Raw genomic sequence first — 121,896 nt, forward strand, 5'->3', positions numbered from 1 at the left:
AAAACCTTTCCTTTTCATACAATGTTACATTTTCTTGCTGGAGTACATTTTAATGTGAGTGCAAGGCTTCCAAGCTTCCTAGCAGATTGATTTTGAGTGGTAGTTCCAGCTGCATTCTAGTTCCACCTGTATGCTAGTTCCATACTGCATTCCACATGTTAAGGAAAAATTAAATCCTTAAGGGGAGCAAAGGTGCATAGCAAACAAAACAATTTTAACCTTAGATATTGGCTTTAAAACATGACTTGCAAGCAGCGAATTTGTATATTATTAATTTTTGTTACTTGCCAAGGTGTGAAAGTCTTTTCTGCAGAGGATTCCCCACAGGAGAATCCATCAGTGCTGAGGAGAGCTGTAAACTTGCATAAACTATGGATAGATTTGCATTAGGTTTTCAAAACTTCCATTCATGCTCCAAGGAGACAGTTGTACATACACACAGTCTCTGTCTATTAATAACCTTTAGCTCATAGACAGCTCACGGGGTTTTTATTTACTGGGAGGCTGCTGCTTTGGGGCATGCACACGGGAGGTTTCTAGAATGCAGAGTCCTGCACAGATGTTTCGTTTACTGTTGTGTAATAGCAGACATATAGATGTGTTCACATTGTGTTCTGCCTTGCTCTCTGTTTTTCCAGACTTTTCCTAGACCTTCCCTCTGTCTTCAGAGGTCTTTGGGAGCTTTAGATTGACACCTCCAGTGCTGTGGGAGTCCCTGTGATGCCAGTGATTGTTGTCCTGGAGGGGGGTGAGGGAGGGGAACAGTGCTGGGTGTGCCCAGGTGCATTTCTGAGCTCCACAGGGCTTACCCTCACTGATCTCTGGAGAGGGAATCGAGGGGTGCAGCAGGCAGTGAGGGGAGCTGTAAGGTCACAGCTTGACTGTTGGCCTGTTTGTATGATGGCTGATGTTGGAATCTCTTAAGACAGCCCAACAGAGCTTATAACAAATGCTAAATGTAGACTGCCCACATACAGCACCTCGATGAGATGTCTGAAACTGGCCTGCTCAGTAATTCTGTCCAAGTCCTGATGAAACAGGTAGGATGTATATATCTGTCATCTTTCCTTCTTCCAGATTTCTTAGCCAAGCTTTTGCCTTTTTCTGGAGTCAGGAGGGGTGGATTCCTTCCTAGAATAAAGTTATGATAGCTATAGTAACTGGGTTTATTTTGTGAAGCTGAAAGATTCAGGACACAGAAGTACAGTGAGGTAATTATGAAGCTTAGTAGCTGCATTGAAAATCTGGGTTTTGCAGTGGTTTGCAGAGCTCTGTGTTTCAGAAGTTACATATTGTGTATGTAGTGTGAGGGAGACTCGCTCTTCCCTCTGGATATCTCTAGTAAAATAGGGAATAGGGAGAAGTACTAGGAAGAGTCTAGAAGATAGAAACAGTGGAGCTGTTCCTCTTCAGCAGGAAGTTCTGAGTATAATGTAATTGTTCTTTTTCTTTCTCTCTCTTTCTGAATTGGTTGTTCATGGTACCTGATATATCATTTCTGGAGGAAACTCCTTTTCCAGTTCTTACACTGTTGCCAAGAGTTCAGTTTTGGGGTAAAATGCCAGCTGTATGACTCAGCTGATCCCTCTCTACTCTGCCTTGTATTCCAACGAAGTATCCAGACACTATCAAGAGCACTTGTGGGAGAAATACAAAAGCTGCAATACCAGGTCGTTTCTCCAGCGCTCATTCTGTCAGGAGCCTGTAGAAGGAGCTGCTGTTAAGTCAGAGTGAGTTAAGCAGGTGGCACAACCTTGTTTTAAGGTGGGAAGTTCATCCTGTATTTGCTCCTCCCACTCCTGTGCTAGAAACTTAAGCTGCTTATTGCTGGTATCTTGTTTGCAGCTTATTTCTGCTGGGAGGTGTCTTGAGTGTGTGAAACCTGATTATGTGTCTGGGGGACACCAGGGCAGCATTCATCCCCTGCTGGGCTGGGGCAGGGCCACCTCTTTGGACCTGCACTTATACATCCCCTGTGCTCTGGGTTCAGTGTGCATGTTTCTAATGCAGGACTCTTGTGCAGCAATTGAAAATTGTCCTGACGGCTATCCTGAGTAAAAGCTCCAAAACAGAAATTATTTTTTTAAAGGAAAGTGTTCTGAACCCAGAAATGAAAGCATTTCTTAATAATATAGGCTAATACATATTTACAGGAACCTGTCTCATAAACAAGCAGGCAAAATGTGCTGGTAGCTAGGCCTGCTCCTTCCAGTGAGCACTGATGCTCTCACCTGCTCACTCCCAGCCTGGCAAAGCAGACCCTGGCATCTGCTGCTTCCCAACTGTGCCTTTTCCTTTCAGATCACACTCGCTGCAATGTCTGGATCCTGGATGGAGACTTGTACCACAAAGGGCTGCTGAAGTTTGCTGTTTCTGCTGAGTCCCTGCAAGACACCATCGTGGTCTTTGTTGCAGATATGTCTAGACCTTGGACTGTTATGGAGTCTTTACAGAAATGGGCCAGTGTCTTGCAAGAACACATTGATAAGATGAAAATTCCTCCAGAAGAGATGAGGCACATGGAGCAAAAGTGTAAGTCTTTGTGCATCGATACATTGCTGTTGGTTTTTTAATTAGCTCTCACAAGTTTTGATGGATTTCTTTGGATCAGTGTTTTGAGAATGAGTTGAATAGAAATTACTCTTAAGTTGTGATTGCAGCTTTAATTCAAATAGACTGTGTTAGGCTTTGAAACAACTCTTTTCCAATTTTGCTGTGCTGACAAAACATCAGTGAATTACTGGTCTAGATCCCAGGCAATAATGAGATTTAGATTTGATTTTTTAAAAGGGCAGTTAAAAAAAATAACTCGATAAAATGACAGATTCACTTTTTAAAAGACTGTGACAAAATTCAGTGATGAAGTGAGCTGTCTGCTTTGCTGTGATATCTCAGCCAGGTCCCATTCCCATACTGTGCTTGTCTTGCAGAAGGTCTCTCTGCCCTTGTTTTTCTGGTGGCTCAGCCTGTGACCCTGGTGCAGCTAATTGTGTCTCACTACAAGCCATTCCTACCCTGTGACTTTAGGAATGTTGTATAAATTAACCTTCTTTCCTGGCGTATCCATGGCAGGAAAGAATCCTGGCACTGGCAGGCAGTCATTGTTGCAATATTGGATCCTGCAACTGCTTTCCTAAAGTGGTGTTGAATGTTTCTTGAGATTTTTTTTTTTCTGTTTTCATACTGAATTACTCCAAAATAAATTCTGTAGTGGAAAAGAACTTAGCAACTTCCAGTCCTTTCAGATGAAGTAGATTCAGACTAATTCTTTGTGGTTGCTGCTTTTGCTCCAGGCTGGTGGCTCTCTGTGCTGGAGTCTGGAACCCTTGCAAATATGGTCTGGTAGTTTCCTGAGCTACCTTTAGGGATTGGTGTGATCTGTTTGACCTGTGAGCACTCAGGTGTATTTGTACAGCTGATAATGTTAAATATTATGTTCCCAGAAGACTGGTGCCTACAGCATACCAGCTGGAGTTTAAACTTAATGATAGAAGCCACCCAGGTTTGATCATCAGGTTACATTTAGACAAAAAGTAAAATATGAGAGTTTTTAGGGGAAAATGATTGGTGGGTTTTATGTGTGTCAGAGATTTTTTGGGAATGAGAAATGCAGTTCTAGTATCAACAGCTAATTTGGTCTGTACATTTCTGAGGCACAGCAATTGTTATGGCAATCTAAATAAAGGGGGATTTTGTGCACCTAAATTTTCCTTTTCAGAAGAGAAGCTTTTCTGCCTTCCTTTCAGAGTGCACTCTGTGAAGGAGTTATGGCAAAGCTCAAGTGCCCTGTCTGAGGAACTTAGAAAGCTTTCCAATAGTGGTATCTTTTAAATTTTAAATTAAAGTATCATACAAACTCCTGGTTTGTTCTGAGCTCTCCTGGAGTCAAGGGAAGAGGAGATTGGAGAGGGGCTGAGTTCCCCCGGCCCTGGCTCCAGTGCCATCCTCTGTCTCAGCTGTGGCACACAGGGCTCTGTAACTGTGATTGTGACTGTGTCAGGGTGATGTAGTGGGTAGAGCACATGTGCCTGGTGAGTGCCTTGGGACTGCTGCCCATCCTAAAGCTACACAACAAAGCTCTCCTTACAAAAATCCTGCTGCCTGTGCCCCCTGGGGTAGGCTGCCACTTAGAAAATGAAGTCACTGGGTTGCAACAGCTCAAATATGTAAAAACCAGGATAATAAAGTGTACATGAGGGCAATTGTTAACATAGAAATGGAGTGCAGAGTGATGGGATGTGCTGAATTTAATGTGCCCCTGCAGCATAAGACTACTGGATGGATGGATATGTTTCCTGACTTCACCTGCAGAATATTCCCTTACTCCTGCTCCTCCATCCCAAGCTTAATGCCCACAGTGCTTTCCCTGGCTGTCACACTCAGCACCAGGAGCCCTGGGGAAACACTGCCCAGCCCTGTCCCACTGGCATCCAGTGGAAGCGCTGCAAGGTTGTTCCTTCTTCATTGCTGAGGTCCTAAGAATTTGCAGAGGTGCCTTTGTTAGCTCACCCTTGCCAGTGCAGTTGGACTTTGGACTGCTTGTCTCAGCTGGCGGGGTTTGGGAGGCCTTTCTGCTCCCAGCCCTTGCTCCTGTGTTTGCTGCTCAAGATTCTGACTCTTGGCTTGCCTGGGTGGGTGAGAAACTTCCTTTTGGACTTAAAGAGCTTCCAGAATGGGCAGCAGGACACACACGGAAGCAAGAGGCTGCCTTTTTGGGAATGTACCCAGAGCATTGCCTGCCTACACTCATTCCCATCACTGAGCTGCTCTGGGGGTTCCTTGCTAAGAGCTTGGCTAATGTGAAGTCAGGTACATAATGGCCAACTATGCCCATTTAATTCAGGCTTAATTGTGATAAATCATTATTTAAATAATACATACTGGAATAATTATTTCAGGAAAGATGTGAATGTTGCCCCCATGTTTAAGACAGCAGAGCAGATAAGGTGGCTGTCAGGAATCAAGAACTGCAGAAGGGAGGTGTACTGGTAAAATAACAATTACACCAATGACCTCTGGGGTGTTTGAAGCAAAAGAATTGAAGCACAATAACATGTTTTTGCAAATTGTGTACTGTGCTATTTAGGCTGAATTAGTTTCAGATTGTTTACCTTTTTGCTTTTTTGGTCTGACATAGGGCTGAAAGATTTCTTAAGCTAAAAGATTTAAAAAACTTAGGTTATCCAGGTATCTTTTGTCTAGGAATTTTTTTCATAAGACTAAAAAATTCAATGATCAATAAAAATAGGGCACAAAAAAGCTAAAAGTCATCGTGAAACTTCAAAGAGTGTAAATATGGAATGATTGTCTCAGAAAAATATTCTTTTTTTTTTTCTCATTCTGCTGTTCAGGACCTTTGGGATTTATCCATTAAGTTGTAGCTTTTGCCTGCATTTCCACACTGCAGTTAAAGAACACTCCAAGCCTAAGCATATTACTGGGGCTGGAACAACCAAACCTAATAATTGTGGATTGCTGTCTCAGTGGTGCTTTCAGTCCATGCATGTCCTGAGTGATGCAGCAGTTTTTGGTGGAGTTACCTTGCAGTGTCTCGTGTGAAGAGCAGCAACAGGAACAAACCAGTTTGCTGGAACCTCACTTTCAATTGCTGTGTCCAGTGCAAAGAGCCCCAAGTCTGGTAGATAAATCGGCGCTCTGTAGTTGGGAGTGGGATTTTAATAGCACATCATCACCTGGTGAGAATTTTTTAAACAAAATAGGGCATTCTGAGTATTCAACCTTAGTGATGGGTGGCAGAATATTACAGATTTCCAGAGGAGCTGTTGTTTTTCTGGCTTCCTGTTTTATGTGCATCATCTTAGGAATATTTCCTGTTGAAAAACGTTCAACCAAAGTAATTTTCACTACTTCTTAATAAAGAAAGGAGTTGTTTTCCATACCATATAGAAGATGATTCCTCAATTAGAACTGCGTGGAGGAGATAATATTCATAGCTCACTAGGAGAAAAAAAGGAAATATAAAAGATTTTATGAGCTGTTTGGGCGCACAACTTTATATCCATTAAATATGGATACTTCATATCCATTAAAAGCCTGAGAGTGGAGTGCAAATGAGACATAGCTGTGGGAGGTAAGAAAATGTATGAAATTGCTGTGTGTCAAAGAAATGTTTTAACTGCAGTGAGCTGCTTTATTACCTTTTGAGAGTGCAGTTTGTTCATCGGGGCATCTGACAGTGTGTGGAGTCCAGGTTCACGTGGATGCAGCAGGACTAAATTTTGAAGGGAATGGGGGTTGAGTAGGAGCCTGGAGCAGTGTTTAAGAGCCTGTTGCTGACAGGAACTCACACTTGTTCCTGAGTTAAAGTGCTGTCTGTGTCCTCAGGGTGCTGTAGTGAGAGGTTCTTGCTCTAGCTGGTAGCTGCTGTAACTCGGGTAGTTGTTTGTTCAGAGCTGCCCCTGTTGGCCCCAGTGCTGTGTCCCATTGCTCTGTGTCTGGCAGGGTTAATGGCAGGCCAGGTGCATCCCTGGGAATCCAGAGAGCTCAGCTCTACACTGAAGGGTTTTCTCTCTCCTGTGTGAAGTGTGGCTGTGGTGATGCTGCTGGGTCCTGCTGACTCCTGGGGACAGGGGAGCTGGGACTTGTGGCTCTCTGGGATTGTGCCCTTCATTCCCATTCAGCAGAAATTCGCGAGGATGAAGCCATCAGACTTCTGAAATTTCCACACTGCATTTGCTCTTCTTTACATTCCTAAAATTCTTAGAGCATCTTGTGTTTTCTCATGTTGTTGAGTGTTACTCTTTTTGGGAGAGACTTTTTTCCCCAAATTTGAAGGTGTTTATGATCCCAAGTATCTCAGTAAAGATAAGATTATTTTTGCTTTGATATGAACAAAACCCAGGAGAGGAATCTTATCTGATTATAAAGCTGTGGTAAATTGAGAGCTGTATTGTCAAATAGTCTTTTCTGTGTGATTAAGTCAGAGAGGCTCGTCTGAACCATTGTGGGAGATGCAGATGGTGTTCTTGAAACTGCTCTAATGCACTTGGCCTCAATAGTAATAGGAAAGCTAATAAAGAGGTATTTCAAAAAACTCCTTTTCTAGTTAAATGCTTTTGGTGAGATAATAAACACATGGAATGTGCAGAATATATGATGGAATTTTAATTTGCTGTAGCTGACTAAGAAACAGTCTTGGAGGAAGCATCCTTTGGAGCGCTGCTGTTTCCTCTCCACAAGAAGGCACTGCCTCCCCGTGTTAAAAGCAACTGCATTGCATTTATTTCTGTATCTCCTTGCACCTGGCATATATTGAATTGATGATTGGAAGTCTTATGGTCTATATTTAGTTTGGGGTTTTTAGGCTTTTCTCTGGAATAAAGCTCTCTTCTTTTCCACAAGAACCACACAATTTTATATTTCAGTTAAACACTGTAGATTGTGCTGCTTTAAACGGAAGAGTTTTCTGATTTGTTCTTCCTCCCACACACCCATACCATTGCAGGAGTAGTTCCTGTTTTGAAATGGTCCCATGACTTCTTTTTGCAAGGTCGGTATAAGAAACTTCCCTGAGGTTTTACCACTCCTAAAGCTCAGGCCTGCAGTGCATTGCAGTTCCTTCCCTGGCACGCGGAGGGTGTTCTGGGCAGCCTCTCCATGTGGCTGGGCTGCAGACTGGTGGCTTTGCTGAGGAGTTTTCCTCACTGTCCCTGCAGTCACTCTGCTCCCACTGTTTCTAAAATAAAGGAGGCTTTGTGGGAGCAGATCATGGAGTTAGCTTGGCTCTTTCTGTGAGGGCTTCTCATGGCTGAGTGAGGAGGAGAGCCCTGGGCCACAGGGCAGTGTGTGCCTGGAGCAGCCACATCCAGATTTGGCTGTTCTGTGGCTTTGGTCTTGAATAAAAGGCATTAAAGTGTAGATTGCGGGCCAGGGATAAAGCATTTGTGAGCTCACAGTGCATTTCCAAAATGGCCTTAGTACTATTCCTTAGGTGCTTCAGTATTGGATTGTATTCAGGATTACAGAAACACTCACTGTTGCCATAAAATTAAAATACTGAAAACATAAAAAGCACCGAGTTTCCTCTGGACCCCACTGTAGTTTTCCAGACTACAACTGAGTCTCTTCAGATGCCCTTGAGTTTGCTCAGCCTGCAGATGCCCTTGAGTTTGTGCTTATGCAGGTAGGTTTTATATTTCTGGTATTGGATGCCTGCAACAGAAATGTAGTGTAATAGGAACTAAAGCAATTGTTTGTAAGAAAAAGTGGCTGTTTCAGGTTGGCGTTTTCTGTGTACATTTACGTTTTCACCATGCTTTCTTCCACAATAGGTACAAATTGCAGGGTATAGGCTGTGTTGCTAAACCAGATTTATGTTTTCTGTTGTCAACTGCCTTATAATGAAACATTCAGGAATATGCATTTGTACATATTATAGCTCTTACAGATAACTGTGATTATTTATAATGGCTCCAGATCCCACTTGATTTAGCTTCCTGTAAATTTTGATGGAGGAGTTTTGTGGTGTTGGAAAAGGGCAACAAGGAGTTAACTTGCATTCAGTTCTCATGTAGTATTAAAAAAACCCCAACAAAACAAACCCTTGAGATTTCTAGTTAGTTATAGATTAATTAGGGTTTAAAAAGAACTAGTTCCTTTGTCGTAGCCTAAGAATCTCTCTCTTTTAATAGTTATAAAGGAGTTTCAGGAGTATGTAGAACCTGAAGAAGGCTACCAAGGATCACCACAGAGGAGAGGCCCCTCTGGCCAGGAGGATGAACACGTTTCCCTGCCCCTCGGAGACAACGTGCTGACTCACAACCTGGGCATTCCCGTGCTCGTGGTGTGCACAAAAGTGAGGCTCTACTTCTCTTTGCTGCTCTGCAAGGGTTTCATTACTTCTCTGTTAAAGGCATGCTTTCTACAGACATGCACGATGAATTCTGGATTAACAGTGGAGGGATTTGGTTTACAAGTGAGCTTCTGCCACCAACATCAATTTTTACTTTTATGGAATAGTAATAACTTTATCAATTATATGTTTATTACTTTAGCATTTGGTTTATTGGTGCTATTTTAGAACCAGAGACTCAAAGTAAATGTGATGGGAGGGTGTAAGATTGAGGAAGGTGTTTTAAGATGTGCTGGGTTTAAATGCCAGGAGTTTTCTGGTTTGTTTTCCTGCCTCTCCCAGTGTGATGCAGTGAGTGTACTGGAGAAGGAGCACGACTACAGGGAAGAACACTTCGACTTCATTCAGTCACACATCCGAAGATTTTGCTTACAGTGTATCCTTTTATGTGCTGAGGAGATTGCCCCTAATCTGGAAGCAAGAAGAGATGTTTCCTGTTGAATTGCACGTAACATTAATCCAAGAAATTGCTCTTCAAGATTGCTTGGTATTTAGTTATTGGTTAGGGTATGTGCTACACATACCTAACCTTTGGTAGGTATGTGTAGCATTTGTGTTTTTGAAAACATTGACAGATGTCTAGAATATTTTATAGTATTTAAATCGTGCATGGAGTTTGGACCTTTTGTTCCTTTACAAAGGATTGTTCTTGTATTTTTGAAGTGTTCTTTCTTGGTTTTACCCTCAGAATTTGCAATTTCCATGTAAGCTTGAGATCTCATCTGTGTATTAAGTGTTTGACTTTCTCCAAGTGAAGTAGGATGCAATTTCCATGTAAGCCTGGCAGTATGGATAACTTTCTGTGTATGTCAAAGAAAAGTGCCCTGAGCCTTGCCCTCCACTCTGGGCATACTTATATCCCCTCCACCCCTGCATACCTAATGTCTCTAGTTTTGCCTTGAACTTCTGCTCAAAGCTAAGTTTAGTAGCTGTAAATCCGTTAACTGTTGAAATTCTTATTGCAATCTAGAAACTGTATCTTACCTGATTTTCCTCAGCTAGAAACCCAGATGGGGCTGCCTTGATTTATACATCAGTTAAGGAGGAGAAGAACCTTGACCTGTTGTATAAGTACATTGTACATAAAACCTACGGTTTCCAGTTTACCACTCCTGCCTTAGTGGTAGAGAAAGATGCAGTTTTTATGTGAGTCTCTGGGACCAGCAGCACGGTGTTAGAGGGGTTTTTATTAAGCACTGCACTGCATGTAACATGGATATAAAAATAAATGGAATGGTTTGTTGTTCAAAAGCTTAGTATGCAAGTCTTGTGGAATCCAAAATTTAAAGACCAACTTAGTGCATATGACTTGATTCAGACTATACCAGTCCAGTTTTTGTATTCTTGGAATTTAGCTGAGAAATAGGGCTGATCTGTAAGAAAATTGCCTTATTTAAGTAGAGGGCAGTAAATAATTGGTCTCTGTGGAAGCTGCAGAAAAGGCAAAGCTTTATTCCTTTTTACAGACCTGCTGGTTGGGACAATGAGAAGAAAATTGCCATTTTACATGAAAATTTCACAACAGTAAAACCAGAAGATGCATATGAAGACTTCATTGTAAAACCTCCTGTAAGAAAGGTAAAAAGGGGTTATTTCTTTCTGTACCCCTACAAATAAGTAGTTTCCTTAAATGGCTGCTAAGGACTATTAATATTGAAGAACTCCAAATATAAATGGAACTTTTTTTTTTTTTTAATCGAAAAATGTGAAACATCAGGCTTTCATTTATTAGTTATTTAAAATACTGCAAGCAAACCCAGAAACCATTCACCTTATTGTAAGAAAGGCAGTCCAGGAATTGCTATTTTACATTTACCATTTTTGCATGCATGAGGCAGAAACACAACCAGAAAATGGAGAATTCTCTTTGTAGGACATTCCATTTGTACTCACATGACTTTGAGGTTGCCAAGCGAAGGCAAAGCAAGGTCATCTCAAGCCTTTGAGGAGATGCTGATGAGATCAATATCCAAACTTTAAAAGAGGAACATGGCTACTTATGAAGCACTCATCTCTACAGGACAATGCTCACAGGCTGGCATCACTGTTCATCTGCTCCAATGGTTTTTTATTTTACTGTATTTTTTTAATGGCAACTTCTTTAATGTTACTTACATTTTAAACGTGAAAGAACAGTTTAAAAAGAAAGTGAGCAATAGTCTTAAAGATTTGCCTCTGTCTCTTCCCTTTTGGTCATCAAAGCATAAAAACCACTTACAGTAATTTCAGTTTTTACTTATAACAACAAAATGTTTTGTTCAACAGTTAGTCCACGATAAAGAGCTGGCAGCAGAAGATGAGCAAGTATTTCTTATGAAGCAGCAGGTAAGAATGGAAGAATGAAAATAAGTCCATACTATGTAAGATCTAATTTCAATTTCTCCCTTGTTATTGCCTTTTGTTTTTCTTTCCTCATTTAAATCACCAGGTAGTTATTTCTCAGCTTTGCAAATTCAGATGTATTTGTGAAGTAAGGCCTTATTCTAACAAATGCAAGTAGGAAATATGATCACTTATCTTGGCAAGCTGAAGGGAAGATATGCTGAGAACAGAAAGAATTTACATGTCAAAGGAGAAAAGGAAGAAGGGACTTAATATTTCACCACAGAGTTGTATCTGTGAAATATAAATACTTTTAAAACCTAACATCTGAGCATTGCAGTTTCCTTACGGCAAGAGGCTTGAAAGATTTTAATGTGTCAAATTTGGCTCTGCTGTAACTTGTTATTTTCTTTAGTACTCTGTAGTTTAAAAAATATAACAATACTTTCTGTCTAGGTCATTATAAATGTCCTGGAGGTTGCAGACTGGGATGTCTGTGTTTGTGACTTTGAGTTCTGGACTGGCTGTGTGAGACAAAGGCCCAAAGCTTATTTACTCCTTGCAGTCAGTCCTCTAGGGGCAGAGTGGGGAAGAATGGAAATATCACAGGAATTCTGTAAATATCAGGAAAAAAATCAAATAAATTAATCGTTACTCAGCTTCACTATTTTATTCCTCTGTATTCTTTGAAATATATTTAATATGCTTAATATGTTGTTTTGCAGTCATTCCTTGCCAAACAGCCAGCAACGCCTACAAGAGCATCAGTAAGTAGATCCAAGGAAAAGAGTAGGAGGTGTTTAGTTTCCTTCAAGGGAAAAGGGAATGATTCTAACCTGCAGAGATCCATTTTTTATATTTAAGTGTAACCTACATAATCTTCCCCAAACTGCAGAAAGGAAATAAATAATGAGGCAATATTTTAAAATGTTGCTTATAAATTCACTGTGGAAACATCAGATTATTGAACTAAAATTTTCCTGCAGTGATTCAACCTTTCCTGTAGTAGAAGCACGTCCCCCAAATAACTGGTGTTTTGGGGGGTTATTTGTTTTCTTTCTCCAGTGTGCATCACTGTAGTGCCACTAGAAGGGCTGAAAAAGTATGTGGTGTTAAACTTGCTTAATGTAACTAATCCTTTGAAGTTCTTCTCTGATTTGTGTGATTTGGACTTTTTAAGGAATCTCCTGCAAGAGGCCCTGCAGGATCCCCAAGAACTCAAGGCAGAGCTGGTCCCGCCAATGTACCCAGTGCCTCACCAATCACATCAGTTAAGAAACCAGATCCAAATATTAAAAGTATGAATGAGCATTTTACTGTTCTATCATGTGTTATTTTCCTCAAAGTGAATCCTCTTCTGTAGAAAGATGTGGGGATTTATTCACTAATGGTATAGTTAATTAAATAACAGAAATGCATTTATGACATAAATTTGGGTTGGTTTTTTTCTTTTCTGATAATTTATATGACTTGGAATAGAGTTCTGTTACTGCCAAGCAGTCAGAGGTCAAATGTGTTCTAATTCCCTTAAATTGCCTCAATACATTTATTATGCATCAGTTGGATTATTAGGGTGGAGACTGATCTAAACTACAGTTTTATACTTCATACCCCTTACTCTGGAATCCACAGTGAACCTTGTTCCACTAAACCCTCTCTGAAATGTCATTTGCTGTAGCAGATAGAGTCACTTGGAAATGAGATCTTCCCTGAGCTGCAGCTCCATGGTATTGAGGGGTTTATTTCCCCTCTGGGCATTAAGAAGCTCTGCAGGGCCAGTGTTGTTTTATGTTGTGCACTGTAGGGCCATGCCTCGCTTCCAGGGGGTAAAATGCCCTTCTGGATCCTGTCTCATTGCTGAATTGCCAAGTTTTGATTCGTTAAAAGCAGTGTGGCATGAAAGGCTGCACTAGAACATCTGTGCAGGTTGTTAATGGGCTTATCAGTCTTTGATTTTCATGTCCATATTTAATAATCTCGCTCTTGGCGAGATTATTGTATTAAAAACTTTAAAGCATACAAATACTTAGATTCAAATTTCATTACCCTCAGTCATTCCAGAAAAGCAGGAATGTGCATTCAGCCATCTCTGCCTATGCCAAGGTATGCAAAGGACTGAGGTCTTCAAAGTGAACAAGGACAGACTTTCTCAGAGCTGAGGTTTATTTCCTTGATTAGCCAGAGATTTGTATGTATGTATGTGAAAATAAGTTATGATTTACTAGCTCGGCGTGTTCTGTGTGATCTGCATTTGTTTTTTTCTTTAGATAATGCTGCAAGTGAAGGTGTCTTGGCTAGTTTCTTTAACAGTCTCTTGAGCAAAAAGACTGGCTCTCCTGGAAGTCCTGGTGCTGGAGGAGTGCAAAGTACAGCCAAGAAATCAGGTATGGACTTGTTATTGCAGCTTGTTTTTAATACTTTATTTGGTTCCTTGGTCTATGGGTGTGTCTCACACTGGTCAGAAAAGTGACAGACCTTGACAGGTGACCATACCAAAATGTCTTTAAAAGAGGTGCTAAACTACTGCAATTTCACAACTCCAGGGCTTCTGTTAAGCCTGATATAGCTTAATTCTTCGAGTGAAGTTGCACTGCTGGGATTTCAGTGACATTTGAGTCTTGATCCTATGCTGAAAGTGCTGATTTCTTTCTCAGCTTCAGAATTCCTTTCTTTCTTTTTTTGATGCTTTCCCATTGAAAGGAGATGCAGTTTTTTGGACTCGAGTTTGCAGTGAAACTATTGAAATCTCCCCAGAGTTGATGCTGAAATGAATTACTGCTTGTGATAGCTTGAGGTTGTTCACTCATTTATTATTTAGTATTTTATTGCAATCCAACCCAGCTGATACCACTGACAAATAAGTGCTTTCTGTGTGTGTGTGCTGTGACTGCACTGTGGGAGATCCTTGCTGATAAATACTGCAGCAGTTCAGTGAAAATGAAAGGAACCTGTCAGAGTGGTTGGTACCCACCCAGACCTTGGTGGTACAAAATGCATTGTCCACTTGACAGATGAAATTTACTGCTTTGAATCTTTGACTGTTTCTGTTCAATACTGGCATTCCCATCACACTGAATGTTCAGGAGCTTTCCTTCCAGAATTCTTTCACTATTAAATTTTGGATAGATACACTACTTCTGATCCCAAACTTGTGCAATCTTGTGGGTGTTAATGGTGATGCCAAACCCACAGTTCCTCATGCTGAGAGGGGAAGGTAGAGCCCAGACATTCTGAACAGGAAATGAAATATCTGCTGCCAGCCACACTGATGGTTCTGTCAGTCAGAGAGCCGAGGTGGTTGGAGTTTGGGTATTTTAAAATTTCTTTTTAACTGGGAAGGTTTATATGTGACATGTCATGTTCTGAAAGCCCCAAAATGCTAGGACTGGACTTACAGCAAGTCAGATGTGGGTTTTTTGTGTGTTCTGTTTCAGCATGATGAATTCTGTAATTCTGTCTTTATTAAATTTATTTAGTATGAAGATAACAACAAAAAGGATTTGTATTATATGTTATTTCCATAATAATATTGTTTCAATGTTATAAAAACACTGAACTAATTCTTTCATAATTCAGAATGCCCTCTTCAATTAAACACTGAAAGGTGTCCTCTGCTTCATCAAATACAGCCTCATGTTTTACTCCCCACAAGGTCAAAGTAACTTTTTACAGCACTAGAAATATTTTTAAGTGTTATTTCATCCATGCTATTTATCTGAAGCAAAGTCAGTTAGGGAGTACCTGGCTAGTGATTAAAAAGCAAACAAACTCATGTCTTTGATGTAATGTCACCTCTCCAGGAAGCCTATTCCAGTATTTAATTCCTCAGTTATTTTGTTATCGTGCCCAGTGTTTCTGAATCCCAGTGCTCTTGGTCTTGTTTGGGTGGCAGTTTGGAACTCAGTGTAGCCCCTTTGTGTTTGCAGCAGTGTTTGGGTTTGAAAGCTGTTCCTCTTTGCCTGTGACTTGTGTGTGGCCTGCAAGAATAGATTTGTGTGCAGGCCATGTTGTTTGGCTGTGTCAGTTCTGTCCCCCTGGCACTCTACTCTCTCTGCCTGCCCTGAGAAGGGGTGAGCTGATCTGTGCTACAGATGTGTTCTGTTCACATCTCTCAGGGGGACACAGGGTTGTTTTCATCTGTGTGACACTGAGAAGGAATGTTTATAACAATTCAGCCAGTTTAATACATTTTCTGCCTCTTGGTAGGAGTGTTTCTTGTCTGTATCAAATTCCCTCAGTCTCTCAAAAGTTTGTGTGTTTGCTTAATCATTGTTTTCCATTCTATCATCATGCCCCATTTTGGTAATCTATGTAAATAACTCTTTCCCTCCAATCCTATCTTTCCAAATTCTTTGTTGTCATTCAGACACACTTACGTACATATCTGCTCTCTTCAACAACTGGACAGAGTAGATTGCTCAATAAAAGTACTGGCCAGTGCTATGGATAACCAGTGGGTAATTTTATGAATTACAATTTATTTTCTCTGAAATATCAAGGCTTTTTTTCTTTTTCAAGTTTATTTCTGCGAAGGTGATGTGAGATGTTATATCGACCATTTCTCCCTTCTCCACAGGACCTGTTATCCTTTCATAGAAATATGGGTGGCTTGGCAGAACTTTTTGGGACAGAACCTGTTGGTTGTTGTGCTGGTAGGCTGTTCTAAGCACCTAAAACATAACTGCAATTTATGGAAAAACTGCTAAACTAGTCTGTAAAGGACTGTACCCTTTCCTCTTTCAGTCTTCTAGAACACTCTGTGCTTTCCAGTACTTTCCGAAGATAACAAGCTTTTTTTGACTTTTTTTCCCTTGTGTCAGCATTAACTTCTAATTGGAATAGATAATTTTGCTCCTGAAACATGTAGAGACAGCAATCATACATCATTCCTAAACTCCCTTGATTCTGATAGACTAAAATAGACAAGTTCTCTTTAGTCTTCTGCTAGAGGCTGAGCTCTGTTTTCCCCACTAGTTTCTTCATCAGTTCCCGTCATTGGCTTGTTCTTGTCCTGAACACGAATGATTAGAATATTGTACTCAGCTCTGCAGATCTACCTCATTGTAGTGCCTCCTGCAGCAGTTCTCTTTCTTGGGTGGAAGTGCTTCTCCTGAACGATTTCAAGGTTGGCTTTTCTTGGTTACACTGAGTTGGCAGCTCCCTGACTTTGGGAACAGAACGATTGGCTTTCACTCACAGGAGAAGGGGCCTGTTCTTGTCACCTGCTGTGCTCACACCTTACATGAACCACTGTAAGATTAAACTGAGCTGAGAAGGTAAAGGCTGCTCTCTAAAAGCTCTTGTTGGATTTGTGAGGTACCTGGTGCTAGTGAAAAGAGAAGAGATGGTCTGTTCCTTTGTGGAAGAGTTGAGCAGAACATCTTGGAAAAAGCATTATTTCCAGCAACACCCTCTGTGCAAGTAAATGTGCTAAAATTATTTTTGTAGACATTTCAAATGTCTAAACTGTTTAAAGAGCCTGACGTTTTCAGAAGGTTGATGACAAAAATATTTAGCTTTAAAGAGACCATCTGTTTTTCTCAGAGCTAGGAATTCCTGAGGTTGAAATGTTGAGATTCTGTCCCAGGATGAGAGTGACATTGTGGGTCTCAACAATACTGGTCAGCTTCATTGATGGATTGGTTTCTAATGTGACAATTCTTACCTGAGAGAAATCTCTCCTCTGGGCAGCGTTGTGTCCATTTTTCCTGCTGTGCAGTGCTTCTTGTTTGCCTTTGTTTCTGGACTCTCTTTGATGTCTAGAGCATGATAATTTAAAAAAAAACTTCAGTTGGTTATTTCTGTGGTGGATTATTTTTCTACATCTTAACTTCTATAGTCACACAGTTATTTCATTTATATTCACAGAAGATTCTTGCAAATTCTAAGGCTGCCTTCCCTCTCTATTCCTCTACAGAGGACAAAGAACTCAGGTTCCCTGCTCTCACTCTGATCAAGCAAGGGAAATTGTACAGAACTGGGGGCATGTAATTGTCCAGAACGCATCTCACTGAATGAGGCCTTCACTCCTTGACAGATTTGTAGGGAAATTGAAAGCAAGTGTCACTCTCATTCATAATTGAGGGGAAACTCTAATTTTTTTAAAAACAGGTCCTTGTATTTCTTCTCTTCACCTTTGGAAGATGCTCCCCGTGGTGGTAAAGGGGAATGTGTTCCCCTGCATTGGGAGAGTTTTTCCTGTCCACATGAGGTATTTGCAGGATACTGCTTGGTGTTATTTTGGAGCCCTAAGGAGCCAGTTCATCCAGCATAAAAAATCAAGTCCCAATTTTTGCTTAGATCTGCTCTTGTTTAAGCGAGGATTTTGTGTGGCCTTTATTGTTTTAGGGTTTAGGCTTTTTTAACTCTCAAGTGCTGTTAATCTACATGTGAAGTGTTTTGTATTTTAAGTTCTGTTACAGTACATTAATGAATGTACTAATTCCTAAGATTTGCTTAAGTACTCCGACTTTGAGTAGATGCTGTGTACAGTGCTGTGGCTTATGACTAGTGCTTAGGTCTGAAACCTTCCTAGTGAGTAAAGGTAACCTTTTAACTTGGTTATGTCTTTGTACTTTGGAAAAAACCACTTGAATCTATAACAGTCAAATCTTGCCTTCTTAATGTTTTCAGCATGTACCCTGGAAAAAATCCACCTAATATTTCACACACATTTGAGCTGGAAAACAGATGCTTGTTAAATTCTTTGGCTGTGTAAGGAAGCTGTACATGGTTATATAATCTACTTTTTGTCTAAAAATATAGCTTTTTAATCTTAAATGCTTGTATGCTCCAAGCATTAGGATATATTGTTCCAGTTTTGGTGACGAATTTGTCTGTGAGTTTATAATTTTCAGAAACACTGAAGTAAGCTGATGGTTCAGTTAGGGAATTGTTAAAAAGTTTTGAGTCTAATATAGAAATGTAAGATATGCCTTTCCCTGAAATACTTGAGCGTGTCTGGTTCCAATTGAAGAAGTCCTTTGAAATGACTGCTTGGAGATATTACATGAATATGCAGTTCCTGTCCCCTTTTGAAGGGAAGCATTGGCTGCAGATATGAGAGTTCTTCCTCTTAGTTGCTTCATATTCAAATGCAGTGAGTACAAATGCGACCAAATAAATGGGATTTCTTTTTTTAGCAGGTGTCCTACATACCTTGTGCTTAAAAGTTGGGTTTAAATATAGTCCTTGCTATCAACGCTAATAATAAAATTATGTATGGCTGATTTTTTACTGAAAATTCCAAATATGGTTATTTTTAAATGTTAGTTGCTGTAAACATATCACTGGTGGTGGTGTGGGGATTTTTTTGCTGCTGTGTAGTTCAGCATTTCATCTTTTAAGGTGAATCAAACCTGAGTATCAATTTTTACACAAAAAATACTGTGCATTGTGCATTGAAAATACTGTTCTTTGGCCTTTTGGGGGTGGCAAAATAATGAGAAATAAATAATATATTGTCATCTAAAGGTGATTTATTGAACACTCATGCTTCTTAGTTGAAACATTTCAGTGAAATTCGATTGCTTTGTGTCTTTTCTCTTTCCAGGACAAAAGACAGTTTTGGCAAATGCTCAGGAGGAGCTGGACAGGATCACTCGCAAGCCTGACCCCATGGTAACAACAAATTCTCCTCCAACAGAGAACGAGGCTTGATAGGGCAGAACAATGCAGATGTAAATGACCAAATAACTATGTATAGTGATCTGATACGACCAGGAATTTTCTGCTATGGCAGATGCTATCAGTTTCCTCGGGCAGGGAAAATGAGCTTACTACATCATTGCCTTGTCCCAGTAAAAAGTGCACATTCAGGAAGTTTGCATATAAAATCCCTCTGTATAAGATAACCATTTAGAGTTTATATAGGGCAATTCTTTTGGTTTGGAGGTAAAGCAGGTGCAGCTGCATTTCCTGTTGTGAAGAACACAGAGAAGCAAAACGGAGAATTCTCTTAAAAGTACTACTGACTGCACATGAGGCAAGAAAGAGAACTGAAACCCTCTTTCAGAGTTACTGGAATTGGCTACTTGTATGTTTGCAATGCATTATATTCTTGGAGTGGTGGTGGTGGAACAGCATTAATTGGGGGAAAGAAGCCAGGTGGGGAATGGAGCCCCAAAGGGGAAACGCATTTGGGACAGCGAGAAACCAGAATGTTGGATTGACTGGAGAGGAGCAATGTTGTCAAATCCTGTGTTTCACAGGGGGTAAATAGTCACTGTTTTTAAAAGACTACTTTACATTGGAGAATTCCAGGCCAAACACTAAGAACCATGGGAATTTATTCTTGTTATAAATCTTGTTTTAGTTTTTAAAGAAGTCTTAAGAGTGTGGATGCCCTTTACTGGTGTAGCTGACAAAGGGAGAAACTAAACTTGTTTAGCTCCAAGTGCCTGGCACAGTATGTGATGTGTCTTTAGAAGGTGCTTGAACTTATTGTGCACTGTAGTACAAACAGTCACTGTTTGGTTTTATTTGAAAAACAGTAGTTTGGCAATTTGTATTTAATTTTAAATCCTGTTTTCTGATAGCTTCTGCCTTTTTTATGTCAAGAGGCTGGCCTATGAAGAATGGTGGGTGACGGATCATTTTCCCATAATGAAATGTGCTACAGAACACTCTCAGTTTTTTTCTTTCTTACTTCTTTTGTAACTAAATATTAGCTACCAAGCTAAAATGGATTCCTGCCTTACACCTATGGAGGTTTTTAAAAAAAACTTTCTAGGCCCTAGTTCCAACCACATCTGCTGCAGGTGCAGCCAACTCCAATTCTGAAGGTAACCTAAAAAATATGAATGTGTACACGATGGACATCCTGAAGAAGTTGTTTTGTATTTTCTTTCATGTAGCATTTCATTTGGAAAGATGGGTTGTGGTTGTCCCCGTTGGTCTAAGGGAGCCCTGTCCATGGTCACATAAACCCTCATTCTGTATAAACACAACTGCAGTGGTTACAGAAATGGCACTTTGATTTTATACACGGTATGCTTGTTTTACATGGACACACTACCAGAAATTAAAAATACCAAGCATATTCTGTGCTCTTAATACTGAAGGGAAAAACCACAATTTGAATTATACAGAGTTTACTTTTTATTGATATGAACTTGTTGTACTAAATCTGATGTCTGGATATAACTTCTCTAATATATATTGTTACTTAAATATACAGAATTAGACTGACCACTAACACAGTGCTGGGTGTTAACCTCAACTCCTGTGTTACAGCAAGAGGCTGTTCGTGTGAGTCTGTCTAGACATCTAGAAAGCTAAGAGTATTTACTTGCCTCTTCGACAAACATTAACACGAGTATGTTACTTGTGCCAGTTTTTTTTTTGTTATTGAAAATACTTTATTTTTCTTTTCTTTCTTTTTTTACTTTTTTTAAGAAATGGTATGACCTGAAGTTATACTGTTTAGATAACAGTTAGACTAAGACTGTGGCTGGCTGCTGTTGATGTGGATGCACTTCCTGGTGTAATGGGTGCCAGTTGCACGTTACTGCACCAGAAGTAATTACACACTGTCCTCCTGACACTGAGAAGTGAGATTGGAGACTAAACCATCAAAACTTGGACAGGAAAACTGGTTGTAATGGCATCGTTTAAACCCCAGTCTGAAACTGCCTTTTTTGTCATCTAACCTGATAAGCACTTTTCTAGCAATATGGCTAAAACTTACAATTGAAGTATTTTCCAGATGTATAAAAATGTTGAATATACTAAAACTGATCAAAACTGTTACTGTGTGATAACTTACCAGCTTTGCAGAAAGACAAAACAGGGACAGATTTTCAGTTTCTAATTGCAAGTGAATGCTCCTAGTTTACTGACAAGAGGTGTAAGTAAGTAATGTAGCATCCTGTGGGTGCCAAAGTCTGCTGGCTTTGGCGAGCTGCACAGTTGTTATTCTGGTGTCTTCAAGCATTGGAACCAAAGGCCAAATGCAAACAGCCTTTACATTTTCAAGTGAAACTTCATTTTATTTGCAGATACACTTGTATGGTAGACTGTTTAAACTATTATATGCCTATATTTATATGCATTATAGTGACTGCATCTACTGTTCATGTTTAAACTGAGAAAACAAAAGATGAAAGCATTCAACTTGAAGCAAATAGAAAACTTTAAAGATTGGCCCTCCATAAAAATGCTGTGGTTATGCTGCTTGATTTTAAGTTTGCACTTTTTTTTATTGGCATTAAAAAAAAAAAACCTGTTTAAACTGAACAGAATTTCGTATTTTATTTAATTTAACTACGGTAAAAGTGACTGCTCTGTACATCGTGAACTTAACAATATACATGCTGTAAATGAAAGTTCACTGTCCTGTATACTAAGTTTATTGGTTTTTCTTCCAACTTACAATTAGGACTGCAAATGTATGAAACAAACCTTAGTCCAGTTGTATGGCTTTAACCAGGTGCAGTATGCAGTCATGTGGAACCTTGCTTTCTAGTGCTGGCAAAACGAGGACATCTTTAATTACTGGCTTCAATAAACATGAATCCAGACTGCTTTCTGCTGTGCATTTGTCTGAGAGATGTCCTCCTGGAGCTGTTTGTGTGGGAGCAGGGTTGTGGGTGAGCTCTGTGAGCAGGAGGAGCAGGTTGGCTGTGAGTTGTGTCCCTGGGTTTGTGACAGCTTCCAGGCAAGGGCTTGGCCCAGCCTCTGCCAGTGCCAGTCCTCTGGAGCTGGGAGCTGTGTCCTGTGCCAGCTGAGCAGTGCTCTGCTGGTGGCACCTCACAGCACAACCGCTTTGGTACAAAATAATGTATTTCATGGGGCTGGGGAAACAGCTGTGTGCTTCACCAGCTTCAGATGTATTTTGTGGAACACTGTTCCCAAGCACAGCACTGGTCCTGAATTAGCAGGATTCAAATCCTGGCTATGGGAAGCTTAAGGAGTGATTGCTGGAGTGTTGAAAATTCCTCTTCTCTGCCAATAGCCAAGTGTTCTCCCTTGGGTGGGTGTAAAAAGAACTTCCCAGTAAGCACAGGAGTGGGCATTTAATTAGGATTCTGCTGGTTGTTTTCATTGTTTCATTTCATATCAACTGGATGCCTCTGTTCCCTTGCACAGACTGAAGCTCTAGGTATGAATGTCTGTTGAGTCAATCTGCCCCTGGAATATAAATCAGCTAAGATTTGGCTTTCTGGAATATAATTTCTCCAGAAGAGAATCCTTATGAGGCCATAAAACAATTATCATTTTACAATTGCCATAATGTTTTCATTAGCTTATTAATGTGAAAAATCAATTTTAGCCCTTTAAGATGGGCTGTAGAAAGTATTTTTGAATATATGAAGATAATTATATTTATCATATTTAATATATTAGATTTTTTGGGAGAAAACCACGTGAAGACTTCAGATGAGGTGAAGTTGAAAGTGACTTTGGAAAGATGGTGACGGGATAGAAGTAGGAGAACTTCTTACAACTAACATGTACTTTGCTGCTCTTCAACTGTAATTTTTGTTTTTCAAAGCAAAACGTTCACAATTTAGGAAAAAAAATAGGATAATCAGGCTTTGGTGCAGAAAAATCTTTCTGAAGGCTGTTCTAAGCTTTCTAAGCTGCTGTTAGAAGAGGAGTCTTTCACTGCCTGTGCTGCTCCAAACAGTGACATTAAGCCCTCTGGCTTTTCAGGTGTGGCTGGGTTTTGTTATAGCATTAACTGCTCAGGTAAGAGCCTTTGCTTTAACAAAACAGTGAATTTCTCAGTCATTGCAGTTCAAATACCTGCACAGAGGCTGGGGGTTATCAGTGACCTGAAAAAGACTGCTTGTCTGGGTCTGTTTTTAGAGCTGAATGGAGTGTTTGGTACCAAACCCTAACTTGTCTCTTATATGGTCTTTTTCATTAAAAAGTAAATAATATATTCATGGGATAGACTAATTCCAAAGGCACTCCTTTGATGGAATTCAGTCTCCCTTCAAGGAATTGACATAAAAATTCCAGCCTGATGTGCTACAGCCTTTGTAATAATGAACTTCTTCACTGCCCCACTCAGATTGTGCAGAGAAGACAACAAGCACAAATAATCACAAAAGCCAGCAGTCCCAGCTGCTGCTTTGGGATGCTGCTGGCTCCTCTGAGATTCCTGCACCCCCTCTAAGCTGTTTATCAGCAGCTCTCCACAGAATGGGCACTGAAGGCAGCAGGTGAGGGCAGGATGGGATCGAGTGGGATTTCTGCTCCCTGGGAGAGTGAAAGGAAGCAATCTGTACTTCCATGTGTACCTCGGTGAAATTCAAATGTTTAGGAAAAATCTCAAAGAATTTTTTCAAATTAAGTTCTTGACAAGTGGTAGTATAAATATTCTGTTACAATGCTTCCAAATCATGCATGTCTCCAAAAACCTGAAGAATAGGGCACCTAATTCTGCTTCAGCTGTCTTAAAAGAGTAAAAAGGTTCACAGTGTTAGCACCACGGACATGTTGCAATATTAAGCACCACAGACGTGTCTTATGCCAAGTGCAGCAGTGCCCCAGGAGCACAGTGCTGCCGTGGCCAGCAGTGACTGATGCCAGCGGTGTGACCCAGCAGTGTGAGTGGATCTGGGGCACTGTCACCCTCTGAAAGAGCTGTGTAATCCCTGGTTTGTTCCAGGAGTCAGAGCCTCAGGCTGCGAGTTCCTGGAGGACGTTATGGGAAGCACATTAGTAATTACATGCAGGAGGTCTGTGAGATGATGTCAGAACCAAGGGAAGCAATTAATTTTCTCTCTGTTGCCTTTGGTAGCAGACTTTGTGCAGCAGAACCAACACTACCAGTAGTAACACTTTATCTGAAAGAAAAGATCCCTCACTCCCCTTTCCCTAACACTTAATTACGATTATGTTTTGCTCAATGTTTCTGGAGCTGAAATATTCCAAGCCCAGGAGGTGGCAGGCATGAGATCGGTGTCTGAAGGTAACAATGCTGGGTGTGCCATTGTGAGATGCTGTAGCACTGTTTGTCAGCTTCCCTTAATAATTCCTGATTATTTTCATCATCTAAGTATCTTCCAAAGAGTGAGTTGCTGATTTTTTCGCTAAGAAAAGCGATTTCATTCAGTTCTGTGGATTTTGTTAATATGAGTTAAGCTGTTCTCCTTTCTAAATTCAAGTTGACTAAAATGACGCTGGTTTGACTGGTTTGTTTCAGAACAAAAGCTAAAACAGCAGTGTCCTGCACTGAAAGCTAACAGTTGTATCTGTCCACAAGAAAGCTGAATTGGCTTGCACAAACTGCCTTTGAAAAGTGTCCGAGTTTTCAGTACAAATGTTTTGTATGTAACACTCAGTGTAGCTTTATGGCATAAAAATATCCTCTTTAACTTTGGCTTGCCAAATGCTTAAAACCAAAAACAATCCCTCAAAACGTGCCAGAAATGGACTTGCAAGTCCTGCAAGCATGTGCAGTGAAATATTGAAGTTGAGGAATGGAAAATGCCATTGAAGATCTCTGGCACTCACCTGACCAGTCTGACAGCATTCCAAAAACCAAGGACTTGCCTTTTAGAGAGGGAGTGGAATGGACTTAATTGACAGGAGAGAGGGAGTGAGACCACTGAGAAATGATGGATGGAGAGGGCTGCTGAGATCAGATCCACTCTGTGTGTTGTCCATGGCTTCAGTGAGAGCGACTGCAGGACAGTGCTGTGACCTGGGTGCACCAAATTAAAACCATTCCAGGGGCGGAAAACTATTACCGACTAAGGACTTGGTATACTGATGATGCTCTGGAGATTATTAGAAAGTGAAGATGTTCCAAATTTTCTGATGTTCTGAAAGAGTACAGTTACAGTGCCTACAGGGAGAGAGGGAGAAGCAGAAGAGAATTCCATTTCATTATAGACCAGTCACTGCACAGAAAATCTCTTGAATGCAAAACGAAGGCAGAAGTCCTGGAGGGAGAGCTCTGGGCACTTCCAGCCAAACCCACAAGTGGCTCTTTCTCGCTCAGCTGTGGAGGTCAGTGATGGAGCCTGTTTCCAGCTGGGCTCAAGCTCTGGTAAGAGTTGGAAGCGCCTGTGGTGATGGGCTGGTTTGGAAAAAAAGCAATGGAATGTCAGCCTTTGATTTGTGCAAGAGATGAGAGCTACTGAATTCAAACTGGGATTTGTTTATGCTGTGAACCTGAATTGTTACTCCCAGGTTTGTTTTCCTGGGAAGAGCACGTATGCCTCAAGACAACACTGAATTGTCAGTAGGTGACTATAATTAGCTGTGCTTAACTGCGTGAATCGGGATGTTTTGACCAGTATCTTGTAATGCTGAAAAACTGCCAGGGAAACTGGCAGGATCTAAAATACTTTAAAAGGCAAAAGCCTGTCAAAATCTCTCCCAGGTCACCTTTCAGCTGAACAGAAGTACAACTATTAAGAGAACGCTGTCATATTTGAAATATTTTTTGCATGGCTTCCACTGCTTTTGCGTTTGTGCTCTTTCCTGTTCTACCCCCTCCTCAAAAATAACTTAAATCTTTTGGCCAGCTTCAGTGGCAAGAAAGATCTTATAGACAGCTGACTTAATCCTAGTTGTATGAAAATTAAGGGCTTGGTGGAGACGATAAATCCAAAGATTTCCTCTGCTTTAGGCAGGGATTGCCAAGGAAGTTTGGCTGGTTCCTAGGCGAGCCAGGCCAAACCAAGATCTGTGGTCTGCACACACGGAACCTGGCGCAGCGCTGGCTTCCTTCTGCTCGAGCAGTAGTTGGGAGGACAGAAATAGGAGCTAAGCTGCTGCCTGTGCAAGGAGACCCTGGGGAGGGGGCTGGGGCAGTGGCCTCAGTGGGAGGGGTGAGGCAGGGAAGGTGGGAAGAGAAGACAAGCCTGTAAGGAATCAGGATTTATTAGTTCCTCTGTGTAAGGCTTTGGAGAGCTGGGGCCATATGCCTGCCTTGGGTTTATAGCCAGTGACGGAAGACTTGAAATTATTTTTCCTGTTGAAAAAAAGCAAAAAAGCCAAAACTTTCCCTTGCATGTAGAAGACCCATGCAACCAAAGAAATACTCTTTGAGGGAATGAGCCAAATTAGCTGAATACAGAGTTCTATCGTATGGAGAAATTAGGTGCTGTTGCAAAAGGGAATAATCTTGGTACTGCTGTTATGGTTGCTGATGTTAGCAATCAGCTGCAGGTTAGCTGTAAGGAAAATAAATTCAGGAGGGTAATTAAAGAATGAACTTCTCTACCATGTGCAGTTTCCCAGGAGAAGTGCAGGGGACTGGCTGGGTTGTTGCATAACAACACACACAGGATTCAAACAGTTGAGGTCAGTTGTTTTCGCTGGCCCGTTCTGTCCGTGGAAAGAAAGAATGTAGTGAGTGTACTTCATCTTTTTTTTAAGCCTACTAAGGGACCTTTAAAACTTTGCTTATAAAACATGGTCTATACAATTTTTTCATCCTCTCCTTCAGCTTCCCACCTCCTCAAAATATAAGCCCTGGTGCTTTCCCTCCAAGGTCTGCTCTACCCTGTGTGCTCCATCACTTGCTATAAAACTACTGGATGTTGCAGGGGCAGCATCCCTATATCCATGCAGAGGGAACAAGAGTTTTCTGGCCTTCTGCTCTAGGTCTATGGTGTTATTGGAAGACCACCACCTTTTTTCTCAGTCCACGGCTTTTTTTCCCCCCCTCTGTTCCCTGGATAAATGTAGTGCCATGAATAAAATAAACACTGCTGTCAGTCTCTCTGCATATTTTTTCAGCTTCATTATACAGGATTCTTTCAAAATAAATGTAAGTCACAGGCTTGGCTGGTTCCCAGCACCATTAAAGGTCTGCTGGCACTTTTCTTAAGAATCTGGCATTTTGCTTCTCTTGTTTATAGAAATTCATTTCACCTTGTACTCTGTAGAATGTCTGCTGCCGTCCAGCCCAGCTGTGGCTGCACAATAAACCTCCTTCTGGCACTTGCAGATTGCAGATGCCCTTGGAAGTTTTTGGAGGTGAAAGGAGCCAGTGACTTCTTCACCACCAAACTACACCAGTAGATGACACAGAATGAGATGTCAATCCCTAATCCTGGAGTAAAAAAAAAAAAAAAAAAAAAAGGGTTCTGTGAATGGCTCATTGTTAAAAGCACATGAAGTCATGTTCATATCTGCAAGGTAAGGGTCTGACTGATTCGTTTGGCAGTACTGCCTTTCTTGGTTTTGTGGGGGCAAGAGGGGAAGGATTTTTTTTCTTTTTGGTTTGTTTTTGAAAGGGAAACACTCTTTCCTGATAGTGATGGTGAAGTTCCAGAAGTGACACTTTTACCTGTCCTTTTAATCCTGTACAGCTTCTTGTCAGGGTCCTGTGGGGACTTCAGCTGCTGCTGCCGCCTCTGGTCCCAGCTGTGAGAGCTGGTGACACCCCTGGGGCAGGGGACTGTCACCAGTGGCTGAGGCCTGGGGGGCTCCAGGGCTGCTCTGTTTATTTTCCAAGCCCTCAGGGTTGGAATCCAGGTGGTGAAAGTTTGCACAGGCCAATGTTGTAGCTGAGGAGTAGGACTCACTACCACTTTTGGCTACTGAAGCTTCACTTTTTTAACCCGATGAAAAGCCCAGCAGTCCCTCACTGTGCTTGTGTGCCCAAGAGACCCTGGCCAAACAGGCGTGGTACTCTCAGCCAGAGAGAGTACATGGTACACTCAGCCAGTGGAAGTTGCACAAAGCTCTTAGAGGTTCTCCTTCACCTCAGCTTCTTTCTGTTCTCCTCTCTGCTTCTCTCTGAACTTTCCTCACTTGGCAGGGCTGTGCTTTGAGCCATTTCCTCAGTTGGCAGGGCTGTGCTTTGACTCCTTTCCTCAGCTGCTAGGACTGTTTTTTGACTCCCAGCTGCAGAATCCAGGTCTCCTCACTGGAGGTGTTCCTGAGGTGCCTTTCCTGCTGGTGTAAGGCTGGGAGGCTGTAGTGCCTAGCTGTGGCTGGATGTGGTGACATGGAATTGTCACACTGTTCAGCAGTATTAGAGGACTGACCTCTCGACTCCCCACCATCCCAGACAGTTTTCCTTCTGCTTAAAGTCTTTGTCAGAACTTGCAGTTTCTTCTTATATTAATTCCTACTTCTGACTCAGCAAAATTATTTGCCCACCTCCCATGCTGCTCATGGCTTCAGAACCAGTGTGCACACCACACTCCCACACTGGGAGAATGCACAATTCCCTGCACTAAGGCACTCAAAGCTACCAGATGTTTTCCTAAAGCAAGTTCTTTATTAGCTTTTGAGGGTGGAGCTTGGTTTTTTCTTTTCCCCCCAGCTGAAAAGCTGAGAAAAAGCTTCAGCACTTTTTACATTGAGAATTTCAAGGGGAAAAAAGCCTCCAGTCTGATGCCAAAGTTAAACTCTAATCACTGCTCAGCTCTCCTGGAATTTGGCAGCATACCAGTGCTCCTTCCCTTTGGTAGGTCATGTGGAAATACCAGAGCCTTTTCTTAAAGAACCTTTCAGCTCTTTTCAGGTACTTGCACAGATGTAACTTTCCTGTTACGATTCTTGTGCCTTTTACACTCTTAACTGCATTAAACCACCGTTCCTAATAAGCACCATTCAAATCTACAAAATTTTATGCTTAAGCATTAAAATATTTTTAAGTGTGTTAAAACTACATAAATGGACTTTAAAAACCTAGATTTAAATTGATATTCCTATTCTGCTGGAATAGAATCACAAGGTTTAATCTTGGAAATAGCACTCAAATGTGCTTAATGAAAAGAACCCACAACTGGTTCATAAGTTTATGAGAAGTTGTAGGAATAGCTGAGTTGAAGGTTAAGAGATGAAGCTCTCTTTGTTGAGTTTCTTCACTGAGAGTATTTAAGATTCTCTTTCAACTGCTTTTTACACCTAACTCACCAGCTGGTTTTAATTTATGACCAGTGTCCTGGAGATTCTTTCTGATGGGGAGTTTTTAATTCTGTCAAAGCTGACCTAACTGTTCTGTAACAAACAGATCATTTAATTGCAGTGTCTATGAACAGCATACTTGTTTTTTTTCCTCAGTGCTGTTTCTTCCTTGTTTTCACTCTTCAGTCGTATTTTAGCTGGATGTGAAGAACTCAGTGATGAATTCCCTGATCTGATTAGCTCGATACTATGGTGGTGTCTTGAGTGCTGATCACTGACCCAGTTCCCCATTTTCCTGGTCTCCGTGAGCAGGCACACAATGGAATGGCAGGCTGTGCTGGAAACTTGTAAAGCCAAAGTTATCTGAGAGCGATCTGATCCGCCCGGGATGAATGCAGTGACCTTTTTCCTGGATCACTACTTTTATTTACATATTAAACGTAGACATTTTTTTCCTTCCCCTGCTGCAGAGCTGAAAAGGTGCCGTATCAGGCAAGAATGTGTGTAAAGGATTCCTTTGTTAAATGTTGGCAGCGGCCTCAGCAGGCCTTGCCAAGTCAGTCCAGCCCACCCACCCGGGCAGGAGCACGCCAGGGATCCCTGGCATGGCCTGGCCTTGGTGTGGGCCCTCCTGGCAGTGCCCTGGGAGCTGGGACACTCAGCACAGGCTGAGACCAGCCCTCCTCTTGCCTCAGAACACTCTGCTGGAGCACAGCAAGCTCGCTGTGCTCTCCCTACCCCAGGAATTGGCTGCCCAAAACCAGAGGGGTTCGGTGTGTCCGCACCTCCCAGCATCCCCAGATTGCTCTCATCATTTAAATACATTTACACTTCGTGTTCTCCACTCCATGGGAGAAGGAAGTTATTAAGAAGTTTGCAGAAGGGTGTGCAGGAGGCACTAAGCAAACAGCCAGAATAAAGATCTCTTACCACCCCACCTTTTGCTAAACCACACAACCCTTTGTCCTTCAACACCACCTTTTGATTCTCTTTCAACACACTGATGGGTTTTGGTTAGAATTGCAAAAGAGTGACCAAAATAACACTCACTGGATGTTTCAGGAACATTTTCCTTGTTTTTCTCAGGATAGTTTTCCAGAACTGCCACAGCAGTTCTTCAAAATAAAGGCTAAATGTCTCTGCAGGTAAATATGCATAATCTGTTTCCTGAAACAGCCATGGAGCCTTAAGTTACAATCGAGAGACACTCTCCTAAGTGACAACCACATACTCGTGATACTTCCCGCAGGAAAAAGAGCTTTGTGAGAGTTCTGATTTCCCCAGTTATACAAGAACTGAAATAAGAGACTGTAAGAGACCTATTAGTCCAGCCCTGTTCCACAGCAGGATTTCCCCCTTACCCTTCCATGATTGTATATTGTTAGGCCAGGTTGATGTGACCCAAGCAAGAGTTACCCTCCTTCTCCATGCTCTGCTCATGTTTGTTTTTTTTGTTTTTTTTTTTCCCTGCCACTCACCCTTCAGAACAGGGCAATGAGTTTCTTTTACCTATCTCCCAGCTCTTCACCTTGCTTGAGAATATTGGCCTCTTCCAGGCCAGAGGTGTAGCAGAGAAGCTGTGGAAGGACTTTGCACTGTCAGCTGAGGCTCCAGTTAACCAAGCCACGACTGTTAGTGGTGAACAAACCCCTGACTCTTTCCCTGGTTCTCTCTCTGCAGCTGTCTCCTTGGCCTTCCTTCTTTGGAGACGTTTATTCAGAGGCCAGACAAAAGAAGAAAAATATCTTGAAATCAAAAATCACGTGTACAGGGCAGAACATAGGAAAAGAAGGCTCAAAAGAGTTTCAAGGAACTGAAAGGGAGACATGAAGTAGAACACACAGGTAACTGGAAAGGAAATCCCCAGGTGGATAATCCAGTGATCACGGCAAACAGAAGAACGGTAGCAGTCAGACTCTTGGAGGCCAGAAGATGCTAGAATTGTTAATGTGTTAAAGTCCTGTAATGTGGAAGAGGTGACAGTGTAGACTGTCAGTGACAAGAACAGGAGCGCGGGTGTGTCAGAGCCTGCCTGACAACTACGGCAGGTCACAGGATGCAACACGCAACACTTGAACTTCACAGTGGTACACAGCGGTCTGGCTGTATTAAAAAAAATAACTTAGCTGCATTTCTCTCACCTGGATTTGCCAGGTTATGTTGCAATTTGTCCTTACTTGTCGTGACACAGCAAAAGGGAAAGTACCCCCAAAACCTGATTCAGAGCCAGTCAAAGCTACCTTGGAAATGTCACTGCTTCGAAACATAACACTCGTGGATGAACGGCGCGGAGGTTTCCGCTGCTGGAGCCGCTGGGGCGCAGCGTCAGCGCAGGGGCTGTGCCGTGAGCCCGGGGCAGCTCCCGGGGCGCCAGCGGCTGCGGAAACCCGAGCGGCCGCCGAAACCCGAGCGGCTGCGGGCCGGGCGGGACAGCGAGGGCGGCTCCGGGGCAGCGAGGGCGGCTCCCGGGGCGGCGAGGATGGCTCTGGGACAGCGAGGGCGGCTCCGGGACAGCGAGGGCGGCTCCGGGGCAGGTGCGCGGCGCTCCCCGCGGGGCGGGCACGGCGCAGGCACCGCCCGGCTGCGCGCCCTCCGGGGCGGGCCGGCCCGCCCTTTCCGCTCCGCGCAGGGGGAGGAGCGGCGCGGCGGCGCTGCTCGGAGCCGGGCTGCTCTGCCGGGACCGGGACCGGGACCGGGAACGGCATCGGGATCAGAACCAGGGCAGCGGAGCGGGGAGCGCCGCTCCGAGCGGCGGGGCGGGCTGCAGCGCTCGGGGCTCCTCGCCCACGGCCGGGGCACGGCTCCGCACCGGGACAGCGCGGCTCCGCTCCGCGCTCCCTCCGCGCCTCTCCGCACCGCACCGGGCCCCGCTCCGCTCCTCTCCGCACCGCACCGCACCGGGCCCCGCTCCTCTCCGCACCGCACCGGGCCCCGCTCCGCTCCTCTCCGCACCGCACCGCACCGGGGCTCCGCTCCTCTCCGCACCGCACCGGGCCCCGCTCCGCTCCTCTCCTCTCCGGGCCCCGCTCCCCGCGATGCTGCCCGGGCGCTCCCCGCGCCGCTGCGCCTGAGGCGGGCGCGGGGCGGCCATGCAGCAGCCCTCGCTGCCTTAGCTGAGCGCGGCGCTGCGGCCGGAGCCCGCGGCCACCTCCCGGCGGCACCGGCACCATGAGGAACGGCGATGACCTGGAGGGCTTCGACGGGGAGGCGTCCAGCGCCTCCATGATCTCGGCGGCCAGCAGCCCCTACCAGCCCACCACGGAGCCCGTCAGCCAGCGCCGCGGGCTGGGCGGCCTGCGCTGCGACCCGGACTACCTGCGGGGCGCCTTGGGCAGGCTGAAGCTGGCCGAGGTGGTGAGTACCGCGGCGGGGAGCGGGGCCGGGCCGTGCGGGCTGCCGGAGCGCGTTTCCCCGGGGCCGTGTGCCCGCGGGTGGCCGGGACACACCGCCGCGGGGCCGGGACAGCCCGCAGCCTCTCGCTGGCGGCGCCGCGCGTTCCGGCCCCGGGCGGGCCGTGGCGGTGCCGGGTCAGCCTCCGCCGAGCCTCGGGGACCCGCCCGCCTCCCTGCCCTCAGCTGGGTGAAGTTCTCTTAATTCCGCCGAGTAAAAAGAAAGAAACCCTTAAAAAACCCCGGAACACCAAACCTGAGATTTTGCATTGTGAAGTTAAACGTGAACTGCGTTCGTTCGTGTGCTTTGGACGCCTCAGCTGGTTCAGTTTGATGGAGCCCGTGCAAGGCTTGGACCACCCCAGCAGTGAAACACGCAATAAACACCAGAGCATTTCAGCAGTTTCTGTGGTGCTACTGCTGATGTTTGACTTCATGGGATCTGCTTTCCGAGTCGCTATGATATTTATATTTTTGAAGTCAACAAATGTGTTTTTCAGGATATTAGGAAGAGGTGTTTTATGAAAATGGCCATCACCCTGAAATAGATTAAGTAATTTCTTACAGGGTACTGCGGATTCTTGTAACTTAAAATAAACAAGTTATTTGAGAAGAGTGATGCCAGAAGCATTTTAATATTTCATATATATAACTTTGGCATTTAAAACCACTGCTGGTTAGTACAAAGCAGAACTTGCACATACAGGTTTCGTGAAAAACACATTGGAAGTATCCTGGCTTTAGCTGCACACAGATTTATAGAGGACTCTGATGATGAATTCATTTTTTATGAATGCCCAGTAAAATCCCGGATTTGGGAGTGTGATCTGTGCTCTGCCAGTGGTAGCAGGGAGCGTGTTAGCCCAGGAGCAGCAGGGACCAGCAGCGTGTGCCTTGTGTGTGTTCAGGACCGGAGCCAAGGGATCTGTCATCACTGTGCAACATCCACCTGTCTCCGAGCTGTTCAAAACTGTCCGTGTGGTGGAAATCCTGGGGTGCTGCTGCCTGATACACTGAAATAATCCACCCTCGGGATTTTTGTTTCAGTTCCTACTGCAGATCCTTTCTGCAGTACACCGATAACTGTGGCAAGTCTTGTTAAAAACTTGTCATTAGAATGACTAATTACTGATCGTAACTGAATCCTTTATTATTAAATCTGACTTGCTTGGAACAAATCCCAAAGATATACGGAGTACACCTCCTAAGTTTTTAAGTCATGTAAAGAAAGATGAGGGAAAACCATGCTCTGCTGGAGTTAGAGAGGTTTCCTTGTCCCTGGACAAAGACACTGCTGCTCCCAGTTCATCGTAGGGAAGATTTATACTTGCAGAGCAGTGTCTTCAGTGGAACTGAGCCATGCTTTGTGCTCTTTTCATAGGAATGATCTGAGCTATTGCTTGTGGTTCCCAGGAGTGTATGAATGCAGAGGGGCAGCAGTTGAGAAGAAATTAAATTAGCTAGTGTAGGAAGGCTGTGAACCACCTCAGCCTGGTTAGTTGTACTCAAAAATCTCCTCGTTCATGATAATGGAAGAGCAGACTCATGACATTTGCAAACCAATGGAAAACTGAGCAGTGTTGGAAAAGAAAGGAGAGAGAGCACATTCCACTGTGTACTAGGGTTGCTTATTTGCCAAGTATAATTATTTCAATTACAATATCAATAATGCCTTTACAAAAATACAGAAGGAACCTAAATGTAACGAGTTCTACTGTGGTGTAGAACTCCATCTCTTAAAAACAAGAAGGAGCTCCTGGCACACAAAAAAAATTACAAAGAGGAAAAAGGCAAGTACTTGTTAAGATAAAAGTCTCTAAATGTATTATAGTAAAAAAGAATGTTACAGGAAAGATGACGATGCATGTGCTTCCTTTAGCATCAGGATTTGTCTTAAAATACATTAGTGATTGGCAGGCAAATTATCAGCTCGAGGCAAACATTGCTGCTGCTTGTTCTAATCTTTGGTTGAAGGGCTTCCCACAAACTGCCCTGCGGTGCTGTGAGAAGGAAAAGTGCTGCTCTTTGTGGCTTGGATGGCCCTGCGTACAAATGCTCATTTCTGACTGTCAGAAGGAGAAGGAACAGGGAACAAACCCCACATCACTTGAAATAGGTGTAAGGCTCGGTTAATTTGTTGTAGATTTACCTTTATGGATTCAAATAAAGGAGTTGTTACAAGAGGGAAACCATGATGATATTGTAGGCATATGGAGTAATGTAAGTGCTGCTAGAGGAGACAGTAGTTTTAACTCATTAATATTTCAAGAGAATGTGCCCCAAATTGTCCTTTGAAAGGGCACCAACATAATGGGTTATGATGATGTTTCTTGTATGTGCAGCTTATTTCTGAGCCTTGTCTTGGTTTTTGCTAAGTTTAGATTTGGTTGCAGACTGGAAAACTGTACAGTTTAGGGCTTACAGCTCCTCTTTATGGCCAGGCTGAAGAGTCACCAGTCCTTGGATCTGTCTGCCAGTGGTCAGTAACAGCAGTGTGAGGAGTAAGGGAAAGGGCCCATGTGGGACAGCTTAGCTTTGAACTGATCTCCCTGATTTTGGCAATGTTATTGCCAGGTAGGTGAGCTTTTCAGAAAAGAGTCTTTTGCCTGTTATCTCAGAGTTCTGTTGAAGTAGTTGTGTGTTTTTGTTGGGATCTGGGAGGGAACTGCTGTACTGGGGATGCAGCCGCAGCCTCTTCACAGCAGCAGCTTGGAGGAAGGTGGGGAGTGTTGGGCCACCTCAGAAAAGGAGTGTGCAGGGCTCCTGGGGTGGCCGAGACACCTGAGGGTGTCACCTGACAGGTGGGAAGTGACACACGAAGGGCACAAAGGGAAATGGGAGGGGAGGACTTAAGGTAGTTGGAGCTTTTGTGTTTGGTTTGTGCCTTATGGTTTTGTTCTAATGAGACTTTGAACTCAAAAGGGAGGTCAAGGAGAAGCCAAGGCACTTGTGTGCCAATCAAAGAAATGTTTTTCCTTTGGAGAGGTTGCCTTCATTGACCTTTGGGCATTTAAAAGGAGCAGTACCTTTTCTCATGGAAAGTGTGAGAGAGACGAAGTGGGGCTGTCCTTGGAGAGCAGAGCAGGGATGTTCTTTAGAATTTATTATCATTACTTTCTAGCATGAATTTCTCATGCTTTTGAGGGCTTTTTACTTCCCATGGAGACTGTTGTACAATAATGAAATGGATGTTGCTGGAGAACTTTGCTGTAGATGTCCTCAGATGATTTGTTTTATTTCAGTACTTTGTCTCCATTCCCTTGAATTTCTTAAGGACAGTGCTCCTTTTCCTGAGTGTGCTTGCTGAAGAAAGGTATTTACTGTGTGAGGAGTCAGGAGGGGCCCATTCTGTCATGCAAAGGAGATGAGCTGGTTAGCAGGTACCACCTCTTTGCTGGAAATAGTTTCATTTTAGATGAGACTGCTTTTTTTTCCCCCTCTTCATTTCAGTTTTTCAAAATGCATTATTATTATTATTATTATTCCTTTATTATTGCAATTCTGCACTTCCAAGGATCTTACTGCCATTCAAGCTGGGCATAGGCATATTTCCTACTGAAATTCCCATGGCGAGTTGTGACTGCCCTTTGTCTGCTGCTCAGTCTTTCTGGAAGTGTAGCTCCAGGTGAACTGTTCATAGGCTTTAAGAAAAGGAAAACCAGGCAGGATCCTGTTGGGAACCCCGTTGGTTCTCATGGGAATCCTGCCAGGTTTGCACAGGCACCTGATTTAAAGTAACAAGCATCACCAGCTGTTGCTGGGCCAGTGGGTGTGAAGAATTGTGCCTGCTCAGTTCCTGTGACATTGGCAGCAGTTAGGAATGGTTCACCTGGAGGAGTGGGATCACAGAGCAGCCTTCTGGCAGAAGCAGCAAGAGGCAGAAACCCCTCAGCATGTGCTGGCTGAGAGATGGTGAATGGCATTTGTGGGGGTTGGTGATGGCTCCTGTGGCTCAGACAGCCCTAGACATTCTTCTCCTCATGTGTTTGTTCCAAATGCTACAAAAATCCATCAGAGATTCCTTTTAAAGAAGATAATACTTCTGCTTGGGAGGTCTCTGAGCTGTGAGATGCTGATGAGTGCACTGGGAAGTATCACTCTGTGCTTGCTCTCGTCTTGTCTGTAGCATTTGATATTGCCAGGGGAGGCAGCAGTTCGAGCTAGATGGAATCTGATGGGAATAGCAGTTCAGATGTTCACAGTTTTCTGAATAAAAAGTTCCATCTTCATTGATGGAGAGTAGCTGAACATTGAAAAAAAACTGTTTTGTGGCTTACTGTCATTATGGATTTCCAGATTCAGAAATGGGTTGCTGAGGCCAGGACTACAGTGAAACTCTTGGCTGTCAGGTTCTGGTGCAATAAAAAAAATAAAATTCAAAAGCCATAAATGCATGCCTACATGGGTAATAAGACGATTGAGAATTCTCATTGTTAATTATGTTAGAAAATTAGAGTAATAACATTTATGTTCCAAGGAATAAGGTAATTGCTGACTGTTAGAATCTGGTTGAAACCTATTCTGAGGTGTTCAATAATTATTGCTGCCTTCTTGTGTCTTGAGCTCAGGCTCTCAGCTGGAGGGGAGGATTAGATGGAGCCCCTGACCTGTGTGTGATGTGTCACATGTGGGGCCTGTGTGACTTGCCTGTCCTTTGGCCCTGCAGTGCCCTGGGTGCCATTCCCCACTGGGAATGGGTGGCTGCTTCCCAGGCACCTCTGTCTGTGTCAGGGAGTTACCAGGGGACCACTGCATCAGTGTGAGTGAAGGGGATTGCTTTTGCATTGTTTGTTGCCAAGTTTGGGGTTCTGTCAGCGGGGTGTTAATTCAGTTCCAGGGAGTTAAAAGAGGGCAGGGGTGATGTTCTGAGCGAGGTCACAGCAGTCAGGCCATCGGCCCTGGTGGGTGCTCCTGGTGAACAGCAGAGCACTGCAGGAGACTCCCAAGCCTCAGAGGGAACTTTGGGTCCCCAGCAGCCCTGTACTTGCCTTTTTTATTCATAGGTGACAGTTCCACCTTAAGGTTTAGTGCTCTTCATTTATTCTGCACTTTGAAGGGACAGAAGCCTTCCTCCTTTCCCTTATGGATTTGGTTCAGGCAATTTATAGCTCTTTGTTCCTGTGTGCCCTGTTCCTGCTGCACGAGGAGGACAGAGGGTTTGGGCAGTGCTGGACAAGGGGCTCTCAGCAGCCACAGCTGGGCACTGCTGCCCTTTGGGCTGCCTCCCACCACTCTGCAATGTCACTTCTCCTCTCTCATCCCAGTTGAGACTATAAACTCACTGCCAGTTTATAGTCACTCTGATGAACTGCATCATCCACCTTTTTATTGTCTTATCTCTCCAAACAGTGAATGTGTGTTACTGTAAGAAATCATTGTGGAGTTCTTTGTGTCATGTGCTGAGCTTTGATTTTTGGTAGCATTTGTAGCTTGTTCAGAGGATGCTGAGTATCACAGAGGATACTGGTGATCTCTGGTATTTGGTCTTAGAAAAAAGGCTGTTATCATATCATATTGAGAGGATCAAATTTGTAATGCACAAATATGCTTAGAAATCCTCTTCAGGTGTCTCTTCAGTGTCTCTGAAACTCTTGATTTTTCTTCAGAAAGATTTCTGTGTAAAGGCTGTAGATCTGCATTGCTGTGTGGTGATATTTTCATCCTAACATTCACTGTGGAAGAATAATAAGATAACTCTGTTTAGCTTTGCTTTTTGTTTTTTTCTGTGAACAACTAAATAAATGACTGTGGCTGTCTTCCCACAGAAAGGTAAGTAGGTTTGGTTTCTTTCATGGCATCTCTTAACTATCATCTGGCCATGGGATCATATCCTCCTGCCAGTAAACTCCAAATTCCTGTTAATAATTTCTTCTTAAGATGGTAGATAGCTTTTAAATTCTGATTTCAGAAGAAAGTCCTACAATATCTGTACCAAGTATGCTGTATTTTTTTTCTTCCATTATGAACCAGTGCAATAGTAATAGACACACTACACTAATTAGTTCTCATGATATTAATAATTGGAAAGCTACCTTTACTTCTTATAGTGTCTCTGGTAATGTCTTTTGTTGATGAGGCTCCCTAGTGATTTAATTATCGTCTTGAGATAAGAAGACAAGGACTAGAAATTTAAGAGGTTGTGTTTTTCTTGTAACATAATCACTGTTGGAGTAATCTTCTGGTTCTGATGCCATTTTAGTAGCCATCATCCTTCTGTGCTCAAAATTGCATTTCATCAAAATCTCTCTGGCTTCAGGACCTCAGCAAATAATTTTGTACTGAAACTTTGCATACAAAGAGAACCAAATGCACCATGAAGAGACATATAGATGCCTTAAGATTTTATCTTTTATATTTTTCAAATCCTGCAATGCATTAGTGTATAAACTCCATATAGAGAGTTAGTTAACTCTCCTCACGTTTTGGTCAGACAAAACAATCCCTTTAGGCCTGAAATTGAAGGACACCCTACAGCCTCAGGCCCTTTAAACTATAAAGGAAAGTGAATACAGGGGGGAGCAAACCAGGGGGAGTTTGACTCCGTTACCTGAAGCTGTAATGGGAGGATTAACCCCTGATATATAAATGGACTAAACTTAAAATTGTCTGAAAATCTGGTCACCATCATCCATCTTGGATGTAGGCCCTCTTGGGGGCTTCTGACTGCCCAAGGTGTACCTATGGAAGGTCTTTAATAAATACCTGCTTTTATTCTCTTAACCTTGTCTAGCCTCTGTTCCAGGGAGCCACTCCAAGGCATCCTCTTAACAATGGGTCAACTGCTGTCGTCCTGTAGTGCTAAAGTCGCCATTTATTAGAGCTGCAATCAAAAATACGTTCTAATTAGAAAAAAAAGAGAGAGAGAGAAGAGCCACCTAATTCCCAGATGATCTGTGTAGTTGCTTCCAAAATGTGGAAGTAATGTTTAGGTTTCCCTGGAATTTGTAACATCGACTCCAGCATATTGGAGGAGGGAAGCAAAAGCTGGATAAGACCAACCTGATGTAGAATAGGTGTAAGAACATCCAACCATGAGCAGAGAAAAGATGGTTCAGAAATACTGCTGACAATGGGCAGAGCGGTCCTAGAGCTGGTGTAGCTCTCACCCGGAGTGAGAGGGCCACTCACAGTCTGCAGTGGGGCTTCAGCAGAGACCCTCTGATGTTTTGATCTCACCATGTGCAAAATAAACTGGGGACTGTACTCATAGTATCAGATTCCTGACTGTAATCAAGGCTCTGGTGTGTAATGCCTTAGCTTGTGGAAGAATATGATGCATTTTTACCTAGGCAAGTATTCCAGCATCAAGTTAAACTTTCGTTAATATCTAACTTGATAATCAGGTGGTGATTCTTGCACATCTTTAAATTTTCTTTGGCTGGTATGTCCCCGAAGTGAGCTGCAGGTGAGCTGACCTGGTTGGGAGTGTTTGCTTCGTTCAGGAGAGCCTGAAAGCCCAGCAGTGCCAAGGAGTATGTCGTGTGCCGTGTCTGAGTTGCACAAGGTGCTGCTTCTGCTGTGACTTTCCCTGATTCCATTGAAAATCCCAGGGGGTTTTCAAATGCTGTAAATCTGCCGGTGGTACAGCATTACTCGAAACAGGTCTGGCAGGTTTTTTTCTGAATTATTTTATGAATCGACTACGACCATTTCCATATTAGGAATTTTCTGTACTTTTGTACATTTTTTGAACTGAAATGTTTGTGGCAAGAAAGCAAGAAGCATGGTTGTGAATATTTTTAAATGCTTAAGTTCTCCAAGTCTTTAACAATCTGTAGTAACTTCTGTCTCAGGAAATGGTTTTCATGCTAGAAACTGATGCTGTCTCTTGAACGTTGCGAATAGATTAATCAGCTGTTTGATCACACGCTCTTCTAAAAGAAACTAATCACTGCACTTAGTGCTTAGAAACTTTTTTGTGTACCGTAGAGGAGCGTTCAGCACAGTGCTGTTTGGAGCTGAGGGGGGATATTTTATTGTGGTGTGGTCAGTGTGATCTGGAGCTGCCCTGGCAGCAGCGGCAGTGGTCTCTTCTTTTAATGTTCCCTTTCACCAGGAAAGTGTCTGCACTCTTTTTGCCTTTTAAGGCATGGCATCTAAGGCGTCCTTCGGGTTACAGTCCTGGGAAAGTTGGGATTGCAAGGACTTTTTGCACCAATTCCTTTAAACAAAAACAAACCCCAAAAATTTCCGGTGGATTCCGTAGGACTCCTTTAAATTCTTCACTGTTTTCTCATTAAAATTCTTTTCTTGTTTTAGTACTTGTGGGATGCTTGATGTTTACTCATAATTGGGATTAAATGGGGTTTAAAGGATACAAACTGGTTCTGATAGTGATGAAACTGAACTTTCACTTTTTAAAATAGCCAAGCAGGCTAGTTCAACTAGAGGCTGTGCAGACCAAATATTTGACAATTTTTATGAATATACCTTTACTTCTTAAAACTAATAAATTATTTATGTTTGTTACTGGATTTACAGTACTGTGTTTTAATATTGTTTTGAGTAGCCAGGTTTCCAGCACAGGCTAGCCTGTGAACATGGATGGGAACATGAAGCCAGTTCAGTAGTGTTGATTCTTCTCTTTTTTAAAAGCTGAATAGAGAATTCTCATAAGTGAAGCAATAGGGTTTTTTTGTACTTTATTTAAAAACCGTACAAATATGATCTGTGCTGTATTCCAGCAGTGTGTGTGTGAACCCCAAGACAAGAACAGGGCAGTTATATATACCCATTTTGTTTAAATAGCAAAGATACTATAAGCTCTGTGTTCTTACAGCTTGACTTACTGGAAAATGCCAGGAAGTGGAGAGGACACTTCAGCCTTGCTGGGAGGTTGGGGAGGGAAAGGTGCTGGGAGGTACCTCCTGAGCATCCCCCAGAGGTGTTACTAACAACTTAGGGATGCTGAAAACCGGTGACTGCTGACTTCAGTGACACTAACTGTTAAATTAGTCTGTAAGACTGACAGGATTTGGCAGTCATTTTTAAGGAAGGTTTTATTTCTCTGCTTTAGTGCCTGAAAGTGTGGCTTGCTAACAGAGCAGTTAAATCGGATTTATTCTCCATTTTACCTGTTGCTGGTTTTTACTCTGTGTTGCTGTTGTGGTAAAGCCTGCATGAGTAGGACTACAGCAGCAAATGGGGCTAATGGGAAAATATTTTATTCTCCCTTCTGCTCCCACTACTTGCAGCAGCAGTGGCTGAGGAGGATGCAGATGACTCAATACATACAAAATTACATTCAGTGTGGTGCCAGAGAAGTGCATGATGGTTTCTTTGACCTGTTTTTGTCTCTCTTGTTGAAGAACATGACATGCAAATGCTGGTCAGATTGTGATAAAATTGGACTTGAAGAAACCTAGCTGGGTAGTCCTGCTGTTTAAGAATTTCCGCTCAGTGTTGTGTGAGTGCTTTAATTACGGTTTTTATCAGCACCCTGGAGCCCTTTGTGAGGTCTGGCCGCAGTGCAGTGGTTTGTGTGCAGTTCCCTGGGCTGGTGGCTGTCCCTCCCTGCTCCTCTGGGGACACTGAGGCTTCTTGAGAGGATTCTGCTGCCTGACCTTGGTGAGCTGCAGCTGCCTGGAGGAACCTGCTCTGTCTGGCAGCAGGGAGCATCACTGCCAGACCAGCTTGTCCTGCGTGGGAATTAGAGATGGCTCTATCAACTCTGCTTGCACACACTGCCAGAATGAGCACAAGACAATGAATGGGAAAATTAAGCCTCAAGTATCAGGATATGGTGAAAAAGGGGTGAAGGACCATCTACCTCCCTTAGTTTTTCTGTTGATGACACTCACTGCAGCCATTGGCACAATTAATGTACCGTAGATACAAAATAAACCTTTTCATTTATGAGTTGTTCACCTCACTGGTTTGTTTAGGAATGGAGTGATTAATGGAGAATATGAATGGGAAAGTTAGAAATGTGAGACTCTATGTTGGGATTTTGTTCTTTATCGTCTTGAAGGACCTGTTGCTTATAAGAATACTTTGATTTGTGCTACATAAGAATTATAGTTTCTAGAGACTGGAGACACAGGTTCCTGTGGAGAGGAATTGGTGGGAGAAACCAGTTACATTTTGCATGTTTTGTTTGCCTTTGTTTAAAGCATGGCTCTCCCTATGGTCTTCAAATGAACCTTCCTGTAGGGTGGAGTTGCTAAAAAGCTGTTGATGGGCTTTTGTTTTTGGTGGCACACTACATTCTTTTTTGTCTAGTCTGGAAGATTTGTTTGAATCTCATTCAGATTTCAGTGGGGAAATGTCATGCGCCTAAAACAAAAACCTTGCAATGTGCTTTGGCTTCAGATGCTGTTCAGTGGTTCTTTTCATCATCTGCTTGCTGGGTAAAACCTAAAATACATCTAAATCAGACTTCTAAAGGGGGGGTTCATTGTTTTTGTTTTCGTAGGAAGAACTGTATTTATTTTATCTGTCAAAACCTACTGTGTGTTTCATGGTACTTGAGCTGGAATTGGCTTTGCATTTATCTAGCAGATAAGAATGTTTGTTGTATAAGTGTGTCCAAGCAATAACAAAACTCTACTAATGCAGTTAGCAGGAAATAAGTCACCACATCATGTCTGTAGCTTTTTTTTTTTTGTTCTAGATTCTATGTTAAGTTCGCTTTAAAAATTGATGCATTTCTATTTTAGCCAGTTGAGAATTTCTTCTGTTCACTGTGGTTCAGTTCTCTCTCTTTTTTTTTTTTTTTTTTTTTTTTTTTAGAATAAACATTCGTTTTGATGTCATAAGTGTTTCAAAACAAATATCATTCTGTTGTTGGTTTTGGGTGTTGATTGCCCTTACTCTATAATATGACCCTTTCTCGTAATACACCATCAAAATGTTTCAGGCCTCAGCAGTATGTTCTGTATTTAGAATTGGTCTTTTGCCTAAATTGAGAAGAGGAATTCAGCAGTAGCTGAATCTTAGGGTTATAGAAAACTGCTGGAGGTGGCAAAAGATCAGCTGGTTTAGTAAAGGTTCCATAGTATTTAATGCACTGAAGTTTTGCCACATTGCAGCCAAAAGTGAACTAAGAAATAATGAAAACTTTGCAGCTCCACGTAAAACACTAGAGGTGCAGTGATGATGTGAAACTTTTATTTTCTGCTTTCATTTCTATGGTGACCACCAAAACCAGATCAGAGGTGAATTGGGAGGCCTGGTTGAATTTCTCTGGGTTTGTTTGCTTGTATTTATGCCATTAGAGCACAATTTAGTTTATCTGGGTGCTGAATCACTCACTGGTGGTGCTTAAGCTTCCCTCTCTGGTAAGTGTTGTTTTCCTAAACTTTCTATCTTGCAGGAAAAGTCAAATGCTCCTTTGTGATTTCAGGCCCCTTGCAGCCTCCTACCAGAGTTAGTAACACTTTTCATGGAGCCTTGAGGATGCAGACCAGGAGCAGGCAGGAAATCAGTCATTTTTTGCTTAGGGTAAAAGATGTTTTCCTGCTGGAGGAGCAGGACTGTGTTTGAGCCATATGATCCCAAATATTCATATCTGTGCCAGCTGTTTTAGATGTGGGAAATGCATGTGCTTTGCAAGGAATGAGACCCACTTCATTTCATGCATAAAGTTGGGACTGCTGGGCCAAGTAAATGAGAACAATAAATCTAGATTTTAATTCAAATAAGTTCAGTGTCTTCAGATACTTTAGGCGGTGTAAAAGCAATATATTCTTCCCTATTTTGTGCTTGTGTATTCTGCTGCACTGTTAATTTAAACAGTCTGGATGTAAAAATGTCTTGCTAGTGTGACATTCTCACTAAAATTCTGTGGGTATTTTTCAGGCAGAAAAAATGCTGACCATTTTGTGGTTTTTTGGAAATCATGCATAATTATGTCATTTAACCACACAATAAGGCTTTCTGTGGTGATGTTTTAGATAAACAGGAAAACTCATTTTTTTACTTCGTTTTCATTGCAGAGCTGTCTTTTTTTATTTTTAGCGCAAAGTTCTTTGATTATTTTCTTCAAAAACATAACGCAACATATTCTAACAGGAAAAACACACCATTAGCAACCTCCTAAAAGTTCTTTTTGAGCGTCGGTACCTGTCACAGCACGTTTTCTCCGTTTGGGGGGAAATACAGTGTTTTATGTCTGATGTGCCTGTGTTGCCAAGATAGTGATGTAAATATGAGCCATGTACATAGCCCCGAGGCAGATGATTTCTTCATTAAGGGGAATTTGCAGGAAAGTTGAGATGACTGCAGCAGTGGTGATGGCAGGAGGCTGATGTGGCTGACTCCAAGGACACTGGATCCCGGAGCAGAGGCTCTCTCAGGAATTCCGTGGCCCCAGTTTGTGGTGGCTCCATGGAGCTGCTCTGGGCACTCACTGCAGCAATTACCCTGGGCAGTAACATTTGCCAGTTTCTCCGAGCTAAAAGCACAAAATGGCATAATTGGGAGGCACATCTCATATTGAATCCTCTGCTTGGGGCTTTTTCCTCCTGCCTGTGAGATGTGGTGGGCAGTGGGGGATGAAGGGCAGGGGATGCTCTGGCACTGCCCTGGAGCTGCATTGCACACGCTGGCAGAGCCAGACCTTTCCTCAGCTCACCTGGGCATACCTTGTTCCTTCTGAGCCTGCTTTGTTGAGCAGATTCTTACAGGAGAAAGGTGTTACTGCGGGTGGCCTGGGATACCTCTGCATGGACCTGAACATCCAGAATTAGCAGATGTTTCCATTTTAATGCAATATTCCCTGTACTTATTTTAAGAAGAGTGGAAGTAGTAAAGAAACCAAAAGCAACTGCTAAAATGGAGAAAGAGTAGTAGTAAAAGAGGGCTATACAAATTTTAGGGTGTTGGAGGAATTAGAGGGAAATAGAAAACTCTCCAAAGTACTCGGTGCAGAGAAAAACAGATGCAAAAGATTGTTTTGTCTATCAGAGAAAACTTTTTCTCTTGCCTCAGCCAGAGAAAGCTGTAACTGTGTTATTTGTAGGGGGGGGGCAGTAATTCATGTAAGAGGAGATTTCCACCACATTCAACTTCTCAGTTTTCCTTGGTAAACCAGCCTTGAAACTTCTGCTTGTGGAAAACCTCGTCAAATCTCGTCACCCTAAACTATGGAAAGATGTGTGATTTGAAAGTGGGGGTTGCCTCCTGTGTTGGACAAATGTCATGGTGTATTTTGTTGGCCAAGACCTATGCTCTGATACAATGCCTTTCCCTTGGTTTTCTAGGTTTTTTAAGCTTGTCTTGGAACTGCAGTTGTGGGAGGCAGAAGCAGGATCCTGGTTTTTGAGTGTTCCAAAGCCGGGGCTGAGCTTTAGCAGCTGAGGAATTGGGTTTTTCTCTGTAGCTTTGTGCCTCAGTCACCTGGAGCAGTGCAAACCTGCATGGAGCTTGAAGGCTTCCCAGAAGGGCTGGAGGGACCTGACCCTTGTTTCCTCCTCCCAGCAGAGTGTGTATAGTCAGCATGGGAAGGCAAGGCACCAGTTTTGTCTGGGATGTGAGCTGTGGCTGGGGGAAGAGCCAAGGAGGCTCTGGAAGGGGACTTTGCCACAGTCTGCAGTGGGCATCACTCTGCTTCATGGCCCTGCCAGCCAAGGGTGATCTGTGCTAATTCACTGCCTCATTTATGTGCACTGTCTCCTAAGTTATTTATGTCATGCATTAAAAACCACAAAGATAATGAACGCTAACACACAGTTAGGTTTTTGGGTTTTTTGTTTTTTTTTTTTTTTAATGAACCCTGAGCTGTGGCCTTTGAGAAGCAGCTTTGGTTCATGTGGCAGCATTTGCACAACACTTTTAAACTCTCTGAATAAGTCATGGGGTTGTGGAATCAACCCTGTGTATTTCTCTTCCATTTCATGCGTTCTGAGTAGTTTGCTTTTTTATTGAAAACAAAGTTAGATTCCTCTCTGATGAATGGCCAAAGAAAGATACTATGTTTTATAGAAGTTTCATATAACTTGTAACTACAAGTTGGAATGATGTTTCTGGGAAGTTTATAAATGTGTAGGAGGACAAGATTGTCGTGATGTTTTAAAGAGAATAAATTTCTTATTGAGGACTGAGATTTCTATTGTAATTAGGAAAAGGAGAGTTTCTGTAGCAGACTGCTTTTTTCTGACGTAGTGACTAATGTGCATTTCCTTTTTTGTCATGGCTGTTCTGTGATACAGGAGTGGCAGGTAGCAGGAGGGTATTGTCTTGTAGCACTGGTGGCATGGACAGTCTGAGGAGGACATATATTTTTATTGCAAGAAGGATACTAACAAATTGAGTTGTAATCTTATTTGAAGTACCAAAGAGTTAAATTGTGTATGGGAGGATTGTCTTTTCTCCTCTGTCAGACAGGGGTGCAATTGAGGTTTTCTCCCAGGCTCCCTGGTGAATTTATCAGCAGACTTGGGCTGCCACACCCCAGGGCACTGCACTGCTGCTGCATGTCCTGAACTGATGGCACATCTTTACTTGCATTTGAAATGCTTTAGGTTAAGTCAGGCCTAAGTATACACAGCTAATGCTTTTTTCTGGTAAGAGTGTGTCACAGGTAGATGTATTTTATAGTTTCTTAAGGGATAAAATGAAATCTAGATGTGGAGTTTCTCTGGAGTTTATTAATTCTGGTCTTGGGAATATGTAAATAACACAGGATTATTTGAGTTCATTGCTCCAAGTGCCTCTTCGGTACATAATTAATTTCCAGTGCTGTTGCAGGAAGCTCTTTGGTCTCTTTTGAACTTTGCCAGCCAAAATGGGTGTGTTTGCCTTGAAGAAACAATGCTGCCTGGTGTGGAGAAGAGTCACTGTAAAAGTTTATCAGCAAAACACCAGAGTTGTTGCCCAGCACAACAACTGATTTGTCAGAGATTTTGGTTCCTTCAACCTTATGTTGGTGGAACAGTTCAGAGTTGTCCATATTTTGAGAAAATTGACCTAATATTTGGGGCTTGTAGTACTTCTAGAAAATATTGCAGAACCATATCTTTTAAAAGAAAAGAAAATTACAAGGGTCATAATATATTAAAAATAGTGTCAAGAAAAATAGAAACTTTATTATATTGGAAAATCCAGAAGTAGAACTTTTACTGGCTAACATTTAGCACATTTAGCATTAATATGTGATGTTGATCCTTCTTGAAAGAGTAAAGATTGGTTTTTAAAGCTTTTTTTTTTTTTTCTTTTTTTTTTTTTCTTTTTTTAAATTGTGTTGTGATCTTCAGTTTTGAGGTGTGTGTTTACGGAGAACATGAACTTCATTACATGCTGATACTTTAAAATGAGGCTGTGTCTGGTCAGTAATTTTTTGGTGTGTCTGTCATTGCTGAAATCATACCTTGATTCTGCTTTGATTCTGAATTTTCCATTTCACACATCATCTTTCTTTCTAAAGCTATTTAGTGTCAAAGATAAAACCTGAAGTGTTTAATCACTGGGTATCCATTGTGAATTTGATATGAATTGGCCTGCTCTGTTCACTGACCAAAATTAGTGTAACATCTGCTCTCTTTAATGAACATGTGCCAAGTGAACTTTGAGAGGTTGTCCAACCAAATGTGAGGTTTTTCATTAAAGCAGTTTTGCTGAGTTTTAATCTGGTTTTAAATTTACGTTTTCTGTTGTATTCTGATGTATGTGGCAAATGAACACGAGGAATAATGTCCTTTTCTTAGAATTACTGCTCATGTTTGTGGCAAAAATTCTTTCTTGGTGACTTCTTTCAAAATCCTTTTTCTTCATTTTGCAAGTTTTGCTGTGGGAGGCAAAGGCAAACCAGTGGATGAAGCATAAAAAGTGCTCGAAGGAAGTGTATCTGCAAAACATTGAAATTGGCAAAGAAAGATTTAGCAGAAACTGGTTTTTATTCTGGCTTCTGTCAATCTTCTGAACTTACAGAATGTTTTGTGCAAAACATTCAGATTCTTGAATATTTGGCTCTGAGGAAAGTATCTCCCTTAGTTCCTCAGATTGAAGTGCTTACTGCAGCTTCAGTAGAATTTTGTGGCATAGCAAGAAGAGAATTATTTCTAAAAAATGTCAGTGGGTGGATGGGGGTGGTTGTCCTGAAAACCAAAGCAAAACACTCTTTAAGGGCTTCCTTGCTTGTCCTGGAAAATGCCAAAACCCCAACAAACCAACAAAACCCCCCAAAGCATCCATGCAGCTGCTTGTCTCACGTCAGTTGTGTTTGAGGAGGATCACTGGCGGTGGGAGCTGTGTGCCCCTGGTGTGTCACAGCTGTCCCTGCTGCCTGCTACTGCCTCTGGGGGAGATATTTTACTTCTGTCCATTGGCCAGGCTTCAATTTCAAGTACAGCGAGTGTCAGGGTTTTATCCTAAATGATAAATTCAACTCAGAGTGTACATGTGTTAACCCTTCCCAAAACTCCTCTGAATTTAGTGTGACCTATCATTATCCCACTTCCATGTTTGTGTTTGCAGCACCAGGGGATTTTCTTTCGTCTCTTAGCTGCTTGTTTTATTGTGCTATAAGGGAATGATAAAATATGTTTTTATATGAAATACAGTGTACTGATGATGATAAATGTGAGAAAGGCAGGCATTTTTTGAAACTGATAGAAATCCTATCTACTCTATTTTAAATTGATTTAGATCTTGATTGGTAATAAATTTAAGTAATAATCTTTATTGAAATGTCTTTCACAACCACACAACATTAATACTCTGTATTTGTGCTTGAGGTTGACAATGCATTCCATCTTCTAGTTTTGGAATAGTGTATCATGAGTGAAAAATGAGATAAAATGTTTGAGGTGCTGTTTGCATGTTAAGCCAGTAGCCTGCAGAGGTTTCATGCTTTTTGGGGTGTCTTGGTCATTTTGATGTTGGAGTCCTTGTAATTTTGCTCAAGTGTTCTTTGTTGAACGGGACAAATCCAGAAAAACTTACATTACTTTCCTTTTGTCTTTGCTCCCTAGACAGTGCCCTGTTGTAAACTAAAATCACACATTCCTGAGTGTAAACCGATCATGTTCCCAATGGAAATTTCATGAATACTTGTGGCTACTTTCAAAATGTGGAAATCTATTTATTTTTTTTTTCCACTTGTTTTTCTTCCCAGCTTTTGGCACTGACGGCGTTCATCTGCATAGAGACCATCATGGAATGCTCCCCTTGCGAGGGCCTTTATTTCTTTGAGTTTGTGAGCTGCAGTGCACTGGTGGTTACCGGAGCTCTCCTGCTTCTCTTCAGCCTGAACCTTCACACAAGAATACCCCAGATCAACTGGAATCTTACTGTAAGTTCCTTCGAATTCTCACTGTGTTAAAAATAGCTGCAAATCTGCTTTAAGTTTGGTTTTTGGACTTTGCTTTCTCCTGCTGTTTAATGTTGTGGATGAGTGTTCTTTATGCTGAGTAAAGTATACATTTTGCTTATATTTATTTTGAATGCTAACAGCAGAATGAGCTGTGAAATGCAGCAAGATTAAACGACACTAAATAGAACTAAAATTGTGTTCTGTGGTAGGTTGTCTTTGGGAGGACAAACTTCCTGCTAATGCCAGCAATTACGCTTTGTGGATGAAGTGGATAAAAATGCAGCCTGTAGTTATTTAACTTTGACAGATGCTGTATTTACAGCAGCCTGTTTTTCTCTCTTAACCTGAGGGGTTTTTATATTAGGACAGATTTGCTACATATGTTTTCTTACACAGACTAATACAGTTATTGGGCAGTAGTGTAGAAAATCAAGTGCTTTCTGTGAAAATTTGGTGTTTTGTATTTCCTACACACCTAACTATTAAACATTGACTAGCAATGCTTAATGTGTTCTCAGAGACAAGAAGTTTTAGGAAGGGAACTGCTGGCTGGGCACATTCCTTTTATAAGTCTCTATTTTCATGCTGTATTCTGAGCTAAACTTTCAGACTGGGTTGCATAAACACAGGTCACAAAATCAACTCAGTCACTCAGACATGTTAAGTCATTCTTAGTAAAAGATCTGTCAGCTTCAAGGACATTTATACTGACTTTGGACAATACAATTTTGCCAGTGTTCTGTTTTATGTTATAACACTAATTTTGCAAGTACTGTCAGAGTCCCAGAGGTTTTGGGGCTTCTGTGTGATTTTTATTTTTTTTTAATTAAAACGTAATTTATTAATGTTGCAGTTTGCTTAGTTTCCCAGCCTAAATGACTTGTTTAAATTGAGACTGGAATGTGGAATTATATGATCCTTTCTACCCTGGGACTGCATAGTTAGTTGATGAACTCCTTCTAGGAGTGCTTGATAGATAGATGAGGTGTTCTGCAAGCTGTGGGTGAACTGTCCAGAAATTGTCCCTTTGTGGTGGCATCAATTGTATCTGCACAGCACCTGTTAGGAGATATTTTGGGGAAGGGGTGGGGTTAAAAATCCAATCAGTTGTGCTTTGGGGTTTTTTTTTTTTGTTTAGTTTTATAAAGTTGTTTTGGTTTTTGAGCAGGTTGCTCTGTACCTGCTGCCTAAACAGCATTGGAGCAACAATGCAGGTTGGAGCTCAGGCAAGGGGCACATGGAATACACTGCAGTCCTTGGCTTTAGTTCATATTGCCAGACCCAGAGGCAGCAGGAATTTGCCATGATCTCCCAAGCCTCTTTCTGTTAGCTGTGTACTGAAGATAAAATGCTTCTCCCTTCCTTATACCAGAGTTCTTCAGAAGTGAGAAGGGAACTGGCAGCTTGTGTCTTCCATGAGACCATCCTTCTTCCTGCTGTTTCTCAGACTTCAGCAATCTGATTATATTTAATTTTAATTTATGAGTATTTGATTTTTAACGAAGAGTTGGGACTGTTCCTCTGACAGGAGTGAGAGAGTACCTTCATTATTCAGAGTTCTTGGGACCATTCTGTGATTCTACAGCTGTTTCTGCTGCTGCAAGTACAGAGTCTGAGATCAAAGGCTGCTGATAAAACACCTGTAGGATATTACTCTGGCCAAGTTAGTAGGAAACTTAAGAATGTAGGGTTCTGGCTGATTTTTTTTTTGCTTATTTTGCCATTTTATTCTTTACAATTTAAATGAATGTTCATCTGCCTCTTTTAATATTTATTACTTCCCTGTGTTTTGATGGTTGTTTTTATACTTTTGCAGCCTCTGTGTATGACACAGTTACTACAGGAATTGCTTTCTGAACAACAGTCTTTCACATCCCTGAGTGTTTTAGGAGGAAGTCCCTCCTACTTATGTATAAATTCATCAAGATACACACTTTTAAAAATATATGTGACTTCATAATGCATATTTCTCTTACAGAAAGTCTCAAACATTGCTTTTAGAAGATGTGTGAGAAGAAGAGGCTGCTGTAGTGCTTGAAAAAATTAATCAACTTAATTTAGGCAGAAATCTTTCCTGAAAAGTAGCACTTCTTCCTAGGAACCATTGAAAACATTTGCTTTCAAATGATCCTGTGTGTTAGAAAGTACCTGGACATCAGCTGCTATTGTCCAACCCAGGATTGTTTCCTGTAAAAGTCTATTAAAATTGGAATTCTTTCCAATGTGTTGTGGGTATTGGCAGATGTCCCCTCTCCCTGGCTGGAATGTAAATGTGGATCAGTATAGACTAGGATCTAACAGATATGCAAAACTACTAAATTATTTTTAAATATATATTTTTAGCCATTTGGGGAAAAGAGATTTGTTTTGATCCTAATTAGAGACTTGCCAGTCATTTTCATATTTTCCTGAGGTAAATGTGCAAGAAACAGGGAGCTGGTGGGGGCAGAAAAGAGCCTTGTCTGGGTGTGTTGGAGAGAGGCTGGTTTGTTCCAGCAAGATGAAAGAACAGTCCCTTGTCTGTGTTGTGCAGCACTATCAATATTATGCAAAAATGCAAAAGCTGAGGAACCTGTCAGTGGAAATTTCCATTTCCTTTATGCCTCACAGCTCAAAGGGAGCCCATTCTGCAAGGAGACAGGAGTGGCCCAGGGGAATGGGGAGCACAGCAGCTCCTGCTCCACCGGGAGCTCGGGCACGTTTGCTTTCAGAGAGCTAATGAATTTTGCTGTCGTTTTGTCTTTGCCCAAATTATCCTTTTTTTCAAAAATTCGTGATTCACATTCTCATGTGATGTGCAGGGAGAACTGAAGGTTTGGTATGGAAGGGGTGAATGTGAGCTGGCCCTGGAGGAGCAGGGCTGGGCAGGAAAGGTGCTGGAGTCCTGGGGCTGTGCTGTGACTGGGATCCTGCACTGGGACCTGCTGCATGAGAGGTGTGGTGTGACTGGGATCCTCTCTCCTGCTCAAGGAGACACCTCAGTGGTGCCAAGGAGCTGGGAATACTAGAATTTGGATAGGAGTTTGTGTGACAAGGGACACCTGATTGTCTCAGTACCAATGTTAATCACTGCATGATCAGCCAGTAGAATGAGCTGTTTGTATGTATGTAGGAAAAAAAAAATCCAGACATTTTGACCATTGATTTTTATGTTTTAAATTATTTTCTTGAAGCACTCACTGGAGTTATGGTAATATATTTTTGGGAGTCGAGTTCTGAGTGCAGAGCTTTCCAGCTTAGAGCAGCTCATGAGTGTGGCACAGAACTGAGCACAGCCCAAAATCAGAGTTCACTGGGCTGGACGCAGTCCCAGGGAAGCAGCAGGGAGCAAACAGGGGCCCAGGTGTGTGTGTTAGAGCACACAGACCAGCTGGGGAGTTCTGAGCTGCCTGAACATTGATTTCATCATTTCTGCAGGGCTGAGGTTTTTTTCATTGTTGCAGCAGTGGAAATTTGTGCAAAGCAACTGACACTTGAAGGAGTTGGCAGAAAATTTCATGTGGTGCTCCAATGACAGACTGTCCTGCGCCAGCCTTGTCTCTGCAGAGTGTAATTACAAAGCTGTAGTTCAAAGCCTTCACAGGGCAGTCTTGATTTTTACTTCATTTTTAATGTATTTTTCCCTCTTCTGTTTTGAGCACATATCTTGCTTTCCTTAGCTGCTGAATGAAAATTAAATCCTTGACCTTTATGTTTACTGCTCCCAAAATAGCAGTACCTATTAAGGATAAAAATGAACACTTTATACATTTAAAAACATTTGTTAGAATTAATTTCCTCTGGGCTCTTCATGGACTGTTCTCATTTGGTGCATGGTGTAAATTTTACTCTCTAATAGATAGTCTTAAATATTAAATACAAGAAATATCATGTATTTTGGTAATTATTGCTGGTGTGTTCTATTGCTTTGTGACAGTAACTTTCTGAAATTTATGTTTGTGCATTCTATTGAGGAAGCAGTGCTTATGTGTATCTTGTGTTTACCTAGGGAACTAAATATATGAGGGGAAAAAGAGATGGCAATTAATGCTCATACAGTTATTTTGGTTCTTTCTACCTAGCACTTATTTTTGCTAGATGAACCATTTTTAATTGTAGTGCAAAATACTCAAACAGTGTTTAATAACAGAACAATTCCGGGGGTTTGACCAGAGGTGCTTGATTTAGAGGACTGTTTGTAGCCTTCAACTTGATAGCTTCATATAGAAGCAATGAAAATATTCTCAAACCTTGCAAATAAAGTACTGGTTGGAGGAAAAATTAAGGTTATTGTACAAAAATATTTAAAATAATAATGAAAAATACTAATGACCATACTCTCCCTCCTTCCCCTGACAAACAAACCAGCAAACCCAAACAAACTAAAAGGGAGTGTTACTTTGAGCTCTGTCTTCTGTGGAAGATAAATCAGACACCAGCAGGCCACTGACTTCTGTCACCGTTTGTAGCAAAGTCTGGCTATGGAAATGTGCAGGCTTTAGCCACTCTAATCTCCATCTAGATGTAAACTTTTGGATTTCAGAAAGCAAATGACAAGAGTAACCACCAGTTTAAACGTCATTTCTCTGTTTACATGAGTGTCAGCTGCAAATACACTGCTGGCTGCCTTTTGAAGAGTACCTGGTCACTTGTGCAGGAGGATGTACAGGGTAAAAAGGCAGGGCAGGATTTTGATTGAATGATTCTTAAAAGCTTGTGTGAAGTTGTGGGGAGCTGTGGATAAAGATGTGGATGGTACTGAAGCCCCTGAGTGTCAGAGGCAGCTCCTGGTGATGTCCAGTCTGAAAGGCTGAGCAGCAGTGTGGAGGATTTCAGGAGAGACTTGGTGGCAGTTGCCAGTCCATTAACAGGGCTCTCATTTGCAGCACCAGTTCAGCTTTTCCATCCTCATTAATCCAGGAGCTATACCTGCCTGGACACTTAAACACAAGAGTGTGGGATGGTCACAGAATCATGGAATGGGGCTTCCAACCTTCACAGCAGAATCAGCAGAATAAAAAGCTGATTTGCCCTCTTCTAGCATAAAAATATTTATCTTGGCATAAGCCCATCTTCATCTACGAGTTACAACATCTCCTCTGCCTTGTCCTCCCCCCGAGTGGGACAGAGAGCAAATCCATGGCCTGGGATGTTCTCTTTGGACTGACAGGACCATTGGGACTAAACAGAATGACTTGCAAATAAGCTAGCAAGTGACCAGAAGTCATTTGTTCATTTGAAATCATTTTGGAAAGGAGAAAGGGAGCAGCAGCAGCCTGGAGTGGGTTTGATTCAGCTCAAAGGTTTGATTGTGTTGTGGATGGCAGCTCTGTACAGTATTTTATGGCACCACATACTGTCTCATGAGGTTGCTGTAATTTCAGCAGAAATTCTTCTACCTCTGTGATGTGGTTTTACTTTGTCTATAAATATAATAGCAAGAACTTCAGCTCCGTCATGGCCAGATTTGAAGCAGCTCATCTTTTTTCAATTAGTTTATTCTTCTTATTGTCACGATTATTCATTTTCTCTTACGTGGAAAAAACTTGCAGTATTTTAGGGAATGTCCCCTGCTTCTTGCTGTAGTTTGTTTTCTTTTATTTCTCTTCTTACTTTACCTAAAACTATTGGGTTTTTTTTGCTCTTATCTTTCTGCTCTAAGTAGTAGCTCCCACATTTTGGATTAAGAAGCTCCACTGCTCTGTGCATCTGTGATGTTACCATTGCATGTGCGTATGGCAGTGTTAGTGCTGTCCTTGCTCCTTAAGTTCCAAACAGTCTGCTCTGGGGCTATAAAATCATCTTCATTTTAGCTTTTTCAAAAACCAGCCTTATCATATGAAGTGAATCAGTTGCTAATTGATTTGACCTAAACAGAGTTGCAGAGATTAATAAATTGCAGCCTCAAGATAGAACCACTTCTTTTGATTTAAGTTGTTGAATTCTCTGTATGGAATTTGATATTCTTTGTAAAAAGCAAACTACAATAAAATGCCAATGATGATGACGACAAGTTTCTGATGTAGTTATATCAAAGTACATTAGAAAAGGCATTGGCAGTTGAATTTCAGCAGGATTTTGTATTTTGCAGTTTGAAAGAAGCCTTCAGGTCTGTTTGTGGCATGGTGATAAATGTGTCATGCTGTGGGCAGGCCTGGCCCTCTTGCTTACACTGTGCTCCTTTGGGAAGGTCCCCAAGGTGACAGATTCTAAATGTCAGAGGTCAGCAGGATTGATTAATTAATGAGTGCATCTGACCCCATAAATCAAAAACCATCATGTGTCATCCAAGTAGTCTTTAAGTATGGTACTAAGGAAGTACAAAATGTGCATGTCTGAAAAAGCATAACCTGGATTATAAGAAGTGTAAGGATAGAATATTAAATATATCTTTGGCTGCTTGTTCAGATGGTTAGGTCTCCTATTATTATTTAGCTTCATTTTGAATATGACTTCTGCCTTAACTTGGTAGCTGACAATTTTGTTTTGCTGTTAATTTTGTTGGCATTCTGATGTTAAGCTTTTAAAACAACCAGTATTTTTAATTGTTTGAGCACTGGAGTCTTCATGTACACAGCTCAATCTTTTTAATATTCAAAGCTGTTTAGGTTCTTTTGATTCACACTGTGAGATATTTTCTCCTCCTTTCAATAATTTCTGTGGCTCTTCTCTGTACCCTGTCCAATTTTGCAACATTCTTTTATAAATGTGGATACTGGAACAGGACACAGCCTTCCACTGTCCCTTGCAAAGGTAAGATTACCACCTGTCATGTGTCCAAAGGAGCACAGAAGTGATTTTTCTCCCTTTTTTTGGTCATGGCAGCACGTCTTGAGATGCTTGCCTACAGTAATTACTAAGTTCTTCAGAATTATTTCTTCTAGGATTTTGTCTCTGTTCTGCAGGTCCTTCCTGTAGATGCCAGATGTATTCTGATAGTAAAATACACAACTTGACCTTGAGTTGAATTGATCTATTTTTAATTATCCAAGAGCTGCCTCAATATCCTCAATATTTATTTTCCCTATTCTTGGTGACACACACATGTTTATCTAGAGACTTGGTGGAAATGTTGAAGCTGGATCTGTTGCAGATATAGTGAAGCTTCTCCTCTAGTGGGAAAAAGGTTTGTGCAGGTGAGAGCCACAGCTGGTGTTGGCAGCTGCAGGAGCACAGTTGGAGCTGTAAACTCAGCTGCAGAGGGGCACACTTGGAGAAATTGTGTAAGGCCATTTATTTTCTAATACCTCTATTCATATAAACTTTAAACTTTATCTCTGCAAAGCAAAAGTTACATAATTAAAACTGCAAAAGCTAGGTAATAGAATTTGGATTGGTTTGGTGTCCTAAGGGCCAGGTAGCATCTATCTCAGTGAGCTTCAGCAGGAATTAAAAAAATCTCTCTATGCAGACAGGTGAAAAATAGGTAGGAATTTGTGAGACACACAATTTGCTTGTGTTTCTTTACTATTCAGTTAGAGTTTGGGTCTGACTGGGCTCGTGATGTCTGGACATGAGAGTGGAAGTGGCCATGAGCCATGGGAGCCTCTCCAAGTCCTTGGGAAAGTCCGTGTTTGAGATGAGGATCAGGCCACGGTGATGCCTCCTGCAGTCTGGACACTCACTTTTGATAACCAGCTGTTGCTGAGTCAGTACCCTCAAAATAGATTGTTTTCTGTGAATAACACACTGCCAGAACCTTCCATTTGTGCAGTTACTTTCTGCAGCATTCTGTAATGGTGGCTGGGAAAAGAGATGTTTTGGGGCTGGCTGGATGGCACTGTTCCCTTCAAAGTCCTTGTGCTGTGTAACTGGAACATAGCTGTGGGATTCATACCCAGCAGAGTAAGTTTAGAGTTACATCTTAAGTCTTCTAAGCCTGACTTCTCATTGCACTTCACAAGATACACTTTGGGGAAAAAATGAAATAAGATAATTATTTTAAAAAATGGAAAAAGTGAAGGAGCTGTAAGAGGAAGTGAGCTTGCCTCGCATGTGGGAGAAGAGAGTCAAGTAGAACAAATTGTCCTTGAATTCTAATTATTGTGATTGGTTTTATATGCTGGGAGTTGTCATGTTCACTGTGGTTTTGTTTTGTGTGGGGTTTTTTTCTTTATCTCAAGCCTGTAAGTTGCACAGCAATCTTGAAGGCAGGTTTTCTTTCCATCCCCTCTGTCTGTGGTAGTATTCACTTCTCACTGATTTGATGTTTGTGCTGAATTGTCCTTTCTGTGCTGAATTTCCAGGGTCCCTCCCCCCTGACCTCATCTGTTCATTCGTGGTGGTTTTGTGGTTTGGGAATGGTGTTCCCCAGTTCAGTGGAAGCATGCAGACAGTGCAGTGTCCATACATGTCAGATGTGAAAGCTGTCCTGATAGCACACTGGACACCTTGTCCTGAATGAATCTAGACTTGGTTTCTTCTATTATTTACACCCTTGAATATTTTTTTCCCTCGAGTCTGATCAGTTAGTCTTGTATTGATGTAATTATTTCTGTGCAAATACCTGCCATTCAGCATTCTTCCTTTGGTTCCAGTGACACGTTAATGACTCTGTCTGAGGTGAGGCAGGGCAGCATCACCATCTGAACACCAGTGACATGTGCAGACAGGAGCTGTGTGTAGCAAGTTGGTTTTTTTGCTTGGAGCAAAGCTGTTTTCCCTTAGCGTGTTGTTGTGTGTATGTTCTAAAATGTCTGCTTGAAACATCAGTCTAGTGCAATAAATGGGTAACAATCTCTGTTCTTACACTGCTGGCAGCTGTAACTCACAGAAGTGGCACAGGACATGCAGTTTTGTCCCAAGCAGGCCTCGAGGAGTGGGTAGGAGAGCTCCAGGCTGGTGTGTGGGCAGGGCAGGAGCTCTGCTGGGGTGTGAGGAGCGGGGTTCAGTCAGCCAGGCTGCAGCAGGGTGAGCCCTGCCCTGTGCTGACAGAGCTGATGTTCCAGGGCTGCAGGGTGCTCTGGGTGCTCTGGGACTGCAGCTCAGCCTCCTGCTGGTCCTGTGGGACACCTGGGCAATGCAGAGGAACTGGCAAAGGTTGCTCCAACCCTTCTTGTTCCAACCTTCTGTGTCATCACTTCTGATAAAGCAAACAATCATCATTTAGTAATGCTACTGAATTTATTTTTTTAGGATCTGGTCAACACTGGACTCAGCACTTTCTTCTTTTTCATTGCCTCTGTAGTACTGGCTGCTTTAAACCATAAAACTGGAGCAGAAATTGCTGCTGTGGTAAGAATTTAAACTTGTTTTTATCTAACTCTTATCTTGTGCTAAAATTAACTTTTACTCATTGATTGAACACACCCGTTGCCTTTGCCATCACAATTTACTTCTAGTTTCACAATTTGCTATGAGACAGTTCTTATTTTAAGAGTGTTAACAGCCTTGGAGCTTTGTCTGAAGGCTTGAGGCAAGACCAGCAGAAAAATGACTTGCAGAGAACACTTTACAGTTGAACTTGCCTTTCTCTTTGGTGCCTTACATGATCCTGTTCTGTGTTGAAAGCCTTTGGAAAAGATAGAGCTAGAAAATCAGAAGAAATTGAAGCTACTTACATATAATTTGTTGAGTTCTTCCTCAGTACAGATGATTTTTTGTTCTATGGGGTGAGTGTAGTAGCACTTCAGGGTTTTAAATCTACAACAGTCAGTTCAAACAAATTAATTTCGTGCGTGAGTTGGTGACCACTTAATATTTCCTTTCTTAGTTTCTTTTTAACCTGGTTTTAAAAATCACATGAGTTCTGCAGAAGCATTGAAGAAAGTCTCAAAGCAACAGCTTCTCCAGGCTGATACTCTAGACTTAGCACTTTTTGTGTCCATCCTGAGGAATAAATGAGCTTTTGGATGAAGGGCTGGTTTCTTTATGAGAGTGTCTTCTATTGGGGCTGCACTGCAGGATTTAATTGTCTTGTTGGTAGTTAGACAGCTCTGTTTTCTGGGATCGTCAATGTTAGCCACTTTTGCAGATTCTCTAGTTCATTGAGAAGAAAAACAAAATTTCCCAGGCCATGATGATTTGTCAGTGCATAAGTAAGAAACTGCACTTCTGAGGACTTTGCTGTGAAACTACTATTCTTGTTTTCCAACCTTGTCTGTGCCAACTCTGTGTGCTCCGCTAGGTGTTTGGTTTCCTGGCCACGGCAGTGTACGCTGTGAACACGTTCCTGGCCGTTCAGAAGTGGCGGCTGAGCAGCAGGCAGCAGAGCAGCCGGCAGAGCAGCGACTACATCCGCGCGCGGACAGAGTCCAGGGAGGTGGTGCACCGCCCCGAGATCCAGCGCCTGGACGCGTGAGGGCCGCCCTCAGATGGACTGAAAGGGAAAACAGCACTCAGCTCCCTCGTGGAATAAGGGGTTTCTTTATTTAAGGAGGAAAAGGAGGGGGATGCCCAGCCCTGCTCGTGTGCAGAGATGCGTTGAGCCAGAAGCTGCTGTCACGGAGACGGAAAATGTTGGTCCTTGGAAAGGAAGATCCCCTCAAGACCTCCACATATACGTGTGCATATATTATATAGCTCCTAGAAGATGTAATATATGTCTGTTCTGAAGTATGTCGTTGTTTTTGGATTAACTGCACAGCAGTGTCCTTCTCTCTGAGAAGGTCCACTGTTCCTTCACCCGCCGCAGAGACAGAGCAGCCCTGCCCTGGCTGGCTGAGGGAGGAGGGACGTCCCCAAGAGCAGGTGGAACCCAGGATGTGCCAAGGAGCCGGGGCACTCAGCAATAACTCAGCCACGGCCATGCCAGCCAGCATCTGTCCATCCCAGACTGTCTGTCCTGCTCCCTCTGCACCCCTGCCTGCCTGCTGGAGCCCATTCCGCCTGCTCCCGTGGGTGCAGGGAAAGGGCCATGGGCCCCTCGGGGCTGGCCTGAGCCTGGGGTGGTCCCTGCTGGCCACGGGGATGCACTGAGTGTGAGCAGGTCGCTGTCTGCTCGTGTTGGGACACAGTCCAGTTGTCATTCCAAAGTGGGAAAATAAATATGTTTAGGAGATGGGGTGGAGAAAAGGGGCTTAAGGGGCACGGTAGAGAATGAAGGGGTTCTCATCCTATAGACTTACATTCCAGCCATGGCTTTCTTTTTCTTTTCCTTTTTTTTCTTTTTTTTTTTTTAAGGTTCAGCATTTCTAGAAGTTTTTACTAGAACTTGCTTTCCCTTTAAGCCCAGAGTAAGCAAGAACTAGCAAAAATTTATGTGCTTTTAAAGTGTTCCTAGGGTTGCAATGTTGTGATTCATGTAAGGTAAATACTTCTTTTTGGAAGGGTGGTTGTTTGAAAATTAAACCTAAATTTGTAGTAGGTAAACCTGATTTTTATTTTAACTGGGTGTTTCTGCAGATTTATTCCCCTTATGTTTATTTGGAAAATGAATTTAGCAAACTGGAAAATAATTTGTTTAGAAATAGTTTTACTTAGCTGGAGGATTTTTTTGTTTTCCTTGTACTTCCAGTGAATGAAGTACATTTTCTCTACTTACTCAGAACTCAAATTCAGCAGTAATTGGCTAGACAATGTCACAATATTATTCGGAAGGTGTCTCTTGATATTTTTTTGTTTCTTTGGTGTTTTTATCTCTGTAGTGCATTATTTGGCATTTATGTGCCTGTGTGAAGACAGTGGGTGTGGGAGGAGATCTCTAGAGCTGAACTCCTTTGTGGTGTGAGGAAAATGAAAATCTGTGCAATTGGTGGAACTCTTTGCCATGTATGGCTGAGTTTCTGTGTCCTGCTGGAGCTGCACTGCTCAGGGTGAGTGCAGCACCTGGAGCCTTAAGAACAATGGACAGTGTATTGTGGATAAGTTCTTTAACCATGAAAACCAAGCTACACCAAACAGGAGATCAGGAGAAGTGCCTGGGCTTTTCTAGTACTGGAGGGAGCTGGGATAGTCAAAGTGTGAACCTAATGCTGCAATATTCAAATTGAGCAGCAGAGAATTATTTTGATGAGTGAAAAAAAGGTGACAAAGGTGATGCCTTTTCATTTTCAATGTATTGACATCTACAGTGCATTTCACCTTAGTGGCTAAGATGGAGATTAAAATTCAGAGTTACTGATGAGGTTAAGAAAACTTTGCATTTTCTTAGTGATTGATGGTTTACCAGTTCCTACAGTAACATTTTATTGTGCTTTATTGGATGTAATGCCAAAGGGAACACCAGTTTAAAAGGAGATTGAACCAACTCTTGCTGTTGGGTTGGAACAGACACATTCCACAGAGGTCTGTCTCACCTGGGTACATTCCCTGAGCAGTCCCATGACCAGGGCAGTAAGAAATAACAATTTGTTATTGCCAGAACTGCTGTGACAGCCCTGCTGTTTGCCAGCACTTCCCAGGACTGGCAGAGTTTGCAATGTCAGTTGTTAAAAAACTTTTTAAAAGTAGCACAAGCATACACAGTCTGGAATTGTAAACTACCATCAAAGTCGTTTGTATAAAGATCGTAGAAAACCCCAAGCAAACTCAAACCAGACAAAACCAAAAAACCCCAAACATCCCACACCAAAATCAAGCCAAACCCACCTACTGAAATACAAAATACAGCTCTCCAGAAGATCCATGCTTTTAGAGTGGGGCTGCCATCTGAAATCAAGGAAGAGGATGGTGTCACACAGGGATTTTGTCAGGAGAGTGTTCTGTCACTGGCCAGGGCTGAAGGAGCATTCCCAGATCCTTTCCTGAGCTCATTGGGGCTGGGGCAGAGCTCTGGGAGCTCTTGTGCTTCTCTGGGTTTATGAATTTGGTACCTTTCAAACCCCTGACCTTTCCTGGCCTAGAAAAACTCGGGGGTTTTCTGGAGTGAGGTCCCATCCCCTTCTAGCCGCAGTGAGAGGAGCAGAGTGGGACAGTCACATCTCCAGTGGGATCCTTGGGCAGTGCTGCTGGAATGGCCCTGGGGCTGCTGCAGGAGGGGTGAGTTATTACTCACATCATGCCCTGAGCCTAGCACAGCTCTCAGAGTAGAATCCAAAAGAGAACAGTAATTTTAAAAACACTATCTGATTCACTTTGTGAAACAAAAGCAAATGTAAATGTGTAATTTCCTTATTTTTGGGACCAAAGATGATTTTAGTATTGTACAGTATATACTTTCTAAAAAAATCTTAAGCACTTATTGCTCTGCAGAGACAGTATTTACTATTTGGATTATATAGAAGGGAAATAAAGTAGCTGTGAGAGACTACATTTGAAATATTAAGATAATTTGATGTGTACATGGTTCATTTCCCCTGAGTTAATTTTACACAGTGTATTGGAGAGGTACTTTTTAAAGACTGTCATCTAAACTGCAGTCACACAAAAAAGCCCTTAAGGAAGAGAAGAGGGTGGAAAGTTTAATTTTTTTTAAACTTGCTTAGAAAAGTGGCATTAAATTGCTTCTCTCAGCCAGTTATTCTTGCTTGTAACTGCTAGCACATAGGGGTAATTTCTTTTAGTCCTTAAGGGTGCTGTTTAGCTCCATAAAGGGACTCAAACCCCACTGTAAATAGAACTAAATTAAAGCAAATAGTTGAAGTTGGTAGGAACAGGATGCTTCAAACAGTAATGGTTTGGATGAGTCTCCTTTGGTCAAAGAGAGCCTTTAGACCTTGGAATCTTTGTGCATTTCTGGGTGTAGAAATGACTAAACTCTGCAGCCTGTGCACAGACATCAGAACGCTGAGCAGTAAGCTGTGGCTGGAGCAGCAGCATGGGAGCTGTTGCTCAGTGCTGGCAGAGTCTGCCTCTCCCTGCTCAGGTGTGTCAGCCTCAGCTGAGGTCTGTGCCGTGTCCTTGTGCTGTGCAAACGGCCCCAGCAGGAGCCCCTAAAGCCACAGAGGAGCTCACTTATGTGTCTGAGTAAAGCCAATTCCTTCATCCTCTCCACCTTTTCCTTTCATCTGGAATATTCGTGACTCATGGATCAAATGCTTTAATATTTAATTCTTGCTGAGCCTTGTTTGTTGGGCTGTGTAGTGTCTGCTGCAGTGCCAGGGAGATCAGAACGTGTCCAACATCCCTTTATTTCAGCTGTGGTGCTCTTCCTTTTCCTGATGGCTTAGGAGGCTGGGCTGGCTGCTCTTTCCCGAGGGCTGTGGAAAGCTGCTGCTGGTGTGAGATTCCTGGTAGGAGCCACGAGTGGTCTCCCTGTGCCTTCTGAGAGACAGCCCAGGCTCCAGAGATAAGAGATGTCGGTCTGTGCTGCTCACTGCATTCAGGAGCACAGCATCAGCAAAGACCTGTGCCTTGGCAGCAGCTGCTCGTAATCCTTTCACTTATAAGGTGTCTTTTCCATGGGATTTCAGTAAAGGAGCAGCACCTACTGCTGCTTTATTGGCTTTGTCACCTGTTGTGACAAACACTTCCTAGTGTCTGTTTGTCACTGTCTCATGGCTCTGGTGTTTAACCTCTGCATTTCATTGCTGCTTCTCGAGAGAGATGGGGAAGGTTCCCACCCTTCCCTAAGGCTGTAGTTTATTTCCCCGCCCTGTGAATTGTTCTGTCCCATGTGCTGATTGTCCCCCCAGCAGGGCAGGATCACAGGTTGGTTCATGGATCTGCTGCAGGCTGCACTGGACTCTTCTGAGTCACTTAACCACCAGCTTTTCAAGAGCTTTAAGGTCCCTAAATGAATTTGGTATTTGTCAGCTCTCTGCTGTTTTGGGGGTGTGCAGGCACAGCAAATGCTTACCTAATCTGTGGCTTTATTAATGCAATCCTTTCTTCCTCCATCTTCCTTAGGCCTCTTTCTGTATTTGTTATTTTCTTGTCTTATGTCAACTTTGTAATCATTTCTACTTGGGTTTTTTTTTTTTTTCATGAGGGAAAAAGCTCACCAAAAATCTAAAATAAGCAAGAATAACAGTTTTAGGGCATAATTAAAAAATGAAACCAAAATTAATAGCATTTCATGGAGTGTAGGAAATAACATCCTCTCTCCTACTCAGCTGGGATACTGAACAGCTTTGTCCATAGAGGAGCATTAAGAACAGTTCCTGTCCTGAAAGCTCTGGAGCCAAAAACCTCCAGCAGGCATTCAGGATAATGAAAAGGCACAGTCTGATAAGGAACTGGAGATGAGAGAAGCTTGACAAAGCAGAGGTTTCAAAGTGAGACATGAACAGTGAGAACCCACAGTGGCCACAGCAGCCCCAGTGATCTCAGGGGGCTGGGAAAGGCTTGGGACTGTCCAGGCTCAGCTGCCAGAGGGGATCCAGGCTGCTCCCTGCTCCATCCCTTGGGAAGGAGTAAAGCCAACGTCTGGCACTTCTGAAAATCAGGCACTTGGCTTGTTTTATTTGTTATTTGTAGCATGAAATAATGGACTGTTCATTGTCTGGAGAAGCAGCAAAGCTCAGAATTACTGTGCAGATAGAGGTGTTCTGTGTGTGAGTTTTAATGGCAACAGAAGCATTTTTAAATGATCCTGAAATCGCTACAAAAATGCACGGAATGTGTGAAAATACTTCGTAGAAATTATGCCGTGTTCCTGTCTTTATTTTGACAGAGGGAGTTGGTTAAAATGAATTTAAACAAATACTCAGGAAATCTCTGAATGATATTTTAGAGGGTTTTCCTGGTATATTATTTTCCCTGTCAGCCACTTGGCCACCTTGATAGATTTGCTTGACCAGGTCAGAGTGGTGCTGTCCAACCTGAAAGGGTTCCCTTGTTTTGGACTTTTTTTTTTTTTTTTTTGGGTGTTGATTTTAAAAATCTGTCTATAATTTAACCATTTGTATGCTAAAAATAATCTTTTAAAAAAATCTGCTTACACTGTGATTTCTGGTAGCCTTTAATTTAGAGTATACAACACAATCTGATTTTCTTTTGGGATATGCAGCTTTCAGAAGTGTTCTTATATATGCCCAGAAATGAAAGTTGTCTATTTATCATAGGAATGTGATTAGATAAAGTAACCTATCCAGAATCCCAGTGCAGCTCTTTCATATGTGCTGGATGGACGAGTTAGTGAAATTGCTTTTTAATCTCTATGGGTTAATAAATATTTTTTTATAACTAGCCACAGATATTCCTTTTTAAATTATACTTGGCAAACAGAAGATATTTAATTTTATATACAATATACATAGTTACCTTGATTGACATATTTATAACATAGAGCTTTGTGTTTACTATGAAGGTTTTATCTGTATCCCGTGGACTTCATGGGTAAAACTTTAAAAAGCCAGTTAGCATTTATGGAAGGATATGGGAACTTTCTTCATGGCTTCAGAATGAGGACATAGGAGGATTTAAAGGGCAATAGCCAGATTGTTTTACAGAGTATCTGGGAGAGTTCTTATTTTTTGATTGGGGCTGGTCCCTGCAGCTATTTTAATAACATCTGGATGTGAGTAACAGAATGGAATATGAGCATCTGCCTCCTCTGATTGTCACAGGCTGTTGGCTAGAGCACAGGAAATTTCAGGGTATTGTATTGTTTTGCTTCGGACAAATGTGTCAGTAGACATATTTAACTAAACCCTTCATGTGTGTGAAAGAAAACATCTTAACCAGGTTGATTTATCACTTTTAGTACCCTTTTAATCCCAGAAGTAGTGTTGTCTAAATATTTTTAGTGATGTTCCAGCTATCCTGATGTCTGCAGGTTAAAGTGGTCCTGGCTAGAACCCTTTTATTACAACAATTGCTACCTTCATTTTTCTACTGTTTCTACTTTAATCTTGAATGTTTACTAGTTTCTATTGTCGGATCTTGTGGAGGGAGAGTGTCTTAGCACTACAGCTCATCCAGCTTTAACTCATGCATCACAGTCCTGGAGTAAGAAAATATTTTAAATTACATATTGTGGCCAATTTATTGCATTTTAAAATGATTTCTATACTTTAGACACAACATTTATGACATAATAGGATGAATGACTTAGCTAATTGTTATATCTGTCTAGATTTACTCTCTTCTGTGTTAGTGTCATTTTGAAATTATTTGTATATGTTGAAATTTGTAAGGGTTCAGGAACCCACAACGAAATAGTAAAGTATGTATTTATTTCTCATTATAATGCTCGAATTTGATTTGGAAGTTGACACTTTGTATGTCTTTTCACAGAATTCTAAACAAATACCGAAAAACTGCTTCACCTAGGGTGCCTTCCATGTGTGGTACAAACACTTGTCATTCACAGGAATAGAGATGAAAATGTATTAATCCAGTAAACACTATTTTTGTAACGTGAGTCACTAACGCAGCTCTGGCCTCGTTGTGCTTTGTTCCCACCAGCACCGGGTTTATGGCTGCTGTGGTCGCTGCCTTCCCTCCGTGTGTGCACTAAATCTGACCCCTGGGATCACAGGTTGTGTCTCTGCTCTGCCCTCAGCTGCCCCCGGGCACGTTCCTGGTGCTCCGGATCCCCTCCTTGGGCCTTGTGGAGGATGCTCCGGGTGGGGCGTCTGTTCCAGGGCTGACTCGGGCTCCTCTAGACAGCCTCTGCAGGTCCAAACATTCCAGTTCCAGCTCATCCTTCATGACTTACAGCTTCTGAGGAGGGAGCGTCCATGCCTGACCAAAAGACTTTCTCCCTCTGGCTTCCAGGTGCTGTATTGACACGTTTGTCATTGCAAACAGCTCAGAGGTATTATGGAAATACCAGGTTAGAATTCCATTCAGGCTGAGCAAAGGAGATGCAATTTTCCTTTTATCATGAGCACAAGTCTGCTGTGCAATACCCTTGGTACTTTGCTTTTGGAACAGAGCCCTGCGGTGTTGTGTCCTGGAGAACCCTTGGTGTGGTGCCAGGGCAGGTCGTGGTGGTGTCCTGCTCTGGGTGGTGCCCCCCCAGCCCCTGGGCTCCCCTGAGCACTGGGGAGTCCCGGCAGGCAGCACATTCCCCTGGGGACACTTCACAGCCCTGGAGGAGTTCCCATTGTTCGCTGAGCTCCGGGATGCTCCAGAGCCCCGAGCCCGGTGCTGCAGCTGCTGCTCCGAGGTGCTGCTCCAGCCGGGAGCATCTTCCTGCCGTGCCCACGGCTGGAACCACTGCTGCCAGCTCTGCCTGGGAAAGATGTCCTGGCAGTGCTTGACCAAGCTCAAAGGCAAGGTACTCGACAAGAAAACACAACCTCCAGCTTGTTTCTACACCAGTAACCATCTTTCAGTTGTTGTGTTCTTTCTGTTGGTGTCTCTGCTAATAAAAAAAACACAAGCTGAAGAATTGTGAAGTCCTGCAATACACAAAGCAGTCTTGGTTTTAAAATCCATGCTGTTACAGCATAATTTAAATGGTGTATTTATCAGTCTTAAAAGTCATTTTGCTTTTCCAGTCTTTTGTATATGGGCACAATACTTTTTGTATTTTTTTTTTCTTTTTTAATTTAGTTGTCTTTCTGTCCTTTCTGGTATTGAAGATTTGAGCTCTCTGGGTTTTCATGGTACTCTTCTGATCATTCTTCATAGTGGTAAAAGTCTGTATTTTTGTATGTAGGAGAAATGGTAGTTTTCTAACACTTAGCCCAATCAATATAGTACGGAATCATTTGTGAAGGACTTCCTGTTTAATAAATGGACATATTAAAGTACTAAAACAGTGTCTTCATCTGTAAATGTGGCCTGGGCTGGGGAAATTTTCTTCTCAGTGGCTGGTGTGGGGCTGTCTGGGATGTGTGTTGGTAATTCAGAGATGTTTTTGTTCTTGCTGAGCTCCCCCAAGGCCTTTCCTGCCCCTTGTGCTGCCACTTGGGAGGGGCTGGGGGACACAGCCAGGACAGGTGACCCCAGCTGACCACAGGGTCCCCACTCCTTATGGCATCACTTAGTGAAGGGGGGAAGGAGGAGGAAGGGGAATGGTTTTGGAGTGATGGTGTTTGTCTCCCCAAGCCACCCTTCCAGGGGCTGTGGCCCTGCTCTCCTGGAGGTGCTGAACACCTGCCTGCCCAGGAATTCATTCCTTGTTTTGCTTTGCTTCTGTGCACTGCTTTTGCTTTCCCTATTTAATTGTCTTTATTTCAACACAGGCGTTCTCTCACTTTCCCCCTCCCCATTCTCTACCTGGTCTCACTGAAAGAGCAAATCCAGTGTGGGGCTGGAGGTGAATCCACCTCAGAACCCCTGAGTGCAGCAACCGGGGGCGATCCCGGGTTCAGCCCGGCGGCTGCGGAATGCCCTTTGTGTGTGGGGCAGGGCGGGGTGACACTGGCAGCCCTGCCTGTCCCTGGGACACTGCTGGGGACAGGAGTCACCCACGGCAGGCGCCGTGCGGAGAGCGCCCTGGAGCTGCTCTGCTGCTCACATGCTGCGCTGGAATTGCTCTTGGAATGGTTGTGGTGTGCTGCCACGGGCCGCACTGCTCCATCCCGGGGATTGTACTGCCCCATCCCGGGGATTGTACTGCTCCATCCCGGGGTCTGCACTGCCCCATCCCGGGGTCTGCACTGCCCCATCCCGGGGTCTGCACTGCTCCATTCCATCCCGGGGTCTGCACTGCCCCATCCCGGGGTCTGCACTGCTCCATCCCGGGGATTGTACTGCCCCATCCCGGGGTCTGCACTGCCCATCCCGGGGTCTGCACTGCCCCATCCCGGGGTCTGCACTGCTCCATTCCATCCCGGGGTCTGCACTGCTCCATCCCGGGGTCTGCACTGCTTCATCCCGGGGTCTGCACTGCTCCATCCCGGGGATTGTACTGCCCCATCCCGGGGTCTGCACTGCTCCATTCCATCCCGGGGTCTGCACTGCCCAATCCCGGGGTCTGCACTGCTCCATCCCGGGGATTGTACTGCTCCATCCCGGGGATTGTACTGCTCCATCCCGGGGATTGTACTGCTCCATCCCGGGGATTGTACTGCTCCATCCCGGGGATTGTACTGCCCCATCCCGGGGTCTGCACTGCCCCATCCCGGGGTCTGCACTGCCCATCCCGGGGTCTGCACTGCTCCATCCCGGGGTCTGCAGTGCCCATTTGGGGCTGGAAAGGGATTTAGGGGCTGAAGTGCCCAGGCAGTGGGGTAATACCTGCAGGTAATACTCTGCTGCCCCACGGGCTGCGGGATCCAAGTGCTGCAGTGGGATTTTTGATTTCCAGGTGCTTTAGGGACGAGGTGGAAGCACTGAGTCAATACGGTGAGACCTGTGGAAAGGCACGGAGGGGTGGGTGGGTGTGTGAAGGGATTTGGGAAGGTGGGTGCTGCCCTCAGGGCACTGGGGAGGGATCAGGGGTTTGTGTGGCGGTGGTGGCACAAGGGAAGGACTCCCTGAGGGAGCCAGAGGCTCTACAAGAGGCCAGCTCGTTCTGCCTGTGCGGGGCTGTCCCCAGCACTGTGGCCTCACCCAGGGGTGGCATTATCCGTGCTGCTCCTGGTCAGGAGAAGCTTCAGCAGCTGTCAAATCAACAAACAAAAGAATTACGTTGTCTGACTTTCAACTACTGGGCCTTCCTTCAGTCACCCGGGAAGACTGTCATTAATTCATTCATGGATCAGGCAAAATGTGATGCACTGTGTCCAAAATCCATAATAGAAAAGGACAAGTATTTCCTGGCAAAAATTAACGCCGGAGTCAGGATTTTCCTCTTCACGGACATAGAGTTTAAATTTGACTTACTTTAAAAAAAACAACAAAACCCAACCAACAAAACCCCACAAAAGCAATAGCAACAAAAAACCAAACTAAACCAAAAAAATCCAACCAACCAACCACCACCACCACCACAACAACAAAAATCCACAACAACCCCAAACCAAAAAACCTCCCCCCAGACTCCTCCTCTCCCAAGCCCCAAACAAAACCAACTTAAATTTCCTGGGTAGCACTGTTTGACTTTCTGACCTGGAAGGTTTGCAAAACACTGAACACTGAATTCTTCCAGGAAAGGAGTGTCCTATGGTTATCCATCTGTGTTGCAGCATGGATTTTTTGATGCATTCCTGTTTATTTATTCCTGACTTTTTAAAAGATCCTGACTTTTAAGCCAATACTCCACACAAAAAAAAAGTGTCTCAAGCATCTTGTAACAAGATTCACATTCTCTGTGCTTACCTAAATTTCTTCTGCTTCCTTGATACATCCTCTCTCACAGGAATAAAGGATGGCCAGGTGGGGCTGCTGTGCCTGTGCTGCCAAATGGCATTTGCCCTCAGAGTTTGTGCCCTGGTGCAAATCTGGAGTGAAGCCACTCAAGGATATTATTTCTGATCAGAACTGTGCCCAGGGAGCATCCTTAGCAGAAGGACAATGAGTGGAACCAGGTGTTTGCTGAGCAGAGCATTCACTTGTGTTCTGCTTTCCAGCACACCAGACTGTTCTCCACCACCACAGCAGCTGAGATGCTCTGCTCTTCCTTGGTATCCTGGAAGTGCCTCTGTCAGATGGAAATTGAAGACTTGAGGAGCTTTCAACAGAATCAGGTGAAAAGCACAGTTAGGTGGAGTAATGGGCAGAGTATTCAAAGGACAAGAGTCCTTCAGTCTTACTTCAGTCAGAATCTAAAAAAGCTGCTTGGAAAGTATTTGAAGTTCTTAGCATCGCCTGTCCAAAAATCACTGCACCGGTCTGAACAAGTCCACAGATAAACGTAAAAGCTTGGTAGGAGGGAGAGAGCCCTTCAGCAGCTGAGGGCTGTGAGAACTCACCTGAGGTGCCACTTGTCCCTCCTGGCGGTGGCTTTGAGGTCAAGGCACTTCTGGCGTTGTTTCCACACGGATTAGTCCACACTTGGGTTTGGACAGGTGGGCCCAGGAATCCGGGGCAGAGGCTGTGCTGGAGCTGCACTGAGGGCAGGGATGGGGCCCGGGGGGGTTTGGAGCAGCTCCTCCACGGCACACGAGTGATTGTGATTGGAAAGAGGTGTCTGAGGAGGCCACTGAAATCAGGACCTAATGAAGGGCTCCACACTGCAGGTGCAGTGCTGTGATTGTCTCCTGAAACCTGAATTGCAGAGAAACCAGCGCTCCCAGCACCCTTTTGATGTTGTCAATTGAGGACAAACAAGCAAACAACCCAAAAAGCCAGGCTGACTTTGACTCTTCCTCCACTTGGCCCAGACCCTGAGTTTGGTGCAGTATTTGTGGCAGAATATGGGCAGAAGACCCCAGAGTCAGCCCCCTCCACTCCAATCCAAACATGCTTTGAAGTAATTATTTTAAATCTAACTGTCTGACTTTATATTTCTAAAATACAGAACTGTGTTTTCTTTCCATCATGGGAACAGATCTTTTTAAATAAAAGGCTGGGATCTTACAGAATTGCTTGACCCTGGGTGCAAACTGCTTTGAAATAAACGAAGTCATCAAGTACTTAAAAGCCAGTAATGAAATTCTCTGGGCAGGACCTCACTGCAAGCTGCTAAAGCAGTCCTGAAGCAACTAATGAACATTTTGTTTGCTGCCTGTTTATTTAAATCCAACATGGAAATAAGGACCAGAAAACCTCAGTATATTTTGGGGGTGTGAAGCGTGAACCCGAAGGGAACTTTGTTGTTTACAGGATTATTGGTTGCTGAGAGAGAGCATTGCATCCTTAATGGCTACTCAATCTTTACAACTAATTCTTGGTTAAATTTTTTCATCTCATGCCCTAAGGAAGAGGTTTGTCCTGTGGCTGGTCCCCAGGGCTGGCTCTGAGCTGTGCCCTCTCCCCAGCACAGATTTAGGATTCCTTAAGTCACTGTCCCTCGTGCTGGGCAGAGGCAAAGCAGCAAAATCAAGTCTTCAAGTAAAGACATCAAACACTTCTATTAAAAGAGGTTTAATCCAGCATGGTTTTTAACTATTAACCAACCACGTCTCCAGCTGTGACATGCAGTACATCTTTTACTTTAAAAAAAAAAATACAAAATGAGTATAAAAATGAGCCCAGGTCCCCTGAACATCACAGTGTGTGCCAGTAAAATATGACAAGGGAAAGAAATACGGGATTTGGTACAGGAAAAGGTCCAAGGAGATATTTCTCATAAATCAAAGATTGTCACATTCAGAAGCAACAACTTGTTTTGCCTTTACTCTGTCAGTGGTCAGGAAGCACGAGATGTAGGAGCTGCCTGCTGGACAACTCTGAGCCTGACCAGCATCCCCTGCCCCCTGCCAGCCCCTGTCCTGCTGGCAGCTGCCACAGGGAACTGGAACCCAGGGGCCGATTTTACTCCAAAGGAAATCTGCCTTTATTGTTTCATCCCTGTTTTTCACTTAGTCTGTTACTACCATCTGCTCTCATTTTAATCACACCTTTTCTGAAACTGTATTCATTTTTAAAACATCCATGCAGGTTTCTTTGCCACAGATCTGTCTAATGCCATCTGGGAGGAGCGTGCCATGCTCTTCCTAAGCATTCTCAAGTGTTTATAAATTGACACAGATATTCCACGGTAGGCTGTGCTACCTGTGAAAACAGTCTGTAAATTCAAAGGGCTTTTCCCCTGGAACACATCACCACAAGAGAAATCACATCCTTCCAGGGGTGAAAAACCAACCCACCCCACCCAGGCACACAGAAAAAAGGGAGCTGGGGAGATGAATTCATTGCAGACATTCTGTGGTTTGGGGTTGGTTTCTTGTCCTTTTCACAGTGGGGAGGAGGCACTGCCCTCCTGGGGCCTGGGCACCCTCAGTGTGGCAGCACCAGTGGCCTCAGCACAGAGCAGGACATCAGGCACTGGAGCCTGGGGCACAAACACCTCCAGGTTCCCCAGCAGCTCCTGCTGGGAGCTCATTGCCAAGCCTGCCTTCCCTGGCTGTGCAAACACTCACAGGAGCTTCCACAGGACAAGGCTGCCCAGAGCTGCCTCACCTGTTCCAGCCCATCCTGTGGGGAAATTGCAGCAGAGGGGATGTGACTCCATCCAAGCAGCTTAAAACAAGGGATACTGAATGTTTGATGAGCCAGCTGCCCTGCAGCACCGTTATACTTGGAGGTTTGCTCTTGCTTCAGATTTCTGATTATCACTTTTCCTTGTCACAGACAGACAGAAGATATGAAGGTATTGAGACCAATGTGTTAACTGTGATCCATGCCTTCAGTGCTTGGGAGTATTCAGACTTTGGATAAAGAAATACTGTTAGTTAATCAAGAAAAATACAAACAGAGGCATCCAACCCTCTCTTCTTTGGCATGTCAAGAAGTATAAAAGCTCTAAGTGTTAAAGGTTTGGAATTATGAAAGCACATTAACAGCTGTAAATGTTAAAAATGCTGTTCCCATTTCCTCAGGACACGGGTGTGCTGAGTGGGGAGGGGCAACAGGGAATTGAGCTGTGTTGTTTGGACAGAACTACTGTAGGATCTGTAGCTGTCAAGGAGTGCTTAATGGCACTGGGAATAGTCTCCTTTTCCACATCACTGCCCTGTCTGTGCGCTGGTGAGGTGGAAAGGAGCTGAGATGAGGGGATATTTCAATTGGCAGTGCATTCAGCAAAAAGGAAAGTGCTTGATCATCTTCCCTTCATGCTTGGTTGGTGTTTGGTTCTTCAGTCTGAGTCAGAGTCGGAGTCCTCATCTGGGGGGTGAAACAAGGAACAAAAGTGAAAATGCAAACTGGAAATCCCCCCCAGCTGTGGCTCTGGCTGGGAAAGGGAGGTTGCTCTGGCAGAGTGTGCTTCAAAGGGCACAGTGGGCTTGGGAATGAACACTTCTGTGAAATGGCAGCTCTTGCTGAGCTGACGGGACCTGAAATGGCGTTAGAAGGAGTTGGGAGAGGCTGCTGAGAGGCCCTGCTGGTATCCTTGCTGCTCTGAGCACTGCTGTGTGCTCTGCACCTCAACACCCCCGAGGGCCAGAACCCCACCCTCGGAGATGCTGAGAAATCCCACCAGGCCACAGAGCTCCATCCTTCTGCCTCAGCACCTGAGAGCCCCTGTGTGAACACAGGGCTGAGCCTTCCCCTCATGGGCACAAACACCAACGAGAAGCATGTGACTGCACTTGTGTGTTTGTGTCTCCATCTCCAGGGGAATTAGATCTAATCTATGTCCTAATTCTGCACCTTTACCACCTCATCATCTTCTGTGGGCACTTCAGTTTTTAGCTTTTATAGTCTGTTTCCTGTTCCTTTAATTCTTTTTTTCCTTTGTCTCTCTTTTCAGCCTAAAGCTTGAAAAACACGCACCAGTCTGCTAAAATCTCCAGAAGACACTGTCAGTGCTGCTATTCACCTCCTAGGATTCTATACACACCTTCGGTGTTTGGTGTTGTGGGGGTTTTCAATGGGGTGTTTTGGTGGGTTTGGGATATATTTTTGTTTGTTTTTCAGTGTGGAGCAGTCCTTTTAATCCATGTAAGTGCCACATGTGTCACAGGGACATGATGGCTGATTTGGGCTCCTGGAAACTGTAAAACAACTACCCCTGTCCTGACCTGAACTGGCTTTAAACACCCACCACCTTCTTTTTATCTTTTTCTAAGTGGATCTGTCTGATCTGAAGTAGACTGTAATAGGAAAAAAATTTGATAACACCCTTGTTAATTTAATGCCATTTGACCCCTGATTTCAAGGCCATTTGCCCACAGATGGTCAAAGTTGATCATAAGAGGCAATCATAATAAGGAAATGATAAAGAGAAAAGCACTATTTGGACATAAAATGCTGTGGATTAATGGATGTTAATTATAAGCTACCAAAAAAAAATGTTTGCTTGTTTTTACAGCAAGACATTTTAATAGGGAAAGGAAATCTGTGCTGCATGGTGATTTCTATAATTGGATTTGGGGCTTTTCAAAGTTAGATGTTGTGAAACTCTGAGAAACTTCACATTCCTGGCTTGCAGGTTATCTTCATAAATCACTGGAATTCCATTTGCAGCTTCCTAACTGAGCAGGGCTGTGGCAGACAAACCCGAGAATAGAAACTGCTCTTACTGAGCAAGAGCTCTTGCTCCCCGCAAAGGGGGAACTGGAGAGGGAAATCTCACACTGCAGCTCGTGTAACAAGCAGGAATTTCACCCACCTTCTGTCTTGTGGCCCTCGGGGGAATCAGAGCTGCCCTGCTTGAGGAAAGTGACCAGGTCATTGAAGGTTATGTAGAAATCAACGGCAAACACGATGGTGGCTGCAAACCCAAACACCTGAAAGGGCAAAATAAGACTCTCCTTAACAACAGCTCATCTGTCAGGGACAAACCAAACCAAACCCACACAGGAAAAACTCCATGGTTTTTTTGGCCTGTGCCTTTCCAAAAAGGCAGGGAAGGGAAATGGTTTGTGATACATTGGTATGAAGTGAATCTCAGCTGATTTGGGAGCCTGAGAAGTGACCGGGAGTGTCCTTATCCCTCCCCGAGGCTGCAGGCCTCTCAGGCTCTGGGCATGTTCTGGCCATCAGCACCCTCTGCACCTCCACTGTCCCAGGGCACCTCTGCCACCAAGAAACCACCTCCCTTTCTTGAAATGATTTTTCCACTTGTTTGCAAGGACATGTGTCTATTGCTGAGTGAAGCAGACAGATTAAAACGATCCTGGAGCTCCCTTTCCAGTGTCAGAGCAGCAGAGCTGTGCCAAGCACAGGCTGGGTGCTGGTCTGGGAGCCTGGGCTGAACATTCCATTGCTCCATGTCTCACTGCAGGGACAAAGATTAAACAAGATTTGGGTTTGCACTGTGGGATGATTTGGGAAGGGTTGCTGGCTGACACCACTGGGCATTGTTCTTCCCAAGCTTAAAAAATTGTTATGCAAATTTTATTTATGTTGTATATATTATTCATGCCTAGAGTCAAATTGCAGTTGCAGGGCCTGTATTGTATTTCTGACCACAAAATGCTGATGGGTAAAGGCTCTCTCCTAGGCAGTCCTTGCACTGAAGGGTAAAATGACTCTGCTCTTGTTTCAACTCATGCAAGTAAAACTAAGCAGGAGAGGCAGGAGGTTGAAATTACTTAATTTAGACTGGCCTTAGCAGTTACAAGTTTGGGTTCTTTTTTTTTATCATCATCATCATCATCATCATTATTATTATTCCTTCCATTCAAGAATCTTGACACTCCTTGCAGGAGCAGCCAGTAAAATTAAAAAGCAGAATAGGTGCCTTCCCTAAGGGTACAGTAACATTAAGCAGCTCTGCTGGGGTGAAAAAAACTATTCGTTGGTTCAAGACAAGTTTTTCTGAATAAGGGACCATTTCTTCTTTGCTTTGGGTAAATTAATTCTCAGTTAATTGAAGAAACTTCTATGACTTGTAGTGGGGTCGTATTTGAACTGTTTCTTAAGTACATCCATACTGAGTTCACCACAACACTTAGGTGGAAAGCTCATGCCTACTTACCCCTGCTGCTTTGGATGCTCCATCGCTGTATTTTGAGACAGCAGCAATTGAAATGGCAAAGTAAATTATGGCAGCGGTGACACAGCGCAAGAAATCCTGTGGAAGAAGCAACAGTGCCTTTTCACACTGGTCAAGGATTTCCTCTAAAAACCACTCTGGAAACGAACACTCAGCCCCTCTGTTTGTTGCATCAGTGGCCTTGCTGGCATGTGACCACATCCTGGTTTGCTGTAGAGGAGGAACTGCTCATCTCTGAAATATTTCTAAATAAGAGAAGACCTGAACCTTGGCAAAAACTTCTGTTCTTAACAATGCTGGGATAAAACCAGCTTCTACCCTGCCTGTGTCAGGCAGACCTTCCTTCAGCCTGGGAAGGGCTGTGTGGGCCATTTGCCTTGGAGCACAGCAAGGGCTTTAATGGAAAAGTTGCTTGAAATGCCTTAAAACCCTCATGTTTGAGTGTTGGGAATTCCTGCAGCACCAGAGGCTCAGGAGGCCCCAGTTCCTGTGGGAATGGGTGTCTGTGTCCCTGTGGATGCAGGGCTTTGTGGTGATCTCCAGGGAGACCTGGCTGTGCAGCTCCTCATTCAGGAACCAAACACTTGGTTTAGTGTTGGAATGATCTGTCCTTCCCACGTCCACTGCCAGCTCCACCAGCCTGCCCCAGGAGCAGGAGCCTGGTGAAATGTGCTGCTGAGCTGTGCCCTGTCACACCAGCAGGGATGTCTCTGCAGTGAGCTTTAAACACAGAGCTGTCCTTCCCAGGGCACAGGCCACTCATGGGGGCTGCAGTAAGGCTCTGTTCACAATTAGCTCTTCTGCCTTTCCAGAACAGATGGAGGAGTAAGATCCTGTCTCAAAGCACAAATCCTGCAAGAATCCTGACTCCTCTGAAGTCAGGACAAGGCCAGTTATCTACATTCTGTGCCTGCAGTATGCTACAGTAATGGCCATAATAAACACACAAGTGCCTTTTTTGTCTCAGTTCTGGAACCAGGTGCATGTAGAAAATGGGAAAATGATGGAACTGAGATTACCAGCTGAGAGCTGTGCACAGTCGTAGCCAAAGTCACTGATCCTGTTTTATCTCCCAGTGGCCTTGCTAAAGTTATTTTTATACACTGAGAGCTCTGATTCAAACCTCACTGCAGTGAACTACTGATGGTACCAGAAGAGAATCCAGACTGATAAGATCAGCGGGGTTTTTGAAGTATTTGTGCTGCAAAGCAGCTGCTCCCTTTGCAGTGATATTTGAGGCTGCAGGGACATCCAGTGGCCAGGGCTCTCCTGCAGCCCCAGCACTGCTCGAGCAGCCACTGGGCTCGTGTGTGGGCATGAACTGGCTGGAATTGCCCCTTCCCAGAGCAGCTCAGTTTGCCTGTGGGTATAATTCTACCTGAGAATTTGATCACAGCCTGATAAAGTCTGCCTGTTATCAACAACACACCCGTTTCCCCCTCTGCAGAGGTGGCAATAAGGAGCCCTCAGCAGTCAGACTTGGGCTGATGCTGGCCCTAAGCCATTTGCCTGGAACTGGGCATACATGCTGTGCTTTGATAAAGCCATGCCTTGTGTCAGCACCCAAAAAGCTGCAGTGCAGAGCAGAGCATAGTTCAGTGTGCTCCTGGACCTCCTGAACCAGAGGCAGCATGAACAAGTTTCCAGCAAGGCAGTAAAGTTGTTACAGTCCCCCTGAACTCCTGCCCAGCCCCTTTCACTCCCCTCACACTGCACAATTAAATCTGAAGGTTTCTGTTGCACTCTCACTTACCGCCAAAGGCCAGTAGACTCCTTTAAACTTCTCATTAAGCTTGGAGGCGTAGGCAAAAAAAAGAAACAGTGCCAGCAGAAACTCTAGGAGTGGTGCCATCATGAAAGAAGCTGCTAGAGATGCAATATAGCAGATAAAGATGATAAATGACAGCACCTAAAGTAAAGGGAAAACTTGTAGTTATTCGCATGGAATAGCAGAGCTGCAGTCAGCTGAGCAGCTTGGAAGTGTTATTTTCACTGTGTATTTCTGTCAGTGCTGCTGCTGGCATAGCTTCAGCATCCTGCTTTTTTATTATTATTATTATTTTTCATTGGGCCAAATGATTTTTCTTGTTCAGCACAGAATAAATCTGAAGTAATGGTGTTTATTTCCATGTGTGTGAAATCACTTTTCTGGAGTGCTGGGTGGATTTGCACCTCTCGAAGTCAGTAATTTGCTCTGGATTGTAAACAGCTCTGACAACATAATTCTGAAAATAGAGTGGGGTGTTGCCAAGCAAGCAGAGCTCTAAGCTTTCAGCTGTGACAGCTCTCATTTGAAACCCAAAGCAGTGCTCAGACAGCCTGAAGTAACTCAGCATTTATAATCTTGGAGTTGAAAGGATAAAGTCTGATGATGATGGATAGAAAAGGGCCAAGAATTAATTGGTCTCTGATTTCTGGAAGTGTCTGGTTCCAGTTTTCCAGCGTGGCAGCTGTTTTAGAGAGTAATAGGACAGATAACTCCATAGATTTGGTTTATCTCCATAATGTTTCCTAACTCAAGTAAATAATGAAAAATGGCCTTTTTTCCCACTCAACTGAAAAACCTTTAGAATATGGCTCAAAATACAAAGTTTCACAATGGCAAAACAACTGAAGAAAATGCATTCTCACATAAACCAGGCAGTACCAGAGTGCTGTCCTACACTCCTGGACTGTGTTTGTAAAAGTGGAAGGTGAGGGAACCATGGAGAAGCTCAACACCATTTTCAGTTGTTATACTGGGGGTTGGTCACCCCCAAAAAGAGGCTCCAGTCCTCCTGTTCTACTGCCTTCCATGAGTGTTGGTTGCTGTGGCAATCAAATTAGCTTGAAGTAACAAAAGGAGCCAGGATGCTGAATTTCACACTGTTGTGTGCCAGTTTACACCTGGGCTGCTCTGTCCAGCCTTTTCTCCTGGAGACAAATCTCTGCCTTCCCAAAGCTCAGGGATGCTTTTGGTCAGCACAGACTGAGCATTACATTACAAAGGTTTTTTTAACTTCTAATTCCAAACTGGGACACTGACTTCCCACTCACACAGCACTGAAAATAAACAGATTATTTCCCCCCAGATGGCACATCTGAAGGCAGATGTAGCTTCCTGCAGAGGTAATCAGTGCATTTACCTCATTAAATTTTAGCTCTGTGGATCTGTTTGCTGCTACTACGGGTTCCTGGGGACCACCAGTACCTCAGAAAAAATTATCATTACATTTGAGTGATAAGGCTTCTATAATTATTAATTGGTAATTACTCCTATGAGAGGTCAGTCCACCCTCAAATACATGTATCAAAAAAAAACTTTTATGTTTAGGGGGCAACTAAACAGTTCAATCCCACTAAAATAATTCCTTGGCATAATTAATTACCCAGCCTTTATTCTCAGCCTGTGTTTTGGGGAAAGCAGTCAGCGCTTGAGCAGGATGCTAACAGCTGGAGTAAACTGTTTTCATCCATTAGGACTGGCTGGTGAGGTTAGAGAGGATGTGGCATTTTTAGTAAGAGACTATATTTATCTTAAAATGTCTCTGCATTGTTCTTGTTTCACTGGGTTCTAAGAAACTGGGCTAGGATTGTTTATAAAGCTCACTTCTGCATGGGTCTGCTAGCTTGTAACATCTGCCCCATTTGTTGGTGCTTACTCCATTCTGATTTGTTTATTGCTCACAGAGCCTCTCTGCAGCTTTTTGTCATTTTCATAAACGGGAGGGAGCTCAGTCCCTGTATCTCATCCTTAGCGTGGTATTTTCTTTCTATGAGCTAAAAGTGATAAGAACTTTCTGAAGGGAAGTGGATTCATCAGAACTTGACAACTCCTAAGAAGAGAGAGGACTTCCTTCTTCCTATCACAGCACCTTAAGGTGGTTCCCAAAGAACAAAGACTGCACTTGCTTTGTGAATCCGCTTCACTTGCATTTCTGGAACATAATTTAGACACAGTTCAAAGTTTTCTTGGATTAAAACGAAACTACCATCTAAGCAGGACATTTTCTTTTTGTTCTGGCGTTGAAAAAAATATCCTTTTGGTGGCTAAATGCAGCTGTGTGGTGGCTGAGCTGCAGGGGTGACAGCAGCAGGGAGTCAGCTGGGTTCAGCGTAGGTCCCACTGATCACAACCCTTCCAATGGCAGATCCTTAAACCTGAACTAAAGCTGGTGATCTCTTAGGAAAGGATTAAATGCAGTATTAAATAATACATCCTACTGGAGCAGTGAGGGGAGGTAGAGAGGCAAATTTCAGATATGTAAGGTGATGCTGCACAGCAGAGATCCCTTTGATCTCAATTCTGTTTGAGTCAGTAACTCCTGAGCTCTGACTGCCTTTGCACTGAGAAAAAAGCTTTCCTGTTGAAGTGTAAGGTGAAAGGAAAGGCCTTTGTGGTCTGCTCTTATCAGCTTTATGGCAATTTGTGCCAGGGAAGGCTCCTGCTGTCTCCTCTCAGCCCTGGGCAGGCGTGAGGCTCAGACACGAGCTGGACTCAGGGAGAAACAGGAGCTGCTCTGTGGCAGGAACACAGCAAGGTTTGATGTGATGGGAACACACCCATCACCAGGGGCTGGGATGCCAGAGGATCCCTGCTTCTGTGCCAGGGAAGCTGCTGAAGAGACAGAGCAGTCTCAGCATTTCAACCTTCTAACTGGCTCTGACTCAAAAAAGCTGGAGAAATATTAGTTGTTTATTTTAAAATCTGGTTACCAGGCCAGCTACTTGTTCAAAGCAAGCCCTGCCTGACTGGTAGATGACAGCAGTGTCCTGCTCCTCAGCCCTGAAGGTCAGTAACTGTGGTTACCTCAGTGGTGGGACTGAGTCCAGCCTGTCCTGCCCTCCACCTGTCAGCATCCCCTCATGAGGAGAGCTACAGCTCTGGGCACACTGAAAAAGGGGGCACCTTTTGATTCACAAGAAGCCACTTGATTTCAGCAGATTACTGATGGTATTAGGAAAGGGGAAAGACTCTGATGTGTGGTAATTGGCCTGCAGTTAAACATCATTCCTCATCCTGGAGGCACTCTGAGACTGAAAGGACCCAAGGAAGATTTTATGTGAAATAAACATCTATAAAATAATGGACCAGATTTTGAGAATGAAGATTTGAAAGATGATATTTTTGGATACCTTAATGGAAGAAAGGCTGGAAGGCACAGGAAGGGAAGGGATGCAGACCTTGGAAAGAGCCAGAGGAACAAGAGGAAGGAGGTGCCTGAGATGGTGCATCATTTGTCAGGTGAGGACCATGGCACTGCACCTTGGTACTGCACCTCCTTCTTTGGTTTTCTTTTCTTGTCTCCCGACATGGATTTTAATGCCAAACTTCCTTGGCAGCTTGGCAACAGCCCTGTGTAATTCAAGAGCCCACAAATTGTAGGGTTTTGATGATATTCTAATTTCTCCTTGTGTAGAGCTCATTTCCTCTTCTGACAGGTGGAATGCATGGATGCCTTGAGCAATATTGGATATTACCTATACCAGTCTTTTCTGAATTACAGAAGTGACCAGGTGCCTTTTCTGATCATTTAAGTGCACTGCTACTAACACAAGCATTTGATGTTATCTTAGAATTTTAAAAATACACCTCTCCTCACACAATATAAACACTGCAGTGCTAGTCTGTACCCAGAAATAATGACATCTACCTATGTACTTTTCCAGACTTCAAGGCTTTGTGAAAAACCTTTCAAACTGAAAGAGGCTCCAAAAACTCAAAAGCACCTTTCAGAATATATCCTGACCCCTCTGAAGACTGTCAAATGTTCCACTGCACATCAGACTTGTTCTACACCTCTTTTCCTGGAGCTGTGTGTTTCAGGGTCACTTCAGAAAAAGATCAACCAATGGGACCTTATTGTTTTTCTCACAGCTCTGTATCTATGTTTAAAAAAACCCAAAAAAATGTCAGCTAGAGAGGAAGTTTGTGAGGCTCCATGCAGTTGCAAGTTCATTTCTAGCACTTTCAGAAAGCACTGCAGCTTCTGGGAAGAAAAAAAAATAAAAAAAGTAGCAGTGTTTTATCAGTTTTGTCCATTTGTATTTACACAAGGTTTTTGTCTTCCCTTCACTTGGGATTGCACCCTCAGCATGGAGAGCAGCCGAGTCTGAGCTCTTCCTGAGCTGCTGATGACAGGTTGGTGTGACTGCTGCCAGCTTCACTGTGAAGGAATATCTGCATGCAGGAAACTCTAATGCAGCAAAGAGCAGCACAGGAACCTTTCATAGCTTGGCAGTCATAAAGGTATAAAAAATCCTGGCGAAAAAGCAGCCTGACTATTCACTGAGCTCCTTTTATGTACACTCCCATTCACTCAAAATCCTTCTTGGGTATTGTGTTTCAGAAAGCAACTTTCCCATTTAAACCCATGTAATTATTACTTAATATTGCTTTGCTGGGCTTCTTGAAGTGGCCAGGTATTACAAAGTTCTATTTTATTGTACAACTGGCTTGCAGTTCAAGGTCTAAAAAATAATGTTGACAGTGGTTAGAGAGCACAGTGTCCCTGAAGGGAGGGAGGTCTGAGCAGTGCTGGGGTCGTGGCAGCTCCAGAGGTGTTTGTCTCCCTTGAGGAGGGAAAACAGACCTGCTGGAACCCATGGAGAATATGGGGATGCTGGGAAGCCTCTGCCATCACTGCACCAGCTCCTCATCTCCTGCTCCCACCTCCTGCCCCTCCTCTCCTGCTCTCGCCTCCCTCCCCAGGAAAGAACAGCTCTGCCAAAGGCTTTATGAGTGGGTAGCAGTGTCATCTTTTGGGCAAGAGTGGATTTTGTTCTCATATGCTTGTCAGAAAGACAAAGTGCATTACTCAGTGGTCTCTGCTGTTCAGTTACTACTTCTCTGTTGCACTTGTGGAGGTGAAATTCCTGCTTCCTCCAGAACTGGCTGCAGGAGAGGCCTTCTGGCTACAGACCCTGAGAAAGGCACAGGAGCCACTTCAAAGGAGACTTTACATCGAGCAGCTGGAGTTTCAGTTATGGAGGTCAGTGCAGAGGAGACTGAAAAGACAGGAGAAAGACAGGAAAAGAGGAGAGAAACAGGCACAATGATTTCTACATCCCTTTATGTCACAAAAAGGGCGGCACAACTTTACCTATTCCCACTGCATTTTTACAAAAACAAACTAAAATGTAGTGCCACTGCATGGTGGCTTCAGGAGACAGAGGAGATGCCAATTAAAGCAGCCACAAAGGCTGGAGTGGAACAGCCAGGTGAGCAGCAATCCACAGCTGGGGATCCTGCCTGGACAAGCCCTGGGGGCAGTGTGAGAGCTGCTGTTAAATGGTTCCAACACAGGACCCAGGGAACTGAAAGCTCATCTCTTGAGGGGTGGAAAAGAGCAAGGATGAGATTCTGGCCTTCAACACAGCAACTTGAGTGTTTAGGAAAAATGAGTAGCTTAAGAAGAGTCTTAAAATGTGTGGAAGAAACCAGGGCATGGGAGGGAGAATAGAAAGGCAAAAAGATTAACCTGTATGATTAAAAATGATGGTTAGAAAACAGAGGGAGCAAGGCAGTGAGAATAAACAGTCTTAGGAGAGATAGTGAAGCTTATAAATGTATTTGATGCTACTGCTTCTTTCTGGCTTTACAGCTGTCCTAGGTGGAATAAAAAATTCATCACGCAGGTTAGTGGGGAGGTGGACTGGATGCTCCCCAGAGGTCCCATACAACCCCAAACATTCTATGATTCTGTGGAAATCAAAAGAAAAATGTGCAAGGAATGGGTGGAGCACAACTTTCTTATCTGAAGAAAATTTGAGAATTTAATTAAGCCTCTAGCAGTAATCAGCTCCACCGCCAGCCTGACCTGTTCTAGGGGGAAGCACCAGGATGCCCAGTTTACGTGGGTACTGCACCATGTACTGCACCATTTACACCAGGACTGCACCTGAACATCCTAAAGATCCTCCATGTGGAGATATTATTTTCAAAAATGGCTTGAGAGCTGCAGAAATAAATGCATTTCTGGGGAACTGCCAAGCTGCTGAATGATGTGACATTTGTAACAGTAATGAGGATCCTGCTTTGCTTCTGAACAAAAGGCACTGTTCAAAATGTGTATCCCTGAATATTATTTCCATACATTTATGCAGAACCCAACCCCACCCCATATTAGCATTGTGTCAGAGGAAAAATTAAACATTCAAGATGAGAAATACAAAGCTAAAGATGAAACACAGATTTAAACCATGATAGATTTAACTTGGACTCATCTTCAATTATTTGGCACTGCATTTCTCTAATTGTATACAGGCTGCATTTACTCTGGGGCCTGTGTTGTCTTCAAGGGTTTCTTCTGGCAAAGCTGAGACAACTGGAGAGAAACAACTGCTGCCTCTTGTCTGCCAGGAAACCACGTCCTGAGCACGTGGGCTTGGCCTGCAAGGGATTTTAGAGCTGCTTTCAGCCAGCCAAGCCCTTGGGAAGCCCCCAGTGGCCTTACAAAGGATAAATCCCTGTTTTGTCAAGACAGAGCAGTTTTATTACTCCAAGGAGGCATCATCAGTACTTCTCTATGGCAACAAAAGGGTGAGTCTGATCCCATGACCAGAACAGTATTCCTCCAATATGTCATCATTCTGAGATGTTAAAAAGCCAGACTGTCTGAAAGCCATCATTTAGTGGCTGTAAGCTTGTAAAGGAAATTCCAGTGTGTGTTATAGAATGTAACAAAAATACATGCCAAAGGAACCAGGTTAGCTGGGCTCTGGTATTTTCTAAACGTGTGGGTGTGTAAACTACAGATGCTGTGTGAGTGATGGGGTAGCTGGCATTTTTTTGGTGGAGCGGATAATGCCCGTGGCCTGTTGTTACCCAGCCTGAGGCTTTCCCCAGTGCAGAAGTCATGCTGTGAATGCTGAGTGAATGCTTTTCCTCTCAAAGCCAGCCTCACATCTGGCTGTTCCCTATCTCTGTGCCCAGGGCAGTGCCCACAGCCTCACAAACTCTCAGAGCTGGTGCCCACCAGCTGGTCACAGACAATTCTGCCTCCTTCTTTCTGCCTGTTCCTTATCTTTCTTTTGCTGGAATATCCTTGTTTCCCTCCACTGAGCTAGCACAGTGGACAGCCAGAGACACCTTGCACATCTGAACAGCGCTCCATGGACCTGGCTGCTAACTTGGGCTGCCCTGATATTTCACTGTCTGCTGCCAAAACTCCAGCAAACTTAGCGTTTGAATTTATCATTATTTCTAGCAAAAATTTGTGTTGAACATATAATTTCAATCAATGAGCTTCCTACTCAGAAGCTAAATTTTGGTGTGAAATACCCACTCCCCATGGGGCGAGCAACGTGGGTACCGCTTCAGCTGTCAAGTTTAAGCCTTTACACGTAAAATTCCAGAAAGTCTCACACCACAGTCACTGCCCTGGTCCTGCTGCCGATGCAGGCCAGGTGTCCCTGGTGCAGCACCCAGCGCCTTTCCCTCCGGGCAGCGCTCCAGGGCTCCACAGCGGCCAGCGAGCGCATCCCTCCGAGGTCAGGGACAGACAGGGCTCCGGAGGGCTCGGGACAGCGGCTGAGTGGCCGTGATGCACAGCCTGATGCCACACCCCATAAACTCATCAGTAAAGGCTTTCCTGACACACTCAGGACAGGCTGCCTCCTAACCCGGCACCGGCCGATAGTGCCAACTGGTTACTGGGTTCATACTGCAAATAGCTCAAAACGAAATCAAAGCGCTTTTTTACCGTAAAGAGGTCTCCGATAGTGAAACACACGGCGCTGAAGCCTGACGTGACAACTCCTGTCTCTAACGCGCTCTGCCTGAACTGCGCTAAATGCATTTCGCTGCCAGCCCGGCAGCTCCCCACCCCGGTGGGGCCATTTCCCCTTTGCCCCTGGCTTGTTGTCTCCCGTCTCCCCTCGGCTGTGGCTCCCCAGTTTTCCCCTCAGTAGCCGATCCCCAGTCTCCCCCGGGTGGTTCCCCAGTTTTCCCCTGGGTTGTTTTCCCCCAGTTTTCCCTCAGTAGCCGATCCCCAGTTTCCCCCGGGCGGTTCCCCAGTTTTCCCCTGGGTTGTTTTCCCCCAGTTTTCCCTCAGTAGCCGATCCCCAGTTTCCCCCGGGCGGTTCCCCAGTTTTCCCCTGGGTTGTTTTCCCCCAGTTTTCCCTCAGTAGCCGATCCCCAGTTTCCCCCGGGTGGTTCCCCAGTTTTCCCCTGGGTTGTTTTCCCGCAGTTTTCCCTCAGTAGCCGATCCCCAGTTTCCCCCGGGTGGTTCCCCTCCCTCAGCCGCGGGCGGGTCGGCCCGGCGGAGCCCGCTGGGGTCCCGGCTGTGTGTCCCCGGGCTGTGTGTCCCCGGGCTGTGTGTCCCCGGGCTGTGTGTCCCCGGGCTGTGTGTCCCCGCAGCCCCCGGCCCCGCCGTGCGGCCCTTACCGACTCTGCGAGCAGCAGCTGGCCCTTGCGGGAGCGCAGGAACTCGCGCGGGGGGAGCAGCGAGCTCAGGCCGGGCGGTGCGGGGGCTGCCGCGGGCTCGGGGTCCTCCATGGCTGCGGCGGGCCGGGGACGGGGCCGGGCCGGGGATGGAGCGGGGCCGGGGATGGAGCCGGGCCGGGGACGGAGCCGGGCTGGGGACGGGGCCGGGCTGGGGACGGAGCGGGGCCGGGGATGGAGCCGGGCCGGGGACGGAGCCGGGCTGGGCTGGGCTGGGGATGGAGCCGGGCTGGGGACGGGGCTGGGCTGGGCTGGGCTGGGGATGGAGCCGGGCTGGGGACGGGGCTGGGCTGGGCTGGGCTGGGGATGGAGCCGGGCTGGGGACGGGGCTGGGCTGGGCTCGGCGGGGCTCCAGCCGGGCTCGGGCTGGGCGCGGGCTCAGGCTGGGGGTGGGGGGTTGGCCGTGGAATTATTTTTTTTTTTTTTTTCTCTCTCTCTCAGAAGGAGGGAAGCGGAAATCGTGAGACTGCGGAAACGTGAAAAAAAAGTTTCGGCATCCCCAGCTGTGGGGGGCGGCCCCAGCGCCCGCCCCCAGCCCCGGGACAATGGAGCGGGACTGCTGGACCGACACCGGAGCCCGGGAATTCCTGTCCCTGCCCTCGGAACACGGAGCGCACAGAAGCACCGGGAGCTGGGGGCTGCAAGGGGCCGCTGCAGGTCACCCAGGCCAAACCTCGCCCAAGGCTGAAATTTCAGGATCCAAATGCCTCGGCGAATGCTTTCACGTGCAATTCACACGGCACAAGAAAATCTTTCCGAAGGATGGTTACTGGGTCATTACATTTTTACTTTACTTTAAAAATGTGCATTTACTCTAATGTACTTTTTTTACACTTAGCAAATAAATAAGATTAAACAATGCACTTAAGCTCATTTTTTTCCCTTTTTATTAGAGAAAGAAGACAACCATGAAAATAATTTTCGTACAGGTAAAAACTCAATTAAGTTTATTAAAAACATGACCATTTTCTCTGAAGCTTTAACTGGTGAAATTGCAACGCTGAAAACTGCATTTGGAAAAGTATGAAACCTTATGAATGGTATTTGCAGAAACATCAGTGCACAGGAAATTCAAAAGTGAGCACATGAAAATACAAATTCTTTAAAAGACAGTGGGGAAACAATGGAGAACTCATTCTTTCACTAACACATCAATCTTATTTGGCAGGAGCACTCCTTCCTCTTGCTTTATCAAGGCTAATCTTCTTGCAAAGAAGAACCACGTCGACAAGGCAGAGAACAAGCAATATAAGACCCAACACCTATAAAAATTACCATAAAATTAGTTCCCCCAATCAGTCTCGAGCTTTTACTGTAGTGACTCATCAAGGTAGCAGTAAATACATCTTCCTAACTTGGTTCTGGCCTTGAAAACGTGTGTGATTTGAGACAGCTGACAATTCAAGTAACACCCACATTTACATCCCATCTGCCTTTCAGAGAGCTGTCTACAGCCTGCTCTGTTTGATGTTTATGTCAGGCCTTGGAGATAGTGTGGTGCTCTCCTTGAAAGCTAAGCTAGTGCTGCATTATGCCAGACAATGCTTTTATCCTAAATGAAAGCCCTTCTGTCCCTTTAAAGGTTGCTTAATTAATGGGACTGGCCCTGAGAAAAGTCAGTTTTCGTAGAAACAAGCCCAGCGGGAAAATGCTCTTCTCCTTTGAAAGGAAAACATATTCCAAATTGAATAAAATGTAAGGAATTATTTAGAAAACAGACAACCTCAGGCAGGTAACTGGAAAAATCTGTTTGCAGAAGAGTCACCGAGTTAACTCACTCAATTCCTGCCCTTCGGCCCCATCCCACATACACACAGAGTTTTTTATGCAAGCACTAATTATCTGATCAGGGAATTTATTTTCAGGAGGGCTCTTGGGAGAGGACAGCTCTAGGCAGTTTGTCCCTCAGAAGAAGAGGCTCAGGGTGATTCTGTCCCTCCCAGCACTGAAGATGTCATATGTTCCACCCAAACTTGTGTTCCCAGTTACCTGCTCAGTCTCCTGCTCCCACCTTTAATTTCTGTGAACTTCACAACTGAGAATACAAATTCTATTCCAGCACAGTCACTCTATCAGAAAGTCTTTTTGGGATGCCATTGCTAGTGAAGCTTTCCTCCTCACCATCTCCTAAGGTGAGTTTGGAACACCTCTGTGGTAGGTTTTAGGTTTCTTTTGGTTGCTTGTCACATTTCAGCTTGTACAGTATCTTGTACTTCTAGAAACTTTCAAAACTGAGGGGTTTTCTTCCCCTCCTTATTGTTTATTAAGGTTAATTATATTAGTTGCCATTACCAGTTACACAAACTATTAATTTGGTTTGATCTTGGGAACACAAAATTCTTACAATCATAGTATGGACAAAACCCCTTTTCAACTGATATAATTCCTCAGTTTGTGTCAGAAAAAAGAATGTCCACGCCAGGAGGGAGGTACCAGCATGTCTGTTAATAGGTTTCAACTCTTTTTAGCAGGATTGTTGTCATTTTTTTCTCAAGTAGTGTAACCAAACTGGATAGTTCTAAAAGAGCTAGGGATTCCCTCACCCAGGATTACAAGCAATGGTAGCAAATGTAGGTTACTTAAAAACATGAGAATTTTTCAATGTTTCAGTACTTCTCTGCAGTAATTCCTAACTCTTGTAACATCTTTAAATTACTAGTCAGGTGAGGTTTATTTTCTTTTTGTGAGATACACTTGAATGTATCTTGTTTGCTACTGCTGAGAGTGTTCTTCCAAGACAGTTGTTTGCATGGTCCTTCCACAATGTGAGTGTACCAAGAGGTTCAAATCACTGCACTTTAAGAACTGAAATTCATTAACAATGTTCCTACTTACTCCTCCAGCCAATGTCCCCTTGTTGGTCTTGATTATTATTGCAAACAAGCCCACAACCAGGAGGAACAACGCTGCAACCACCGAGTTGAAAATATCCTGAAACAGGTAGTGGAAGCAAAATATTTATTCAGAAATACAGGCCTGAAGGAGAACGTGGAGAGCTCCCAGCACAGAAGGGATGGTTAAAAATGCCTGGATTGCCATTAAAACAGAGTTACAGTATGGTTAAAAATGCCTGGATTGCCATTAAAACAGAGTTACAGTATGGTTAAAAATGCCTGGATTGCCATTAAAACAGTTACAGTAATACCCGTGTGAGAGGACACTGACACCCAGTGGTTTGATGGTAAAAAAAGCGTTTATAGTAAAACTTCCTCATTTTACCTTTCTTCTGTTGTTTTTTGTGTCAAATTTTTGCAACTTGGCTACACCTGCTAGAGTGAAGTAGCCAATATATGTACAAAAGGGAGGTAAGAGGAGAACTCACTAGTATTTGAGCGAAAGTGTGTGACTAATTTGTGATGTGAAGGTGTTACACAGCAAGACAAACAGTGCCTGTGCTGGGAGGGGCTGTTATCAGATCCAGCAGCCACCCAGGAGCTGATGGAACAGAACACTCCGTTAGGAAAAACTGCCTCAACCTCCTCAGAGCACTGGGGCTTGCCTTACCTGTACAGATAATCACTGAGCTGGCTGACAATGTCCCCTGGGACAGCTGATCCCTCCTGTTCACACTCACAGCCAGCGGCCAAAACAGCCAGGGGACACTGGTACCCCCAGCCAGGGGACACTGGTACCCCCAGCCAGGGGACACTGGTACTCACAGCAAGGGGACATCGGTACTCACAGCCAGGGGACACTGGTACCCCCAGCCAAGGGACATCGGTACCCCCAGCCAGGGGACATCGGTACCCCCAGCCAGGGGACACTGGTACTCACGGCCATCCGCACTCACAGGCAGAGCACCCCGGCCCTCGGAGCCCACGGGTACTCACAGCCAGCGGCCAGAAGAGGCACCGCATCCGCGCGTCGAGCCTCAGCAGGTAGAGCAGCAGGAAGAGGCCGGTGATGACGGTCTCCATGCCGGCCAGCGCCGTGTAGGCCTCGTGCGCGTCCGAGGCCAGGAAGCAGATGAGGGCGGCCAGCGCCACCAGCTGCGGGACAGGAGGGGACGGGGTCAGCGCCGGGCCGGGCCCCGCCGCGCCCCGGGGCCGCCCCCGGCCCTACCGTGCGGGCGATCTTCAGCACGCCCCGCGGCGAGCGGGGGAAGGCCCGGTCCACCTCCAGCCGCGCCATGCCGGGACGGCGACCCCGGGACGGCGCCGGGAGCCGCGGAGATGCCGGGGCCGATCCCGCAGGTGATGCCGGGGCCATTGCCGGCGCCCGGCCAGCCCCGCCTCAGAGCGCCGGGGCGGAGGAAGTGATGGCGCGGCGGCGGAAGGGCCGGGGCGGGCCGGAGCCGGGTCCGGTGCGGCTCCGGGCGGCGGCGGGGATGGGCCATGTGGCGGCGGGGCGCGGCCTGGGCCTGGGGCCGGCGGGGAGCGGGCACCGCCGTCCCGGGCACCTCGGCGGGCGGGCCCCGCGCCGCTACCGGCCGTAAGTGCGGGGCGGAACCGCGGGCACGGGACGGGCGGACACGCCTGGGCCAGGCTTCGGCTCCGGGAGAGCCCTCGGGATGCGCTGGAGCGGCTCCCGGGGAGCAGGGGTGGGGCCGGACTCAGGAGAGAGCTCAGAGCCTGCAGCGGCTCCGGGGGAGCAGGAGAGAGGTCCGAGCCTGGAGCGGGGTGAGACTGGAGCGGGGTGAGACTGGAGCGGGGTCAGTCTCTGGAGCGGGGTCAGACTGGAGCGGGGTCAGTCTCTGGAGCGGGGTCAGACTGGAGCGGGGTCAGTCTCTGGAGCGGGGTCAGACTGGAGCGGGGTCAGTCTCTGGAGCGGGGTCAGTCCCTGGAGCGGGGTCAGACTGGAGCGGGGTCAGACTGGAGCGGGGTCAGACTGGAGCGGGGTCAGTCTCTGGAGCGGGGTCAGACCGGAGCGGGGTCAGTCCCTCGAGCGGGGTGAGACTGGAGCCGGGTCAGACTGGAGCGGGGTCAGTCCCTGGAGCGGGGTCAGTCCCTGGAGCGGGGTCAGTCCCTGGAGCGGGGTCAGCCCCTGGAGCGGGGTCAGCCCCTGGAGCGGGGTCAGTCTCTGGAGCGGGGTCAGTCTCTGGAGCGGGGTCAGACTGGAGCGGGGTCAGTCCCTGGAGCGGGGTCAGTCCCTAGAGCGGCTCCGGGGAGCAGGAGCGGGGTCAGGCTGGAGCTCTGACCGGGGGTGACCGCCGAGCCCGTCCGTGCCTTCCTGCCATGCTTGGCTGGATGAAGGGTCTCATAAGCTCATCTTGGCTTGGACAGGTTTTTTTACCTTAGCATTGAGGTGTAAGGTGCTTGGTTCGGAGCTGCTCTGTAATCCGCACTCTTACCCCGCCGGGCCTGTGAGGCCAGTGAGTGCTGCTCCGACCAGTCTTTCCAAAATTAATTTTTCCCCTGCGCAAACCTACTAAGGAGGAGCAGATGTAGCAAAAATCTGGTGGAAGTGTGAGCACTCACCGTTGGACTCGGCAGTGTCCGGGACAGTGGAGAACTTCAGCTAGATCTGTGTCAGTCGGTGCCACAGTGTGTCTGTTACATGACCCAATAATTACCTAAACCCTGGAAGGCTGATAATTTAGAAAATAGTCATATTAAGCCATAGGGAACCTAAAAATGTCCTGGAGGATTTCACATTAAGAGATTCAGTATAACTAAGTTATTAAGACCGCTTTGATTTTAACTGTTGTTTATTTCCATTCTAGATAAGCATCTGATTAAAAAAGATGCTAGAAAGAGAATTGTAAGTATTTGCATTTTGTTCAGAAAACAAAGTAAGCAGTGCAGCCTCTTTCCTTATAATTCGTGTGTGTGTGTACTGGGCATAGGTGTGTCACTGTGTAGTGGTGGGTCTGTCCTGGGGTCATACTCTGTGCAAGGCTATGCTGCTCTAGTTCTGAAAATTGTAATAAAAGTGTGAGAGATCTGTGCATAGGTTGTGAGGAATAAAACTGTGAGGGCTTGTGTCAGGACAGGTGGCATTTTGGGTTCAGTGTTGCATGTGTAGCCTTGCCTTTGCCTTATATAACTCCCCTGGGCTATACATTTTAAGGCAGTTGAAAAAAAAATCTCTTACTTTATTTTACTTGTTTAGGTTTCTGAAAATAAAAATGTGGCCCCTCTTAAGGTTTAAGCTGTCTATATAATAGATGTTGAAATGATTTCTTCAGCCGGGTCTCTGAGGTGGGTTGTGGCAGTGAGGAGCAGCAGGTGACCCACTGGAAGCCCTGGGAAGGGAGCTGTGAGCAGGGCAGGTGCTGGCTGTGGGGGTAGCAGGAGGGAAAAAGTGGTGATCTGGGAGAGTCACAACATCCAAACAGATCCCCAGTGCCTTCCCATGAAATAATCCCTTCCCAGTGTAGGAGGCTGGCATGTTGGAATGGGCAGGGTGCATTTCTAACACACTGTTCACTCTTGTGCCACAGTGTGGGTCTCAAAGTGACTCTGTTTCTCACCAGATCTGTATCGAGGGCAACATTGCGAGTGGAAAAACAACATGCCTGGATTATTTTGCACAAACTACCAGCATTGAGGTACTTGGATACACATTTCTTTGTCCTTATTTCTGTCACTGAGCAGCTGCTTGTCTTAGATCCGACATGTCCTTGGGTGTGTGAGGAGGGAGCAGCAGGGGGCTGCTGGGGCACCAGCCCAACTTTTTATAGTCAAATTGGACTGGGTGCCAAAATACCAGGAAAACCTGTGAATCGGGGTTTGTGCCTTTATAAAGTAACAGCAGCTCACAGAGCATGGGCATGTTTGGACTTGCCTGTTTGCCATTTCATGTCACTGAAATCTTAGATGGGTCTGGTAAAAGCAAAGTAAAGAACTATTATGTAAAAATACCGATGCCATGTAACAGTGATCCCAGTGAATAGATGGCTTTTTTTAAAAAAGGAAAATCTTTTAGAACGGTTTCAGGGGATTTCTTAGACTGATCTGGTATTTGATTTTGTGTTGCTTAGAACCAGGTTAGGGGAAGGGCAGGCTTGTTGTATTTTAAACAAAATCAAGGTCAAACCTCAGTGAACAATTGTTTTTTTGCAACAGATATTAATGCTTTCCCCAACAGACCTGGCAACACATTTGGTAATAAGTTTTAGGAGTCCTCATAGAAATGTTGGGTTGCCAGATATTATTTGGTAATTTAACAGGAATTATCCTTACGAAGTAATTAACTGTTAATCCAAAGGATAACAGACTTTAATTTGCATACCATGCTGCATTTTTAAGTAGCTACTTAAGTTCCTCGGCTGATGAGATTCTCCTAGGCCTTGACTCTACAGTATTATTGCAGATTTAGACCCTGTTTGAGCCAGGCAGGTGTTTTGTGATTTTACCTATTCAGAGTAGAAGCTTTTCTGATTCATTTTGTAAAAGATTTTAATACATTTTGTTTGTTAGAACACAAAAATAAAATGGAAATGAATGTGGTAGCGGTCTGATCCTCTTCCTTTGCTGGCAAGTGTTACTGTCTGATAAATTAATTTATAAGGGGATGGGCTCAGTACTCTGCTAAGCTGTTCTTTCCCTTACATTGCACCGATTTTGACCCAAAAAAGCAAAAAAGAAAAGAAAGAAATTCTCTCCAGGCTTATGAGGTAATCTAACCAGCATTTAAAAATGCTAAGAAGATGTTGGATATTGACATTTCTCTATTTTTAGCAGGGTTCATTATTAACCTTTTATGTTACAGAATTCAGTACTGTTTTTTTAAGTGTGATGAGTTTCCAGTACAAGTCCTGAATACTCTGATTTACTGCACAAGTATTTCTTAAAAATAGTTGTACACTTGTAGAGTCATTAAGTATTTTGAATCAAAGATGCGTTTAACATGGAGTAATTCTTTTTAACCAGGTTTTGAAGGAACCTTTGGCCAAGTGGAGGAATGTTAGAGGTCATAATATCCTGGTAAGTGGCAGAAATTATTTCTGCAGTTACAGTGACTGTTCTTGTAGCAAGACATGTATGATGGCTTTTTATCAGCCGGCAAAACTGCTACAAAAGGTGTGATCCAAATGTCACACAGCAAAAACAAAAGCTCCATGAAGCAAAAGAGCTTCTACTGTGATTAAGACATGCATGTAATAGAAACATTGCACATAAAATGTGGTTTTGGCAAGGACTGGGTGGGGTGTGAGTGGGAAGGTAACCCTTGAGTGTGGCAGTTGTTTCTAAATGTTTTCTGCCTGTTTCAAAGAAGGGAAGGATGTCACTCAAGGTGAGGAGCGGATCCAGTCAGTTAATGTTTGACTGGAGTTCTGTGAACAGCTCTGGTACCCCAGAGATGGAACTGTTGGAGTGAGTCCAGAGGAGGCCACCGAGGTGCTGGAGCCCTGTGAGCCTCAGCTCTCCCAGCTGCTCAGCCTGGAGAGGAGAAGGTTGTGTGGAGACCCCAGAGCTCCTGCCAGGGTCTGAGGGGCTGCAGGGACACCAGAGAGGGACAATTCCTCAGGAACTGGAATGACAGGACAGGGGAAAAGGGGGCAAATTGAAAGTGGGGAAGTTTAGGTTGGATGTCTGGAAAAAACCCTTCCCTGGCAGGGTGGGCAGGGCTGGCACAGGGTGCCCAGAGCAGCTGTGGCTGCCCCTGGATCCCTGGCAGTGCCCAAGGCCAGGCTGGACACTGGGGCTTGGAGCACCTGGGACAGTGGGAGGTGTCCCTGCCATGGCAGGGATGACCTTTTAAGGTCCATTCCAACCCCTAAACACTGTACGAATCTGTGATCCTGTGGCTGTGCAGATAAGGAAAATTCAGCCCAGTGAGGCATTGAGGACTTCTGTTGTCTTTTGGGTGGCCGAGGCTTCTTGGAGCTGTTCCCCCAGGGCTGTCCCTGGGTCCCAGCTGCACAGTGGCCTTGCTGGGGTGCTGGAAGTGTCCCTGCTGCTAGTCCTGTGCCTGGGGCTCAGCCCCTCTGCACAAACCCCGCGGGGGCAGAGCCTCTGTGCTCAGACAGTCCGCCCTGGGGACACACCCCAAACCCTGTTAGATACCATCGGTGTTAGCACAGGCCCTCTGGAACGGGGAATTGTCCCTCCTAGGAGTCGCCGATGCCTTTCTGATTGTTGGTAAAGGGTGGAGCATGTGTTGCACGACACCACAGCAGCCTTGGAGCACTGGGGAAGTCTGATCTTGGCAGGGAGAAAAAGAGAAGGTCAGACCTGTGGACTGAAGCTGTGCTGCTGGCTTAAAACTTGTCACTTCAGCCAACAGACACTGAATGATGTTTTAAGCGAGATCCTTTCTCTGCTGTGCAGGATAGATTGTTGCTTAGATAGATAGTAAGTTCTGTGTGTGTGTGGAAGTGCAGCAGTCAGAAAGTGGAACAGCTACCTGAGAGCTGCTGTGAGGATCCTTTGGGAAGAACAGCTGCCTGTGTTAAAGGACACCTTTTCTGAGGCCCAGACCACACTTAGAACCCTGTATGATTTCTGGATGCACTGGGTGTACTGAGAGTCTGTCAGCACACAAAAATAGAGTAGTAGACAGGTTTTTTTTTTCATTATTTGGTTCTGACTGTTCCATGTGCAGAGTAAGTAATTCCTGCTGACCCTCAGCCAACCTCCCACTCAGTGTCTGTAGGGACAGGACCATAATTCTACATCTCCACTGTGGAGACAAATGGTCACTTAATTCTTGTCAAACCTGATGTCAGCTGTTTTAGTGCACTTGTTAGAGCAATGCTGTTGTAGGGCAAAAGCTTCCTAATTACCCAGCTCTGTTGAGCTGTTTGTCCTAACAAATGTCCATCTGTCCTGCTTCCATCTCCAACCCCAGGGCTTAATGTACCAGGATGCATCGAGGTGGGGGATAACTCTGCAGACCTATGTCCAGCTGACCATGCTGGAGCAGCATACCAGGCCCATGGTAATGAAACTTCTTTTAATTTTAAAGTAATTAGTTGTGGTTATGAGTGCTAAATCCTTTTAACCTTGTATTCAAGAGTTAAGATGCTGTGTGTGTTCATTCTTTGTTCCTGCAGTGAGTAGGGATTTCTGTGGTGCAGACATTGATATGCTCAGTGTGTGCTCTGGGGGTAAAACCTCTGCCTTGTGCCTGCTCACAACTTCCCCAGACTGATGCTGCTGTTTGGGCACACCTTCTGGGGCTAGGCTTGTACAAATCTCTTCCTCATTTCATGTCAGCGACTTGTCTGTGATTTCATTATTTTGAGTCTTTGGTAAACCCCAAGTAATCTCATGTTAGAATTCATAGTAGTGCTTCATGCTGTCTAGTAGAAATTTAGCCATTGCTTCCTCTGTTTATGCAAAATACTTTCACTACTGTTTTCTATTGCTTTTTTGGGTGGTTTACATCCTTTTTTTCCCTTGTGATTTTTTTTCTTTAATATTAAAGTTCAGATTCTACCTTTTAATCAAGATTTCTTCATTCTTTTCTCCTTCAAACACCTTTTGTTAGATTCTATGCTGTCTTCCATTCCCTGATTACAAGACCTGGTCTTACATGCCATGCTTAAATTTTACTGATTGTTCTTAGTTCTGTTTTCTGAGTTTGTGTCAGGGCAAACTTTTAGCGGTGCCAAATATAGAAGTGGCACATATAATCATTAGATTTTTGGAAGAAGTGTTTTCCCAAGACAATAGAAACCCTGTTCTGTTGGAGAAGTTCTTTCAGGAATTCCTGAGGATTTCCCTGTATTTCAGTCTGAGCTCTTTTGTCATTTGAGCCTTGCTGGAGCCATTTTTGCTAATATGCAGAAGCCTGGGTGAGAAGTTGCTGTGCCAGGCCCAAGAGTGTCAGAGGATCTCCCTGCTCCAACATGCAGTGCTGGTGGAACACATGCAGGGCTGGCTGAGGCCAGGGCTCTGTCAGCTGCAGTTATTTCTTTTAAAAGTCCTGTTTCTTTTCTTGAATGTCCGATGTCAGCCCTGTGCTGTGACCCAGCAATGCATGGGATGGAGCAGCAATTTGGGGAGCAATAGTTCCCATTGTCCTGCAGATCCCAAGTGCATTGCTGCTTTTTGTACCCTGAGTTACCTCCCACTGCTCAACTGAATGCTGAGCACTGAGCTTTGAACTGCTGTCTGAATAACAAATTAGAAATCAGCAGTCCTTGTTTGTTTTGTGGTTCCCACCTTCCCTCACCCGTGTGAGTTTGTTTCTCACAAGATCTGAAAATGGTATTTCATAAGTGCCATCTGAGTCTGCAGAGAAACAAGCCTGAAAATGTACAGGGTCAAGTTTTATGTTGCAGGTTTCCCCCATAAGGATGATGGAGCGATCAATTCACAGTGCAAAACACGTTTTTGTGGAAAACCTGTATCGAAGGTATGGGATGTGGCTTTCTACTTTACTTTCTTGGATTATTTATTTTAAACATATATTTAATCAAATGGTAATTTCTTTGGTAATGTGCATTTAAGGGGCCTATGAAATCTGCCAGTTCTGTGTTGGAGTAGCAGTGTGTTTGGTATGGGCTGTGCTGCCGCCTTCCTGTAGGACTCGGGAAAACCTTTTTCACCAGTGCTCCTGAATATTTAGAACTCAGCATTGTTTAGACACCATCTATTGAAGTTATCTGCTGTCCAGCTGAATACCCAAATCTTGCTTGAGTCAAACACATGCTGGACAGGTAAAAAACCATGGGGATATAAAGAATGAGACTGTAAGAGGGAGAGAACCGGGCAGTGTTATCCAGCCTGGCATCCAGGATTGGCATTTCTTGCAAGCAGAGACTCAAGTCCTGTGTTCTTGCTCAGAATCAGGATTGACACGATCAAAATAGGCTGCAAGCCTTGGCAGGCTGTGAGAAAGGAAGAACAATCACCTGTTACCTGCCCTAGGTATAACTCACCCATCCTAAGCTAATTAAGATAGTGCAGGAATAAGGGTTTTGTTTGGTTGTTGGGATGCTGACCTTCTGTTAGGAGTGTCTGTGACAGGTGGGTTTTAGTGGGTTTTTCAGTGGCCCTGAGGGACAAACCCAGTTTGTGCCACAAGGTGTCATCCATGCTGCACGAGCACATCCCTGCCACGGGAATGCCTTGAGAAGTGGGGAGAGACACACATTATTCATCCCGGTCCACACACAGTGCAAGCAGCCTAGAATATCCTCCTTTTTAGTTACTGACTTCTTTTTAATGTAGACAAAGTGCTGTTTTCCCTAAGATTTAGTTGCTGTGAGGTTAAATCTGTTTGTGTCAACTCTGAATTAATTTAATAATAACAACAATTTTAGGGGCATCTAAGATATTTTGTGGCTTCAGCACTTTTCAAATGTTGGAGAAAAGGCATTTGCTTTGTTTTATTACAGCAAGCTAGAAGGCAGCTGACAGTACCAACAGCAAGCCAAAAGAAAAGGAAGTGTAAAAGGATTATAAATAAAACAAGGAATAATCAAGGAATATATGAAAGTGGCTGTTTTGTGACACATTAGGAAATGAGTCAGTCTGGCTGTGTTAAGTGAGTTCTACATGTGTGCACATGAGTGTGCAGGGTGTGCTGTAGGTGAGCACTGCAGTTCACTGTCCCTCTGAATCCATCATTAGTTGTGATAGAAAATTCACTTTGTTCATGCTGGACTTAGGCAGTAAAAACATGACTTGGTAGGAGTCCAATGTCGGCAAGCTTCGGAAATTTAAACCCCATTTAAATGCCTTTTACATTCCTTGTATCTTTATGGATCTTGAGCCAGAGTCCTCCCAGGATTATCCAGGAAAAGCAAGGGCAGGTCAGTGCAGAATTGACTTGGATGTATCTGTCTTTTAGGGTAAGAACAGTGGAGATTTTTCTTATTTCCAATTCCTTCCAGCCTTCCTTTCCCCCATCTGTCCTGGACAAAAGTAGCACAATCAGAGTTTGGCTGATGTAGATCCCTGCTGCCCAGAACTGATGTGCTAGAAGAGCAGCAGTGACCAGTGTTACCTCATTGCTGGATGGCAGATCAAGAGCAGAGGTGGTACAAACAGGGATTTTGCTTTTTTCCATACATAGGGAAATACCTTTATTACTTTTGCTCAGTTTTGCAAGGGTTCAAAGCAAGTTTCCAGGGGACTGGTTTAGAAATCTGTGGAATACTTTTCTTCAGTTCTATTTAAAATGGCATAACTGGTCTTAATTACTCAGCTGGAGAGCACAGGAGCTTCCCAACTCCCTCTTTTTTACAACTTTTTATTGCAGAGGCATTTAGGAAAGAGTATGGAGTATGTGTTACTGTCACAGAGGACACTGTAAAATGAGTAATATTTTTGAAGAGAGGATACTGTAAAATTAGTAATATTTGACAATCAGAATATGGTAATAAGTGAAAATTGATACACTAATAAAAACATATATGATTCTTAACATGTCCTCAGTAATTCCCTTTTACCTGAGTTGTCTGATACTTTATTATTGTTGCTGAGATAGCCTTGAGACATTTGTCTCCAGCGTTCTGTGCTCTGAGTTCAGAGTTCCAGTGAAGCATATTGCATATTTCACTACTCTTTCCACAAATATTTCTTAAAGTGGGAGTAAATTTATTGACACATTGACATAATACTTCTGCTGCCTTTTACTGTGGCTTCTGTAAGGAATTACTGGTGCTGCTCAGTAAATCCAGCCCTTCTGGTGACATGCCCTGGGACAGATTTGAACTGATGCTGATACAGAGAATCTGAGCAATAAATACCATTGAGTCCTTAAAAAACAAAAAAAGGAAAATATTTGGTCTTTGTATTTTATAAACAATGGTTTATGTGTCCTTCAGTTTGGGTGGGCATAATGTTGGCCTTCTTTTAATAAATGTTGGGAGTAAATGGGGAGGGATTCTGGTCAAGTGGGCAAAATGAGAGCTTGGAGTTGATCTCTGCATGCTGCTGAGTGAGTGATGTCTCTTGTGTTTGCTCAGTGGGAAAATGCCAGAGGTGGATTATGCTGTCCTAAGTGAATGGTTTGACTGGATCCAGAACAACACTGATGTTTCAGTTGATTTGATAGGTAACGTCTTGCTGGGTCTGGAGGGCTGTGCTTGTGGGTGGGTTTCCTTTCTGGGAGAAAAAATAACTCTTGTTTCTTGGCTCATTAAAAAATCACATTATTCAGTATAGAAGTGGACACCACCAGACAGCTTGGGTTGGTGGGTGGTTCATGGCTTGATTCATGGCAATGCCAAAGGGGAGGTCCAGTGGTGGTACCCAAACCAGGATCCTTCCCTTCTGTAGTTTGTGAAGTGAGTTACTTCTTTGCTTTTAAAGCTGATCCTTGAACATAACTATTAACATTTTTTTTGTTCCTGCAGTTTATTTGCAGACATCTCCTAAAGTTTGTTATGAGAGGCTAAAGACACGATGCAGGGAAGAGGAAAAAGTCATTCCTCTGGTAAGGACTTCTTCTGACATATGTGCTTACAAGGAGCTTTGAAAATAGAACGTTTCCAGTCTAAATACTAAAATTGTATCCTGAGTATATTGCCAAAATGTGGTGCAGCTGTTTCCAGTGCAAACTAAACCCCGATATTGAATTTTGATTTATTTTTAAAAAATGATCTGTCATGCATGCTGACTCTCCCAGGTGTTCTGCTGTAGTAATCTGTGCACTGTAGCTGACTTAAGGTGCAGTATTAATCAACTGGCAATCTCTAAGATGTAAAAGTCAATTGCCTTTGTACCATTAAATGGCACATAAGCACCCAGGTGAAGAACAGATACCTGGGCTTGCAGGTGCTGAGATTTCCCTGGGCTCTTTGTTGTCTGCTCTCACCAGGATGTTTGTGAATGAAAAGTGTCTCTGCTGTGGCTGAAAAGAAGCAACTCTTTGAAAATTGTGAGCTTGGGAATCTGCTTTAAAACAAACTGTGGTGATGGAACAGTGACTTTCTGTGCCAATTTACAGCATGGCCCTTCATGCCACAAGGCTTCTAAAGAAGCCTGATCAGACATAAATGCAGTTCTCTCTGCAGCTCTGGGCGGGTGGCTCAGGAGAAGCAATTGTCAGTGGAAGATCTGGGCAAAGAGCTAAATTTTGGGCCATGTGAAATTTTGCCTTGAGAATAAATTCTCCTGTAATGGATTTGAAGAGCTCCTGTGTTATTTTGCAGCTCTGCTGAAGAGGAGGGGAGCAGTTATGAATGAGCAATGTGAAGTGGTCTCCATGAAGAAAAAAAAACAATTGATGGCAGGCAAAAGAGCTTTTAGAGGAAATTGAGTTACAAGAAAGTGAACTGGGAATTTTAGGGAAATGTATTGACACAGAAAGTGCCTCCCATACATACTCTTTGCAGCCTTGCCCTTTTTGTCCTTCCTTTGTTGTATTTTTCTCTGTAAAAATCTTGAACCACATTTTACCTGTGGGAGAGAATCATGGTTGCTTGATCTTAAAAGGAGCTGAGAGCCCTGTGCTCCTGTAAGCTGTGTCTTTGAGGTCTTCCTGTAGAGTTAAACTTTGTACTGGGAATTAATTTTTCTCAAAAACCCTCTGATGCTTTTTATTTTTTGTTAGTGGAAGATATGTGTTGCAGGCTTTTATATGTGTCTCCTAACTACTTCCCAAATGGATAAAGATTGCAATGTGTGTGTCATCCCTGGACATTTGTGTTATTCCAGTGCCTCTTTTCTAGGAATATTTAGAAGCTATTCATGAGCTCTACGAAGAGTGGCTCATTAAACGTGCACTGTTTGAAATTTCCTGCCCAGTACTTGTGAGTATTATTTTAATTATAACCAATTAGGCATGTGGGGGATTGTGCTTTCCAAATAACAGGAGCATTGTTTAGTGGTAAAAGTAACTAAATCTGCTTTTCTGATAACCTTTGGAGAAGGACAACCTCAGACAAACGTGATAGCTGTTGGTGTATGGCATAACAGTGGGGTCTGCCATCTCTGCAGTGGAATTTGAGGGGCTGTTCACTGGGATTGCTTGCAGGATCAGCTGTGTAGCTTTTCAGGGAATGCCAAATTCCCAGCAGAAAGCAGCTTGGGCAGATCCCTGGGAGTGTCCCAGTTTGGCTGCACTGGTAGTCCTGTTCTGTTCAAAAGGAACCAAGTTCCACGGTGTCAGTTCTTTACAGTGTTCATCTTCTTTCCAAGGTTATTGGAGCTGACCATGGCATGCAGAAAATGATAGAGAAGTATGAAGAAAACCGGGACCAAATACTGAACCCATCTAACAGACAACACCATTTATAAAGCCTGTGACTGTTCTGTCAGAAATCATCTACTGAAGTCTGATTCGGTACTTATAATATTTAAATATAATGGTTATTGTTTTAATATTTAAATATAATGGTTATTGGTTTTGCACTATGCTTTGTAGAATGCTGTGGACTTACAGCTCTGAAATTATCAGATACCAATCAGGAACAGAGTATTAGCCAGTTTCCTTTGTGTTTTTAGGTTTTCATCAGCTTTACTGTGTCAGTTTTGTTCAGCTAAAATATGGCTGTTTCCCTCATTTCCGACTTCACTGCTGCTTACTAGAAGTAACTTTAACGTCTTCTTTATATTTTTCCCCTAAAGACAGCCCTGGTTTTGTAATTTGAAATAAACGGTTAATTACAACAGCCCTCTGAGGGAGAGTACCTGAGGTTTCTCTGAACAACCCCCCTGGGGTGAATGGGGGTGAAACCACCCCAGATGGCCGGGGTGTGTACGAGGAGGTTTGTTTATGTCAGAGCTGTCAGCACATGATCCTGAGTGTGAGCACACACGGCTGGGATAACCCCAGGGGAACCAGAGGATCAGGTTCCTGGCCCACCTGATCCCCCCCAGCCAGGTGTCCCTCCTGGTGGGGGAGGGAAAGGATGTGGATGTGCCTCCCTGGAACCCAGCAGAGCCTCTGAGCCCCTCTCCTGTGGCATCTCCTGGAGAAGCTGCAGCCCCAGGCTGCCAGGGCCGTGCTTGGCTGGGATGGGAACTGATGGCTGGGCCCAGCGTGGTGGGAGTGGGATCCCCTGGGATCCATGCTGGGACCAGTCCTGTTGAGCACTTTACTGATGTCTGGAGGAGGGCACTGAGTTCACCCTCAGCTAACTGGGGTGATACCCATTGGGTGGGGAGGCCCTGAGGGCCCTGGCCAGGCTGGGCGCTGTGCCATGGCCACTGCCACAACGACCCCTGCAGCTCCAGGGGACATCTGGACGTGGCACTCAGTGCTCTGGGTGGGGTGACAGTGGTTGGTTACAGGCTGGACTCAGTGACCTCTGAGCTGTTTTCCAACCTCAGTGATTCTGCGATATTCAAACAACTGCAATGGAAAGGAGAGGTGTGGCTCTTTGGGTTCTTTCCTATACAAGTACTGTGGGGGTGGGCGGAGCCCCAGCTGCTTTGCCCTGGAGGGAGCCAAGCTGAGGAGTCAAGGAAGAATTTCACAACTTCACCCAGAGCCCCTAAGACAAAGACACACCTCCTAGCCACAGTGACCTGTCCTGAGACCCACAAGCCCCCTCGGGATTTTATGTAGATCTGTTACAATTGACTGGTTCTGTACCCTTTTCCTCCCACCCTGGTGTCCCATAAAAACCCCTGGGTTTCCTCTGGTCGGCAGAGGTTCCTCGTCCCTGGATCCCTTTCGCTGGTACCCTCTCAATAAAGTACCACCTGCGGAAATTCCATACGAGACCTCTCTCTCTCTCACCACGGCCGGCTAAAAGAGGGGCTAACTCACAAGGGCATGAGCTAAGAGCACTGAGCTGAAATCACTGAAAGCTGAAATCACTGAGCTGAAAAATCACTGCTCTGCCCGATGCTGAGAAGCCCCTCTACCCAGCTGAGGAGTGCCTGACCCCCCAAGGAGCTGTTTCTAGCGAGACATCCTTTGGGGTGGCTGTGGCTCTCTGGGTCCCAAGCGGCGGACCCCATCCACCAGCTGGGATAAGTACAAAAGTACCACAAAGTATGGAAGGCAAGGCTAGGAGTAGGTAATGGAAAAATCTTACAGCAGTGAGGCTGGATTGTTGGAATTTTGATGTCCATGGTCAGGTTACCGTTCAGTCTGGATCCCTTGGGGTGGTACCCACCAAAGCAAAGGTTCAGAGGGTTGCAGACATTCCATTTAGCACGGGAACAGCTCTATCCCCCCCCAGGGAAATGCTTCTCTGTCAGCTGTGACACCAAGGGCCATGCAGAGCCTTTGGGTGGAGCCTCCCTGGCAGGAGTCAGGGGCATTCTGAGGCCTGGCTGGTCTCAGTGCCCCTCTGGCTCTTGCCCACTTGTGCTCTGAGCTGTGAGCACCATGGACCTGAGCAGGAAACTGGCTCCAGGAAGGTGCTGCCCTTCCCTCTGCTCCTTTGTTCCCTTTACCAGGAACATCCAGTGGCCATCAGGTGCCTGAGGCACAGCAAGGTATTGACTCCTTCCTGCCCAGGCTTTACACTCTTCATACCAGAGGTGGGATGTTCATTAGTTTACTATTGGAGGAAGCAAATGAAGTGTATCGGGTTAAAGTAGCTTTGTTAAACAGATCTTACCAGTTTGAAATGGTGTTTTGCTCTAGTCCTGCCCACATTAATGCAACTTCATTGAATGCAGGAAATTTTCTGCTCTACAGGACATCACAATATAGCTTAGTTCTGAAGAGAATTGTGCACTGGTAGTCCCACTGAATTCAGTGCAAAAAATTTTTAAAAAACCCCTCAAAACCACAGTTTTCTTAAGTGATTACAGAATGGCCCTGAGGGTTTTTTTCAGCTAGCTTTTTATAGAGAGCTGATTTTATTTGTGTTCATGAGATCCCCAGTCCTGCTCTGGTTGAGCTGAGGAACAGTGAAAATACAGGGTGCATGGGACTGTGTTATTCTTTTCAAATGCTTCTAAAAAAAATCTTAGAATTAATTGATTTCTTAACTGATCTGCATTTTTTTTATTTTCCTTCTTTTTGTAAAGAAAAACACAGGTGTTCTTTTGGGTTTATATCATGATCAGTTTATTATGACCTGTAAGTTACTGGAGAGTAGAGAAAACCAGTGGGGGGCTCATTCTTGGATTTGTTAAAGGAGTTGCCCTTCACTCCTGCTTTACCCTCTGGGTGTTGCCTTCAAGGGAATCCTTTCAATGCAGCACTCAGACTGCTCTCACATTGATTTTCTGGGTAATTTTAGGGGAATGACCCCAAAAGTACAGAATGTATTTTTCCCCTGCTGGTTCTGGTTGGTTTAGCTGGAACAAGCAAGGCTTCCTTAGCACTTTGATCACTTTGTACAGACATTTGTCAGGCACTTAGTGCAGGATAGAAACATTCAGTTATGTGGCTTTTCAGTAATAGCTGATGGAGCTGCTTTTGGACATCGCTGCTCTTGCAGGGTTGTGGTTTGCCTAAAACTCACTGCACTGAAAGAACTACACCCAGTCAGGAACTGCAGCTCCTGTCCTGTTATTCCCATCTGGTGAGCTGTTTCTTTTCTAAATCACTGCAACTTAATAATGGTAAGTGCACAGAGAGAGCATTTCCTAGTGAAGTACTAAAGCTTGTGGTCCCAGGAATGCCATTCTGCTGCTCTGTTGTAGATCTTTAGAATTTGAGCTTAAATGTAAGATTCTGTTTGCTAAGTAATTATCTTACTTATTGCAGCTTCTTTGTAGGGGGATACCAGATATTTGCAATCCCTGCTGTTAAACTTCAGAAACTTTTTCTTCTCCAAGAGTCCAGAAGAGCAATTTCTTTGGAAATGGTTCTGTACAATCAAAGCTCAGTCATCTGCAGTTTGTTCTTAATTCTAATTTCACTATGGACAGACATTTTGCACAGTACAGAAAATGTCACTTAATGGTTTAGTGCAGAGAATCTTAGAGCCCAAAGGATGCCCCTGTTACTTGTCAGGACACAGCCCTGTGAACACTTTTTGTTCCTAACACCCATTTCTCACCCCACCCAGAGCTGAAGGCAGTCCTGTCTGTCCCCGGTGTTACTTTGGGCAAAGTTCTGCTTCTTCTACACTGCTGAGGTCAGGGGATGACAATTTCAATCATTAGCTGTTCAAAAAGCAAATCTTTAATTCCTGAGGTTTGTCTAGTCTAAACCATGTGTGCTCCTCTGAGTGTTTTCAGGGATGAAAGTCAATTATAAACAATTCATACAAAATTATTTTCAGCTAATATTTTAACTATACACGAAAGGCATTTTTTAGCATTTAAAACTGAGCTCCATATTAGCCACTGTGAAGAGAATGAACTCTATCCCAGCCCAAACCAGCACACATTTCAGTGCTACTGAAAAAGTTACTTGAAGCAGTATTTAAGTGTCTTTCTTGGTAACAAGCGTATCACAGAATCGAGGAGTTTTTAGGGTGGAAGGGACCTCTGGAGGTCACCCAGTCCAAGCCCTGCCCAGGCAGGGTCACCTGGAGCAGGTGACACAGGAGCATGTCCAGGCAGGTTTGGAATGCCCCAGAGAAGGAGACTCCACAGCCTCCCCGGGCATCTGCTCCAGGGCTCTGCCCCCTCCAGGAAAACAAATTCTTCCTCATGTTGAAACTTTTTGTGTTTTAGTTTATGGCCATTGCTCCTTGTCCTGCTGCTGGGCACCACCCTCTGACACCCTTTGGGGATATTTGTATAAAGAAGCACTGGAGACTAAACACAACTGCAGTGTGCTTTCCTAAATTACTTCAGAGCAGTGTGTGACACAGGCTCTCAGTGCTGAGACCCTTCAACAGCTGATCCAACACTCCTGAGCTTTCCACACAGCACTCCCACCTGGAGGGTATCCCTGACCCTGCATCTGCTACTCACTGGGATCCTTCCCTCAGCAGATTTTTTTTCCTGCCACTAAAATGATGAAGAATGAGATCTTTTCCCCTTCATTTTAGTCATGACAACTGGCCTGCAGAAAAATTTCTTGAACTTCTGGTGCAGAATTAAGTGTCAGGAGCAGGGGCACAGGAAATAGCAACCCCAGCCTGGACCACTCTCTGCTGGTGGCAGTGAACAGTTACAATGCCCAAGGCTTCTCTTGGAAACTGTGGTGGTGGCCACAAAATACTTTGGTAATAAATGGAGGCAGATATAAAACACAGGTTAATGCCTCTACAAATTAAGTGTTCACAGAGCTGTTTCCCTCTTTAAAGCTGAAGGAATGTTATCAAACTTTCTAAACCTGTTTTCCACTGAAGTCAGGAGGAAGATTAGCTCAGACAGCTTCAAAGGAATGCAGAGAGTTAACAGGAGTACACTCCAGTATGGCATTTCTAAAGCTAGATCTTCCAGTTTAGAAGAATTTACCTTGTACTGGAAGAGTATTCCAGGAATAGGTTTGGGAAGGGAAAAAAGAAAAGTAGGATGCCCAGCTGAAGAAACCTGTCTGGCATTAAGAACATCTTAAGAACAGCCAGAAGGAATCTGACTGATGAATTAAATGGGTTTAAATTTATAGAAGCTTGCCTACCCTTTATAAAGGTGACCATTCAGGTTTCCTTGTGAAAGGAACCATTAAGAATTTGTGTAACACCTGCTATTTACTGTCTGAAAGCAGTGATGTGGTTTGAGATTTTTAGAACTGTTTTGACAAAGCCAGTCATATCCCTGACAACAGGATCAAGGCCACAGGTGAGGGGACAATCTCCCCAGGTATGACAAATAAAGCACCCAGAGTCAGGTGTGATGGCACAGCACTCCCTGGTCGGTTCTGTCAATGATGACATAAGGCTCCTGGGTGTCAGTCTCTTGGGAATTACAGTTCTCCAGCTTCCCTTCCCTGCCTCCAGCAGAGTCACCTGCAGGCTGCACCAGGCTCCTCCTGCCCCCGTGGGAGGGCCGCACATCAATGCTTTGGGGGGGGATGTAGGTGAGGTTGGGTGGCTCTCTGACGTGCCTGAAGCTCTCAGAAGCTGGGTGTGCCTTAGCAGGGTCCATGAACAGTCTCCTGCTGTCAGAACCAGTAGTGGAATCCTCCATGTGCCCAGCAGAACAGCACAGCCCTGAAGGTGGCTCAGTGTGTGATGCTGCTCTCCTGTGCAGCTCAGCATCAGTCAGGTATGCATGTTTTATTTGAGAACTATTAAATTCTCTAACGTGCCTGTCACTTGTTCCTGCATAGCCCACTGCCTCAGCCTGCCCAGTTTCCTCTACTGGATACATAAGTTCTTCCTGAGCATCCTTGACTTGTAGTTCTGTGAAGGTTAAAGACAGCTCACAAACATCCTCTTCCCTGGAGATGCTGCAGTTTTGGGCAGAGGCAAAGTCCTTGTAGGGCAGAGACTTCAGCTCAGTGGGTTCATCACCAGGGGCTGGGTCTATGCAGTTTATGGCATCATTAATTTCTGCTTCAATTGATCCTTCTGGGACTCCTGGAGCTTCAAACTGCAGGGCGCTTTTGCTGTCACAGGAGCTGTCAACAAACACGGCGAAGGCCGGGGGGCCGCTGGCTCCCGGCGACAGAGGCGCCGTCCCCAGGAGCGCAGCCGACTCTGCAGCCCCTGCCGAGGCACCCTGCCCACTCAGCCTGGCTCCTGGCTCCCTCTGCAGGGCCTTTGGAGAGAGGCTCTCACTGAACACGGGCGTTTGGCCGATGACAATGTCACTGTATGTGACCAGGAAGTCCTCGCTGTCGCAGCACTTGCCCGGGAGATGTGCGGTGTTGATGCCTTGCCTCCGGTGCTCCTGGAGGCTGCCCGGGGAGTCCCCTTTGGTCCTCGCATTCCCAGCAGCCTCAAAGGACACAGCACAGGCCGCTGAACACTTCTGCTGGGGAGCAAGACACAAAGGTGTCTCACTGCTCCCTTCGCTCCCCAGACTTTCCGTGTCTCCTCTCCGGGGCGTCTGATCTCCCTCATCCTCCTCTCCTCGATGCTGATGTGTTTGTGTTCCCTTCTGCAGGCTCTTCTCCAAATTGTCATGTTTCTCCTCATTTGTCATCTCGAGGATGGCTTCGCACTCGATTCTTGCCAGGAATATCTCAAATGCAGTCTGCTTCGTTTCCTCATTGTTTCTCTTTTTGACAAGTGAAAACTCTGTTGCTGTAGTTGCAACATAACCTATTTTCTCCAGGACTGCTTTCACAATATCCTCTGGGAGCACAGGCTGGATGTAGTAGACAAAATTCCCGGTGAAGGTCTGGAACAGAACCAAACATGGCAAAGCTGGTGAACACTGGGAGAGTGGGTGCAGGGAAATGTGACAGAGTTGATTACCTAAAGATCAAAAATACTTCAAAACTTGCTTACAGCTTTCAAAAACTTGTGTTCTAGAAGTCTGAGTTTTGAACTGCAGTGAGTGAGGCTTTTCTAACAGCACTATTTTGGCAGCCTCTGGAGCACTGTAGCTTTGCTACAGCACATCAGTTTCAGTGAAGTTGTGCCAGTTTGAACCTGCTGTGGTCTTGGCTAAAAGTACCAGTATCCAAAAAGGAAGAGACTAAGGAAATAATTTTAGTCAAACTAGAGAAGCTCAGACACAAACCTTATGTATTCGACTGAATCTAAGCTTTTTAAACAGAGGTTCATGAATCACTGAGGTCTTTTCCTAAACAGATATGATGCACTCACTGTGAATTTCTGAGCTGCTGACATTTTCTTTTTCCATGGTTCAGACTCCTGCTGTGAACCTTACTACCCTTGAGTTGAACTGCCATATTTTGAAAGCACCTTTCTGAAAAGAGATTGTCCAAACACCTCTCTTTGCACAACCTGTCTGCAAAACACCAATAAAATGCCATTGCTGTGCAACAACTTAAAAAACTGTTCAATGTTTGCCTGGTTTTAGAGCTACCCCAGGCACAAGGCCTCGTTTGTAACCTGGAAGTGGTTTTTGGTTTTGTATGAAACCCTGTGACAGGAGAGACTATTCTGAGCTGAGCATGACCAACTCCTGGCAAGTCAGAACAGAAGAGAGCTGGGAATGCAAAGTCAGGATTTCCAGGAGTGGGGTACCTTGTTTTCAGGCTGCCCAGCTTGGGCCAGACCAAGGCTGCCCCCTGAGCATCAGTGTCACAAGCAGAAGGCTCAGGAGAACAAAATTGACCTAAAGAATGGCCACAGTATAATTCTCAGAGAAATTTGTCAACAGTGCCCTGCACTCCTCACTTTCTGTTCCTTCTGGAGGTGGGCAGCTGCAGGCACTACAGGGACATCAGAGCAGGTGAGAGGCAGGACATGGGAAATACTATTCCATGTATTTCAGTAGCTTTTAATCAAATCTGTACATGCACAAGGTACTGCTTGTTCTCCAACTCCTGCCTTGCAGTAGAATCATTTCAGGCCTGCAGCAGGCTGTCTCACAATCTGGGTTACCCACAGTGGTCTTCAAAGTTTAATTTTAAGGCAGCCTAGGATTCTTGTGTTAGGAAAAGCCGAACTCACTAAGTGTAGACCTGACTATCTTATGCTTTGCCCTGTTTTAGGGAGATGAATGAGAAGAACAGGGATTTACAGCTGGTTTAGAATCCACAGGTGAGACCTAAGCGCAGGAAGAAGCAAAGAAATGGCTTTTTCTCACCAGCACCTGTTGCCAAAGCAAGGGCAATAAGTTTGCATTTGGGTGTTTGGGGAGTCTGTTTAAATTCAGAACCTGTGAAGGCGGCTGTGTCTTCTGGGTAATGGGACGTGTTCAGAGTGCTGGGGAAGTGGGGTAAGCGTGACCACCCTGCTGCAAAAACAACAGCATCTCCTGTGTCCAAGGCGCTGTCCCTGCCCACCCCCCAGCGCCAGGCCCTCGGCTGGGATCCGGGAGCAGACAGGCACTGGCCCACCTGGCTTTGGCACCAAGCCACTGCTAAAAACATCCCTGCTTACAGGCAGATTTAGATCAGAGCTTAGTGCGACGGAAGGCAAAGCCTTTGAGAGTAGCTTCAACCTCCTCTGCTGTCTCACCACACCGAGGGGCTCCGTTCCCAACCCCCGGAGCTGCTCAGACTCCCGGCCCCAGCGAGGACAGGGCCTGTGAAGGCAAATTAACACCTCCGAGCAGCCCCGCACCGTGCTGGGCACCCTGCCTCGAGCAGGACGCGCTCCCGACCCCGCTCCCTGTCCCGAGCAGGACGTGTCCCCGTCCCGATTCCACCTCCCGGTGCCGCTGCCGAGCCCCGGCCCGAGGAAGAGGCCCGGCAGCCGCGGGGCGGGCGGCAGCGCCGTACCTTGAGGGAGCGGATCTCCCGGCGCCAAGGGCACAGCAGGAGGTTGACGCAGAGCAGCTCCAGCAGCTCCAGCGCCTTGAGCAGGTCGCGCAGGGCGCGGCCGCCCCGCGCCCGCCGGCAGCGCTCGGCCACGCCGCGCACGTCCAGGGCCCCGCGGCGCCCCGGGGCCAGCAGCCGCCGCGCCCGGGCCTTGAGCGCGGGGTCGGCGCAGGCCGCCAGCTGTCCCTGCGCCGCGCGGGCCGCCAGGTGCGACACGTACTCCCTCAGCAGCGCCGGCTCCGCCATGGCGCCGGGCCCGCCCCGCGGCCCCGCCCCGCGCCGCCATTGGCCGGCACCGCCCGCGCGCCGGGCGGCCATTGGTGCTTCCGCCTGTCAGTCAGGGAGAGGGGCGGAGCTCCGCCAACCGAAAGTGAAAGGCGGGAGGGCGGAGAGGGCTCGGGCCGCGCGCCGGGCGGGGCGGGGCTTGTCGCGACTTGTCGTGACAGGGGCGCCGAGGTAAGATGAGGGCGTGGGTGGGATGTCCCGGGGTGTCCCGGGGTGTCCCGGGGTGTCTCGGGGTGTCTCGGGGTGTCTCGAGGCCTTGGTGACTGCCGAGTGCGCAGCCAGTTCTCAGAGCCACAAGGCGATGTTTTTGTACTTTAACCTGGTTTGCACAAAGCAGGAGCTGATGGTAAACCACCTAAAGCTCCCTGAACATCAAAAGTTTACACTATTTGTACATTTTAACCGAGGTATCAGCATTCATTGACCACAAATGGTATAACTTTTGCAGTGATTAGTAGTCAGAGCCCTCTGTGCTGGTTGTGTCTCTGTCACGCTGCTCGGCCCCAGGGCTGATGGTGCCTGCCCTGGGCTCTGCCTCCATTCCTTTGCTGTAGATGAGCCCTGAGTTGGTCACGATCTCCCACTGCCGGAATTCCCTTTGCCCCTGGTACCGCTCACATGGCTCCTGCTGGCTCCTGGCCAAACAGCCCGTTCCTTTTGGGGCTGGCTTCCCTTTCTTTAAAAAGCTCAGCCAAGCATGCAGCATTTACACTGTCTTTGCTGGAGACAAGGTTTGATTCCTGGGCCTGTTCTGTTCTCCTGCTGGAAGCTGCCCCTGGACCCCTGGGCTGGGTAAGAGGTTCCCTGTGGCTGGAAGAGGTCTGTGTCTGCTGTGGGGAGGTTGGATCCAGCAGCTGGAAAATGCACCTGTGAACCAGGTGCTTTTCTAACCTTGATTTTTGGCATCTGGATTTTCAAGTCACCACCTTTGGCCACCATGATGTTGTGCACCTGTGTGACCTCACAAATTGATAAATATTCTCTCATAGGATGATTATTATTTTAATTCACAGAAGTCTACGGTCATAATTTCACATAGAAATTATTTATGTAGTTTAATGAGGAGAATAATTTGTCAGACTGTACCAAGACCCCTCAGATCAGTTGGATGTGGTTTCCATTCAAGGAATATATTTTTACTCAACTTGCTGTGCTAAAATATGATCTGTTTGAGCATTTCTGGAATGACTGGCCTATTGTTTCCTGGCTTTTCATCTCTTCCCTTGGTGATACGTTGCTATTTTCAGTGTCTCGACTTCAGTAATTTGATTCAGCCCTTCTTGAGCTTGGGCACTGACTTATCCCCCAGAGCAGGAGGGGCCTGGCTGCTCCAGTCTTTGTTCCTGTGGCCTCTGACAAAGGTAAAATCCAAATGTAAGTGACTGAGGTGTTGCTTCCTCAGCAGTTGCTCGGTCGTTGTGGTCCCAGAGATGTAAAATAAAAAGCACAGAAGCAAACCCAAATTCTTGTGTGTTCTTTACTAAAGTTCTGTACAAGATCAGTATACTAAAAACTGAAGCAGAAGAGATGATTACAGAAATACAGGGTTGTTATCATGTAGCAAGAAATAGCATCTCCAGTTTTCTCTCTGATTTTACTCATGTAACAAAGCAAAGGCTTGTGTTAAGCCTGTGTTTAGCATGGGTATTAGAATTCTGCAAGGGTTTAGGGTAACATCTGATAGCAGGAGATGAATTCCTCAAGAGCAATATCACTTTGCCAACTTTGCTGAGATTTATCCAAGATCTGCAATACTTTCAAGAAATGAAAGTGTGTTCTTATTGCATCATTACAAGGAATTTCAACACTTGCAATAGTAGCATTGGAAGTTGTTGGAGCAGCTTCAGAGCGGCAAATTTCTCTCTGTACTGTTAATTAACAGCCAATTCTTTTCTTTCTAGTGACGTCTGTTTGTATTTATAAGCTATTCCCCCTGCACAGCTTTTTTTGATATCACTCATTTAAAAAGATTAACAAGAGCAGAAAATGCTAAACCCCTCCTGCAAGTGATGGTGGTAAGATATCACAGAAGGCAGCACACTTGCCTTCAATTCACAGTTTGTTTTTTAATTATATATGTTGGTAATGAATCACATAACTCAGGTATTCAGTGGTAACATAGAAAAATGTAGAAACACGATGTGGATGTTTTGGTTGGCTCCCATATCCGTGTGATGAGCAGCTGGGATTATTTGGATTATTCTGTGATAACAGAATGACAGGATTTTATGGAATGGTCCACACCACAAGAGGGAGCAGGCAACATGTTTAAGAAATGCTGCCAAACCCAGAGCACAGTGCCAGGGACACTTCAGCATTACTGAAGGAAGGAAGAAAGACTTGGATTAATTTTCTACAATTTTACCAATGCATTGCTAACATGAGGTATTATGTAAATGTCCCGTTCTCATCAGGAGTTACTAAACGTCAGGTTGTTTTGGAAACCACAGATACAGAGTTGGTGGAAGGGCAGGAGGGTTAAAAAGGTTAAAAGCCAAACCAAAGGGTTTCCAACCACGCAGAAAAACTGAGCATCAGTAACGGGGAAGGGACTTGTCTGCCACGTGTGAAAAGCCCTCTGTGCCTGTCTGCAGAAGAGCCTTCGGCTTGGTCACGTTACTTGGAACAGCCTCACTTTCAGGGGAAAAAAATCACCTTTCCCTTCTAATGTGGGTTCATTAGATTCCCCCTGGCCCTCCCCAGCAGCAGCCCGAAGGAAGCAGGTCCCAGAGCCTTGCCCTGTTGCAGGCAGCTCTGCAGGAGCTGCAGGCAGCCCTGAAAGCAAATCCTGTTCTGCACAAACCACCCTGTGCTTCCCCTCTCTTCTGATTCTCCTGCCTGGATCTGACTGGGACACTTCCATGCATCTCCACCCCTCAGAGGTGTGGTAGTTCTGTTTCTCTCACTGCAGGGTACTTTGCATACCACAAAACTGTTTAAATGAACACTTTATTGAAGGAGCAGTTCTCTCTGTTAAAAACACAACTGTGAAATAGAGCCTACCTTTTAGCAATGCCTGCCTGCAGCTCTACAATGCAAAAGGGTGGATGTTTGTTATTTTGGGTATAGAATACTGAGAATATTCAAAATCTAGCTGAACTGCAAAAGAATCGTCTCATTTTAGCAAAATACATATTTACTGTCACATACTTAGCAAAAAATGCATGCTTACCTTATATCTCATGTGCATAGGGCTCAGTAATGGTATAATTTATATAGCAGTAAGAACCATATAATTACTTCCCATCTAAGTATTAATTATAATTGTGTCAATCTTTGGAGTGTTAAATGATTACAGTCGAAAATTATTCAGTACTTACAGAAAATCCAAGTGCAATTTTAATAATTTGAATGTTGCTTCCTTTTAAAGACCATTATATATTTACTATACTCAGCTTTACATATGCTTTAGTGGGGATAGAAAATGAAGTCCATTTTCTTAATGTAAAAAACTTTAGGGTTTGGTAGTTGGTTTTGTTTGTTTGTGGGTTTTTGTTTTTGTGGGGGTTTTTTGGGTGTGGGTTTTTTTTTTTTTCTGTATTTTAGTGAAAATGCCTCTAATAAATTTCCTGGAGATGAGCCTGTGATAACTCTGCTCCCCTGCCACAGCCCCTTGGCCCCTGTCCCTGGTTGCAGAGGCTTGTGAATGCCCCAGGGGCTGGCTGGAGCTCCATCCCTGTTGTTGATGTGCTGGCAGTCAGTTCTGCTGCCTGCTAGCACCCAAACTTACCTCGGGGTTTTCCATTAGACACAGACCTTTAAAATTATTTTAAAATGGAGAGTGCAAACTAAGAGCTTGACTTTCCAGCAGCAACACGTTTCAAAAGAGCACAGCACAGTTGTTCTCCAAGGGAAAGTCCCAAGGATAGCACAGGGTTGAGCTTTCCTTGTTCTCTTGTGGGTTGTGTGTCCTCAGGAGCTTTCAGATGAGGACTGGGACTTCCCAGGCAGAAGTGAACAACAGAATCTGAACTTTTTTTTTTTTTTTTTTGCTTAAGGCAATAGATGGAAACCTCCTCGGCTGCCTACTGTTAGATTCCAAGGCTGGCCTGTAGCCTGACTCTGGCAACTTTTTTGTTGCTGGGCCATACAAAGGAAGTGGGGGCAGCAGACCTTCCTGTCGCACACGGGCACCCTCCGCAGCTCGGGGTGAGCAGGCAGCAGCTCCGGGGTGTGTTGTCTGTAAAGGCATACCCGGCCCCGGCGCCGTGCCCAGCAGGCTCCGGGAGGGGAAAGGGAGCCCGGGCTGCCCTTGAGTGTCGGGTCCCCGCTGCCCTGCCCGCCCCAGAGCCCGTTCTGGGAGCCCTCGGTGCCACACGGTCTCCTCTGGCCGGGCTGGTGCAGGGCAGCCAGGGCAGCCCCTGGGGACATGTGCTGCAGTGCCGTGAGCCCGCTGTGCCTGAGCTGAGCTCCCAGCCCGGCTCCCGCTGCCCCGGCACACCGGCCGGGAGCCCAGGGACTCCCATCCGAGTGTCCTGGGCTCTCTCCTTGGGCTGCCTTTCCTGGGCCCTCCTCTCAAAGCTGGGAACGCTGCGAGGCTCCTGAGCTTCAGAGCCCAGGCTGAGCCCAGCGTCCCGCGTTTGCGTCGCACTCCTTCCTAGAGGTCACTGTGGTCACACCGTAACACCCAGGCTCCCGATGGAAACACAAACTGGCTTGTGCCTGGAAATGTAGCCGTGTGTGGAAATTGGCCTGAAGCATCCTCTAGGACTCCTGTGCCCTTCTCTTGGCTACTGCAAGGCCCGTGAAGGACGTGCAGCTGCAGCCTGCACAGCTGTGCTGCAGCTCCTGCAGGTAAAGCCAGCTGCACTTTGGGGACCCGCTGCCACCTCTCCACCACTTCTCCACCACTTGTGGATGGTTTCTTTTGAAGAAGACTTGCAGCAGGTTTTGCAACGGCCTGGAAAGCCTGGTACCAAAGAATAATGTGAATATTAAATTATTATTTTTTTTCTTTTGCTTCTACATGGTACTGATAATATTTTTTTAGGCAGTGCTTTGTCTACTGAAACACATAGTTAGACAAAGGGTTAATTAAAAATGCTTTGTTTTCAAGACACTGAATGAGATGTACTAGTGATACCTACAATGACGACAAAATGCTCTTCTTTTTCCTTCTGTTCTAAAACATGCAAAGTATCATAAAATCAACAAGTAGGCTTGACTAGATAACATTTATCTTCATTATGAGTGGCTGATTTCAATGGGTTTTGCAATGCTTCAAAAAGGTCAGATGCACTGCTTGTCTCTGCTGCTCTGATGCTGTGTGATGCCATGGAACACTTTGAAGCACAAACAGGGAAATTTAGGTAAACTTGCAAAATCCACTGTAAAAAAATCCCTTTGTATCCCTGTTTAAAGATAAAAAATTGGTAAAACTTCCAGAGGTTTTATTCTTCCATTGGTCTGAGTTCTTGAGAAGAACTGAAGGAAAGAGCCACTTTGATTGACATGATTTGGGATCTGATGGCCAGTGGGAGAATGTTCCAGGTGTCTGTTGGAGCAGGCTGTGCTCACAGGCCACTGTCCCGTACTGGGGAGCAGCACTGGGAGATCACGGCGATGGCTGAGCTGGGCTGCTGCAAGTCCTGCAGCCTCACTGCAGAATGTGCAGCCCATCCTGCAGTCCCAGGGGCTGCTTCCTCTTCCTGGCTGAGACACATATTTATAGGTATTTCATTTCTTTGGCAAGGGTCCGTAAGGGAATATGGGGGAGGATCATCTGTGGGAATATATATTTGTGTTGCTCCTGGCCCCACACATTCATCGTAGCTGAAAGAAAAAAAATAATTGTTCATTAGATTCCTGGGGAAAATGCCACAGTACATTATTTCAGCATAACAGAGGCAAGTAAACTGAGAAGAAAATGATTATCTGGAGTTTTGTTCCTCAGCCCACATCCTTGCTGACCCTGCCATGCCAGACACTCGAGAACATAGCACTTAAAATCACCCAGAGATAATCCCAGAGGTGCACAGTCACCAGCAGTGCAATGCAGCCAGGGCTCATTCCTGCTCTCACTGGCCTGTAAGAGGCAGTTTAGAAACATCTGGGGGAAGGGAGGAGGTGTTGCTGTTTCAGTTGTGAAATGAGGTATGGAGAGCTCCTGATGGACTCTCTAGCAGATTTCCTCTGTGCTGTCCTGCTGCAGGTCTCTGGAGCTCAGCCAGCACCCCTGGGTGGGCAGTCTGGGGGGAAGCTGTGAGCTGCCAGGGGCAGCAGGATTCCTTGCTGAGCTGCAGAGACCTGCTGGATAACCTGGAGAGACTCGTGCTGGGCACTCTGGGAGCGGGCACAGTGCCCCTCCCGTTCCTGCCAAGAGCAGGAATGCAGGGCAGGTGGGCTGGGAGGGTTTCCATGGGGAGCCAGCTCGGGTGCACCCAGGTTTGTGGTTCTGTCTGTGCCACCGGGCTGGTGCCAGGGCAACTGTTCCCTCCTCACTCTGCTCTGTGCTCCCTGGCTACAGGCAAGGACCATAAAAGGGTCACAACATCATGTTCTTAAATGTTAAACCTGCTTTGTGGCTGCTCTTTAACCATTCCAGGGTCATTTTAAATCCAGTCCAATCCTGAAGAGGGGAATGTTTCCTGTTAAAAAAAACCAAAACCCTTTCCCTCCTGAGTTAACCTGAAAAACATTTCTGCTGGAGCCAGACAAATTAAGAACCTATTTCCTCAGCCACACTAACTGCTGAGCAGTTAAGATCTGGGATATTTCCTGAAAATTGGGATATTGAGCATGTGTCTTCTCAGCAGACTGCAGGCACACACTGTGCCCCTGTACCTGTGTTACTGCCAGGCTAAACGAAGCTTCCAGACCCCAGTTTGGGTGATGGAAATGGTTCTTGGGAGGAAGGAAGAGGTAGGAAAGTGAAATCAGAGTGCTACATAACTAAACTCAAATATCCAACGGTGTTTTTATTTTTACCTCCATTTCATCTTACTTTTATATTCATCAGGACAATGGTTTTAAATTCAGACTAAAAAAGTTAAATTTCCCCATCAGAAAGTAATATTTAAGAATGCAAGTCTGTTCTGAAAACCCTGAATAGGGCTGCTAGATATTTCAGAAAAGTCCCAGCATGTTAGGAAGTATAATTGATTTTTTTACAGCATGTGGAAAAGATGTCACTCCAGCCTCTACTGAACACACTGAAGCTTTCAAATGTATGTGGTAGTCTTTGAAAAGTTCTTAGACCTCAGTCAGAGATTGAGGACCTGATGTCCTCAACTCTCTTTGAGCTCTGTGAGGGTAAAGGAACAGCCACTTCTTGGAGGATTCCTATGAGCTGCATCTTTACTTAATTTACATTTTGCTGACCCAGAGCCCAGTGAATTTATTTAAAATCTCTCCTCAGGTTTTGACTGACTTAATCAGGCTAACAGAGAGCACTTACTGGGTCTGTTAGCACAGGGGAAAAGTTTCCATTCCGAAAAGCCCAGAGTAATGTGGGTTTCAGGGTGGAAAATTTGGAATCCTTCTGCCAAGACACAAAAGGGAAGAAGCTTCTCTGTCTCCTGCTTCTGGGAAATCTGCCACTGACCTAAAGGAGAAATGGGCACAGTGGGAACTGTTTCTTGCTGCTGTTACCTGATCATCTGCAGATGGTTCCTCTGCCTTGAGTTTAACTGAATGCCTTTCCTGGATCCCAGCTCAGCTTTGTACAACTGCACTGCTGACTGGGATAAACTGGGAAATGAGCCTTTGGGAAGCAGACTTTTAAGGGTCAAGTAAATGGGTGTGAATTATGCTATTGAAGAGTTGGCATTTTAGTGTTTAGTTCTGAATATCAATATATTTGTGTTAGGGCATTTTATCCTTCATACATAATGTCTTTTTCTCCAAAAGCAATTAATATTCTTCCCCCTCATTTCTGGCAATTAAGATCACATTTTAAAAATTGAGTAAAGTAGTAAAAAACACATGCCAGACTTTCAATTAAACAGCTTTTTGGCAGCTTCACAGCTATGCCTACAGATTGTTATGGCCATGGAGAGAATTACAAATAATTCAAATAATTGTGTTTTTTTTTTTAATAACTTTTTGTATCTCATTATCAGTTTATGATCTTGATGGTCACTTCCTGTGTTCTTTTCTATGCATCAGGATATCAGAGACCTTTACTTGTAGAGCTGGCATTGCAAACAGCTCCTGCTCTGTTTCTGCAGATAAGGTTCCTAGCACTCTTTGGTGGGGGCAGAATGGACATGGATTAAGGTCATAAAAGACACTTCAACTTCGTATTTGTTTCTTTGTTTGCAAGTGTTTTGTGGGTTTTTAAAATGTATTTGTTGTTTTTGTTTGGGGGTTTTATTTTTCTTTGTTTTGTCATGTGATTTTCTCCCCCTCTGTTTAACAGCTTTAGTACTTTGCTTGTACTTTCTTACTGTTGTTATAAAGGCATTCCTGTAGGATAAATAATGCATTATCAACTCTACAAGCATGGATTTTATTTTGCAGTCTCTCCTTCAAGGAGACTTTAATATGTAAACTTATATGACTTTACAAGATCTTTTTTTTATTAGAGAATCTAAGCAAGTGTTGTAAGAAATAATACCCAGCTGGACAGGCATCCACTGTCCATGTATAGGGGTGGTTGGAATACCATTCCTCAAAAGATTTGAAGGATTACTTAGAAAAAAACGCAATAGCAATAATTTCTTGCAGGTGATTAGCAAGTATTGATGTGAGTGATGCTGGACTAAAACCTTCCTGTCATTTTAATATGAAGGCAAGCATTGATCCCCAATCTGGAGCTAAATAGGCGAAAAGATTTGGGGATAGTGGTGGGGCTGGAGGTCGGGAGGTTTCTTTTGTTTTGGTTTCTTATTTTGTATTTTATGTGTGATTTTTTTCTGGATCAGATTTCTCCTGGTTTGGCTGCCTCATCAGAAGATACCAGTTTAGTTGGGGGCACCAGAGAAGTGGAAATTGGGAGAGAGAGAGAGGGAGGGGAGAGGTCTGAGACTGCAGCTCACAGGCAGAAATTATCAAATTGCAACTTCAGGAACTGCTAAAGGAGTGATACCCACAAAGAGGTGTGTAATGTGTGTGTGTACAAATATATATGTGTCTATAGGTATATTTATATGTTTGTGTATATATTTACAGATATATATATATGTTTTGCAACTGGCAATGCAGGACCATGAAGTGGAAAACCAAAAATACTTGTTCGTCTTTTATAAAACCCACCACAATAGTTATATTTTATCTATCAGATTCACTTCTGTGAAATGTAAAAAGTAGCTCAGGCTTGAAACACACTACAGCAGTTACAGGAAAATCCTTTTAGATAGGAAAGCAAATGTTTTCGGAAATGCTTTTGGAAAGTGTTGTGTTACC

The 121,896-nt window shown here is 44.6% G+C and overlaps 6 protein-coding genes across 6 annotated transcripts in view; 3 read left to right on the top strand and 3 right to left on the bottom strand.

Moving 5' to 3' along the window:
- The window catches only part of DYNC1LI2 (dynein cytoplasmic 1 light intermediate chain 2), a 26,791-nt gene extending 5,073 nt beyond the window's left edge, over window positions 1–21,718 (top strand). Inside the window, exons 4-13 of the mRNA XM_066328011.1 lie at window positions 2,302–2,532; window positions 8,652–8,815; window positions 9,155–9,248; window positions 9,883–10,018; window positions 10,339–10,450; window positions 11,138–11,197; window positions 11,920–11,961; window positions 12,375–12,492; window positions 13,462–13,578; window positions 18,747–21,718. Of these exons, the coding sequence (XP_066184108.1) occupies window positions 2,302–2,532; window positions 8,652–8,815; window positions 9,155–9,248; window positions 9,883–10,018; window positions 10,339–10,450; window positions 11,138–11,197; window positions 11,920–11,961; window positions 12,375–12,492; window positions 13,462–13,578; window positions 18,747–18,853 (1,181 nt within the window). The 3' untranslated portion in view covers window positions 18,854–21,718. The remainder of the gene's footprint in view (window positions 1–2,301; window positions 2,533–8,651; window positions 8,816–9,154; window positions 9,249–9,882; window positions 10,019–10,338; window positions 10,451–11,137; window positions 11,198–11,919; window positions 11,962–12,374; window positions 12,493–13,461; window positions 13,579–18,746) is intronic.
- Window positions 21,719–32,020: 10,302 nt separating this feature from the next.
- Window positions 32,021–61,340, top strand: CMTM4 (CKLF like MARVEL transmembrane domain containing 4). Its single transcript, XM_066328012.1, has 4 exons — window positions 32,021–32,377; window positions 49,466–49,642; window positions 58,778–58,876; window positions 59,769–61,340. The coding sequence occupies exons 1-4, from the start codon at window positions 32,192–32,194 to the stop codon at window positions 59,940–59,942; spliced, it is 636 nt and encodes a 211-aa protein (XP_066184109.1). The 5' UTR covers window positions 32,021–32,191; the 3' UTR covers window positions 59,943–61,340.
- Window positions 61,341–72,312: 10,972 nt separating this feature from the next.
- CMTM3 (CKLF like MARVEL transmembrane domain containing 3) lies at window positions 72,313–87,329 on the bottom strand. The gene is made up of 5 exons (XM_066328013.1): window positions 87,214–87,329; window positions 78,601–78,756; window positions 76,830–76,925; window positions 75,519–75,636; window positions 72,313–74,071 (listed from the first exon to the last, which is right to left on the bottom strand). The coding sequence occupies exons 1-5, from the start codon at window positions 87,322–87,324 to the stop codon at window positions 74,043–74,045; spliced, it is 510 nt and encodes a 169-aa protein (XP_066184110.1). The 5' UTR covers window positions 87,325–87,329; the 3' UTR covers window positions 72,313–74,042.
- An 805-nt stretch (window positions 87,330–88,134) lies between these two features.
- On the bottom strand, window positions 88,135–91,526 carry CKLF (chemokine like factor). The gene is made up of 4 exons (XM_066328015.1): window positions 91,333–91,526; window positions 91,101–91,259; window positions 90,106–90,201; window positions 88,135–88,532 (listed from the first exon to the last, which is right to left on the bottom strand). Exons 1-4 carry the CDS (start codon window positions 91,477–91,479, stop codon window positions 88,428–88,430), a joined length of 507 nt encoding a protein of 168 aa, XP_066184112.1. The 5' UTR covers window positions 91,480–91,526; the 3' UTR covers window positions 88,135–88,427.
- On the top strand, window positions 91,514–103,726 carry TK2 (thymidine kinase 2). Its single transcript, XM_066328014.1, is given in 11 exon segments — window positions 91,514–91,594; window positions 91,596–91,701; window positions 92,933–92,970; window positions 93,686–93,760; window positions 95,085–95,138; window positions 97,006–97,095; window positions 98,444–98,517; window positions 101,078–101,166; window positions 101,468–101,547; window positions 102,785–102,865; window positions 103,254–103,726. Coding segments are annotated over 11 exon segments (852 nt in total). The 5' UTR covers window positions 91,514–91,528; the 3' UTR covers window positions 103,353–103,726.
- Window positions 103,727–106,438: 2,712 nt separating this feature from the next.
- Window positions 106,439–112,531, bottom strand: LOC136366738 (uncharacterized). Its single transcript, XM_066328016.1, has 2 exons — window positions 112,228–112,531; window positions 106,439–110,210 (listed from the first exon to the last, which is right to left on the bottom strand). The coding sequence occupies exons 1-2, from the start codon at window positions 112,510–112,512 to the stop codon at window positions 108,750–108,752; spliced, it is 1,746 nt and encodes a 581-aa protein (XP_066184113.1). The 5' UTR covers window positions 112,513–112,531; the 3' UTR covers window positions 106,439–108,749.
- Window positions 112,532–121,896: the final 9,365 nt, after the last annotated feature.

This window comes from Sylvia atricapilla, chromosome 12 (assembly GCF_009819655.1).
Source record: "Sylvia atricapilla isolate bSylAtr1 chromosome 12, bSylAtr1.pri, whole genome shotgun sequence".
In the NCBI taxonomy this organism is placed as follows: domain Eukaryota; kingdom Metazoa; phylum Chordata; class Aves; order Passeriformes; family Sylviidae; genus Sylvia; species Sylvia atricapilla.

Coding starts and splice junctions, on each gene's coding strand:
- CKLF (XM_066328015.1), bottom strand. CDS start 91,479: ATGGCCCCGGCATCACCTGCGGGATCGGCCCCGGCATCTCCGCGGCTC. Junction 90,202..91,100: donor GCCTCTTCTGGCCGCTGGCT/GTGAGTACCCGT, acceptor TACCTGTTTCAG/GATATTTTCAACTCGGTGGT. Junction 88,533..90,105: donor AGGGGACATTGGCTGGAGGA/GTAAGTAGGAAC, acceptor TAATTTTTATAG/GTGTTGGGTCTTATATTGCT.
- LOC136366738 (XM_066328016.1), bottom strand. CDS start 112,512: ATGGCGGAGCCGGCGCTGCTGAGGGAGTACGTGTCGCACCTGGCGGCC. Junction 110,211..112,227: donor GGGAGATCCGCTCCCTCAAG/GTACGGCGCTGC, acceptor GTTCTGTTCCAG/ACCTTCACCGGGAATTTTGT.
- CMTM4 (XM_066328012.1), top strand. CDS start 32,192: ATGAGGAACGGCGATGACCTGGAGGGCTTCGACGGGGAGGCGTCCAGC. Junction 49,643..58,777: donor AGATCAACTGGAATCTTACT/GTAAGTTCCTTC, acceptor TTATTTTTTTAG/GATCTGGTCAACACTGGACT. Junction 58,877..59,768: donor GAGCAGAAATTGCTGCTGTG/GTAAGAATTTAA, acceptor GTGCTCCGCTAG/GTGTTTGGTTTCCTGGCCAC.
- CMTM3 (XM_066328013.1), bottom strand. CDS start 87,324: ATGGAGGACCCCGAGCCCGCGGCAGCCCCCGCACCGCCCGGCCTGAGC. Junction 75,637..76,829: donor GAGCATCCAAAGCAGCAGGG/GTAAGTAGGCAT, acceptor TTGCCCTTTCAG/GTGTTTGGGTTTGCAGCCAC. Junction 74,072..75,518: donor CGAGGGCCACAAGACAGAAG/GTGGGTGAAATT, acceptor TTCACCCCCCAG/ATGAGGACTCCGACTCTGAC.